Source organism: Rhinoderma darwinii, chromosome 12, assembly GCF_050947455.1.
Source record: "Rhinoderma darwinii isolate aRhiDar2 chromosome 12, aRhiDar2.hap1, whole genome shotgun sequence".
Lineage (NCBI taxonomy): Eukaryota > Metazoa > Chordata > Amphibia > Anura > Rhinodermatidae > Rhinoderma > Rhinoderma darwinii.
Window position 1 is genome coordinate 30,406,406 of NC_134698.1, and position 144,179 is coordinate 30,550,584.

Consider the following 144,179-nt stretch of genomic DNA (forward strand, 5'->3'; position numbering starts at 1 on the left):
GGACACCCGAGAATGCCCCCAGTCTGAGGATGTCACGCGACTGACTGAACGACACTTCATCAGTCGGATTCCCCCAACAGCAACCAGAAGCAACCCCCAGAAAAAGTGCCGCGTCTGCAGAAAAGACGGGCACCGCAAAGATTCCCGATATTTCTGTCCCTCATGTCCCTCGCAACCAGGCATGTGCATTGAGCCATGTTTTAAAAAATACCACACTGTTCTGAATTATTAGATTTTAGTTAATTCATTAAAAATATATATTTGCCCTACATTACGTTTTTATTTTTCCCCTGATTTTACTCCAAGGGTGAGGGAGGGAATGGGTGGGGGGTGGATGTCATGTTTGCATGTTTTCTAAAGTTCATCTGCTGAATAGCTCCATTTGCATAAACCTGCAATTTCTTATTTTAGAAAACCCCAAAAAATAAATTCCCATTATACCCCTAGATGAATATTTTGGGATTTCTGCTTCAAGAGCAGATATTTTGGAAGGGTTATAGAAACTCTGTTGAGTTTTGTAAAACCAGCTTTGAAAAAAAGCGATTTGTGAAATAAGCTTCTTCTATCGTCCGCCCTCCTACATCTCCATGTGATAAATAAGACACACATATTTGGTATCCCCATGCTCAGGAGAAGTGTCAGAATGTGAAAGGAGATGAATTTTGGCCGTTGTCTATGCCGTGTGTGAAAAATGCTAGCGTAAACTGACGCATTTGCTAAAAAATTGCTAATTTTATTTTGATCCATCTTATTCAAGAAACTTTCAGAAGAAAAGTGGACTGTCTAAAAATATGATAAACCCCTTGAAGGAAACCTTGTGGGGTCTACTTGTGTGAATGAAGTCATTTATGGGGTGTTTCTAATGTTTCAGCAGCATTACACCCCCCAGAAAACAGTATGCGGCTATAAAATCAAATGCAAAATTCCTGGACCGAAAAGGCCAAAAAGCCTCCTTTTATGCCAAGCCCTGGCACATGCCCGCACAGTGAATAAGGCACACATATTTGGTATCCCCATGCACGGGAGAAGTGGAAGAATGTGAAAGGAGATTAATTTTGTCCGTGGTCCATACCGTGTGTGAAAAATGCTGGTATAAACTGGCGCAATTGCTAAATTCTTGCATTTTTTTCCAATTTTGCCCACTTTAGAGAAAAAAATAAAAATGATATATACTGACAAATGCCACTAAAACAAAGCCCTATCTGTCCTTTAAAAAGAGTGTAAAATGCAAAGATGAACTTTATTCACCTGCAGAGTTATAGTCATCTAAAGAAGCGCATAGCAAAATTGTGAAATTTGCTCTGGTCATTTAGCTGTAAAACAGCCTAGTCCTTAACCGGTTAAAACCTGCATTCTTGACAAGAGGGAAAGGGTTTCTCCTGTTTAAGTCGATCATTCATTTCTAGGTTTAAGCTTGCTTTAAAAATACCTGGTTGAAATGGCCAGCTGCTTGTAGGTATTCTTCAATATGGTTGACTGGCTCTGTACTTCACCTTGGTTTTCTGTAGTTTCTCTCCAAGGCTTAAGCTTGCCTTTAAACAAAAAAAAAATAAAAAAATAATTTTTTAAAGGAACAGTGTCATCACAAATTATTTTTTTATATGTTAAAGATGTTAGTGCTTTATTAAAAACGTTTATATTCATTTGTGTGTTTGTGTTTTACTTTTTCTTATTTTTACACTTTTTCTTCCCTACGGGGGCTGCCATTTTTTGTTCCATTTCTGTGTGTGTCGATTAACGACACATACAGACATGGAATACGGCAGCCACAGTCCCATAGGGACTGCGAACGGCTCCCGTCCCATTGACTGCAGTGTACGGCGCCTGTGTGGGAACTGCGCATGCGCCGCTCCCACACAGTCCTATTCTAAATTGGCGCCGTCCGGCGCCATTTTCCTGTGGACCGGAATTTGCGGCCGGACAGTAATATTACTACTTCCAGTCGCGGCTTCCGGATTTGTGCACTTGCACCAGCGGCAGCAAACGGAGCGGACGGGCCGGAGGGAGCCGCGGCGGCAGGAGCAGGTAAGAGATTTCAATGTATGTTCGTGTTTACTACTGTATGTAAACCTACTACACTGTGGGTTAGCGCAAAAAATGGCGACACACAGTGTAGGAGGTTAGACCGTTCAATCCCCTCGTTTCTCCCGGCACTAGCCAGGATAAAGGAGGGGGGGATGCTGAGAGCTCACTAGAGCGAGGGCTTTTAACCCAATGTTGCAATTTTGGGAACAGCTCCATCTAGTGACCAAAAATGGGTAGTATTATAAATTAGAAATAATTTATAATATTTCCTGACTCGTGAAAAAAATAAAAAAAATTTGAACAATGTTTAATCACCCACACACTAAATGTTTAATTTTTAAAAAAAAAACATGTTTTTCTGGCAACACATTCCCTTTAAATACATATTTATTTATTTCAGTTACTTACATAGCGCCAACATATTCTGCAGAGCTGTACAGAGGTCCACACTTACTGCCCCCATTGGGGCTCACAATCTAAACTCCCCATCGGTATGTTTTTGGGGTGCGGGAGGAAACCGGAGTACCCGGAGGATACACACCCAAACACGAGAACATACAAACTCCATGCAGATTTTGTCTTTGGTTGGATTTTGAACCCAGGACCCCGGCGCTAACCACTGAGCCACCGTGCTGCCCATACATAAGCAAAACGAATATACAAATTACTTAAGTGTGTGTAAAATAGGGGTTACACAGCACGGTTTTAATCCTGGGTCGGTAGGTCTAGGTTATTTGCAACAACTGCTTTTGTTTTTTGCAGAATATTGCATAATTTACAATACTTCATATTGCAATAGTATAACCACATGAGAGGCTCCATTGTAATGTGTTATTTCACAGATAGGACAGTCTCCATACTGAGATCCGCCACATGTCAATTTTTGTTTGTAGTATGTTGAAAATGAGGGGACATTCACCAACTCATGTAAAGTCTAATATTCTGCACAAATTGTTGCAACCAAGCCAACTCTGTCTACCCGTTACCTCAAGTTATGCCTGCGCCTAAAACCATCTGATCTCACTTAGGTCACCCAGTCCATGGTAGGCATCCGGTCTAGTCTTTCAGACCAGACCCCTCTAGACACTCCATCTACATCCTTCCTCACGTGGCAGGGCCCGAAATGGGTTAGATCCACTCGTTCTGTCTCTCCTACTTCAAGCTACCAGATGGGGAAGGAGAAACGGACGGTCTGAAGTTACCTCCCCTCCTGGGGGGGGGGGCTTCTGCCAGTCCCCAATCCTTCTGACACCCGTGTCTATGCAGGCTGACCGCTCTGTATAGACACTGTGCTGCTTTATCAAGTGATCATCCCTCTCCCACCAGACAGATTGTGGGTTTTGATCAAATCTTTGTGGTGCTAAAAAAGGACTGGTCGATTCCCCCCATCCTGGACCTCAAAACATCTAAATTCCAAAAATAAGGGTCTGTCACTTCTGCACAAAGTCTATTCGATTGGTCATAGTCTCCATGGAACGAGGGTAGAATCTGTCTTCAGCGGACATAAAAGGAAAACTACCATCGCCTGTTGGATTAGTTTGGCTGTCTATAAGGCCTATGGGTCAAGGTAACGAAGCGCCTGTTACGGCTCATTTCTCAAGAGCAATCAGGACTTTCTGGGCTGTGCGCGATTAGGCATCCGCTCTTCAGGAGTGCAGGACAGCTGCCTAGTCGTCTCGGCACACGTCCACCAAGTTCTACAGGGTGCACACTTTTGAATCATCGGATGTTTCCATTGGTCGCAAGGTCTTGCAGGCATCTGTGGATTAGGCGTCTGCACTTTTTTTCCTTTTTGTTCCCGCCCAGGGACTGCTTTAGGACGGTGAACATCCCCCAATGATACGAACGGGAAAAGGGGATTTTTTGAGTATTCACTGTAAAATACTTTCCTCATTCAGTTCATTGGGGTACATAGCTTACACCTAATTGATCAGTTTACATGTTTTTTTTCCCTATGACTTGCATGGTTGTTTGATTCCGCTTCTCCTACTGCTTATGTACATACTAAATTGGCTCAGTCTCTGTAGATGGGATATATACTGAAGGAGGTGTTCAAGGGATATCAGCAGTTTTGAGCCCTGAAAACTGTTGACAGCGCTTTATGGAGGGTTGCGTAACTATATCAGTTACGTTAATCATGCAAGTTGCATAACGGAGAAATCACAAAAAAGTGTGACTTTCTGCTCTGAGTGACGGCTCTAGGCAGGAGACTGTAAAAAAGTCACTCGGAGCAGAAGAGGAAAGTCTGCAGCACTGGAATATCAAGAGGCCGCCTCTATTACACTCGTTTTTGGAGGACCGGTGGCATTAAACGTTAATTTCTGTGTCATGCAACTTACATGACTAACAAGTTGTATCATTACACTGCGCTCTCCCTGCCTATATAGCGCGGTCAGCAAATTTGAGAGCTCAAAACCGGCGACAGCTTTTCTTTAACACTTTTAATACTTCGTGTCATGCTTCCTAACAGCAACAGTATATACCTACGGTCTGTATCCCCCCCAATGTACTGGACTAGAAAATAAATTTATGGAGAGCACTCAAAAAAATCCCCTTATTAGCCCAAACGACACAAAAATAAATATTGTGCCTTACTTATCAAAAAACTGTCCAACATTAACCCCTTAATGACCAGCCTATTTTAGACCTTAATGACCAGGCCATTTTTGAAGTTTTTCCATCGTCGCATTCCAAGCGCTATAACGTTTTTATTTTTGCGTCGGCATAGCTGTAGAACGTCTTGTTTTTTGAGGGACAAGTTGTATTTTTTAATAGCACCATTTTGGGGGACATTATTTATTGATTAACTTTTATTAACTTTTATTTGGGGGGGAAATAGAAAAAAAATCTGAAATTTCGCCACTCTTTTTTGCGTCCTAAATCTACGCCGTTTATCGTGTGGTATAAATAACACAATAACTTTATTCAGCAGGTTGTTACAATTGCAACGATACCAAATTTGTATAGTTTTTGTATGTTTTACTACTTTTACACAGTAAAAACACTTTTTTTTCAAAATTATTTGTTTTTGGGTCTCCATGTTTGAAGAGCCGTAACGTTTTTATTTTTTCGCCGATGCGGTTGTATGAGGGCTTTTTTTTTGAGGGAAGACTTGTAGCTTTTATTGGTACCATTTTGGAGTAGATGCGACTTTTTGATCACTTTTTATGAAATTTTTTTAAAGTCAGGATTCACAGAAAACAGCAATTTTTCCATAGCTTTTTACGGCGTTCACCGTGCGGGTTAAATAATGTAATAGATTTATAGTCGGGGTCGTTACGGATGCGGCGATACCAAATATGTGTAACTTTTTTACTTTATTTTGGTTTTTTAATAGTAAAGCATTTTGTAAGGGAAAAAGCTGGGGTTTTAATTTTTTTTTAAATTAACTTTATTAAAAACTTTTTTTACTAGTCCCACTAGTGGACTATAATATGCGATTCTGCGATCGCATTTATAATACACTGCAATACTTTTGTATTGCAGTGTATTACTGCCTGTCCGTTTAACACGGACAGGCATCTGCTAGGTCATGCCTGCGGCATGATCTAGCAGGCATTCACTCCAGGCAGACCTGGGGGCCTTTATTAGACCCCCGGCTGCCATTGGAGACACAGACACTCGGCGATCGTATCGCCAGGTGCCGGTGGGAGAGAGGGAGCTCCCTCCCTCTCTCCAAAACCACTCAGATGCGGTGCTCGCTATTGTGCACGGCATCTGAGGGGTTAAACGGGTGAGATCGATACTTCTATCGATCTCACCCGGCAGAGCAGGGACGCCCCCAGCCCTCAGCTACCTCTGTCAGCTGAGAGCAGGGAGATTTGACGGCTCCCTGCTCCGTTTACTTATTCCGATGCCGCAACGCAAAGTCTATGGCATCGGAATAAGGCCCGTTAGTGACCGACGTAGAAACACGATGGGCCGGTCACTAACGGGTTAAAATGTCCTTGTTGCCTATATCAGATTTCACTTCTTTAGCTGCACAGTGATTGGTTGCTATGGGTAACAAAGCCAGTTTTACTGTTAGACAGTTATAATAAAGGAGGCCCATTTGGCAAAATAGCACCTACAGTGGACCAAGTGTACTGTACTCATTAGCCTAGTGCTGCCCCTTCCCCCTCACCAGTGACAAAGCACAATAGACTGATGACAGACCCACTTTAGAGAGTCATTTCACAAAATATGTAAAATCAGCCATATATCAAAAAGTTAACAGTTTGGAATAGCAGCCCAAGTTTAGTAATCATGTGTTTCATTGTGACATTTTTCCATTTTGCTAAAAGGGTTAACTTTTCCAATGTGACAACAGGAAGAACAGCCATATTGGTTGTCACTTGTAAATTTGCTTCTCAGAAACTGATTAACAACTCATTTTGTCAGCATAATTCTACGAATAAGAATGCGACCACTTAAAGAGCAGCCAATTCAAAAAGGTAACAACCCACACAGCTGCAATTTAAGTGCAGCTAAACGTTCGACAAACTTCTGACATGTCATAGTGACATGTCAGAAGTTTGGATTGGTGGGGGTCCGAGCAAGGAGACCCCCACCAATCACTAGAACGAAGCAGCTGAAGAACCTCGTGTGAGCGCTCAACTGCTACGTGTCTGTTCGGCTTTTTCCGGAAATAGATGCATCGGTGTATGGACTCAATACAGTCTATGAGCCCGTACTCCGAGTCTATTCGGCTTTTACCGGAAATAAACATATCGAAGCGGCTGAGAGCTCACACGAGCGCTTCAACGGCTTCTTTCTAGCGATTTCTCAGTGCTCGGACCCCCACCAATCCAAACTTTTGACATGTCAGACGTTTGTCGAACGTTTAGCTACACTTTAATGTTATTTTTGAAAATAAACGGCAGATGCAAAACAGGAAATTGCCAATACGTTAATAAAAAGTTTGTTGGTTAGGTTAACAATCCTCAAACCCAGAACCTACAAATAAATAACTCACCTTTGTGTGGCTGATATCCAAGTGGTCGTGCCAAGCTTGCCTGGAGGTTGAATTTGATCTTTTTGTTGGTATTTGGAGTTGCCATATTTTCAGCAGTAAATTTGAAAGGCGTAGTAACTACAGCTAAAAGGACACGAAGAACATGAAAAAAAACCTCAAATATCAAATTAATTCAATGAAAGGGACTGGAAATGTATATATTTCTTGTGTTCCTTAGTTTTTATACTTTTAAGAAAACCAGGGACTAGGCATTGTATAGAACACATAAAATAAGCAGGGACTAGGCATTGTATAGAACACATAAAATAAGCAGGGACTAGGCATTGTATAGAACACATAAAATAACCAGGGACTAGGCACTGGGGATGTGACTTGTACGGTCCGAAACTTATGAAAGAACATATTGTGATTGACATACATAATGTTTCCGATTTGAACAAATAACCAAAAAACGAAAGTCAAAGAAAACCGTGGCGGATACCTGCTGGAGTGCCTGTTTCTTCCATACGCTGTGCGGCTTTTATACTGCTCCGTGGTAAACTTTCACTTGGTTCACAGTTGTTTGTACTGGGCACAAAAGTAAAAGAAGATTTCCTGGCGGGTGTCTTTACTAAAGAGTACTTGTGTTCATTGTCTTTTGTTGCTCCGGAAAACCTGAATTTAGAAAAAGTCAATGTGACAACTTTAGTTTCAGACCCAACAAATAAACAAAAAGGGAACGAAAATATTTGACACAATCAAAACTTCTATGATTTGTTCAATTTACTTCTACAAATTAATTTATCAACTCCCCGGTGTATAGCGATACCAAATGTAAACTTAGACCAACAAATATCCTTCCTATAACATGTATTTATTCTAGCTTGTCCCCCACCTTTAGTTAATGTATAGAATCAGTAAACGGGCACGAGGTAACCGGTGATAAAAAAATTTATTGTAGATGTAAGAGCATAGAAGGACTTGGTATATATAAAAAAAAAACATAAAGGAGGAGTGCAGATTAATTATTTGTGTGGATTTGGGGTAAAATTTTGCAGGATATGGATGCATCATTACATGAGTGCATGACACCCAATTAAAATACGCCCATGCCAGAGGAGGTTCTTAATGGTACGGTTATGAGTTTTTTTTCTTTTGAGTGGTTATTCTAACCATTAGATCCCCGTGAACAGTGATCTGCATACAGATGAATTCTGGTAGGACACAATCATGTCCTCTCAGTATCCTCATCTCCCAATGTAACAATTGGAGGCCTGTGATGTCATCGCAATGTCCCAGGTTTCTATGGAAGCAGCTCGAATGCAGTAAGGAAACTATCTGCATTTTGTGGTCAGTGCCGAAAACTGGAATGTGTAAGACACAGGGATAAATTCAGAATTATAGGTACATATAAAAATGTTAGCCTTAGAAATGGAGGTTAAAAAACTTTGCCATTTACCTAACATTCATTTTAGATGAAGACAACATAGATGGGTTTGCACCAGATTTGTCAACCAGAATACTTCTTTTGCCTGCAGATCTCCGATTTGCTGGTGTTTTTACAGAAAAGTGGTAACCGGTCTGTGGTGCTGGACTTAGTAGAGAGAATTTATTCTGCAAGGATTTCTAAGAAAGAAGAAGAAAAAAAAAAAAAAAAAAAAGGAACAAACTGGTAGGTTTTTTTGCACAGGTAATGATAGTTAACCCCTTCCCTCTTTGGCCACTTTTGACCTTCCTGACAGCCTCATTTTTCAAATCTGACATGTTTCACTCTATGTAGTTATCCAAGCGATTCCGAGATTGTTTTCTCATGAAACATTGGACTTTATGTTACTGGCAAAATTTGCTCAATACATCCAGTACTTAATTGTGAAAAACACCAAAACGTAGCGATAAATTACAAAAATTTGCATTTTTCTAAATTTAAATGTATCTGCTTGTAAAACAGATAGTAATACCACACAAAATAGTTGCTAACTAACATCCCCCATATGTCTACTTTAGATTGGCATCATTTTTTGAACATGCTTTCTTTTTTTCTAGGACGTTACAAGGCTTAGAACTTTAACAGCAATTTCTCACGTTTTCAAGAAAATTTCAAAAGGCTATTTTTGCACGTGCTTGTTCTGTTGTGAAGTGGCTTTTAGGGCCTTATATATTAGAAACTCACAATAAGTCACCCCATTTTAAAAACTTTACCCTTCAAAGTATTCAAAACAGCATTTAGAAAGTTTAACCCTAAAGACGTTTCACATGAATTAAAGCAATGTAAAGGTGACATTTTCAAATTTCATTATTTATTTTTTGCAGTAAGTCATTTTTAATCCATTTTTTTTGTAACACAGAAGGTTTTACCAGAGTAACGGAACTCAATATTTATTTCCCAGGTTCTGCAGATTTAGGAAATATCCCACATGTGGCCGTAGTGGGGTAATGTACTGGAGCACAGGACTCAGAAGCAAAGGAGCACCTGGTGGATTTTGGGGCCTTCTTTTTATTAGAATATATTTTAGGCACCATGTCAGGTTTGAAGGGCTCTTGCAGTGCTAAAACAGTGGAAATCCCCCAAAAGTGACCCCATTTGGGAAACTACACACCACAAGGAAATTATCTAGGGGTATAGTGAGCATTTTGACCCCACAGGTTTATTGCAGAAATTATTGGAATTAGGCCGTAAATGTAGGTTTAGCTAATATTTTCTCATTTCCACAAAGACTAAAGGGGAAAAAGCACCCACATGTCGTCATAAACGGCTGTTTGGACACACGGCAGGGCTTAGCAGGGAAAGAGCACTATTTGGCTTTTGGAGATCACATTTAGCAGGAATGGTTTGCGGAGGGACTGTTGCATTTGCAAAGCCCCTGAGGGGGCAAAACAGTGGAAACCCCAGACAAGTGACCCCATTTTGGAAAGTACACAGATTGAGGAAATTATCTAGAGGTATTATGAGCATTTTGACCGCACAGTTTTTTTGCAGAAATTATTGGAATTAGGCCGTGAAAATGTAGGTTTAGCTAATTTTTTCTCATTTCCACAAGGACTAAAGGGGGAAAAAGCAAAATTTGTAAAGCAATTTCTCCCTAGTAAAACGGCTGTTTGGACACACGGCAGGGCTTAGAAGTGAAAGAGCACTATTTGGCTTTTGGAGATCACATTTAGCAGGAATGGATTGCAGAGGCCATGTCACATTTACAAAGCCCGAGGGGACAAAACAATGAAAAACGCCCAAAAAGTGACTCCATTTAGGAAACTACACCCCTTAAGAAATTCATCTAGGTGTGTAGTGAGCATTTTGACACAACCGGTGTTTCATAGAATTTATTAGAATTGGGCAGTGAAAATAATAACAATCCCTTTTCTTCAATAACATGTAGCTTTAGCTCAATATTTGTTGCGAAAATGAAAAAGTAAAAAAAGAAACCCAATATTTGTAAAGCAATTTCTCCCCACTACGGCAATATCCCATATGTGGTCATAAACTGCTGTTTGGGCACACGGCAGGGCTCAGAAGGGAAGGAACCGATTTGGCTTTTGGAGTGCAGATTTTGATGGATTGGTTTCTGGGCGCTATAATCGCATTTGCAAAGCCTCTGTGGGACCAAAACAGTGGATCCCTCCAGAAGTAACCCCATTTTGGAAACTACACCCCTTAAGGTATTCACCTAGGGGTGTAGCGAGCATGTTAACCCCGCAGGTGTTGTGCAGAAATTAGCGTGCACTCGATGTTGCAGAGTAAAAACTGGATTTTTTTTCTATAGATATGCCAATATGTGGTGCCCAGCTTGTGCCAGCATTACAAGACAGTTCTCTAATTATTATAGTGTTTACCGGTTTTAGAAATACCCTACATGTGGCCCTAATCTTTTGCCTGGACATTTGGCAGGGCTCAGGAGTGAAAAAGTACTATGTAAAATTGAGGCCTAATTTGGCAATTTACAAAGTATTGGTTCACAATTGCAGAGGTTCGGATGTGAAATAATAAAATAAACCCCTGAGAAGTGACCCCATTTTGGAAACTTCACCCCTCAAGGCATTTATTAAGCGGTGTAGTGAGCATTTTCACCCAACAGGTCTTTTACATAAAATGATTGCGCTGCGGATGGTGCAAAGTAAACATTTAAATTTTTCCCTGGATATGCTATTTCAGTGGCAAATATGTCGTGCCCAGCTTATGCCACTGGAAACACACATCCACAATTTTTAAAAAAAGTGTTCTCCCGTGTATGGCGATGCTATATATGTGGAAGTAAACTGCTGTTTGCGCACGCTGTAGGGCTCAGAGGGGAGGGAGCACCATTTGGTTTTTGGAGCGTGGATTTGCCTGGTAGTAGTTTTGTTTGAGTATTGCTTGTGCTTCCGTTTATAACGTGGGGGCATATGTAAGCTGGGCAGAGTATATCAAGGGCATAGTCAGGTGGTATAATATTTGGGTTTAAAAAAACAAACAAAAAAAAACAAAACAGTAAAATAATCCATAGATGTGTGTTAGGCCGGATTCACATGAGCGTGTGCGTTTTGCCCCCGCGCAAAAGGCACTTCACCGCTGCGTGCGTCAGCCCCGTATGATGCGCGGCTGCGTGCTTTTCGCGCAGCCGTCATTATGACTCCGTTTGGATGTTTGTAAACAGAAACGCACGTGGTGCTTTTCTGTTTTCATTTATCCTTTTCACAGCTGTTGCGCGAATCACGCTCATCCCATCCGTGTGGCATGCGTGATTTTCACGCACCCATTGACTTCAATGGGTGCGTGATGCGTGAAGTACGCTCCAAAGAACGGACATGTCGTGACTTTTTCACTGCGGATTCACGCAGCGTAAAAATCACGCACCTGTCTGCAAGGCCCCATAGACTAATATAGGTCCGTGCGACGCGCGTGAAAATCACGCGCGTTGCACGGATGTATATCCCGTTCGTCTGAATAAGCCCTTACGCTGTAACAATTTCTGCACAGGCCAGTGTCGCACTGATAAATGTCCTTCCTTATCCCCCTTTTGGTCCACACTCCCCAGCAAAAATCCCCAAACTGCAAAGGTGCGAAGTATTGTCCTGGTATAATAAGGGCTCCCTCGCTTCCAGCAGATATGTTTGGGCCCTGGTTGCCCCGGTTCCCTAATTTTAGGGCCTTGATAATTCGCCTCATGAAATAGAAGAAATGTTCCCCTCGAGCCGGCACAACTGCATATTTTTTTATTTCCTGACTTACGGAAGCCTTAACTAAATTTTATTTTTTCATAGACGTAGTGGTATGAGGGCTTTTTTTTGCGGGACGAGCTGTAGTTTATTGGTACAATTTTGGGGTTCATGCAACTTTTTATCCTATTTTTTGGGGGCCAAGGTGACCAAAAACTGCAATTCTGGCATAGTTTTTTTTAGTGGGTTTTTTTTATACAGCATTCACCATGCGTGTATAAACTACATGTTAACTTTATTTTGCGGGTCAGTATGATTCCGCCGATACCCAACTTATAGCACTTTATGTTTTACAACTTTTTTCCCAATTAAATTACTTTTGTAAAAAGAATGTATTTTTTCTGTCACAATGTTGTGAGAACCATAACCGTTTCATTTTTTCGCCAACGGAGCTGTATGAGGGCTTGTTTTTTGTGAGACGAGCTATAGTTTATATAGGTACAATTTTTGGATACATGCAACTTTTTGATCACTTTTTATTCCAATACTTGTAGGGCAAAGTGACCAAAAAACAGAAATGGCATAGTTTAAGTTTTTGTTTTTTTTACAATGTTTACTACGTGGAATAAATAACATAATATTTTTATAGCTCAGGCAGTTACGGCCACGGCGATACCAAATATATATGGTTTATTTTTTTTTCAATAATAAGGGACTTGATAAGGGAAAAGGGTGATTGTGTTTTCTTTTATTACTTGAAACTTTTATGTTTTCAAACTTTTTTTTTTTTGTTTACGCTTTTTCCCAAGTCCCACTAGGGGACTTGAAGGTCCACCTGTTTGATTGGTGTTCTAATACATAGCACTACCTATGTAGTTCAATGTATTAGAACGGTCAGTTGCTCACGGACAGCAAGCCGATCAGGCTCCGCCTCCGGTCGGGGGCCTAAATCGGCTTCCGTAATAGCAGACAGGAGGCCATTGTTAGGCTGCCTGTTGCCATAGCAGCAGTCGGCAGCCTTGCCATGGCTGCCGATATGCAACAAACTACTAAGATACAGCGATCGCTAGATCTAACGGGTTAATGGCAGGGATTGGAGCTAGCTCCAGTTCGTGACGTTACAGCAGGGTGTCCGCTGTAACATACAGCGGACACCCACTGCTGACGACGCCGGCTCAGCTCCTGAGCCAGAAGCCGAACCGGCGCCATCTTGCCGATGGTACAGGAAGCGTTTTAGGCCCCGCCTTCGAATGGGGCATAGGTGTCTTCCGTTGCTGGCAGACCGGGAGGCCAGTATTAGGCCTTCGGTTGCCACTGCAGCCACTGGCAACCCAGCAATCATGATGCTGGGGTGCCTGTGGCTAAAAACCCTTCACATGCTGCGATCTGTATTGAAGGCAGAATCTGAGAGGTTAAATCGGCCGGATCGGAGCCTAGCTCCGGTCCTGGGCGTTACATCAGGGTGCCAACTAATATACAGCTGGCACCCGGCGGTGATGGTGCGGGCTCAGCTCCTGAGCCCGCACTATCACCGCAACGTAATGGTACTGCCCTTTGCGGGAAGCCCTGGCTGACAGCGCCGTATATATACGGGAAGGGGTTAAGGATTCTTTAATCAACAGACTTCTCACCACATGCTTGCCCGGATGGAAGGCCTGAAGGATCACTAAGCATGTGTTAACCCATTTAAAAATGTAGACTTTTTGTTTTTGTTTAAACAGAAAATTACTGTGTCCTAGTCTGAAGTCCTCATCCTCCACGTATGTCACTCTATGGTAAAATTAAAAGATCCCCCTCCCCCATTCACATAATTCATCCATAGACGAGTGTGATATACATGTGCAGTCTTTATTGCAAAGTTGCACCCCACATTTTTAACGTGCACTATGGCCTATATGAGCGTTACAAAGAGAGTTGTGGGTGTAGTAAATATAAAATCACACGAACTATGTCAAAATCATGTACAAATCAGATTATTCCTCTGGCCTATATACAGAGAATCACAAACAGAAATTGGTATTTTGTACTGTCACGTAGGTAGAAAAACTAAAAGAACTTGGTAACCCTTTTTCAATCCATCGAAAGCATGGATCCATTGCCCTTGAGTAAAGATGGTATATGAACTAAGCCAGTGAAAAGGGTTTTGTGTACATAATGCTTACTGTAAGAATTAAAAGTTCCACAACTTTCTAATACACTTTAAGGGGAAGTTATTAAGACTGGCGTTTCATACACCTATGTTAATAGACTTCATAAATGTGCCGGCAAAAGCCTCTTAATAAGGCCCCATGCAGACGAACGTAAAAACGCCCGTAACTACGGCACGTTTTTACAGGCCCATGGACTTCTATTGGCCACGGGTACCTCCCTGTATGCTTACGGGAAGGTGCCCATGCCGTTGAAAAATATAGAACATGTCCTATTTTAGGCCGTAATTACAGCACGGGCAGGCGCATAGAAGTCTATGGGGCTCCCGTAATTACGGGAGCATTGCTAGGCGACGTCAGGGGATAGTCACTGTCCAGGGTGCTGAAAGAGTTAAACGATCGCCAGTAACTATTTCAGCACCCTGGACAGTGACTTCCGATCACAATATAGATCAACCTGTAAATAAAAAAAAGACGTTCATACTTACCCAGAACTCCCTGCTTCTTCCTCCAGTCCGGCCTCCTGCGATGACGTTTCAGCCCATGTGACCGCTGCAGCCAATCACAGGCTGCAGCGGTCACATGGACTGCTGCGTCATCCAGGGAGGTTGGGCTGGATGTCGAGAGGGACGCGTCACCAAGGCAACGGCCGAGTAAGTATGAATTTCTTTTACTTTTTCTGCGGAAAGGGCTGTCCCTTCTCTCTAGCCTGCACTGATAGAGAGAAGGGGCTGCCGATTACTGCAGTGGAATTTTGCAACGAAAACGTGCCCGTAAATACGGGTGGAATACGGGTGACACCGGTCCCGTATTTACGGGTGCAATACGTGTGGCCAAGGACCCGTATTTATGGGAGGACAAAAATACCTTTGTGTGCATGAGGCCTAAACGTGTTGCATCTTTTCAGCCTCGTCCGGACCTTATTTGTGACGCAGCACTACAATGTCCTTGTATGAGCGGCGCTGGAGTGATGAGGGAGCCAAAGAGGAGCGGTCAGTAAAATTATAATGGAAGGAGGTGCCCCATAGCGTAGAATCTACGCAAGCTAGGAGATTGTGCAGATTTGCAATATAATTTACGCCAGTTTTCTGGCATAATTGTAATAAATTTGACAGGCCATGGTGGCTACATCGCCTTTCTACAAAAGTGGTGAGGGTTGGAGTAAAAAGGCACAGCAAATTGTGACTTTTGGGCCCTTCTGCGACTTTTATACGCTAGAAAACTGATGCAGAAAGGTTGATAAATTACCCCCTATGTGTTGCAATTCCTCAACATTTTCTAGATCTTAGTTTGTGGTCAGTGAGTCAGAAGACACCCGTTTACATTCCGAGGCAAACAGCCCTTACATATCTAGTCCTGCTCCAGGACTTATTATATCCAGTCTAGGCAATGCTCTGAGCTAAACAGCCTGGAATCCAGACTGATACATTGTAGCAAACTACCAGATAATTTTGCAGCTGCTGCAGATGTATATAGCTCACAGAGCATTATTTCACTCACACTTAAAGAGGCTCTGTCACCAGATTTTGCAACCCCTATCTGCTATTGCAGCAGATAGACGCTGCAATGTAGATTACAGTAACATTTTTATTTTTAAAAAACGAGCATTTTTGGCCAAGTTATGGCCATTTTTGTATTTATGCAAATGAGGCTTGCAAAAGTACAACTGGGCGTGTTGAAAAGTAAAAGTACAACTGGGCGTGTATTATGTGCGTACATCGGGGCGTTTTTAATACTTTTACTAGCTGGGCGCTCTGAAGAGAAGTATAATCCACTTCTCTTCAGAACGCCCAGCTTCTGCCAGATCACGCTGTGACGTCACTCACAGGTCCTGCATCGTGTCAGACGAGCGAGGACACATCGGCACCAGAGGCTACAGATGATTCTGCAGCAGCAGCAGCATCAGCGTTTGCAGGTAAATCGATGTAGCTACTTACCTGCAAACGCTGATGCTGCTGCAGAATCATCTGTAGCCTCTGGTGCCGACACGATGCAGGACCTGGGGAAGTGACGTCACAGCGTGATCTGCCAGAAGCTGGGCGTTCTGAAGAGAAGTGGATGATACTTCTCGTCAGAACGCCCAGCTAGTAAAAATGCCCCGATGTACGCACATAATACACGCCCAGTTGTACTTTTGCAAGCCTCATTTGCATAAATACAAAAATGGCCATAACTTGGCCAAAAATGCTCGTTTTTTTAAAAAATAAAAACGTTACTGTAATCTACATTGCAGCGCCGATCTGCTGCAATAGCAGATAGGGGTTGCAAAATCTGGTGACAGAGCCTCTTTAACTTAATATCTTAAAAGTTGTAGAGCTTTTTTTTTTTTTTTTTCACAGCATAGAGAATTAGACGACATGGTGCTCATGGCTTTACCTTCGTATTGCTGCCTGGTGTCTTTTGTGAAATCTGGTTAGAGTTCAGCGTCTGCTTGGCAGAAGGAAAAAAAAAATATCTTAAAATTATACTTTATGAATATTTGCAAATGAGCAGTTATGTAGGTCAAGTAATGGCACAATTGAATGATACACTAGACCATAAATTAGAGCTTTCTAACAAAACCTCCATGGATTGCTATATACAGGATCATTCGTGTATAAATTGGTCGCAGGTATCAATAGGAGCCGCAAGGTGGTCTCCTCAGCTCTCAAATTACACTAACGATTTCCCGGAGGCCACTCTCCGCTTAAACAAAGTTATCATCAACCCAACACTGAAATTTTTAATACATTTCTGGAAAGGTCCACGTATACTATTATCTTAACAACATTTCGGTTCTCTATAATTTTCACTATGTGGGGGACTATGGAGTTCCTCTTGGCTTCTACTGTATGGATTTTGTACACATAATAAAAATGACTCGAGAGGAGGAGAGGGGCTGGCACGGTCAAGCCAAAAGTTTATAGTTGAATGGAGATTCCCAGTGGCACTAATCACATTAACAGATTTTGGCAATCAACACAGGGCGCTCATCGACCAGCAAAGTACATAAAACTTGAAATCCAAGAAATAGAAAAAAAAAAAAAAATGATTGAGACAATCACCGGCTGTGGCAATGAATTATTTTATTCAAGATCTTGGTTGAAAACAATGTGAAATAAGCCTACAGCCGTTTTGCGTAGACATGCTTTATCAAGGCCCTGGCGTCACTTCTTTCCTGCCCATTTTATATCCATGTGTCACTACGTATTTACATAACAAACCTTCGCCTCATGGAAAAGAAAAATGCACAACACACGATTTCAGGTAACGTAACATTTATTATGTAACATCAAAAGAACATGACAATGTTTCTCTTAAAATATTATTTATAGATTATAAACGCACATAGATTGTTTGGGTCATAAAGACCGAGCGGTCCTAGTGCCCGTCTTTAGGAGGATTTCAGCCTCTTGTTGTAATGGACACACAATCCCATCTCCCCGGACAGTATTGGCTTTATTTGCATGATCCCCGCAAATCGCGTGCACCGGGCATTATTATTTGCATATTTCTCTTGCATTTGCTGTATTAATCTAGGGCGGCCCTGACCTGTATTTAATGTCCGTATATGTTCACGGAATCTTTTATACAACGGTCGTATTGCTTTTCCTTTATACAATCTACCACAAGTGCAAACAACCACATATAACCTGTAGGACAAAACGCGCGGCCCCCTAAATTAAGGTTCCCAGTGCGTATTAATGAATTGCAGAAACTGCATTGCCCGCATTTGTGATTGCCTTTCGCCCACATTCCTACTAACCAGTTTTCTTTTTGTGAAAAAATTACCCTTAACCTCTTCCCGCGCTGCTCCGCAATAGTACGTCCTGCAAAGGGGTTAGTTCCCGCATCAGGACGTACTATTGCGGAGTAGTTCCCGGCGCACACTGTCCTAACGGACAGTGTACGGGAACCGGGAGGTCAGCTGTCCCCGACAGCTGACACTCCAGCCTTGCCGGTCAGCAGACCATCACCGCTGATTTCGGCAATTAACCCCATAAATGCGGCGACGGATTGCCGTTGTCGCATTTAAGTGGTTTGAAGCACATCGGCAGCCCCCACGAAGTGATCGTGGGGGCTACCGATGCTTGTTGTGGCAATCGGAGGTCAGACAAGGACCTCCGGGTTGCCATGTACGGAAGCCTCGGAGGAGCAGCCTCCGGCCGGTCCTCCTCGGCTTCCTGTCAGTGTGACTGTCACGTCACAATGACAGTTAGAACACATTGCTCTACGTGTGTAGTGTAATGTGTTCCAGCAGCTATCAAAGCTGCAAGTCTAAGTGTCCCCTAGTGGGACAAGTGAAAAAAGTAAAAAAAAAAAAAATGATAATAAAAATTTAAAAATAAGTTAGAAGCGATATAAACAAACACTGAATTTTTTTCCTGTAAGAAGTCTTTCATTATAGGAAAAAAATGAACACGTTAAAAAAAAGTACACCGCGTTCGTAACGACCCCAACTATAAAACTATAATGTTATTTTTCCCGCACGATGAACACCCCAAAAAAAATAAAATAAAAAAAATCTATAAAAAAACTACACCAGAATCGTTTTTTTTTGGTCACCACCCCTCCCAAAATAGAGAATAAAAAGTGATCAAAAAGTCGCATGTACCCGAAAATAATACCGATAAAAACTACAACCCGTCCCTCAAAAAACAAGCCCTTACACCGCTTTTTTTGACTGAAAAATAAAAAAAGGTACGGCTCTCAGAATATGGTGACACAAAAAATAAATTTTATAAAAGTGATTTTAGTGCGCAAACGCTGCAAAACATAAAAAAAATCCCCTATATACATATGGTATCGCCGTAATCGTACCGACCCGCAGAATAAAATATAATGGTCATTTATAGTGCACGGGGAACGCCGCAAAAAATAAAACTAAAAAATATTGTCAGAATTGCTTATTTTTGGTCACCCGGCTTGCAAAAAAAATAAATAAATAAATAAAAAAAAAAAAATCGCATGTACCCCAAAATGGTACCAATGGAAAGTACAGATTGTCCCGCAACAAATAAGTCCTCACGCTGCTCCGGTGGTGAAAAAAATAAAGAAGTTCTGGCTCTCAGAATATGGCGATGCAAAATGTGCAGTGTTTTCTAAATGCGGATAAGATCGGGCGCCATTTATCAGTGCGACGCCGGCCATACATCTATGATTATTTATTTACCGCATTTTTATACCCTCTTATTATGCCCTGATGTTCTCCGCACATATTACATATGCCCCCACATTATAAACTGAAATACCAGCAAAATCCCAGACAAAACTACTACCAAGCAAAATCTGCGCTCCAAAAGCCAAATGGCGCCCCTCCCTTCTGAGCCCTGCAGCGTGCCCAAACAGCCGTTTGTGCCCACATATATGGCATCGCCATACCCGGGAGAACCCGCTTAACGCTTTATGAGGTATTTGTCTTCAGTGGCACAAACTGGGCACGACATTATGCACTAAAATGGCATATCAGTGGAAAATTGCAATATTCACACCATCCGCTGTGCATTAACCCTTTTGAGCACTATGACTTAATAGCACGTCATAGTGCGGGGGTGATGTATGGAGCGGGCTCACGTGCTGAGCCCGCTCCATACGCTGCGGGTGTCGGCTGTGTATTACAGCTGACACCCGGGACTAACGGACAGGAACAGCGATCGCGCTGTTACATGAGTCTGTAAAAACAACAATACACTGCAATACATTAGTAGCAGCATATTGTACCCGCGATCCAATGATCGCTGGTACAAGTCCCCTAAGGGGACTAATAAAATGTGTAGAAGAATTAAAGTTATTAGTAGTGAGAAAGAAAAAAGTTTAATGTTAAAAAAAACACCAAAAAAACCTTTTCCCATTTTTCTTCAAAAGTAATGTAAAAAAATAAACAGAATTGATATCGCTACGTCCGTAAAAGGCCGAACTATTACAATATACCATTATTTAACTCGCACGGTGAACACCGTAAAAAACCTAAATAATTTAAACCGCCAAAATTGCTGTAGTTTTCGCTTTTACCGCACGGCGAAAGCTGTAAAAACGACGCAGCCAGGTCTTATATGCTGGGAGGGCATGATGTGCTGGCGTTTGGTTTGGCATGCAGAGCAGCCCGCCTTAGCTAACATTAGCGGCGTTACAAATAGGCTGTGATCCGGCAAGATATGCTATGCCTGTCGACCAGCACATTATCCCTCCACGTATTACACATAGTACTGACACCCCATGTACTATTCACAGCACTGACCCCCATTCATCACACATATACTTTTTATTACATTATCACACAGTTCTGACACTTCCATACATACACATTTCTTTCTTACCACACATTCACACCCTAGCACTACACTGACACTCATTTATTGCACACTTGTGAGCACTTTGTTCGCCACTACCCTCAAGACTAGTGGGAGTGGCTATCACTATTTAATGCACCCTCCTTCTGCAGCATTCCTTGACCTGTCTGCGTCCTGCTGGGAACGGGTTTTCACCCACCCACTTAGTAAGTATGGCCTTTTTTGTGGTTTTGTCTGAAAAGGAAGTTAAACTATTTTGGACTGTGAATTCATTGCAATCATAGAGACACTAATAGGTCACCTAGAGATATACGTATATATAAAGAAATCTCACAATATCAAGAGGATCTGGAATTCACTGCGAGGAGGAATCAGCTACATATACGGCACAGACTAAACTTGACAGAATTAATTCTATCCCGTACTGAAAGAATACTCCTTGGTGAAAGAAGAGCTTGAAAAAGCCAAAATGGATTGGGGAAAAAAAAAAAAAAAAGACTAAACAGAATTACAGTACCAAATGTTCACAGAAATAGTGAACAAAAAGATCGTCCCTATCCAGGTTGGAAATAAAGGAACGTAAAAAAGATAAATTAGGGATAAGAGTGACTTTGATAATGGCCACATCTTCAAGCGGAGAATCCAAAAATACAGACGTCCGAGAATCCAACAGAAAATCTCGGATTACTGGATCACCGACTCGGTATCGGACTCAAGCCACGGCGGAGAAGGGACCCAATATGGTCCCACTATGTATGGACAATCCTAACAGCCCCGTGGCTTAAGACAGCCATAGCCCTTTAGGAAGCGTACCCAAAGGGGACCCCAGAGACAAAAAAAAAAAAATGCAACGACGCAGGTGTCAAACGAAAGCAGGTCTCCTGGAGGAAGTAGGAGCTTGTGCTTCTAATGACACCAGTTTTGTTTGATTCCGGTGTCCCGAATTTAAACAGTGAGGTTATTGTGATCAGTCTTACAGATCTTAGATGGACATCGGATTGTATCTCCCTGCTTTCAAAAGGTCTTAACTACTGCATAAATTCAGAATTTGATTATACAAAGTTTTTATAGAGAGTTTTTTCAAATAGAGGGCTAACTAGAGAGACCCCTGTTGGGGAAAGAAGGCTCTGTCCCCACATTATAAGTGGCCTATCTTCTACATGATGTGATCGGCGCTGTAATGTAGATTACACCAGTGTTTTTTATTTAGAAAAACAATCATTTTTGACGGAGTTACAACCTATTTTAGATTTATGCTAATGCGTTTCTTCATGCCCAACTGGGCGTGTTTTACTTTTTGACCAAGTGGGCGTTGTGGAGAGGAGTGTAAGACGCTGACCAATCAGCGATATACACAGCATATAGTGATCTTGCAAATAAAGCCAATACTGTCTGGGGGAGATAGACACAGAATGCCATTACAAAAAGAGTCTGAAATCATCGTAAGGACAGGGGCACTAGGACCGCTCGGTCTTAATGACCCAAAAGTGTGTTTCTAACATAAATAATGATATTTTAACCCCTTAGTGACCAGCCCATTTTAGGCCTTAATGACCAAGCTATTTTATTCGTTTTTCTATAGTCGCATTCAAAGAGCTATAACGTTTTTATTTTTTCGTCTACATAGCTGTATGAGGACTTGTTTTTTGCGGGATTAGTTGTGCTTTTTAATAGCACCATTTTTGGGTACATATAATTTTTATATTAACTTTTATTAACCTTTTTGGGGGGGGGATTATAAAAAAAACCTGAAATTCCGCCATTGTTCTATGCGTTCTTAAATTGACGCCGTTCACTATGCGACGTAAATAACATGTTACCTTTATTCTATGGGTCGGTACGATTACGGCGATACCACATATGTAGAGGTTTTTTTATGTTTTACGACTTTTGCACAATAAAAACACTTTTGAACTAAAATTATTTGTTTTTGCATCGTCGCTTTCCAAGAGCCGTAATTTTTTTATTTTTCCATCAATATAGTGATTTTTTGGGCTTGTTTTCTGCGGGACAAGACGTAGTTTTGATTGGTACTGTTTTGGGGTACATGGGACTTATTGATTCATTTTTATTATGACTTTTTTGGGGGGCAATGGAAAAAAAATTGCAATTTCGCCATAGTTTTTTGCGTTTTTTTTTTTACGGTGTTCACTTTGCGGTTTAAATTACATATTAACTTTATTAATGGAGTCATTACGGTCGCGGCGATACCACATATGTGTACTTTTTTTTTTACACTTTTACTAAATCAAACCACTTTTTATGGAAAAAAATGATTTTTTTACTGTACTTTTTATTAATAATCTTTATTTCACTTTGATGACTTATTTTATTAGTCCCACTAGGGGACTTTACTGTGCGATGTTCCGATCGCTGCTATAATGCTCTGGTATACTTCGTATACCAGAGCATTATTGCCTGTCAGTGTAAATCTGACAGGCAATCTGTTAGGACGTGCCTCCGGCGCGTCCTAACAGGCATATGTCCAGGGCAGACCTGGGGGCTTTTATCAGTCCCCCGGCTGCCATGACACCCCATCGGAGACCCGCGATTGCATTCGCGGGCCGCCGATGGGTGACAGAGGGAGCGCACTCCCTCTGTAAACAAAGTTAAATGCCGCGGTCGCTATTGACGGCGGCATTTAACGGGTTAAACGGCCGCGATCGAAGTAAACTTCGGGCGCTGGAGCAGGAGCTCAGCCGTCATTGACGGCGGCATTTAACGGGTTAAACGGCCGCGATCGAAGTAAACTTCGATCGCGGGCGTTGGAGCAGGAGCTCAGCTGTCATCAGACAGCAGAGCCCCGGCTCCTGCACGGGAGACCCGTGCAGGACTTAGACTAGGCTGACGTGAAAAGGCGTCAGCCTAGCCTAAAGCCCATTAGTGAATCACGTAAAAAGGCGTATTAGTGGTCACTAAGGGGTTAAGAGAAACATTGTAATGTTATTTTGAGGTCACATAAGGCCCTGTTCACACAGTTTGACGAGTTTTTTGGCGTGGAAACCGCTCCGCAAACTTTAAAAAAACAAAAACGCCTGAAAATGCCTCCCGGTAAAAAGAAGCATTATGATCTATCTTGAGGCGGTTTCCGCCTCCAAAACCCCATTTCAATCAATGGGAGAAGGAAAAAAAACAGAAAAAAAGCTATGGGGGCATCCATGGGGACTGTTGGGCAAGGCTGCTCCGCATAGGCGCGGGAGTTTGGTGGTGTTGGGGAGGGATAGGGGGGCCCCAAGCAGAATTCTTGCAACAGAGCCCATGAGCCTTTAGCTATGCCCCTGTTTTATTGTTTTCAACATTGAAATTTAACGTGGGAAACACTGCAACAAATAAGCAGGGTTTCTACGCAAATACAATTGACATGCTGCAGAATAAAATCCTGCCCCGCAGGTCAATTCGAGCGTTTTTTTCCGCTGCGTATTTACGCAGCGTGTGGAGAAGACTTGTTTTATCTCATCCACTTTTCCGCTACTGTATTACGCCGCAGATTTTCCGTAGCATAAGACAGTTCACACATTGCGTAAATACGGCGTATACCTGCATTCTGATACCTAAGCCCCACGGTATAAATAACAAACTTTATTCAGCGGGCTGTTCCAAATTGGCAAATATACCAAATTAGTAAAACATACATAACCTATACAGCTTTTACACAGTAAAAACACTTTCAAAATTAATTTGTTTTTCTGTCTCCATATTTGAAGAGCCATAACTTTTTATTTATTGTGTTCAGCCGATGCAGTTGTACGAGATTTTTTTTTTTTTTTTGCGGGACGACTAGTTACAGGGTAGTTTTTATTGGTACCATTTTGGAGTAGATGCGACTTTTTGATCACTTTTTTAAAGGAAGGATTCACAGAAAACAGCAATTTTTTATTTCTTTTTTACAGCGTTGACATTGCGGCTTAAATAATGTAATAGCTTTATAGTTTAGGTCGTTACGGAGGCGTTAATACCAAAGATGTGTAACTATTTTACTTTATTTTGTTTAATAATAAAGCATTTTTGTAAGGGGAAAGGGTGGGTTTTTCATTTTGATCATTAAGTTTATTGAAAACTTTTTTTTACTAGTCCCACTAGGGGACTTTAATATGCAATCTTCCTATCGCTCCCTCCAAAAAAACTCAGATGTGGCGCTCGCTATTGAGCACCGCATTGGAGGGGTTGAACGGATGAGATCAATACAGATATCGATCTCACCCGTTCGAGCAGGGAGGCCCCCAGCTACCTCTGGTAGCTGAGAGCAGGGAGCTTTAACGGCTCCCTGCACTGTTTATTTATTCTGATGCAGCGCCGTGGAAAGGCTTATGCATCAGAATATCAGAATAAAGACCATTAGTGGCACCATTTTGGGCTACATATTATATATTAACTTTTTTTTTAGGGGGGGGGGGGAAATAGAAAAAAAAAAAGTTCACCGTCCGGCGCAAGTAACAGGTTACCTTTATTCTATGGGTTGGTACGATTTCAACAATACAATACAGTATATGTATAGGTTTATGTTTGACTACTTTTGCACAATAAAAGCACTTGAACTAAAAGTATTTGTTTTTTGCATCATTGCTTTCCAAGAGCCATAACTTTATTTTTTAGTCAATGTAGTGATATGAGGGCTTGTTTTTTGCGGGACGAGACGTAGTTTTCATTGGTACATGGAACGTATTAACTTTTATTAATTTTTTGGGGGCAATGGAAAAAAAACTAGCAATGCCATCAGCTTTTTGCGGGTTTTTTTTTTTTTTACGGCGTTCACCTTGCGGTTCAAATTACATGTTAACTTCATTGTTTGGGTCATTACGATCAAGGCGATTCAATATAGATGTACTTTAATTTCTTTTTTTACACTTTCTAAATAAAACAATTTTTTAGTGGGAAATTTGTTTTATTTTTTTTTTACTGTAATCTTTATTTGAAAAAATTTAACATCAGTTACATTACATTTGATTACATTATTTAACATCAGTTACTTATTTTCCCACTAGGGGACTTCACTATGCAATCTTTTGTTCCTAGATACAACAAAGCATTATTGCAGGTCAGTGTAAAACAGACAGGCAATCCATTAGGATGTGCCTCTGGCACGGCCAAATAGTCATATAGCCAGGGTAGGCCTGGGGACCTTTGTTAAGCCCCCAGCTGCCATGGCACCCAATCAGAGGCCCACGACTTCCATTTGCAGGCTGGCGATGGGTGACACAGGGAGCCCCCTCCCTCTGTAAATGTATTAAATGCTGCAGTCACCATTGACCGCAGACTTTAAAGGGTTAAAACGGCAGTGGTAGAAGCAGCTATCAGAAACCTCCTAAACGCCGTTCTAACTTACTCAGCTCTCGTTGCCTCCTGGCCACTTCCTGGTTATGTGGTCGGGAGTTACAGAGACAACCGAGCTCACTGAGCAACGCTGTTTCCGTAACTCCCATAGGAGTGAATGGGAGTTATGGAAACAGCGTAGCCACGGCAAGCTACGCTGTTTCCGTAGCTACCAACCACCTAACCATGAAGTGGTTGGGAGGCAGCGGAGCAGAGTAAGCTACAAAAGGATTTGCTCTCTGGAGGTTTTATCCCTGATACGCAGTTCTAACTGTGAGATCCAAATTTTAATAAGGATCTAGTCACGCAGGTACCTACAATACATGGTTTGAAGGCCCCTGTAGAGTCTTCACAAGTTCTCTTTAAATAATAGTCTTCATTCCCATCCATAGGGTTAGAAAGGAATCCTAGGTTTTCAAATGGTAAGGCATTTTTCCTATATTTTGGCTACTGGGGAATCTAGCCTAGGAATATTATCCCAATCTTTACAGACTTCTTCCATTTATGGACCTTAGGGATGCCAAGCTTTGTCAGGGATCTTCCACTCCTATTTAATAAGGCCGCTACATTTTTATGGATGGGAAAGGTTGTTTCTCTTGTCCCGAGTCCTCAAACATAATATCCTGGACTGACTGGGGCTCCTTCGGGTCATAGATATTCATGGTGGTTCTGACGGTCTTAAGGAGCTGATCTACGTCCTCAGCAGAGGACCGATTCTTTCCTCCCCAGTCTTCAGACGAATCGGCAAAAGAACCTAGCTCTCCCTATTACACATAGTTATCATATACAAGAGTCAGATACGTATGTCCTGCCAGAAGAGGTACTAGGTAATTCCCATTTCTTCCTTAGGGAAATGGCCAGGCTAATGGATTCCTCCAAGATAAATTTGTCTAAACACAATTGACTATATCTTTGTATAAAAGGCTGTACACTCCTTATTACAGCACTCGTCCAGATTTTTTTCTAGGACCATCTCTGGCCCAAAAACATTATATACATAAAAGGACAAGATTAGAATAAAAATCCCATGTCATCTTCAAAGTACCAAACTGGAAGATGTTGTAATGTCCAATCGATCAGCACGCCCTGCTGCTTCTCCTGGTTACTCCATTCTGGTCACTTGGTGGAGCCCATCTTCATTTAGGCCTAAATAAGTCTAGGATTGGGGGGGTGGAGCCCTCCGGCTATGGCATGCTGTAGCCACTCCGCCCGCTGGGGGCCGCCGGAACACGGCTTCCTAGGACGTAAGCACATCACCTCCGCCGGAAGTGGGCAACACATTACGGCGGAAGCCACAGAACGCCGTGCCATGTGTTCCGGCTCCCACTGAAGCGACAGCACAACACAAGGAGAATCCATCCATCTCCCTCCAGAGGAGATCTCACCCGCAGCACGATCCGGACCACCTCCGCAGAGTAACGCGCTGCCTAGGGGAGAAACCAGCCCAAGGTTTTAGGTTGCTCCTGAAGAGACTTACATCTTTAGAGTACCCCTAGGAGATCAGGTAAGGACCTGATGGGGGGTCTGCAATCCGGGAGAAGTGTTTTCATCAACCGGGCAATTCCAGCCGAAGGACATGAAACCTGACTGATGATATAAAAAAGGACGCACCTCTCCACATACCCAGTCTTCCTGTCTAGTGAATGGGATATCCTTCAGGGGTGCAGTGATTAGTGAAGAGGCAAAGTAGCACCTAGTCTCCAATGTAGCCTAGGGTGAACTAAATTCATAGCAGCCAATTGAAGAGTTTATAAAAATTTAAAAAAAAACATTAAATAAGTGAAAACCCAATCAAGAAAGAAATTTGACAGAATCAAATTCTAAGTTTGCAAACATGTCTGGACCTCTTCTAAAAAATTTAGTAATCGGTTTTTGTCAAAACGAACATTTTTGATTAGAAAAGACTACTTTTCTGTACGTTTTATTGAGAATATAAACGTGGCCACTTCAATACTTGTACATACGGTCACATCTTGGATGCAGCTGCTTAGTGCATCTAACCGCTTCTGCTTCCTCTCCAAATATTTGTCTATGGATTCCATCTTTCTGAAATGGGACTCATGCAGCCTCTTGAAATCTATGTTGAACACAGATCAATAATACATTTAATGATAGAAATATTTATTACAGTAAGGAAAACTTTAATGTTGGGTGTTTGACCTACTCGGTGTTGAGGGCTTTGATCCAGCCTTGGATACACCAGCACTCTTCGGAATCTTTCCGACAAGATTTTTACCAGAAGAGGGGTTACGTTTACCTAAAATAAAAAATAAAAAAGAGGTTCGAACACAAAATTTCTCCTTAATTTGTGCTTTCATAAAACGTGTGCTTGTGTGTAGTGATGAAATCGTGTCATGACTTTAGATCTTGGTATCATATTAAAGCTCAAATCTTAGCTTTTAAGTGATACCAGGCTCAAAGCTTCAATTGCAAAATTTGGGAGGAAGCAATTATTTGAAATCAGGGAGAAAGATGAAAAGTTGAACTTGAGGGTTCTTTCTACCTGTAAGGGAGTGGGTGAGGGATGCTGCATGAGATAGAAGGAAAGAATATCAACCTGTTACTGTCACGTTTCCCCTTTTACAGCCTCCCGTGACCCAAAAAGGGTGACAGGAACTTCCCTTCAAGTAATCCCCACCTCTTATCAATGAGAGAGAATATATATGTTCTAGGATTGTCACATTTAGGAAGGAGGGGGTGGGGGTGTCTGTCTTTTTCCAACTTTAGAGGGAAGATGATCAGTTACAGATCGAATCACCCCAGTGCATTATCAGACCATTTGTCAACTTTCTGACTCCGGTGCTTAATGCCACCTGGATCACCAATATTTTTGGTTTATTCAGCTCTGGATATAATGTGAAGATATTTGCATGCAGACACAGGCATAAGTGGCATGTTTGAACTCTGCACATCTTGTACTTTTATTATTAGGAGGGTATGTTGATCTAAGGCTCGGCTTTGGGCAGACACAAATATGAATTTTCATGCATTTTTTTTTTAACAAAATGTTTTACGCTTTGATGCAAAATTCCATGAATGCGCCCAGGAGTGTAAAGTATTTGGTTGCATTTTACAAATGTGTAAGGTGTCGGCTTTCAGGAAAAATAAAACGGTGTGGAGGTAAAATTATTTTATTATTTACGTACAGCAAAAGTATGAAAACTGCAACAGCGAAAGGGGCTATTTCATGAAAGACATTTATGGAATGCACAAGCTGCAGATCATGTTGCATCTGAATGGGGTTGCCTCTGCAGCATATGCATGAATTTCTGCAAGTTCCATTCAGATTAATAAATTTGCAGTGTGTGCAGGTGACCTTAGGGCGACCTTTCCCCACTTGCGACAGATGTGGCCACGTATACGTGTATCAGAAATCGTACCCTCACTTATCAAACATTTATGGCATATGATAGAGGCCATTTAAAAGGGGTTTTCTAGGAGAATGAATAAATAAACTTAAAGGGTAACTAAACGTTCAAACTTCTAAAATGTCCTAGTGACATGTCAGAACTTTTGAATGGTGGGGGTCCAAGCACCGAGACCTCCACCAAATCGCTAAAACAAAGCTGCTCAGTCGCTTAGTTTCTGTTCGGCTTTATCCGAAAATCAATGTAGCGGTGTATGGACTCAATAGGAAGTCTGGCGAGCCCCTACATCGGCTTTCCGGAAAAAGCCGAACAGAGACTAAGCGGCTGAGCGCTCACACGAAACTCAAAACTTCTGACAGGTTACCCTTGAAGTTAAAATGCCGTTGAAAAGGGACATCATTTTGACTACCTGGAGTTAAAGACTGTCGTGTAACAACTTTCATTCAAGGGATCAGATGTAAATTTGTGTTGATCTCTATGTGATCTGTGCGTCCCACGGTAAGTATACAGCTCCCCAACTTTCATATTTGTACCCGACTCCCCCATTAACATAGAAACAAGTATGATCTGTTATTTCTATGAAGCAGGGAAAATGAGCAGTTGTTTTCATACAGATTGAGAAATCTATAATAAAATTTGTCGAAGGCTCCTTACAAATTGTCAGAATGACGGACACTGCGAGGGAGCATGATGGACCCCACCCCCCATTATAAGTCAATGGGGGTGGGCCGGCTGCCGTGGTACCCATCGTATGATGCATCTGGCACTGCGTCATGAACTGAAATCATGACGCAGATATGAAGAGGACCCTACAGTTACATTATTGATGTAATGATAGACTAGACAGTAAATGTCATTTTGCAGCTACATACTTCGCCTCCTTGTCTTTATCTCAGCAGTGTTTGCTGTATTCTCCCGAGTCTCATCGTCGGTTCTTTGTGGCTTCTGCAGCGTGCTTCCAGAAGCAGGAATAGAAGTTTCCTCTACATCGTTTTCAGCACCATCCCCCTAGAGATTAGTAAATATTAGCCTTTGCAGTCACCTTTCTAAATATCAAAGCCCGAGAGGCCTTTTAGTATAAGCGGGTAGTATCAGGTTCTTCTACCTAGAATCATTGCAGGTCACATTATTTCTAGAAAACAAAACCTGCTCTAGCACTTTTTGAATATTTTTGTTTTTAGAATTTCAATACAAAAGAACAAACAGTACTAACAAATAAAGTACCGTATTAACATTGCCAAGTCAGCTTCAAATTAAAAACCGTTGACAGATTGAGTAAAAGACTTGGGCAAAAAAAATTGTACAGGGTAAGAAATTCATTTGAATAGAAGACCAGTAGCAAGGATCAGAAATAGAGGTCTTCTAAACCGGTCAGTTGAAGTACTAGAGCGGTTTCTTATACACAGTCTCTGCAGCTCTGCTACATACACACCAGGACAAGCTCCTGAGGCAGCGCCCCCAACAGTACGGCTGCTGGAAACCCTCACAATTTGAGCCGACCTGAAATCCTGTGACCAGCTCCAATCTGGCAGCCAGTTCACATTTACCATGCAGTGACTCTGTAGTATTACGGTGTGCACATTGTAGTCAATGGGGAACCATTTAAAGCGGTTCTGTCACCAGATTATAAGTGCCCTATCTCCTACATAATCTGATTGGTGCTGTAATGTAGATAACAGCAGTGGTTTTTATTTTGAAAAACGATCATTTTTGAGCAAGCTATGAGCTAGTTTAGATTTATGCTAATGAGTTTCTTAATAGACAACTGGGCGTGTTTTTACTTTTTACCAACTGGGTGTTGTACAGAGGAGTGTATGAGGCTGACCAATCAGCGTCATACACTTCTCATTGTTCCAGCCCAGCGTGATCGACAGCACAGTGTGATTGTGCAGTGAAAGAAGTAAACACGCCCAGTTGCTAAAAACACAATACACGCCCAGTTGTCCATTAGAAAGGCTAATTTGCATAAATATAAAATTGCTCACAACTTAGCCAAAAATGACAGTATAAAAAAAAAAAAAAAAAAAAAAAAACACGAACGTTACTGTTATCTACATTGCAGCACCGATCACATGCAATAGGAGATAGGTGTTTGATAATCTGGTGACAGAGCCTCTTTAATACACAACTGCGCCGAGTCCTCCAGAACCCTCAGGAGTATCCTTTGCAGCATCTCTCGGCTCTGGCTAAACTGATATAGACAAATGGGTTTGTCCATGGTTGACAACCATTAAGTGGACAGTCACTGTCCTGTTTTAATGGGCAGAGGTAACCATTGGTCAAGGAACATGGAGGACAACACCTGCATGGTAATGAGAAAGTAGCTCCATAGGAAGGGTATTCTGAACCCTTGTTGGAGAGGGCATTTCAGGGAATAGACAGCTGCTGAGTTTTGGTAAAGGAAATCTGTGAGCAGTTTTGAAGCCTCAAGACTGTGGACAGCAAGATGTAGGGGAGGGCGTTGTAATGCTACATTTTCTCTCGGTCATGCAAATTGCATGACCAAGAAACCGAGGTTTAATTCCACCACCGCAAGTGCCACTCTCTTGAGTGACTGCTCTAGTGGCCAATCAGGAGACAGAGCGGTCACTCAGAGCAAAGGGGCGAGGCTGACAAGAGTGCAGTGAGAACCAAGGAGCATTTTAACATCAAGTCCCACCTCAGTGGCACTTACAAGTTGCTTAATTTCCCTGCTGTTTGTTGCATGACTGAGACAAAGAGGTATAGTCACAATACTCTAACCCTCTACTATATTGCTCTGCCAGGAGTTTTGAGGCCTCAAGACTGCTGACAGCTTCCTTTAAACCCTATCCAGAGATCCGCAGTATATATATCGGGAGAACGACACAGGCTCACAGGCTTTAACCAGTCAATAGCGCCGGCGGCACTTAAATGGCTAGAAAAAGGGGGGTGCCCCCTGTAACAGTGCAAGGGCCCTGTTGGTTAGCATGGCAGCCTGATGAAGGCCCCTGGTCTGCCATCTTTGTATTCCTATGAAGCGGTGCCTTAAGCAGGGCTTCATAGGAGTGTGTGTCAGTATCATGATTTACTGCAATACATTAGTATTGCCGTATATCATGCAAGCGGTCCAACGATCGCTGGATGAAGTCTCCTAGGGGGACAAGTAAAAAAAATTAATGATCTACCCATTTTCCAGAATTTAGTCTCAAGGATATATGTTATCAATATTCAACACCCAGAACTTCCGTCGATTAGCAGAATATGGGGATGTGGCTACAGTGTCGTACATATGGTTGCCTGTGTAAACAATTAATAGGGAGCAGTGCTCGCTGGGACACTGCAGTCCCTTCATTCTACCAAGTTCGATTAAAACAAATGAAATATTGATGGCCTAGCTTAAGTTTAGCCAATCAATATTAAAGTCCTGGAAAACACCCTTTAACAACCCAACACTAGCTTAGTTGCGTAGACTAAATCAACGGTGATCCAAGAAAGGTTTACCTTTTACTGTATACCTTTGCATGGAATTGTGTAGCCTACTATGCTATTCCATACCACAAACAGAAAAAAAAACAGCGAATACTGGCCTGGCATTTGGTAAATGGATGCTATTTTGGCATACCTCGGGTGAATGGGGGGCCAATGGATACATTTGGCATATATACTGGGAGCTTTACCATGGAATACGATGAACATAGGGCCTGTTCACATCAGCTTTTGGCTCGAAGTAAGATTTGGGGCTTTGGTTCAATCTGACAAAATGGAGTTTCATTTTCTGTCTGGAGACGGACATTAATACTTTTTCTATTCAAACACACAAAACACATAGTACCTGAAAGAGTTTCATTTTGTTCTCCCTCTCTGGACTGGAATCAACTTGGATTTCCTTTTTACCCCGACCACGTCTGTGTGTAACATGGCATGAAGAAGTCTTCTCTTCTTCATCTAGTCTGCCTTGTGCATCATCAGGTAGGGTAGAGTTACCATCTGAATCCTATAAAATCAATCACAATATACCTTATATGCGGTCTACTTTGTGATCTATTACAGGCTACTAAAAGATAGAGACGGGCTAATGGTGCAAATAAAACAAACAAGCTAGTGTGCAACAGTCTGCAGGCAACCTCCATCTGCAAGTGTGGTGAAGCGCACCCTGAGGTTTCCATTCAGAAAAGTAAAAACAATGGTTACCAACACTTACCATTGAAAGTCAGTGATCGCATATACCAGGAAACTAGTAACAACAATATAATTCCATTAGAATACAATAACACTGCTCCAGAAAATAAAGCTGATTTTTGCTTGAGCAGTCTGTTCCCCCTTTGGTGTTTTTCCTGTTTTGTTGCATTACCCCAAAAATACATTTTATTTCAAGGTTGTGTTTGTACCATTTGATTTACACAACATGCCTACCACTTTGAAGGTGCAAAAGATGATAATTACTCTCACCATTAATTTAATTTCCCGTTAACCTCCACAGCATCACTGACCGGAGGGTTCCCCCACCCCAAGGGACAGGAAACAACAAGGCGTATTTCCATAAAAGGTTCCTTCCTCTTACCTGTTCAGTTACTACCCGGGAAACATATTGGTTCAAAACACAATTTATTAAGATAGACATTATGCATTTATCTACATGACAGAGAAACATTTTTTTATAGTGCCAATTAGGCAGGGGATCCAGTGCCGCTGTGGAGGTTAACGGGAACTCAAACTACCGGTAAGAGTAGTTATCCTTCCGCAAAACACCTCCACAGCGGCACAGACAGGAGGATTAACAGAGAAGACCGGGTGGGACAGCAGATAGACCTTTACACCGGAAGGTAATGTCACTGTTAGAACCAACCTCTAGTTTATAATGGCGAAAGAAAGGGTCTGGATTCGCCCAAGTCGCTGTACTAATTTGTTCAAGGGAGGCAGAGGCCTCCCCAGGCCCAGGATTCGGTCATTGCCCTGGTGGAATGGGCCTTCAGTCCCTCAGGAACAGGAAGATCTCTAATTTGATAAAGTTGAAATTGCAAATTTTATCTATCGTGCAATATTAATTTTACTAGCACCAACACCTTATTTTTTCCCTGGGAACTGAAGTAGATAATCAGGCTTTTGAAATTCCTGTTCCCTGTAGAGAAGATAACACACCTCTTTGAACATCCAACCTGTGGAATTCTTCTTCCATCTCATTAGCCAGGTTTTGACAAAAGGACGGAAGACATTTCCTGATGATCGTGGAAATTTGAAACCATTTTCGGTAAGAAGGATGGATGGTGCTTTAACCTCTTCCTGCCCTGCAACGCAACTGTACGTCCAGGCGAGGGGTTACTTCCCGCACCAGGACGTATAGTTACTGCGTGCTTCCCGGTGCACACTGTCCCAACCGACAGTGTCCGGGAACCAGGAGGTCAGCGGTCCCTGACAGAACGGTGGAGTAGTCCCATTTGTCCTTAGAGAATGTCAGAAAGGTTTTCAATTTTCTACGGTAGATCTTGGAAGTTATTTCTTTACGACTAAGTAGCAGAGTGGAAACTTTATCAGACAACCCCTTACTTTTCAAGAGAGAACATTCAGATTCCAGGCTGTTCTTAACCCCTTGATTCATCAACTATGATGAATTGGCCCGTGAGACAAATGACCCTGAAGTGGCATAGTCCAGTAAGCAGCAGAAACCAGGTCTTTTTGGGTCAAAAGGGGAGCGATCAGGATGACATGTGTTTTTTCCATGATGATCTTGGCTAGAATCCTGGGAATAAGGCCTCATGCACACGACCGTAAAAACACCCGTTATTGCGGGTCGTTATTACGACCCGCAATAACGGGCTCATAGGCTTCTGTTAGCCACGGGTACCTTCCCGTTTGCTCACGGGAAGGTACCCGTGCCGTTAAAAAAGATAGAACATGCCCTATTTCATGCCGTAATAACGGCACGGGCATCCCATAGAAGTCTATGGGGCTCCCGTAATCATGGGTGGCTGCGTGTGTTCACCCGTGATTACGGGAGCGTTGCGAGGTGAGGCGAGGTCAGGGGACTACCCGGTCTGCAGGCCACAGCCCAGTGGCGTAACTACCGCCGGGACTACAATGAAAACTATGGCAGAGCGGGGAGGTATCTCCCCGCTCTGCCATAAACAAGACATGTATCCCCTATCCTGTAAAAAATAAAAATAAAATACGTTCATACTTACCGACAACTTCCTGCTTCCTCCAGTCCGGTCTCCCGCCCGTTGCCTTGGTGACGCGTCCCTCTCGACATCCGGGCCGACGTCCTGGATGACGTTTCAGGCCATGTGACCGCTGCAGCCAATCACAGGTCAATCACAGGCTGCAGCGGTCACATGGACTGCCGCGTCATCCAGGGATGTCGGGCTGGATGTGAAGAGAGGGACGCGTCACCAAGACAACGGCCGGGTAAGTATGAATTTCTTTAACTTTTATTACAGAAAAGGCTGTCCCTTCTCTCTATCCTGCACTGATAGAGAGAAGGGGCTGCCGATTAGTGCAGTGCTATTTTGCTGCCAAAAACGTGCTCGTAAATACGGGTGGAATACGTGTGACACCGGACCCATATTTACGAGCACGGGTTCGTAAATACTGGTGCAAAACGGGTGGAATACGTGTGACACCGGACCCGTATTTACGCCAGTATTTACGGGTGTGAAAAAATACGGTCGTGTGCATGAGGCCTTAGAGCAAAGGGAAGAAAGGCATACAGAAGATCTTTTGGCCATGGTTTGCAAAGGGCATCTATTTGCAGTGGGTTGTCCTTTCTTGCCAGAGAAAATAAATTTGGCACCAGAAAATTTCTTATGGAGGCAAAGAGATCTAGGGCAGGTATCACCCACTTCTTGCATATCGACTGAAAGATTCCCCTGTTAAGTTTCCACTCCTCTCAGAGCCTCACTGCGGAGGAAATCTGCCATGTCGTTTTAATTTCCCTTGAGATAAACTGCTGTTAGGGACGGAACATTCTTACCCACCCCCAACAAAATATCTGGGCTGCTACCTGAAAGATTGTGGCTTCTTGTGCCCTCTTGTCTGTTGAGATAGGCTACTGTGGTGGCATTGGTGTCCATGGTACTCCTCTTAGGAGATTCTTTGTGATCATCTACAGCTCAGGGAGTTTGACTTGATGGAATCTTGATCTTTTTGTCTAGGAGGACTGGTTCTTTTTCACAAGAGGAAAGAAGAAAATTCTGGAGAACTCGAGTGGGCCTCGGCCCACAATACAGCTTGATTTGTGGATGTCAGTACTCCTAACAATTTCATTGCATCTCTGATGGTAACTGAAGAGAGACTTCGTGGAAACGTGAAATCTGGTTTATCAGAGATTGTGGGGTTTTTTTTTTGTTTTTTTTTAAACATTATTTATATTTCTTTGCTCTTTGCAACATCACAAATCAAAATGAACAATTGAGATAATTAAAATCTGAGAACATAAAAATAAAAACGCACAGGTATATGAACACTGTCAGGACATTACTGCAGGTGTAGAGGTAAGTATAAAAGCATTGTAGTAGAATCCTTTATGAAGTACAATATAGATAAAACTCCTATATGCAACAGTCACATGAGAGAAGCTATATACCCAACAGCATTGTCAGAAGGGAGGGTAAGGGATGGGCAGGGATACATAAAAGGAAGCAGGAACAGGGGGATGGGAGAGGATCCACATCTACCCCATTTGCCAGATGTCATACAAAAGAGAACAGGGTTAAAGCATCTTGTAAAGTAAGGTAAATTAGAGGAGTCCATTCCTATGGGGTAGATGGTTGCGGTGTCAGAATCTGGAAATCAACCCAAGGCTGCCAAATTTTAAGAAAAGTATCATGCCGTCTGTCAGCCCAACTAGATAATTCTTCAAAAATCGACAGATTTGAGCAACTTTAGTTAACCAAGTTTGCAAAGAGGGTGGTTGAGTCTGCAACCAATAAAGCGGTATCAGAGCTTTCGTCGCTGCGAGTGTGTGGTTAAGTTACGTTTTGAAGGCTTATGCACTCCAGAAGGTTTAGAGAAAGCAAATCATATTGTCATGAACAAAATACACAGTAAACAGTGAGGTCCCTGTTCTTCCCAAACCTCTGTCCCTACCTACTTGTACGACCCGACCAAAAACGACGGCGCACAACTGGGCGGTGTTCCCATTACTGGTAAAAGTGAAAATGACAAACAAATAAGACAGACAGTACGAAATAACAAAGGGTAACCTGGGAAGTACACGGAGGGAGAGGCAGGGCAATTGCGCCGCGAACAAGTCCGGACGCAAAAAGCGGAGTCAGGCAGGCAGGGTCAAACCGGGAGAGAGCGGAAAAAACAAAAAAGTCAGAAGGCAAACAAGTCAGGAGTCCAGCCGAGGACAGGTCACAAGAAGTCAAAAAGCAAGTCGCTTGTCTGAAACAAGGGAAAGCACCAGGAAAGGAAAAACTAATTACAGACAAAGGCCAACTATCCCAGGCTGAACTAAATGAGAGGGTGGGAGCTCAGGAACATCAGCCAGGCTTTGATTGGCCTGACGCTCCTGAGCTCCTATTGGCTGCAGATTGCCTCAGTCTGCCAGGCGACGCCCTAGCGAGCAACTATCGATGTCCTGGAGACCAAGGGAGCCGCAGGCAGAGAGTACGTGACACATATCAAATGATAAGACCAAATCAGTATCAGTGATCTGCCTGATCATTCCTTCAACCTGTTCCCAAAAGGGAGTAATAATCGGGCAGGACCACCATATGTGTGCGTGTATGTTCCAATGTCCGCTATGCATCTCCAACAATTCGCTGAATCTGCCATGTTATGTGCACGTAAGAACTCAGGTGTTCTGTACCATCTGGATAAGTGCTTATAGCGGTTTTAGAGATTTCTCTAAGTTTATTAGCCATCCTAAGTTGGTGAAGGCCTTTTGGATGAACTGAAGATGTGTTAAAAGAACCACCACTGATGGAGCAGAATTAAAAAATAGTCTAGGTATGGTACAATCTGGATGCCTCTTAAACGTAATAAGGTAGTCCCCTTGGCCATGATCTTTGAGAATACTCTGGGAGCTGCACACAGACCAAAGGGTAGCGCTTGGAACGGCAAGTGGCACCATGCTAATCCATGAGTACTGTGATTCTGAGAAACTTCTGAGAATTTTGGTGTATTGGAACATGGTAATAAGCATCACTCAGGTCCCGAGATGCATTGAAGGAGTCCTGACATAGAATGTTTACCGTCAACCGAATGGTTGATATACCCATTACAAATTTCAAATATATTTTTGGGCCATGATTGTGTTAACACTACGTAGTGTAATGTATTATAGCGGTCAGTGTGACACTGACAGGAAGCCTATTAGGACCAGCCCAAGGCTGGTCCTGATTGCCACACCCGGAGGCCATCGTCTGGCCTCTGGTTGCCATGCCAATCATCGGCACGACCAGCAACTGTGTCGTGGGGGTGCCGATCTGCTACAAACTCCTTAAATGCGGCTATCGCTATCGATGGGTCGCGGCGATTGACCGCTGGCTGGCAACAGTGGAGATTTAGCTGTCAGAGACTGCTGACCTCCCGGACACTATCCATTAGGACGGTGTGCACCGGGAACCGCTCAGTAATTGTGCTTTCTGGTGTGGGAAGTAACTTTTCGTGAGGACGTACAGTTGCGTAATCGTGCGGGTAGAAGTTAGTCTTTTTTTTTTATTCCACTAACAATTTAGACTTGATCAGATTCATTACATAAAATCAAAACTTAAATCCATTTAACCCCTTCCCGACATTTGTCATATAGAAATGGAAAGCCAGTGCTTCCCGCATTTTGCCGTAGCCAAACGACAAATGGTGGACACCGGCTCACAAGCGGAGTCGGTGCCACCATCCCTGGGTGTCGGCTGCATGTTATAGCCGACACCCTGGGGTAATGGCGAGGACCGAAGTTTGCTCTGATCCCCCCCATTAACCCTTACATGCAGCGGTCAAAAGCGATCGCTGCATTTAAGGCGTTTGCAGCTCATCGGCAGCCCAGCAATGAAATTGCTGGGGTGCCGGTAGCTGCAGAGGCAACCGTATGCCTAACACTGGCCTTCCGGGATGCCTAGTACGGAAGACTTTCAGGCCATGCTCAGAGGCGGTGCCTAAAAGGTTTCCGTAGCCGCCAGCAAGATAGTGCCGGCTCAGGAGCTGAGCCGGCGTTATTAGCGGTATGTTACAGCGGACATCCAGCCGAAGGCGAATCCTAATCGGCTTGTGGTCAGTGAATGACTGACAGATCTACATAGTTAGTGCAATGTGTTAGAAAAAGAATCTGACAGTTGGACCTTCAAGTCCCCTAGTTGGACTAAAGAAAAGTGTCAAAAAAAGTTGTAAAAAATAAAACACAATCGCCCTTTTTTCCATTATTGAAAAAATAAAAACCATACGTATTTGGTATCGCCGCATAGGTAACGGCCTGAAATATAAAATTATTACGTTATTTATTCCACGCTGTGAACGGTGAAAAAAAAACGTAACAACGCCAGAATTTTGTTTTTTTGGTCACTTTGCCCTATAAAAATTGGAATAAAAAGTGATCAAAAAGTCACATGCATCCAAATATGGTACCCATAAAAACTATAGCTCGTCTTGCAAAAAACAAGCCCTCATACAGCTCCGGCGACGAAAAAATTAAAAAAGTTATGGTTTTCACAACATGGCAACAGAAAAAAAAATACATTATTTTTACAAAAGTAATTTTATTGTGCAAAAAGCTATAAAACATAAAAAAAACAAGCTCTATAAATTTGGTATCGCCGGAATGGTACTGGCACTACAGAATAAAGTTAACATGTAACGCATGGTGAACGGCGTAAGAAAAACCTTTAAAAAAAAAAACTATGCCAGAATTGCTGGTTTTTGGTCACCTTGATTCCCAAAAAATAGGATAAAAAGTTATCAAAAAGTCGCATGTACCACAAAATGGTACCAATAGTAACTACAGCTCGTCCCGCAAAAAAAAAAAAAAAACAGCCCTCATGCCACTAAGTCTATGAAAAAATAAATTAGTTAAAGGGTTTGTCAGAGATGAAATGACTGTTAATGCTTGTAATTTATAAACGTAAATACATTTGTAATATACTTACAATTTCTAAAGTGGCCCCGATTCCAGATCCTGCCGTGGGGTACTTGACGGGTGATGTCACTCTCTGCACAGGCTCTGGCCGCTGTGTTGATCTTCAATACCTTGCCGGGTATACGACACGTCACTTGTGACGTGCCATGTATGGGCTGTTCTGCTGCCCTGCCCGTGACGCGCATGCGCTGTCACTGCTGTTCTCGCGGTGCCAGCTGTTCGAGATAACAGCAGGGACCACACATGCGCATTACAACAGAACAGCCCATACACGGCACTTCACAAGTGACGTGTCGTATACCCCGAAAAATAATTGATCAACACACCGGTCAGAGCCAGTGCAGAGAGGGACATCACCCGTCAAGTACCCCACGGCAGGATCTGGAAACCGGGCCACTTTGGAAAAAGTATATTGTATTCACATTTATAGATTACAAGCATTAACACAAAGTCATTTAATCTCATACAAACCCCTTTAAGGCTCCAATAAGTCAGGAAAGAAAAATATGCAGTTGTGCAGGCCCAAGGGGAACATTTCTTCGGTTTCAAAAAGCGATTTATCAAGGCCCTAAGATTAGGGAACCAGGAAGGGTAGGACCCAAACATCTGCTGGAAGCGAGGGTGCCCGTATTACTCCAGGACAACACTTTCCCAACAAAATTCTCCAAACTGCAAAGGTGCCGAGTGTGGACAAAAAGGGGGTTAATAAAACCATTTATTAGTGAGAGACACTGGCCTGTTCAGAAAGGATCGCTTGACAACGTAAAACACATCTTTTGATTATGTTATTGTTTTTTTTTTACCCCATTATTAATTATACCACCTGACTATGCCCCTGATGTACTCCGCCCGGCTTACATGTACCCCCCACATTATAAACTAAATTACCAGTAAAACGTTAAAAAAAACTACTACCAAGCAAAATCCAAGTTTCAAAATCCAAATGGCGCACCCTCCCTTCTGAGCCCTACAGCGTGCCCAAACAGCAGTTTACTTCCACATATGGCATCGCCATACCCGGGAAAACCCTTTTGACAAGGTTTGGGGTGTGTTTCCAGTGGCACAATATATTTGCCACTGAAAGGGAGTATCTAGGGAAAAATTACAATTAGTACTTTGCACCATCCTGAGCGCAATCATTTATGGAAAAGACCTGTGGGGTGAAAACGATTACTACACCCCTTAATAAATGCCTTGAGGGGTGTAGTTTCCAAAATGGGTTCACTACTCAGAGCCCTGCAATTATGAACCAATACTTTGTAAATCACCAAATTAGGCCTCAACTTCGCATGTTTCTGTTTCGCTCTGGAGCCTGGTCCAATGTCCAGGAAAAAGATTAGGGCCACATGTAGGGTGCTTCTAAAACCGGGAAACACAGCATAATAATTAGAGAGCTGTCTTGTTATGGTGGCACAAGCTGGGCACCACATATTGGCATATCTATGCAAAAAAAAAATCCAGTTTTCACTCCAACAGAGTGCACACTAATTTATGCAAAACACCTGTGTGGTTAAAATGCTCACTACACCACTAGGTGAATACCTTGAGGGGCGCAGTTTCCAAAATGGGGTCACTTCTGGGGGGTTTCCACTATTTTGGTCCCACATGGGCTTTGCGAATGTGACTTAGCGCACAGAAACCAATCCAGCAAAATCTACACTTCAAAAGGCAAATGGTGCTCCTTCCCTTCTCAGCCCTGCTGTGTGCCCAAACAGAGGTTTATGACCACATATGGGGTATTTCCGTACTCTATAGAGAAGTAGCTTTACAAATGTTGGGGTTCTTTTTATTCTTTATTTGGTAAGAAAATGAAAAATTTTGAGCTTAAAGAGGCTCTGTCACCAGATTTTGCAACCCCTATCTGCTATTGCAGCAGATAGGCGCTGCAATGTAGATTACAGTAACGTTTTTATTTTTAAAAAACGAGCATTTTTGGCCAAGTTATGACCATTTTTGTAGTTATGCAAATGAGGCTTGCAAAAGTCCAAGTGGGTGTGTTTAAAAGTAAAAGTCCAAGTGGGCGTGTATTATGTGCGTACATCGGGGCGTTTTTAATACTTTTACTAGCTGGGCGCTCTGAAGAGAAGTATCATCCACTTCTCTTCAGAACGCCCAGCTTCTGGCAGTGCAGATCTGTGACGTCACTCACAGGTCCTGCATCGTGTTGGCCACATCGGCACCAGAGGCTTCAGTTGATTCCGCAGCAGCATCGGCGTTTGCAGGTAAGTCGATGTAGCTACTTACCTGCAAACGCTGATGCTGCTGCAGAATCAACTGTAGCCTCTGGTGCCGACACGATGCAGGACCTGTGAGTGACGTCACAGATCTGCACTGCCAGAAGCTGGGCGTTCTGAAGAGAAGTGGATGATACTTCTCTTCAGAGCGCCCAGCTAGTAAAAGTATTAAAAACGCCCCGATGTACGCACATAATACACGCCCACTTGGACTTTTACTTTTAAACACACCCACTTGGACTTTTGCAAGCCTCATTTGCATAACTACAAAAATGGTCATAACTTGGCCAAAAATGCTCGTTTTTTAAAAATAAAAACGTTACTGTAATCTACATTGCAGCGCCTATCTGCTGCAATAGCAGATAGGGGTTGCAAAATCTGGTGACAGAGCCTCCTTAAGCTATTATTGAAGAAAAACTATTTTTTTTATTTTCACTGCCCAATCCTAATAAAATCTATGAAACACCTGTGGGGTCAAAATGCTCACTATTACCCCTAGATGAATTCCTTACGGGGTGTAGTTTCCCAAATGGGGTCACTTTTGGGGCATTTTCACCGCAAGAGCCCTTCAAACCTGACATGGTGCCTAAAATAGATTCTCATAAAAAGGAGGCCCCAAAATCCACTAGTTGCTAGTTTGCTTCGGAGGCCAGTGCTTCAGTGCATTAGCACACTAGGGCCATATGTGGCATCTTTCTAAAAACTGCAGAATCTGGCCAATATGGAGTTGCGTTTCTCTTGTAAAACCTTGTGTGTTAAAAAAACAATTGTAAATTTCACCTCTACTTTGCTTTAAAGGGAATGTGTCGCGAATTGAACCTTTATTTTTTTTAAAGTTACTTATTTCTATTATATTTTTTAAAGCGTAACTAAACGTTCTATCAACTTTATTTTCTAGCAGCATGTGTAATATAAATAGGTTTTGTAATACACTTTATTAATGAATTTGGGCTCCTTTTTGTGTTATATGTGTTTTAAATGGCCATTCTGACACTTTTCTACCACATTTTATTTCTTGTATTTCTCCTGTTGCTAGCAGAAATCCGTACACCGTTTGAATGTATCAGTGTACAAATTCTGCTGCCTATGAGTACAGGTGGGTGGTGGCCCCATCCGGACGTCAGATGTGCACGCCCCCATCATGACGGCAGGAAGCTCTCACTGCCTCTATACACTACACAGTTCTCTAGCAGCAGAGCGCATGGAAGAGGCTGTGTGCACTGGTCTCTGTGCCTGCATGATTCTCCCCCTTCTCTCCGGCAAAGACTGTCAGGACACTAATCTTAGATGGTAATTAGCATCAGATAAGACTAGGACTGCTGTGTCCGTCCGTTCATCCGTCCGTCCGTCCCACACCCCCACCCAATCACTCTGCCGTCCGGTCTTATCTTCCCTGCACTTGCCAGGGAAATTGAAAAGAAAAAATTTGATTGCTTTCTTCTGGAGTGTGCAGAGATATTTACATCTCTGTATATAATGTGTTGTGCATAGCTCAGTGCACGCTCACAGTATTGTAGTTATAATCAGAGTTCACTACCCATGAAAGCTACAGACAGATCGTAACATCACACACACAGCAAGACATGCCCCTAGTAACTGGCCAGAATCAGGAAGTGTGAGAAAATAGATGGACGGTTTCACAAAAAAAATAAAAAAAGCTGCAAAAAAGGTACTTTGAAGTGAATAAAATTGCTAGGAGTAATGTATTCACAGCGGGATATAATAGTAGCTTAAACAATTTTTTTTGCGAATGTTTAGCTATGCTTTAAAAGTTTTTTTTACTGTATTTTTTTTTCTTCCACATGGTGGAAAGTATTACAAATTAAATAATAATTTGATATTTTCCTATGTTGGCCACCAGAGGGAGCACTTCCCAGAATTACAGCAAGGTGAATAAGGCAAAGCAACCTGACACAGTTGCCGTAAATGTGGGAGGGAATCTAATCCCCCCTCCCTATTTTTGGCTACAAGCCAGGAAAAGGCGTCTTCAAATTGCTAAGCATGGTCAGTCTGCCATTTTGGGAGTGATTGTACAAATGGCAGCTGGCAGAAGCTATAGGACACACCAAAAGGCCATGGGTATGTTCACACGCTTACTAAAAAAACGTCTGAAATTACAGAGCCGTTAACCAGGGAAAACAGCACCCGATTTTCAGCCGTTTTTTAATCAAACGCTGCGGTTTTTTTATAGCCGTTTTTCTATAGAGTAAATTAAAAACTGCTCCAAAAAAACGTCCCAAAAAGTGACATGCACTTTCGCGGGCGTCTTTTTACGTGCAGTTTTTAAAAAAATGAGGTGTAAAACGCCCCGTCAGAACAGACCGCCGTATTTCCCATTGAAATCAATGGGCAGATGTTTGTATGCGTTCTGCTTACGATTTTTCAGCCCGAAAACACTACTTGTGCACACGGCTTATTTTCTGCCGTTTTTCAGGCCGTAAAAATCGGAAGCCGGAGCAGTTTTCCCTTGAAACCAGCTCCGTATTTTCAGACTTTTTAATTGTGTGCACATACCCTAAGAATGATGAAAGTGAAGTGAATGACTTTTCAGTTGACACGGCGCGTATTTGACACGTTTTTTTCTGCGCATTTTACGAGGTAAACGAGATTTCGTATCCGTTGCTGTAAATCTCACAGAAAAGAGTCAGAAGTGTCAGGATTCTGAGTACACATGACATCCAGGCTGGATGGTCATGTGTTGTCATTATCAGGACACTGTAGTAATGTTAGGGCTTGTGTATGAGGCTGCACATAGGTGATATATCTATATCGCTAGTGCAGTGTAAATGAATGGAGAGGAGTGCATGATGCCGATTGGTCAGCGTCATGCACTCCTCTGTACAACGCCCACTTGGTCGAAAGTAAAAGTACGCCCACTTGGGCATTAAGACAGCTCATTAGCATAAACCAAAATCGCTCCTAACGTTGTGAAAAAAGATCGTTTTTTTAAATAAAAAGCATTACTGTCACCTACATTATAGCGCCGATCTCCTTATGTAGGAGACAGGGCACTTATAATGTGGTGACAGAGTCTCTTTAAATAAAAACAAATTAAAATAAAATAAAAAATCATGACACTGTCCCTTTAATTACTGTGAAGTGTCTAAAGGGTTAAGAAACTTTCTAAATGTGGTTTTGAATACTTTGAGGGGTGCAGTTTTTAAAATGGGGTGACATTAAAAACCCACAATAAGGCCCTCAAAGCCACTTCACAACTGAACGGGCACCTGAAAATATAGCATTTTGGAATTTTCTTGAAAATGTGAGAAGCTAAAGTTCTAAGCCTTGTAACATCCTAGGAAAAGAAAAGATGTTCAAAAAACAATGTCAATCTAAAGATAGACATAGGGGGATGTTAATTAGCAACTATTTTGTGTGGTATATTTGCTTGTCTTACATTTAAATTGAGAAAAATGCAAATTTTTGCAATTTTTCGCTAAATTTTGGTCTTTTTCCACAATTAAATACGTAATGTAAATCGAGCAAATTTTGCCAGTAACATAAAGTCCAATGTGTCACGAGAAAACAATCTCAGAATCGCTTGGATAGGTAAAAGCATTCTGGAGTTATTACCACATAAAGTGAAACATGTCAGATTTGAAAAATGAGGCTCTGTCAGGAAGGTCAAAAGTGACCAAAGCGGGAAGGGGTTAAATTCCAGGTTGTAATGAAACAGATCAGTAAAGACACCAAGGAGGGTGAATACTTTCCGCATACAGGTTTTATCTTTACATTTCTAATCACAATTTATTCTGCTGTGATGCTAACAGGAGGGTATTGGAGAGGTTGAGTGTTTAGAAGGAAAATCACCACCGACACATCAACACTGCAGAGTGTACTCAAATGTATGCTTTCAAGTGTCTACTCCAATTGGATACCCCACTACTAACATAGCCTTTTCAATGGGCACAATAAGGGACATGAATCAAACAGGCCACCTATCTTCCAATCTGGGATAGAAAGGCTGTTCGATAACGCAGCTTCAAACAAGTCTCAAAGACGTCTGAACAGTCTACACTGCTGGCAGAAGCGGTCATGTGAACTCTCCTAGAGGACCAGTCTTAGGTCAAACCAAAACTGCATACCTGACCTAGATCCCCTAGTCCCTGATTCCAGTGCAATTTTTTTTGCTCCTGGGTTTCCAGTTTCTGAGATTATAGTCCCCCATTGTTTTGGAAGACAATATGCAAATTCATTGTATATAGGAAACCGGGTGTGAAGTAGTGATAGCACCGAGGTAGTGCGAGTTTCACTGCCTCGAACACTGTCCAATCAACAGTAGCCGCTTCAGACCGGCCCGGACCAGCCTGAAGCTGCGACGCACTAATTGGACAGAGAGTCAGAGGCTGTGAAGATGGCTCCAACTTGGGAGAACCATTGTAGTCTATACCCTGTTGGCTAACTACAGTGAAATTGCGAATCAGGCGCCTATGCAACGGCGGACCATCTTTCAGGAACGGCGGGGCCCAAAAACAAAACAAAAATCAGGGGGACAGCGAGGTTCAGGTTAGATTATGCAGTTTTGATTTGATGCTCTAGTGAGAGATCCTCTTTAACAATAAAAACAATCAAAAATAAAGGGTATGCTGTGCAAGGGACAGCGGGTTGTGGACCCACGGTTCTACTCAACCAGTTGGACTTGGGGCCACATCTAAGGGTGTTATCCGAGGAGCCGCACGGTATTCCCCCCCCCTTTAACCCCCATACAGATATCTTGACTTCCCTGCTAGCAGACCCCCCAGGTTGCTACCTCTTGAAGTGGCCTCGTTGTGAGTAGCAGCATACCCAGCAAACAGTGTAGTACACCAAGGGTACAGGCACTGGCAGATGATAACTTAGCAGACGGGTGTGGATCAGGAGTCACAGTTCGTAACAGGTAGAAAGCCACTGGCTTGTCTGAGGTAGCTGGATACAGACTAGTAGCGGGTAGCAAAGTGCAGACTGGTGTCAGGATGCAAGAAGGAGCCTTCGCAGGAAACTGTTGCACTAAAGTTGCTCAGGCACCAGCTGATCAGAGGAGTAGTTTTAGGCCTGGAGTAACAGGGATTGGAAAGGGTGCGCTGGCCCTTTAAGTGGTCAGGGAGCGCAAGTGCGCCCGAAGAAACTAGTGGCCACGAGAAGGAGAGGCGTGGCCAAAGAAAGGTTGGAGATTCCGGCAGCCACGAACAGCAGGAGGACCAAGTTACTGAAGAGGCAGGTAGTCAACCCGGCAGCAGAGTAAATAAACTTGAACCCCATCTTAACCCCTTAATGACCAGCCTATTTTGGACCTTAATGACCAAGGTATTTTTTAAGTTTTTCCATCGTCGCATTCCAAGAGCTATAACCTTTTTATTTTTGCGTCGACATAGCTGTATAAGGTCTTGTTTTTTGCGGGACAAGTTGTATTTTTTAATAGCACCATTTTTAGGTACATATTATTTATTGATTAACTTTTATTAACTTTTTTTTGGGGGGGGGGGGGAAATAGAAAAAAAATCTGAAATTTTGCCACTCTTTTTTGCGTCCTAAATCTACGCCGTTTACCGTGTGGTATAAATAACACAATAACTTTATTCAGCGGGTTGCTACGATTGCAACGATACCAAATTTGTATAGTTTTTGTATGTTTTACTACTTTTACACAGTAAAAACGCTTTTTTTTCTAAATTATTTGTTTTTGTGTCTCCGTATTTGAAGAGCCGTAACGTTTTTATTTTTTCGCCGATGCGGTTGTATGAGGGCTTTTTTTTTGCGGGACGACTTGTAGTTTTTATTGGTACCATTTTGGAGTAGATGCGACTTTTTGATCACTTTTTATCACATTTTTTTAAAGTCAGTATTCACAAAAAACAGCAATTTTTCCATAGTTTTTTATTAAATTTTTTACGGCGTTCTCCGTGCGGGTTAAATAATGTAATAGATTTATAGTCGGGGTCGTTACGGACGCGGCGATACAAAATATGTGTAACTTTTTAACTTTATTTTGTTTTTTTAATAGTAAAGCATTTTGTAAGGGGAAAAGCTGGGTTTTTCATTTTTTTCACATTTTTTTTTAAATTAACTTTATTAAACTTTTTTTTCACTTTTCTACTAGTCCCATTAGGGGACTATAATATGCGATTCTGCGATCGCTATTATAATACACTGCAATACTTTTGTATTGCAGTGTATTACTGCCTGTCCGTTTAACACGGACAGGCATCTGCTAGGTCATGCCTGCGGCATGATCTAGCAGGCATTCACTCCAGGCAGACCTGGGGGCCTTTATTAGACCCCCGGCTGCCATTGGAGACACTGATACTCGGCGATCTTATCTCCGGGTGTCAGTGGGATGAGAGGGAGCTCCCTCCCTCTCTCCAAAACCACTCAGATGCGGTGCTCGCTATTGTGCACCGCATCTGAGGGGTTAAACGGGTGAGATCGATACGAATATCGATCTCACCCGGCAGAGCAGGGACGCTCCCAGCAGCTGAGAGCAGGGAGATTTGACCGCTCCCTGCTCTGTTTACTTATTCCGATGCCGCGACGTAAAAAGTCTATGGCATCGGAATAAGGCCCGTTAGTGACCGACGTAGAAACACGATGGGCCGCTCACTAACGGGTTAAAATATGCAAACACAAGACAATAAAGAAGACTTACGCTACTACTTTGCTCTGTGAGGACGGCTGGATGAAAGTGTTTCTTCAAAGTTCTGAGTAGTCGGCCAGCCTATGATTCAAATTAGAAATGAACAAAAAAAAATAATAATATATTGTGGTGACAAATAGATAATTTTGTAGTTACGTGACAAATCATTTTACAATGTCCTAACTCTCAAACTGTGTCATTTACAACGTATGTCGTGATTATTTGTTATGACATCTAAATTGTGGGAATATTAGCAAAATTCATAGCAAATACGCAGTTCCTGCACTTCTAGATAAGATCTGTGTGTATATATCTAAGTAAAGAATCCCCCATCATGATTGTCAATCCTCCCACGAGTACAGCGAACTCCTCAATATGGAGACAAAATACAAGGACATCCATCTCCCCCCCTTCACATCTCGTTCTTTTTAACTTAAGGGTATGTTCACACGCAGAGTCAAAAACTTCTCAAAACACGGAGAGAAAACAGCTCCTGATTCAGACTTTTTTGTGCCACTCGCGATTATCGCTGCTTTTTTTGGAGCTTTTTCTCAATAGAGAGTATGGAAAACGGCTCCAAAAACGTCCCAAGAAGTGTCCTGCACTTCTTTTTCGTGGCAGTTTTTTACGCGTAAAAAAAAACACTGCTAAAAACGCTCCATCGGAACAGAAGAGGTGTTCTGCTTCCGATTTTTCGGCAGTCTTTCGGGCATATACGGTCTGAAAAACGGCCGAAAATAGTCCGTGTGAACATACCCCAAGTGTAATGTATACGCTGGGAAAAGCTTTGACGTACACACTAAACGTAGACGGTGAGGGATGCCCAACAGCGGCATTGGCTATAATGGCATCCATTCAAAAGGATAGTTACCCACTGTCAGGCATCTGTCACCCAACGACTATTATGGTATCAGTTTAACACTTTCCCACCGCAGCCATTTTTCGGATTTCAATTTTTATTTTTCCATCAAGATTGCCGTACGAGGCTTGTTTTTTTGCGGGACGAGTTGTAGATTTTCACAGCACCATTTATTGTACCATATAATGTAGTGGGAAACTGGAAAATTATTGTGTGTGTGTGGAATAGGAAAAAAAATTATTTCTCAATCTTTTGAGTGGTTTTGTTTTTACAGCGTTCACAGTGCGGTAAAAACAGCATGTTCGCTTTATTCTGCGGGTCAATGAGATTACAGTGATACCAAATATATATCGTTTATGTTTTACTACTTCTACAAGGAAAAAACTGAAAAGGACACCTCTCCACACACCCAGTCTTACCAAGAACTCAGGATGAGAATTAGTTTCGTTTGAGATTATATACATATATATATATTTTTGCGCCACCCACGTGGAATTACCTCACAGCTTAATGTATACAGTATTTACAAGGAATCCCTTCATATTCATGTTGGCACTTAACCTATGAGGACTATATATGCTACAAGAATTAGGGAGGGTAACAGAGAGGTGCTTTCACAGGTTCATGAAAAACCGATTGCCGGTAAGTAATCAATCTTTTACCCCTTCACCTATGACAGCACCCCTGGAGATGTACAGGGTGGGCCATTTATATGGATACACCTAAATAAAATGGGAATGGTTGGTGATATTAACTTCCTGTTTGTGGCACATTAGTATATGGGAGGGGGGGGGGGGGGAAACTTTTCAAGCTGGGTGTTGACCATGGCGGCCATTTTGAAGTCAGCCATTTTGTATCCAACTTTAGTTTTTTCAATGGGAAGAGGGTCATGTGACAAACTTATCGAGATTTTCACAAGAAAACCAATGGTGTGCTTGTTTTTTTAATCAGTTCAAGTTTATTCATTATACATTCTCATATATTGTGAAAACATATTTCCAAAGACCCAAGCATTTATTTCCAACAAAACATTCCCCTTTCCCCAACTCCCCCCTGCAACCCCCAGCCGGCCCTCACGTTACAAGCTTCCTTATCCTATCTCCTTCTCATTTCCACTCCCCATCTCCCTCCAACTCTCCACATGTACACACCTGTCAGTAGAACCATTCCTGAATGTGTGACCTTGCCCCCCCTGCTCCAGTGCCCCCCGCGCCCGTAGTATTCCCTGGAACCCCAGGACCGTTTAGATTGAGACCAGCGCGCGTAGCGCCATGAGTTCCAAGGAAGCACACCCAGAGTGATCAATCCACCTAGCCCATTGTTTTTCAAACTTAGTCTTGGACCCCCTCTTGGAATATATCCTATATTCCATCAGAACCTGAGAGTTAAGTGCACCTATAATTTCTTGCTTCGAGGGTGGCTCCGCATCCAGCCAGTGTTTTGCTATTCCCTTCCGAACTTGGTATAATATTTTTGCAATTGCCAAACCGGACATCCTATCCCCCTCCAAATCACCAACATACCCCAGCAGCATTACCACAGGATCCAATGGAATCTGCACCTCAAAACACTCGACCTAGTAACTCTGACATTTCTGTCCATAAGGTCCCCAATCTCCCGCAGGACCAGAACATGTGAAGGATGTCTGCCTTTTCTTCCGGACATCTAGGGCACCTGGCGTCTGCCCGTAATCCCATCTGTTTCAGAACCCAGGGGGTCCTATACACCCTATGTATCAGAAATAACTCGGACCTCCGTTGTGCTACATTGATGGACAAAGTACATGATGACGCCAAGACAGCCTCCCAGTGGTCTGTAGGAATAGGACCCACATCTTTCCCATGCAGCTTTGACTGGTGCCATAGGATCTCCCACATGTTCCGACAGCAGCCTGCGATAGACCAATGAAATTAATCCCCTTGACGTTACTGCTTTTGCAATATGTTCCAACCCTCCGGTAGCATGGATCGTCATGTCTACACTAGCAGCTTGTGTCTGCACAGCATGCCGAATCTGCAGGTACTGATAGAACATGCGGGAATCCAACTGAAATCCCTCCCTTAATTGCTGAAAGGATTTGAGTATGCCTCCCTCGTACAACTGACTCAATCGTATTATGCCTCGCTGCTCCCACCCCTGCATCCCTTCCAATTTGCCCAGTTCCCCCAGATATGCATTCCTCCAGAGTGGAGTATATTTAGTACACTCTCCTATCTCCAACAAGTGCTTACACTGCCACCACACCTTATGTATGAGAAGCAGGGTGGGTCGAGTACTCGCCAGCCTTTTATAGCGGTGTGCTTCCAGTCCTGCCAACGGATTCTCTCCCCCCCCCCCCAGATATGATAGGATGTGCGCGCAGAACCCCCAGGTTTCCTCCTGCTCCCACCCCCAAAAATGCTGACATTGGGCAGCTAAATAATACACCCAAGCATTGGGCAAAGCCAGGCCCCCCTCCTCCTTAGGCAATTGGAGTTTCTCCAGTTTAATCCGGGGCACCCCCCTTCTTCCATACTAGGTCTCTAAAAAGGTTATGCAACCTCCTAAACCAATATTTGGGGATCCATACCGGGGAATTATGTAGGACGTACAGCACTTGAGGCATAAGGATCATTTTAATCAAATTCGTCCTACCCAGAGCAGATAGCGGTAGCTTATTCCAAGCCTCTACTTTGGCCTTTATAGTTGTTAACAGTGGCATCACATTAAGGGATATATAATCCTGCGCTTTCGCCGTCACCCTAACCCCCAAATATTTAGACTCCGTGACCACCGGTATCTCCACCTCCTCCTCCCCAGTCTGGATGACCCCCGGATCCATGAACATAAGAGCCGATTTCGACCAATTAATGAGCAATCCCGAATATTTCCCAAAACGTTTAATCAGGGCCATAACTAACGGTAGTGTGCGCTCGGTATCCGCCATGAACAACAGCATAGCATCCGCGTATAATGCAATTCGTTCCTCCACTCCCCCATATCTCAACCCCTGTATGTGCTCATGTTGTCGTACTGCACACGCCAAATGTTCCACCGCCAACAACAACTGAGACAAGGGACATCCCTGACGTGTTCCCCGCGCCAGCGCAAACCGATCAGAGAGGGCCCCATTTACCCTTATTTTTGCAGTCGGGGCTACGTATAACAACCTTACCCATTTTATGAAATTAGGGCCGAATCCCATTTTTCCCAGAACTGACCACAAATATCCCCATTCCACGCAATCAAACGCTTTAGCCGCATCTAAGGAAAGAATGGCTCTCCCCCCCATGATTATCCAGAAGAACCTGCAAACTCAAGAACAGCCGTCTCAGGTTCACCGCCGTCGATTTGGATGGCATAAAGCCGGCCTGGTCTCCATGTACCACCCCGGCCACTACTCTAGAAAGTCGAAGCGCCAAGACCTTTGCTATAATTTTAATATCCGCCGTCAATAGAGACACTGGTCTATAGGAGCCCGGGAGATGAGGATCCTTACCCTCTTTAGGCAGAACCACTATAGTAGCTTCATACATTGATTCCGGGAGCCGCCCCCTATCAAAGCTGTCCAGAAGAGTAGCCATTTTTCTGAGGTGTGAGTTCCTCCCCATATTCTTTAAAGAGGCTCTGTCACCAGATTTTGCAACACCTATCTGCTATTGCAGCAGATAGGCGCTGCAATGTAGATTACAGGAACGTTTTTATTTTTAAAAAACGAGCATTTTTGGCCAAGTTATGACCATTTTTGTAGTTATGCAAATGAGGCTTGCAAAAGTCCAAGTGGGCGTGTATTATGTGCGTACATCGGGGCGTTTTTAATACTTTTACTAGCTGGGCGTTCTGATGAGAAGTATCATCCACTTCTCTTCAGAACGCCCAGCTTCTGGCAGTGCAGACACAGCCGTGTTCTCGAGAGATCACGCTGTGTCGTCACTCACAGGTCCTGCATCGTGTCAGACGAGCGAGGACACCGGCACCAGAGGCTTCAGTTGATTCTGCAGCAGCATCGGCATTTGCAGGTAAGTCGATGTAGCTACTTACCTGCAAACGCTGATGCTGCTGCAGAATCAACTGTAGCCTCTGGTGCCGGTGTCCTCACTCGTCTGACACAATGCAGGACCTGTGAGTGACGACACAGCGTGATCTCTCGAGAACACGGCTGTGTCTGCACTGCCAGAAGCTGGGCGTTCTTAAGAGCAGTGGATGATACTTCTCATCAGAACGCCCAGCTAGTAAAAGTATTAAAAATGCCCCGATGTACGCACATAATACACGCCCACTTGGACTTTTGCAAGCCTCATTTGCATAACTACAAAAATGGCCATAACTTGGCCAAAAATGCTCGTTTTTTAAAAATAAAAACGTTACTGTAATCTACATTGCAGCGCCTATCTGCTGCAATAGCAGATAGGGGTTGCAAAATCTGGTGACAGAGCCTCTTTAAAAACCTCCACCGGAAGACCATCCGGCCCCGGAGCCTTTTCACTGGCGAGCATCACTATGGCTGCCTGGAGCTCCTCCAATGTCATTCTCTCCTCCCCTCCCAACCTGGGAAGGTCAATTTCCCTTATATACTCTTCCAACTGTTGAGGTGTGTGTTCTGCTCTAGAGGCATATAAATCGGAGTAAAACTGCTGAAAGACTTTCAATATCTGTCCTGAATCGGTCTCTGGCTTTCCCCCCTCCCCCCTAATAGTATGTATATAATTATTCTCCCTCTGAGCCTGCGCCATCCTTGCCAGCAACCGTCCTGTGGTCTCCCCCTCCTCATAATATTGGCGGTTTAAAAACATCCGTTTGTTATCCGCCCTCTCCAACTGATGCTGCTTTAACAACCTCTGTGCCTCCACCCAATGCTTCAAAGTGTCTGGTGTGTTATCCGCAATATGAAACCTGTCTCCGTCACGCTTTCCAACAGCGCTTCCCCTAACTGTCTAGACCTGGTTTTTACTGCCGAAATGTGCTGGATTGAACACCCCTCTCAGCCACGCCTTCGTGTCTCACAGTATCTCTTGCGGTACAGTACCCAAGTTGAACTGAAAATATTCCTTTAGGAGGTCTAAAATCTGTTTATTATCTATCAACTTCAGCCAAAAGGCATTGAGCTTCCAGAACCCTTGCCCCCGCCCTGTCCTCCCCTCCGTCACTACCTTCATTAACAAAGGAGAAGGATCGGATAAGGCTCTTTGTAGGTATTCTATCTGGTCTACAAAGGGCACCGCTGCAGGCGAGCACAAGATTAAGTCAATCCTGGAGAGAGACTGATACGTGGAAGACGCACAAGAGTACTGAAACCTACTTGGATGCTTATCCCTCCATATGTCCCGCTAGCCCATTTCCGCAACAAGATGACCAAACGCAGTTATTCCTCCCCGTGTCGTGCCAAATTTATCCATATTAGTATTAGTTACCGCATTAAAATCCCCCATCAAGAGTAACGGCACCTCCGGGAATCTAGCCAGTTCTTCCACCACTTTCTTAATTCACCCACTTGGAAAGGGAGGGGGAACATACAGCACCACCAACACACAATCCCAATGATAGAGTGTACAGTGTACCCCAACATACCGCCCCTCCCCATCCTGGAAGGAGTCATGACATAAATAGCACCGCCCTATGTATGAGAAGACTCACCCCCCCTTGAATATGTAGTGTGGTAGGAATGAAAACTATGGCCTACCCAGGCCCTATGCATCATGGAAATCGAATCCCTAGTCATATGCGTCTCCTGTAGTCCCATCACCCGTGACTCCTGCTTCTTGATAAATTCAAATACCGCCTGCCGTCTTCTGGAGTCCCGCAAGCCCCGAACATTCCAGGACAGACAATTAAGTGATCCCGTCATCCCTCAACATATCCCAATGCATCCTACCCTGTATTCGTAGTTTTAAATATCCGACCGGCCGGGTCATCCACCCCACCCCTCCCCCCCATCCCTTCCCCAACCCTGTAACATCCCCAGTAAACCTAGCCCCTTCCAAGGGTCGGGGCGACAGATAGTATCTGTCATAACCCATAACGACAAGCATCGGCAGGTCAACACCGCCCACTCAGCAATACCATAACTTGCAATTCACCCTTCCCGCTCAACTGACCATTACTCCCGCTGCCTTTTTGCAAATAAACAGCCATCCCTTCAACATATCAGTACACCTCAATATCCATAGACAAATTCCTCCACTCCCCGTCTTCAGTGTGCACCGCAGCCAGGCCCTCAAAGGCCCCCAGGAGTTCAATCAGGAAACCAAGCATAGCCAGGAACCCTCAGTGCCAGTTCTTGCAATGGTCTACGACACCTGGTTCAATCCCGCATCCCCGGCCTCATCTTCTCAGCCGGTCCACTCCAGATCAGCGCCGTCTCTCTGCCTCCGCCGGTCTCAGTTGACTTTCATGGCTGTCCAACCATCTAACCGCTTCTCTCGGTGTCTCGAAAAAGGAAGTCGTGCCCAGGGCCGCCACCACTCAGGCGGGCAGGATACATCATAGAATATTGCACTTGTAACGCCCTTAGGCGTCTCTTTATATCCATAAACTGCGATCTTTTCCGTTGTACTTCCATAGAGAAATCCGGGAAGAAGGACACCTTCACCCCATTGAAGGAGATGTCTTGACGTTCTCTAGCTTTCCTCAGGATCTTATCTCTATCTTTGTAGTGTAGAATCTTTATTAGAACGGGTCTCGGCGGCACTCTGTGCACTCTCTCCACTGCAAATAGAGGGGTCAATTCATCTCTGCCAAATGTGTCTATCAGCCATTTTTCAAAGAAATCATCCGGATTCGTTCCCTCCACTCTTTCCGGAACCCCCACGAGGCGAACGTTGTTCCGTCTCAGCCGATTCTCCATGTCATCTGTCTTTGGCAGCAATGCAGCCACTGCCTGAGAGTGTGCTTGTACATCCTGCCTTATGTTAGGAATCGCATCCTCCATTTCTGATACTCTCCCCTCTATAGCAGTGGTGCGTTCCGCTACTTTTTGCAAATCATTCCTGAGCAACAAAATGTCCTCCTTCAATCCACCCATCTGGCATGATAAGGCAGTAAGGACCATAGAATTCTGCTTCACTGCTGCAAAAATGTCCTTTAATGAGGGTTCCCCATTCCTTGCTCCACTTTTCCCTCCAGCACCTGGCTGATCCTGCATGGCACTGCACATCTCCTCCTCCTCACTTCTCATGTCCCCTGCCAAAGGAGAGTACCTGGATCCATAAGCGGAGCCTCCAGCAGCCTGATCTCCAGCCGACGCTATCTGCTGTGCTGTCGCACCCCCTGCTCTCGGCGTGCAAGCGAACCTCTCCAGGTTTTCTCCTGCTGCTTCCTGCCTGAGGCCTCTAGTGCGGCCCTCCCACTCGCCGGCGCCATCTTGAGAGCAGGACCCGGGACTCGCTGGCGGCGACTTCTGCTTCTTCGAGCGCGTCATTATGGACGGGCACTCGTGCACCTCCACCTCTAAACTTAGGTAAGTCACAGGGGAAACCGTTTTCCCCGAATTCTGCAGGATATATAGGCCTGACAGGATGGATACAGCAGGAGCTCCGGTCACACACGTCCTCTCACATTCACCGCTAGGCCACGCCGGTGTGCTTGGTTTTAACGTTACTTTATTCTTTCATGAGTTATTTACAAGTTTCTGACCACTTATAAAATGTGTTCAAAGTGCTGCCCATTGTGTTGGATTGTCAATGCAACCCTCTTGTCCCACTCTTCACACACTGATAGCAACACCGCAGAAGAAATGCAAGCACAGGCTTCCAGTATCCGTAGTTTCAGTTGCTGCACATCTCGTATCTTCACAGCATAGACAATTGCCTTCAGATGACCCCCAAAGATAAAAGTCTAAGGGGGTCAGATCGGGAGGCATTTCTTCTGCGACTAGGCATCGCCTTACGTCCAGGCAGTTAAACTGCTGTTCCTTCTGATTTTTTGGGGAATTACAAAAAAGGAGTGGAGAATAATCTCTTGGTCTATATGAAACGGAGAGACCACTTTAGGAAGAAATCCCGGTAAGGTTTTTAAGATGACCCTGTCATCGAATAGTAGAGTATATGGAGGAAAGGCAGAAAGGCCCTGAATCTCACTTACTCTACGGGCCAATGTAATGGCTAACAAGAACGTCATTTTGAGTGTCAGCATCTTTATGGTTATAGAGTCTAGTGGTTCAAACGGTGGGTTTCTCATAGCCTGGAGAACAATATTTAAGTCACATGGAGGAACGGAGGATCTAATCTAGGGTTTAAGCCAAGAGGAGGCGGTCAGGAATCTCCTAACCCAGGTTTTTTTTGGCCAATATGAAATCAAAGAAGGAACTTAGTACGGATATCTGAACCTTTAAGGTTATATTTTTTAATTCTGACCTGAAATTGCTGGTATAGGGTTTTTCATAGTCTGAAAAACTGCTGCCAGTTCCCTGAAGTTGAGGGACCTCTGAACAGTCTGGTGATCCCACTGACCCTGAAGAAAGGAGTCATAGTGAGCTCCCCAACCCAAAGGACTCACATCCCTAGTTATATTGAGAGTAGGGGTTGTTATCCATGGAATGCCCCACCTGAGCTTTTCCCTGTTCAACCACCATCTGAGCCTGGCTGCTTATGACATGTGGAGGGATTGATCTAGGGAGACTGCCCTTATCCCACTGATATAGAATGTCCCATTGTAGAGCCCTGGATCTGAAGTGAGCCCATAATACTGCAGGAAATCATGAGGCCCAGAACGGACATAGCTTTCCTGAAAGAGGTCGTATAGTTTAAATATAGCTCTGAGACTGTCTATAACGGGATTGATCTTCCATTCTGGAAGAAAGGGACATCTTCCTGGAGGAATCTAGCAGAATCCCTAGAAAGACGCATCTGGTTGATGGGATTAAATTGGATTTTTTTTAGATTTGTGTTCCATCCTAAATTCGTTAGGATAGAGCAAATTATTTCTATCTGTTGGATCAGGGTCTGAGAAGTTTCTGCCACTATTAGAAAATCGTCCAGGTAGGGAATCAGGAGGATGTCCCTCGTCCTGATGTCATTTCTGCCATTAATTTTGAGAACACCCTTGGGGCTTGTGAAATGCCAAAGGGGAGGACTCTATACTGTAGGTGAAACAAAGATTTATTGAGGGTCACTGCTACCCTTAGATATTTCTGGGAAGGACTGCATATCGGCACATGATAATATTCATCCTCCGGGTCTAGTGATGCCATCACACAATCTTTGGAGAGGAGATTTATGGTTGAAGGAATTCTCTTCATGCAAAATTTTTTGTATGTCAGATAAGAGTTCAGATACTTCAAATTTATTATGACCCTGTATTTCCCTTCTGGTTTCTTCACCAGGAAAAGATGGGAATAAAAGCCCTGGCCTGTTTCTGCACTTGGGGCTTGAATTGGAACCCCCTTTTTTTTATTTTTAAATAAGTGACAATTTCTGACTCGAATACTTTCTGTTTCTCTGAATTTTTTAGGGTCTTTGTGGGAAAGAATCTCTGTTTGGGGGGAAGAGAACTGTATTCTAGGACGTACCCTGTTTTTATAATTCCAAGAATCCACTGATTTTTTATTTCCAATTTTTGAAATACAGTGATAGACTACCCCCACCATGGGTCCTCTGGCGTCATTGTTGGTGGTCTCTGTTTTTGGGGTCGTTTTGAGGCCTGAAAAGGAAGCCCTTGTTTTTCTTTGGAAATTATGAGGCCCTAGTCCCCTGTCCCCTAGGGTTAGGTCTTTTATTAAACCTCTTGGGACAAAAGGAATCAATTGGTTTTCCTTGTGTAGGGAACCCCCTTCTTCCTATCAGACACCTTTTCTAATAGGTCATCTAGCGGGGTCAAACAAATAATAAATCGCCAGAGCAGGGAATAGCCCATAGCTTCCCTTTTGACCCAGTGTACCCCTTTCAGGTTTTTAGCCAGATAGCCCTTCTAGCGGAGTTTGAGAGAGCAGCTGATCTGGCAAAGAGCCGTACAGAATCTACCGAGACATCGGCCAAAAGATCTGCTGCCTTAGATAGCATTGGAAGGAAGGAGAGGATCTGATCCCTGGAGGGTTTATCTCTAATGTGGAGCTCTAATTGCACTAGCTATATCTTTAGAGACCCAGCCACAGAAGTGGCTGCAATGCCTGGCTTAAAAGCCCCCGTAGAAGCTTCCCAGGTTCTCTTGAGGTAGTAATCAGCGTTCCTATCCATGGGATCGGATAAAGAGCCTTGATTCTTAAAGAGGCTCTGTCACCAGATTTTGCAACCCCTATCTGCTATTGCAGCAGATCAGCGCTGCAATGTAGATTACAGTAACGTTTTTATTTTTAAAAAACGAGCATTTTTGGCCAAGTTATGACCATTTTTGTAGTTATGCAAATGAGGCTTGCAAAAGTCCAAGTGGGTGTGTTGAAAAGTAAAAGTCCAAGTGGGCGTGTATTATGTGCGTACATCGGGGCGTTTTTAATACTTTTACTAGCTGGGCGCTCTGAAGAGAAGTATCATCCACTTCTCTTCAGAACGCCCAGCTTCTGACAGTGCAGATCTGTGACGTCACTCACAGGTCCTGCGTCGTGTCGGCCACATCGGCACCAGAGGCTACAGTTGATTCTGCAGCAGCATCAGCGTTTGCAGGTAAGTAGTCCTGCTGGAAAATGAAATCAGCATCTCCATAAAGCTTGTCAGCAGAGGGAAGCCTGAAGTGCTCTAAAATTTCCTGATAGGCGCTGCACTGACTCCGGACTTGACATAACACAGTGGACCAACACTGCTGCTCAGTGGTCCAAAGTCCTGTTCACAGATGAAAGTAAATTTTTCATTTCGTTGGGAAATCTCGGTCCCAGAATCTGGAGGAAGAGTGGAGAGGCGTCAATCCAAGTGTCTTGCGGTCCAGTGTGAAGTTTCCAGTCAGTGATGGTTTGGGGTGACATGTCATCTGCTGGTGTTGGTCCACTGTGTTATATCAAGTCCAGAGTCAGCGCAGCGTCTAAAAGGAAATTTTAGAGCACTTCAGGCTTCCCTCTGCTGACAAGCTTTATGGAGATGCGGATTTCATTTTCCAGCAGGACTTGGCACCTGCCCACACTGCCTAAAGTACCAATACCTGGTGTAATAACCACAGTATCACTGCGCTTGATTGGCCAGCAAACTCCCCTGACCTAAACCCCATAGAGAATCTATAGGGTATTGTCAAGAGGAAGATGAGACCCCAGACCCAACAATGCAGACGAGATGAAGGTCGGTATCAAAGCAACCTGGACTTCCATAACACCTCAGCAGTGCCACAGGCTGATCGCCTCCATGCCACGCCGCATTGATAACACCTCAGCTGTGCCACAGGCTGATCGCCTCCATGCCACGCCGCATTGATGCTGTAATTCATGCAAAAGGAGCCCCGACCAAATATTGCGTGCATATACTGTACATACTTTTCTGTAGGACGAGATTTCAGTATTAAAAATCATTTTTGAAATTGGGCTTATATAATATTCACATTTTCTGACACTAAATTTTGGGTCTTCATTAACCCCTTAATGACCAGCCTATTTTAAACCTTAATGACCAAGCAATTTTTTACGTTTTTCCATCGTCGCATTCCAAGAGCTATAACGTTTTTATTTTTGCGTCGACATAGCTGTATAAGGTCTTGTTTTTTGCGGGACAAGTTATATTTTTTAATAGCACCATTTTGAGGTACATATTATTTATTGATTAACTTTATTAACTTTTTTTGGGGGGAAATAGAAAAAAAACCTGAAATTTCGCCACTCTTTTTTGCGTCCTAAATCTACGCCCTTTACCGTGTGGTATAAATAACACAATAAGTTTATTCAGCGGGTTGTTACGATTGCAACGATACCAAATTTGTATAGATTTTGTATGTTTTACTACAAAAAACGCTTTTTTCTCAAAATTATTTGTTTTTGTGTCTCAATATTTGAAGAGCCAGAACGTTTTTATTTTTTCGCCGATGCGGTTGTATGAGGGCTTTTTTTTTGCGGGAAGACTTGTAGTTTTTATTGGTACCATTTTGGAGTAGATGCGACTTTTTGATCACTTTTTAATCACATTTTCTTTAAGTCAGGATTCACAGAAAACAGCAATTTTTCGTCGTTTTTTATTCAATTTTTTACGGCGTTCACTGTGCGGGTTAAATAACGTAATAGATTTATAGTCGGGGTCGTTACGGACGCGGCGATACCAAATATGTGTAACTTTTTTACTTTATTTTGGTTTTTTATTAGTAAAGCATTTTGTAAGGGGAAAAGATGGGTTTTTCAATTAACTTTATTAAACTTTTTTTTTAACTTTTTTTCTAGTCCCATTAGGGGACTATAATATGCTATTATCCGATCGCTTTTATAATACACTGCAATACTTCTGTATTGCAGTGTATTACTGCCTGTCCGTTTAACACGGACAGGCATCTGCTAGGTCATGCCTCCGGCATGATCTAGCAGGTAGTCGCTCCAGGCAGATCTGGGGCCCCCGGCTGCCATTGGAGACACAGACACTCGGCGATCGTATCGCAGGGTGTCGGTGGGAGAGAGAGGGAGCTCCCTCCCTCTCTCCAAAACCACTCAGATGTGGCGCTCGCTATTGAGCACCGCATCGGAGGGGTTAAACGGGCGAGATCGATACGAATATCGATCTCACCCGGCAGAGAAGGGACGCCCCCAGCCCTCAACTGCCTCTGGCAGCCGAGAGCAGGGAGATTTGACAGCTCCCTGCTCTGTTTACTTATTCTGATGCCGCAATGTAAAAAGTCTATGAGCCGGTCACTAACGGGTTAACTGTTACAATAATCATCAACATTAAAAGGAAAAATGCTGGAAATAGATCCCTCTGTGTGTAATGAATCTATAGAAAAGAGTTTCACTTTTTGAATTGATTACTGAAATAAAATTAACCTTTTGATATTCTAATACATTGAGAGACTAGTATATATATATATATTCCTTACTGTCCTCATTGGGGCTCACAATCTAAATTCCCTCTGTATATTTTGTATGGGGTGTGGGAGGAACCAGATTACCCAGCAAAATCCACGTAAACAGAGAACATACAAACTCCATGCACACGTAATCCTCGTGCGGACCACTGAGCTACTAGATCAATTTGGTTTCGCCATAAATCGTATCGACCCACAGAATAGTTAGACATTTTAACTGCACGGTGAATAACGTAAAAACAATGGAGGTAATTGTTTTTTGTTTTCCCCATTTTCTATTACATTATTTGGTACCGTGAAAAACCACAACTCGTCCCGAAAAATCAATCATAGGGCTAGATCAACGGAAAAATGAAATAAACTAACGGCCTTTGGAAGGTGGGGAAGAAAAGAATGAAAATCCGGAAAATGGCTGCGGCAGGAAGGGGTTAATAGAGAGTATACACAACCACTCCTGAGTATAGGAACTGGAAACCTCTTCTCATCTTTAGACCATCACTCTGCAGTTCCCAAGAAACACCGCGGTGTTCACAAGATACAGGGTTTTTTTTGCCGCGAAAAAAAACCGGGACGTGTAAACACCGCCTTATTCAGGCTGCGCTCACACTGACTTTTTTTGGGCGCCTGTGACATTGTAATAATGACAGGCTTATTAACAGACAGCTGGTGTATAAACTGCTATGTAACAATGGAGTTACCGACGTGTATATATGAAGCGATCCCTATATTCAGTTATGTACGTCACGTACGACAGCTGACTGTCCTATGAAGCACAACCACACAGCGCGACGTCTCACCTTCAGATTAGACTTCAGTCCGGCCGCCTTTGCCAGCTTTCGCAGCTCGGTATATTTTAAGGTGTCCATCTCTTCAACAGACGGCGTCTTCATGGTTGATGTCTCGCGACAAGCGGCTAAGCGTGACGGTAAACAACGACAGCTTTTGAAATTGCGCGCGTTTAGCCGTAAATAACGACTTGGAATCAAAATTAGATATCCAGTCACAAGATTGGCTGGCATAATCACGTGATCCGGGGGCCTTGATTTCATTGGCTGGTCTGTGTACACTGCATATTTTTCTCACGTCGTCACAGCCTGGGGAGGGATGGTGGTCACGAGGTGTAACACGAGCCTGCGGAGGGAGGGGACTGTCATTATTTATGTACTGCCTCTCCCGGAAGAACGGCTGACGACTCGTATAATATAGGGTCCATTTCTATTTGCTGCAGTAGCCGGGAAGTAGATGATTAAAAGTGGAAAGAAAAATGAACAATTTGCTATAACATAATTGGCAACAACATTTAGAAAAAAAAATTCAGAGACACTTAACCCCTTCCCTCTTTAGCCACTTTTGACCTTCCTGACAGAGCCTCATTTTTCAAATCTGACATGTTTCACTTTATGTGGTAATAACGTTGAAATGCTTTCACCTATCCGGGCGATTCTGAGATTGTTTTCTCGTGACACATTGGACTTTAAGATAGTGGTAAAATTTGGTCGATACATTCAGTATTTAATTGTGAAAAACACGAAAATATAGTGAAAAATTGCAAAAATTAGCATTTTTCTCAATTTAAATGTATCTGCTTGTAAGACAGGCAGTTATACCACACAAAATTGTTGCTAATTAACATCCCCCACATGTCTACTTTAGATTGGCATCGTTTTTTGAACATCCTTTTATTTTTCTATGACGTTACAAGGCTTAGAACTTTAGCAGCAATTTCTCACATTTTCAAGAAAATTTCAAAAGGCTATTTTTACAGGGGCCAGTTCAGTTGTGAAGTGGTTTTGAGGGCCTTATATATTAGAAACCCCCAAAAAGTCACCCCATTTTAAAAACTTCACCCCTCAAAGGATTCAAAACAGCATTTAGAAAATGTCTTAACCCTTTACACATTTCACAGGAATTAAAGCAAAGTAGAGGTGAAATTTACAAATTTCATATTTTTTTGCAGAAATAAATTTTTAATACAATTTTTTTTATAACACAGAAGGTTTTACCAGAGAAATGCAACTCAATATTTGTTGCCCAGTTTCTGCAGTTTTAGGAAATATCCCACATGTGGCCGTAGCGTGCTACTGGACTGAAGCACCGGCCTCACAAGCAAAGGAGCACCTAGGGGATTTTGGGGCCTTATTTTTGTTAGAATATATTTTAGGCACCATGTCAGGTTTGAAGGGCTCTTGCGGTGCCAAAACAGTGAAAATCCCCCAAAAGTGACCCCATCTGGGAAACTAGACACCTCAAGGAAATTATCTAGGGGTGTAGTGACCATTTTGACCGCACAGGTTTTTTACAGAAATTATTGGAAGTAGGCCGTGAAAATGAAAATCAACATTTCTTCAAAGAAAATGTAGGTTTAGCGATTTTTTTTTTCATTTCCACAAGGACTAAAGGAGAAAAAGCACCGCAAAATTTGTAAAGCAATTTCTCCCGAGTAAAACACTACCCCACATGTGGTAATAAATGGATATTTGGACACACGGCAGGGCTTAGAAGGGAAAGAGCGCCGTTTGGCTTTTGGAGCTCAAATTTAGCAGGAATGGTTTGAGAGGCGATGTCACATTTACAAAGCCCCTGAGGGGACAAAACAGTGGAAACCCCCCACAAGTGACCCCATTTCGGAAACTACACCCATTGAGGAAATTATCTAGGGGTATAGTGAGCGTTTTGACACCACAAGTTTTTTGCATAAATTATTGGAAGTAGGCTGTGAAAATGATAATCTAAATTTTTTCAAAGAAAATGTAGGTTTAGCTAATTTATTCTCATTTCCACAAGGACTGAAGGAGAAAAAGCACCGTAAAATTTGTAAAGCAATTTCTCCCGAGTAAAACAATACCCCACATGTGGTAATAAACGGTTGTTTGGACACACGGCAGGGCTTAGAAGGGAAAGAGCGCCATTTGGCTTTTGGAGTTCACATTTAGCAGGAATGGTTTGCGGAGGCCATGTCACATTTACGAAGCCCCTGAGGGGACAAAACAGTGGAAACCCCCCACAAGTGACCCCATTTTGGAGACTACACCCATTGAGGAAATTATCTAGGGGTATAGTGAGCGATTTGACCCCACAGTTTTTTTGCAGAAAATATTGGAAGTAGGCCCTGAAAATAATAATCTACATTTTTTCAAAAAAAATCTAGGTTTAGCTAATTTTTTCTCATTTCCAGAAGGACTGAAGGAGAAAAAGCACCACAAAATTTGTAAAGCAATTTCTCCCGAGTAAAACAATACCACACATGTGGTAATAAACGGCTGTTTGGACACACGGCAGGGCTTAGAAGGGAAACAGCACTATTTGGCTTTTTGAGATCACATTTAGCAGGAATGGTTTGCGGAGGCCATGTCACATTTGCAAAGCCCCTGAGGGGACAAAACAATGAAAACGCCCAAAAAGGGACTCCATTTAGGAAACTACACCTCTTGAGGAATTAATCTAGGGGTGTAGTAAGCATTTTGACCCCACAGACGTTTCATAGAATTTATTAGAATTAGGCAGTGAAAATAAAAACAGTCCTTTTTCTTCAATAAGACGTAGCTTTAGCGCAAATTTTTTCATTTTCTCAACAAATAAAGGAAAAAAAGAACCCAAAATTTGTAAAGCAATTTCTCCCGAGTACGGCAATACCCCATATGTGGTCATAAACTGCTGTTTGGGCAAACGGCAGGGCTCAGAAGGAAAGGACCGCAATTTGGAGTGCAGATGTTGCTGGATTGGTTTCTGGGCGCCTGTGGGCCCAAAACAGTGGAAACCCCCCAGAAGTGACCCCATTTTGGAAACGACACCCCTCAATGCATTTACCAAGGGGTGTAGTAAGCATTTTAACCCTGCAGGTGTTTTGTAGAAATTAGTGTTCACTCGATGTTGCAGAGTGAAAATGGGATTTTCTTCCATAGATATGCCAATATGTGGTGCCCGGCTTGTGCCACCATAACAAGACAGCCCTCTAATTATTATGCGGTGTTTCCCGGTTTTAGAAACACCCTACATGTGGCCCTAATCTTTTGCCTGGACATATGACAGGGCTCAGGAGTGAAGAGTACCATGCGGAGTGGAGGCCTAATTTGGCGATTTACAAAGTATTGGTTCACAACTGCAGAGGCTCAGATGTGAAATAATAAAAAGAAACCCCTGAGAAGTGACCCCATTATGGAAACTGCACCCCTCAAGGCATTTATTAAGAGGTGTAGTGAGGATTTTCACCCAACAGGTATTTTCCATTGCGTTGCAGATGGTGCAAATTAAAAATTTATATTTTTCCCTAGATATGCCATTCAGTGGCAAATATGTCATGCCAAGCTTATGACACTGGAGACACACACCCCAAAAATTGTTAAAAGGGTTCTCCCGGGTATGACGATGCCATATATGTTGAAGGAAACTGCTGTTTGGGCACGCTGTAGGGTTCAGAGCCGAGGGAGCACCATTTGGCTTTTGGAGAGCGGATTTTGCTTGGTACTAAATTTGTTTGAGTATTGCTGGTGTTTTATAATGTGGGGGTACATGTAAGCGGGGCGGAGTATATAAGGGGCATAGTCAGGTGGTATGAAAAAAAATTAATAATCCATAGATGTGTGTTACGCTGTGAAGCAATCCTTTCCGCACAGGCCAGTGTCGCACTGATAAATGGTGTCATTTCTTATCCCCCTTTTGGTCCACACTCTGCACCTTTGTAGTTTGAGGAATTTTGCTGGGAAGTGTTGTCCTGGTATAATACGGGCACCGTCGCTTCCAGCGGATATGTTTAGGCCCTCCCTTTCCTGGTTCCCTAATTTTAGGTCCTTGATAAATCGCCTCTTCAAACAGAAGAAATGTTCCCCTCGGGCACAACTGCATATTTTTTTATTTCCTGACTTATTGGAGCCATAACTAATTTTATTTTTCATAGACGTAGCGGTATGAGGGCTGGTTTGTTGCGGGATGAGCTGTAGTTATTATTGGTACCATTTTGGGGTACATGTGACTTTTTGATCACCTTTTATCCTATTTTTTGGGATGCCAGGTAAACAAAAAAATGCAATTCTGGCACAGCTTTTTTCGTTTTTTTTATACAGCGTTCACCATGCGTTATAAACTACATGTTAACTTTATTCTGTGGGTCAGTACGATTCTGGCGATACCTAATTTATAGCATTTTTTTATGTTTTACAACTTTTTTCACAATAAAATTACTTTTGTAAAAAGAATGTATTTTTTTTCTGTTGCAAAGTTGTGAGAACCATAACGTTTTAATTTTTTTGTCGATGGAGGTGTATGAGGGCTTGTTTTTTGCGGGACGAGCTATAGTTTTTATAGGTACCATTTTTGGATACGTGCGACTTTTTGATCACTTTTTATTCTAATATTTGTAGGGCAAAGTGACTAAAAAACAGAAACTCTGGTAACGTTTTTTACGGTTTTTTTTACGCTGTTCACCGCGTGCAATAAATAATACAATATTTTGATACCTCAGGTCGTTACGGTCGTGGCGATACCAAATACATATGGTTTATTATTATTTTTCAATAATAAAGGACTTGATAAGAGTAAAAGGGGGATTGTGTTTTATTTGATTACTTGAAACATTTATTGTTTTCAAACTTTTATTTTTTGCACTTTTTTTACACTTTTTTACACTTTTTTATACTTTTTTTACACTTTTCTTCAAGTCCCACTAGGGGACTTGAAGGTCCAACGGTCAGATTTTTTTTTTTCTAATACATTGCACTACCTATGTAGTGCAATGTATTAGATCTGTCAGTCATTCACTGACAGCAAGCCGATTAGGCTTCGCCTCCTGGCGGGGCCTAATAGGCTTCCGTAATGGCAGAGCAGGAGACCATTGTGTCTCCTGTTGCCATAACAGCAGTCGCCAGTCCCGATTGCCTGTCAGGGCTGGCGATCTGCTAGTAACCGCTACGATGCAGCAATCGCTTTCGATTGCTGCATCGAAGGGGTTAATGGCAGGGATCGGAGCTAGCTCCGGTTCCTGCCGTTACAGGTGGATGTCAGCTGTACAGTACAGCTGACTTCCACCGCTGATGACGCCGGATCAGCTCCTGACCCGGCGCCATCTTGCCGGCAGCTACGGAAGCCGATCAGGCTCCGCCGCCGGGCGGATCTTGACCGGCTTCGGTGCTAGGCAGACCGGGAGGCCAGTATTAGGCCTCCGGTTGCCATTGCAGCCACCGGAACCCCGGCAATTTCATTGCTGGGGCTCCGATGAGCTGCAAACACCTTAAGTGCAGCGATCGCGTTTGAGCGCTGCACTTAAGGGGTTAATGGCGGGGATCGAAGCTAATTTCGGTCCCCGCCGTTACAGTCGGATGTCAGCTGTAAGATACAGCTGAGATCCGGTGATGATGGCACCGACTCAGTTTCTGAGCCGGTGCCAAACATTTGACGTACATGTACGGCATTTTGCGGGAAGTCAATGCTTTCCATGACGTACATGTACGTCAAATGTCGGGAAGGGGTTAAAGCGGTACTCCCATCTATTTATGGCATATCGACAGGATATGCCATAAATATCTGATAGATGCAGGTCCCATCTCTAGAACACAAAATGGGAGCTCATACAGCACTGTAAAAGTCATCCTTTTATTCCCACATGTGATGTTTCAGCAAAGTGTGAGGCCTCATGCACACGAACGGACTTTTTCCCTCCCGTAAATACTGGCGTAAATAGGGGTCCTTGGTCAAACGTATTCGACCCGTATTGCACCAGTATTTACGGACCCGTGCCCGCTGCAGCCTGTGATTGGCTGTAGCAGTCACATGGGTCGTAACGTCATCCCAGGAGGCCGGACTGGAGGAAGAAGCAGGGAGTTCTGGGTAAGTATGAACGTCTTTTTTTTTTTTTTACAGGTTGATCTATACTGTGATCGGAAGTCACTGTCCAGGGTGCTGAAACAGTTACTGCCGATCGTTTAACTCTTTCAGCACCCTGGACAGTGACTATTTACTGACGTCGCCTAGCAACGCTCCCGTAATTACGGATGCACACACGTAGTCACCCGTAATTACGGGATCCCCATAGACTTCTATGGGCTGCCCGTACCGTAATTACGGCCTGAAATAGGACATGTTCTATATTTTTCAACGGCACGGGCACCTTCCCGTAAGCATACGGGGAGGTACCCGTGGCCAATAGAAGTCTATGGGGCCGTGATTACGGGCGTTTTTACGTTCGTGTTCATGGGGCCTGAGCCTTTGGAAATACAAGGATGACTTTAGCTGTGTTCACATCAGCGTTGCCCGTTGAGGGGTTTCATCGGAGGTTTCCGTTGGGTTAACCCCTCAATGGAAAGACAAACTGAAACCTTAGCTTCCGTTTCCCTCACCATTGATCTCAATTGTGACAGAAATGTTGCTAAAGGTTTAAATTCATCAAAACAACAGAACCCTGTCACAATCGTGACAAACAGAAAACTTTAGCAACGTTTCCATCACCATTGAGAACAATGGCGAGGGAAACGGAAGCTAAGGTTTCAGTTTGTCTTTCCGTTGAGGGGTTAACCCGACAGAACCCCTCAATGGAAGGGCAACGCTCATGTGAACAGGCCCTTTTACTTTTGGAGTGCTGTCTGATCTCCCATTTTTTGTTGATCAAGAGGGCACTGGACCGTGTCGCTAAGGCGTGGACCCAGCTACTTGTATTTATATGTCTTTTGATCTAGTGCTGCTGATATCTCTATAACAGGGGTCCCTTCCTGGACCTTGAGAGTTACAGAAACCATACCTCCCTAACTGTCCCGGATTCAGTGGGGCAGTCCCGTGCGGCCGGCGGTATGTTCCGCTGTCAACTGTATCTGCATCTTCAAAGCGCAGATACAGTTGAACCCAATGCTGAAGCAGGGACCCATCAGCTTCCTGCTTCAGCATTAGTTCAGAGTGGAGGAGCAAAGGGAGCTCCTCCGCTCATCGAGGACTCCCCGGGCACAGGGCTACTTTAATCGATGTCCCCGGGGAAGCCCTTGACTTCATTGTCCATATATGGCTCTATGGCAGGGGATTCAGCTCCAGGAGTAGCCCCTGACGGTACTATCCATATATGGACAGTGACATCAGGGCTTCCCTCTAGGAGCGGAATCCCTGGCCTATGCTCTGGCTGGGGATTCAGCTCCTAGAGGGAGTCTCAATGGCGCTATCTACATGGAAGGGGGGGTAGCGCTATCTTCAAGGGAGGTGTGGCACTATCTACAAGGGTACTATCAGGGCCGGCCTTAGAATAGATGGTGCCCCGTGCAAAATTATCTTTCAGTGCGCCTTGTAGATAGTGCCCCCTGTAGTTTGTGCAATACAGCCCCCTGTAGATTGTGCCATAATCCCCGACCTCCCCCTTGTAGACAGTGCCATACAGCCCCACACCTCCCCCTTGTTGACAGTGCCATACAGCCCCCACCTCCTTGTAGACAGTGCCACACAGCCCCCACCTCCCTCTTGCTCTGCTATAGTGTTCAATAGTATCTGACGGCGGTACTTCTGAAACACAAGCAGGGGAAGGGAGCCAGCGAAGCGCCCCCTTCCACCTGCTGGAGTGATGCGCCCTGTGCAATGGCACAGTTCGCACACCCCTAAAGCTGGCCCTGGGTACTATTTACATTGGCACTATGGCACTATCTACAAGGGCACTGGCACTAGGGGCAGCTATATAATGTATCAGGGTATGTATACTGTGTAAGGTCAGCTAGGGGGCATTATACTGTATGGGGGCAGCTTTGGGAGTATTAAGCTGTATGGGACCACTATGGGGGCATTATACTGTATGAAGGCATCTGTGTGGGCATTATACTGCATGGGGGAATTTGTTTGGGCATTATACTGCATGGGGCATCTATGTGGGCATTATTCTGTATGAGGGCATCTGGTGGGCATTATACTGCATAGGAGAATCTGTGTGGGCGTTACACTGTATGCGTGCATCTATGAGGGCATTATACTGTATGGGTGCATGTATGGGCACGGCCGTATTTGGAGTTGGTGCTGCCCTAGGCACTTTTAGTGCTGACGCCCCCTTTGGCATTTTCCGCCGCAAACATTGCAACATGTTCTAATTGTTGCAGGTTTTACCTCCCCAATGAATTCAATTGGGAAAACCTGCAACAGAAAACCAGCGATTCGGCAGCATACATGCTATGGATTGACATGCATGGCAATTGCGGTCCGCAAAAATAGAGGTTTTTCACGGTCGTGTGCATGGGGCCTAAGACACACCCACTATTTGTGAACTGGCCACGGCTGCTCACGTGAGTAGTTCTGGCCAATCCATTGACAAAGGGCGTGTCTTACAGCCTAAGAAGCGCACACACACACACCCCACTGCCCGGTGAGTGACCTGACCGCTGGCCGGTCAGGTCCCAAGATAAATTTTTAATTTATAAAAAAAAAAGGGATCCGCCCTAGGCACTGCACCACACGTGGCAAATATGGCCCTGTCTATGGGGACTTTATACTGTATGGTGGCAGCTAAAGGGGTATTATACTGTATGTTGGCAGCTAGAGGGCATTATACTGTGTGGGGACAGCTATTTGGCATTATACTCTGTGGGAGGCACTATGGGAGCATGATACTGTATGGGCTGAATCGGGTGTGTATGGGTTGGGATTGGGTGGGATTAGAGCATTAGAGGCATCGCTTAAACAAAAAAAGTTTGCTGCATCAGTTGTCGCATCAGTTTTCCAGTTTATGGTACTTGAAAGTTGGAAGGTATGCAAAAAAAGCGTAGCACAGCGAACATGCATCTATCAAACATTGATGGCATATACTGTGGATATACCTTAGATGTCTAAGGGTCTATTCACATGTTTCAGTGCAGTGAAAACTGCATGCATTTTTACAGAGATTTGATGCTCTTTTTGATGCGGTTGCATTTTTAACTTGCATAGATTTAAAAAAAAATGCGCATTTGGATGTGGTTTTTTTGTGCAGTTCTAACTGCAACATGTGAATGGACCCTAAAATGTGAATATGATTTAGATTAGTAATATGTATTATGAGTTGCTTGCTGCAGCCCCAGGCCCAATTTGGCCCACCCCCACCCCAAAATCCACCCCCTTTCCATGGGTTCCCTGTGCTTTCCCTAGGCAGAGGCGTAGAAAGGTTCTCCAGCACCCGGGTCAAATATTCAGTTTGGTGCCCCCCCCCCCCCAACCTCTTTCCCGACATCTCCTTCCCCCTCGCCATGTTTGTTTTCTCTACCAATCAATGAGGTGTTATTTTTTTTTCCACATTTTTTTTTATGTAACTCGAGCATAAAGCCATTTGTACATTTTATAAGCATTATAGTTCTATATACAACACCAGAACCAAGCTCATTACATATATACAGCACCAAAACCAAGCTTATTACATATAAACAACACCAGAAGAAAGCTAAGTACATAAATACAGTATCAGGACCAAGCTCATTGTAGCGTCCATGGCCGCGGGCCGTCGGGTTCACTCACCTCCCGACGCCCGCGGCCATGGATCCGTGAGCGCTGGTCCCCGTCTCCCTCCTAGGAGACGCCAGAGCTCACTTCCGCTCCGTTTGGCTGTGTCCTGGCTGTGTCATCCGCCACGTTTGGCGCTGTCTGCTGCAACCATCTCCATCTGTGCCAGAGCTGCGGCCACCGTCCGGACTCTCCAGGTACCCTTGTGCGGGACATTATATCTCTGGGGTTTTCCTGTGGTTTGTCCAGCTACCGCCCCGCTACGGCGGTACGGCCTAGTGGGTCCACTAACCCGCTTCGTGACAGTACGCTCAGGCCATGGACCCCGCTGGTCAACCTTAGACTTTGACGACACAAGCCATGCTGGCCGAGATGGAGGATCTCCAGTCACGACAAGACCAGCTCCTCCTGTCGGTGAACGCCATAGCCCATCGGTTGCTCGCTCCAACCGCACCCGTTCCTGCGGTTCCTCCTGCTACACTTCCTGTCTGTACCGGTACCAACCCCCTGTGTTTCTTGCCGCTACCTCCACGCTATGACGGAGATCCGAGGTCCAGCAGGGGATTTTTGAATCAGTGCCTGATCCATTTCAGACTACATGCCGGGTAATTCTGTTCGGATGACGTGAGGATCGCCTTCATCATCTCTCTCCTTTATAAAGGATCTGCCAGACACAGCTTCTGTGTCGACGCCCAATAATAGACAGTCTGCACCTGCTCCTAAGTCTGATCGAGTGACCCCTCCTTCTACCAATCAGGCTGGGAGGCTGAGGAGTGGGAGAGTTTATCACAGCCTGGCCAGACGGAGCTAGCTTCCGCCCTCTGTCTATTTATACCTTCTCTTCCTGCTCCTCCTTTGCCTGTGATTCTCCTGTTTCCAGGCTTCGCTGCTTGAACTATTTGTCCCTTGTCCCTGCTCACCTGTCTGTCTCCCTTCCCCGTCATTACATAATCACAGGCCCATATACCTTTTCTACCCTGGTCCCTGACACAGCTATGGACCCCCTTGAGACCCTGTCTCAGCAAATGCAGGGCCTCTCCCTACAGGTCCAAGCCCTTGCTCAGAGGGCAACCAGCATGATGCTACCCTGGTAGTGCCCCCCCACCTCACCTCTTGAACCCCACCTCAAGTTGCCTGACCGGTTCTCAGGGGACCGGAAGACCTTTTTCTCCTTTCGGGAGAGTTGTAGGCTCTATTTCCGTTTAAAGCCCCACTCCTCAGGTTCTGAGAGCCAGCGAGTGGGTATAATTATGTCCCGGCTCCAGGACGGGCCCCAAGAATGGGCCTTCTCCTTGGCTCCTGACGCCCCTGAACTTTCCTCTGTTGATCTTTTTTTTCTGCTCTCGGGCTCATATATGACGAGACGGACAAGACTGCCTTTGCTGAGAGTCAGCTGGTGACCTTACGTCAGTGTAAGAGACCCGTTGAGGAGTACTGCTCTGATTTTAGGAAGTGGTGTGTAGCTTCTCGGTGGAATGACCCTGCCTTGAGGTGCCAGTTTAGATTGGGTCTGTCGAACGCCCTGAAAGACCTGTTAGTTAGCTATCCCTTTTCTGACTCCCTAGATCAGGTTATGGCTTTAGCGGTACGTCTTGACCGACGTCTCAGGGAACGACGACTTGAACGTTTTGGTGCCTTCTCCTCTGACCCCCCCATGATGGCTCCCGAGGTTCCGTTGCTTCGTTCTTCCACGGAAAACTCGGATGAACCTATGCAACTCGGGGCCTCCGTGTCTCCCCAACAACGTAGAGAGTTCCGCAGGAAGAATGGTCTCTGCTTCTACTGTGGGGATGACAAGCATCAAGTGAACAACTGTCCTAGGCGTAAGAATAAGCAGCCGGAAAACTTCCGCGCCTAAGTGATCATCGGGGAGGTCACTTGGGCGCACAGGTATTTCCCGTAAATATGAAACCTAATAACATCTTGCTTCCCTTTCAGGTCTCTTTTGGTGGTAGGTCTGCTACCGGCAGTGCCTTCGTGGATTCAGTTTCTTCTGCTAATATTATGTCTGTGGAATTTGCTATGTCTCTAGCTATGCCATTGATTGACTTGCCTAAACCTGTCCCGGTAGTGGGTATCGACTCCACTCCTCTTGCTAATGGTTATTTTACGCAGTATACCCCTGTTTTTGAACTCCTTGTTGGTTCCATGCATTTGGAGCAGTGCTCTGTACTGGTGATGCAGGGATTATCGTCCGATTTGGTTTTAGGCCTTCCCTGGTTGCAGATGCATAATCCCACGTTTAATTGGAATACTGGGGATCTTACCAAATGGGGTAATGAATGCATGACGTCATGTTTTTCTGTTAATTTAATTTCTCTCCCTGAGGAGGTGAACACTCTACCTGAGTTTATTCAGGACTTTGCTGATGTTTTTTCTAAAAAGGCCTCCGAAGTGTTACCTCCTCATAGAGAATACGATTGCGCAATCGATTTGGTACCAGGAGCTAAGCTCCCTAAGGGTAGGATATTTAATCTCTCTTGTCCGGAACGTGAGGCCATGAGAGAGTATATCCAGGAATGCCTGGCCAAGTGTTACATTCGCCCCTCTACTTATCCTGTAGGTGCTGGCTTCTTCTTTGTAGGGAAGAAGGATGGTGGTCTTAGGCCGTGCATTGACTACCGAAACTTGAATAAGGTCACTGTTCGGAACCAGCATCCCATTCCTTTGATTCCTGATCTCTTCAATCAGGTTCAGGCGGCCCAATGGTTCTCTAAGTTTGATTTACGGGGAACTTATAACCTTATCCGCATCAAAGAGGGGGGATGAGTGGAAGACTGCGTTTAACACGCCCGAAGGTCATTTCGAATACCTCGTCATGCCCTTTGGGTTGTGTAATGCTCCCGCGGTCTTCCAGAATTTTATAAATGAGATTTTAAGAGACTACCTGGGGGTATTTCTTGTAGTGTACCTTGATGACATACTTGTGTTTTCCAAGGACTGGTCCTCCCACATTGAGCATGTCAGGAAGGTGCTCCAGGCCCTTCGGGAAAACAAACTGCTAAAACCGAAAAATGTGTGTTTGGGGTGCAGGAGATACCATTTTTGGGTCAAATCCTCACTCGTCATGAATTCCGCATGGACCTTGCCAAGGTTCAGGCTGTGGCTGAATGGGTCCAACCTGCCTCCCTGAAGGCGTTACAGTGCTTCCTGGGGTTTGCTAATTATTACAGGAGATTTATTGCTAACTTCTCGGTCATCGCTAAGCCTCTTACGGATCTTACTCGCAAAGGTGCTGATCTCCTCCACTGGTCTCCAGATGCGGTCCAGGCGTTTGAGGTCAATAAGAAGTGCTTTATCTCGGCCCCAGTGCTGATTCAGCCTAACCAAATGGAGCCATTCATTGTGGAGGTTGACGCCTCCGAGGTGGGAGTGGGGGCTGTCTTGTCCCAGGGTACCAGGTCCCTCACCCATCTCCGTCCCTGTGCCTACTTCTCCAGGAAGTTCTCGCCCACTGAGAGTAACTATGATATTGGCAACCGCAAACTCTTAGCCATTAAATGGGCATTTGAAGAGTGGCGCCACTTCCTGGAGGGTGCTAGGCACCCGGTAAAGGGTCCTTACCGACCACAAGAATCTGGTTTTCCTAGAATCTGCCCGGAGGCTTAACTCGAGACAAGCTCGATGGGCGTTATTTTTTACTAGATTCAACTTTTTGGTCACCTATAGGGCTGGGTCTAAAAATATTAAGGCTGATGCACTGTCGCGTAGCTTCATGGCCAGCCCTCCTTCGGAGGAAAATCCTGCTTGTGTTTTGCCCCCAGGTATAATCATTTCCTCTGTTGATTCTGACCTAGTCTCCGAAATTGCGGCTGATCAAGGTTCAGCTCCCGGGAACCTTCCTGAGAACAAGCTGTTTGTTCCCCTGCAATTCCGGCTAAGGATACTCAGGGAAAATCATGACTCTGCACTATCTGGTCATCCAGGCATCCTGGGTACCAAGCATCTCATTGCCAGAAACTATTGGTGGCCTGGGTTGCTTAGAGACATTAAGGCCTACGTCGCCGCTTGTGAAATTTGTGCTAGGTCCAAGACTCCCAGGTCCCGACCAGCGGGCTTACTATGTTCTTTGTCCATTCCCCAGAGACCTTGGACCCATATCTCCATGGATTTTATCACCGATTTCCCTCCATCTCAAGGCAAGTCGGTGGTGTGGGTTGTAGTAGACCGCTTCAGTAAGATGTGACATTTTGTGCCCCTCAAGAAACTACCCAATGCTAGACGTTAGCTACCTTGTTTGTCAAACACATCCTGCGTCTCCATGGGGTCCCTGTCAATATTGTTTCTGACAGAGGGGTACAATTTGTTTCATTGTTTTGGAGAGCCTTCTGTAAAAAGTTGAAGATTGATCTCTCCTTCTCCTCAGCCTTCGATCCTGAAACTAATGGCCAAACGGAGAGGATTAATCGGTCTCTAAAACTATATTTAAGGTGTTTTATCTCTGACTGTCAATATGATTGGGTCTCCTTCATTTCCCTCGCCGAATTTTCCCTTAATAACCGGGTCAGTAACTCGTCAGGGGTCTCCCCCTTTTTCTGTAATTTTGGGTTTAATCCACGGTTCGCCTCCGTTTCACCTGGTGGTTCCAACAATCCTGAGGTAGATGTCGTTCATCGGGAACTGTGCACAGTCTGGGCCCAGGTTCAGAAGAACCTAGAGGCGTCCCAGAGCATACAAAAGACTCAGGCAGATAGAAGACGTTCTGCTAACCCCTTGTTTGTGGTCGAGGATCTGGTGTGGCTGTCTTCAAAAAATTTGCGCCTTAAAGTCCCGTCCAAAAAGTTTGCTCCCTGGTATATAGGGCCGTACAAGGTCATTGAAGTCCTTAACCCTGTCTCCTTCCGACTGGAGTTACACCCGTCTTTTCGAATACACGACGTGTTTCATGCCTCCCTCCTGAAACGCTGCTCCCTGTCCTTGGCTCCCTAGAGGAAACCTCTGGTCCCTGTTCTCACCCCTGAAGGGGTAGATTTCGAGGTCGCCAAGATTGTGGACAGCAGGATGGTCCAAGGCTCTCTCCAGTACCTGGTCCATTGGAGAGGATACGGGCCTGAGGAGAGGACTTGGGTACCCGCCCGGGATGTTCACGCTGCAGTATTGCTCAGGAGGTTCCATCTTCGGTTCCCCAATAAGCCAGGTCCACATAGAAAGGGTCCAGTGGCCCCTCATAAAAGGGGGGGTACTGTAAAGGATCTGCCAGACACAGCTTCTGTGTCGACGCCCGTGGTTAGTCAGTCTGCACCTGCTCCTAAGTCTGATCGAGTGACCCCTGCTTCTACCAATCAGGCTGGGAGGCTGAGGAGTGGGAGAGCCTATCACAGCCTGGCCAGACGGAGCTAGCTCCCGCCCTCTGTCTATTTATACCTTCTCTTCCTGCTCCTCCTTTACCTGTGATTCTCCTGTTACCTGGCTCTGCTGCTTGAACTATTTGTCCCTGCTTCATATTGACCCTGGCGTACTGACTACTCTCCTGCTCTGCGTTTGGTACCTCGTACACTCCTGGTTTGACTCGGCTCGTTCACCACTCTTGTTGCTCACGGTGTTGCCGTGGGCAACTGCCCCATTTCCCTTAGCTTCTGTGTACCCTTGTCTGTTGGTCTTTCGTGCACTTATTGAGTGTAGGGACCGTCGCCCAGTTGTATGCCATCGCCTAGGACGGGCCGTTGCAAGTAGGCAGGGACTGAGTGGCGGGTAGATTAGGGCTCACCTGTCTGTCTCCCTTCCCCGTCATTACATCCTTACTGGCAAAGCCCTGGCATGGGCTTATCCTCTGTGGGAACATCAGGGACCAGAGACCCGGGACATGCAGTGCTTCCTACAGACCTTCCGCTCGATCTATGAGGAACCTGGGAGAGTTTCTTCGGCTGCGGCATCCTTTCTAACCCTACATCAGGGAGAACTCTCCGTGTGCGAGTATGCCATCCAGTTCCGTATCCTGGCTGCTGAATTGACCTGGAACAACGAGGCTTTGGTGGCTACATTCTGGCAGGGACTATCTTCAGGGATCAAGGACGAGCTGGCTGCTCGCGATCTGCCATCTACCCTGCACGATCTTATCTTACTCGCCTCCCGAGTTTACATGAGGATCCGGGAACGTTCCCAAGAGGTACTCCGGGAGAGAGAACTTCCTAGGCTGGATTCTGCTGTCCTGCAATCCCCCTCAGTCGTCCCACCAGAGGATCCGATGCAGGGTAATTATGTCAAATTGTCTACCCAGGAGTGACAACGCAGACGCACTTCTGGAATTTGTTTGTATTGCGGCCGTGGAGGCCATATTGTGCGTCTGTGTCCCCAGAGGCCGGAGAGACCCCGTTGCCTAGGATTGGTTGGAGAGACAACCCTAGGTGGAACGGAATCTAACAGAGCTTTCGGTTCCAAATTGACTATTCTTGTGACCCTGGCATCCGGCGAGAGGACGCATTAAGTTTCTGCCTATCTTGACTCTGGCTCTGCTGCTAACTTCATCCAGAAAGAGCTTGTGGATCATCTTCAGTTGCCCACTGTTCCCCTAGAGACGTCTTTGGCTGTTGCCTCTGTTAATGGACTACCTCTACCGTTTGTTTTGCCCAAGGCCATCAATCCTGTTCTGCTGGGCCTGCCTTGGCTTCGACTACATGCCCCAGTCCTGGACTGGAATTCTGGAGAGGTTCTCCAATGGGGCTCCAAGTGCCATGGTCGTTGTCTGTTGCAGATCCATCCTGTCAAGCCTTCTCTGCCTCAGTCGTTGGCGGGACTGCCTCCCCATTTTGCTCAGTATGCAGATGTTTTCAGCAAAAGGGAGGCTGAGACGCTGTCTCCACATCGGACCTATGACTGCCCCATTGAACTTGTTCCTAATGCCTCTCTCCGCCGTGGACGGGTATATCCTCTCTCCTTGCCAGAGTCTCTATCCATGTCGGCCTATATCAAGGAGAATTTTATACGAAAGTCTTCCTCCCCGGCCGGGGCTGGATTCTTCTTCGTTAAAAAGAAGGATGGATCCCTTCGTCCCTGCATTGACTACTGGGGCCTCAACCTGGTCACAGTCAAGTACAAATATCCGTTGCCACTCATTTCTGAGCTGTTTGATCGCATACGAGGGGCCAAAATTTTTTCTAAGCTAGACCTGCGGCGGGCTTACAATCTAGTCTGGATTCGCCGGGGTGATGAATGGAACACGGCATTTAACACCCGGGATGGGCACTATGAATACCAAGTGATGCCCTTCGGACTGTGTAACGCTCCCGCAGTGTTTCAGGAGTTCTTAACGATATCTTCCGAGATCTACTCTATGTCTGTGTTGTTGTTTATCTCGATGATATTTTGATTTTTTCCCCAGATCCGACGACTCATCGGAGGCATGTCCGTCAGGTTCTACTACGATTGAGGGAGAATCATCTATACGCCAAGCTGGAGAAGTGTGTTTGAAAACAGTTCTCTGCCCTTCCTGGGCTACATCATCTCGGATCAAGGCCTCAAGATGGATCCTGAGAAAGTGAAGGCTGTCCTGGAGTGGCCACATCCTCAAGGCTTAAGGGCCATACAGCGGTTCCTGGGATTCGCCAATATCTACCGGCAGTTTATTCCTAACCTCTTCTCTGACGGCTCCCATCTCGACCCTTACCCAGAAGAGTGTGAACGCCAAAGTGTGAACTCCAGAGGCAGAGTCCGCATTTATTCGCCTCAAGAGAGCCTTCACTTCAGCCTCGATCCTCCATCACCCTGACGTGTCTCGGCAGTTCTCACTGGAAGTGGACGCTTCCTCTGTTGGTGCAGGTGCACTTCTGTTCCAGAGGAGCTCCAAAGGAAAGGCAGTAGTATGTGGCTACTACTCTAGACTGTTTTCTTCTCCTAAACGCAATTACTCCATTGGAGATCGGGAGCTGCTGGCCATCAAATTGGCTCTGGAGGAGTGGAGACATTTTCTGGAGGGCGCTGCTCACCCCATCCTGATCTTCACCGACCACAAGAACCTTACTTAACTTCAGTCTGCACAACGACTGAATCCCCGTCAAGCCAGGTGGTCGCTGTTCTTCACCCGTTTTCAGTTTGTGCTCCACTACCGTCCCGCGGACAAGAATGTGAGGGCCGATACCCTGTCCAGATCGTTTGAGACGGAAGACACGGTGGAGTCCCTTCAGACCATCATAGACCCGTCCTGCATTGTCACTGCTAATACTCTGCAGGTTAGAGACATCTCTCCTGGGAGGACTTTTGTTCGGTTGGCAGACAGGAGAAGAATTCTCAGCTGGGACATAGTTCTAAACTTGCTGGGCACGCTGGTGTCCGTAAAACCCGAGACCTGATTGCTCGTCACTTTTGGTGGCCCACGCTACCTAAAGATGTTCTGGACTTTGTCTATTCTGGCATGGTGTGTGCCTCTAACAAAGTGACTCACTCCAAGCCTGCTTCAACCTCTGCCTGTACCCAATGCCCCCTGGCAGCACATTGCGATGGAACACGGTCTGGGTGGTGGTGGACCGGTTCTCTAAGATGGCTCATTTTATCCCGCTGACCGGCCTACCTTCTGCTCCCCGACTGGCGAGTCTCTTCATTCAGCACATCTTTCGCTTGCATGGCTTGCCTCTACACATCGTGTCAGATCGGGGTGTTCAGTTTACCTCTAAGTTCTGGAGAGCCCTCCGTAAACTCCTGGATGTGAGTTTGGACTTTTCCTCAGCCTATCACCCCCAGTCCAATGGGCAAGTTGAGAGGATCAACCAGATCATGGAAAATTATCTCCGCCACTTCATCTCTTCACAGCACGATAACTGAGTACAGCTTCTTCCATGGGCCGAGTTTTCATACAACAACCACACAAGTGAGTCCACCACTTCCACTCCGTTTCACATCGTGTACAGTCAACATCCCAGAGTCCCTCTTCCTGTGTCGACTTCATCTCAGGTACCCGCTGCTGACTCTGCATGTGGGGGCTTCCTGCAAATCTGGCAACAGACCTGATCCTCTATTTTGCTGGCGGTAGATCGCATGAAGCGAGAGGCAGATACTAGGAGAAGAGAGCCGCCTCAGTATCTTCCAGGGACTAAAGTCTGGCTGTCCTCTCGGAACATTCGCTTGAGGGTGCCTTCATACAAGTTTGCTCCCAGGTTCCTTGGTCCTTTTTTGATCCTGCAACAAATCAACCCTGTCTCCTATAAGCTGCGGCTGCCTCCTACCCTCAAAATCCCTAACTCCTTCCATGTGTCCCTCCTGAAACCAGTGGTCCTGAACCGCTACAGAAAGACTTCTAGTTCCACAGTTGCCCCCAGCGGTCCTTCTGATGTATTCGAGGTAAAAGAGATCCTGGACTGCAAAAGGGTAGGAGGAAGGACTTTCTATTTGGTGGACTGGGGAGGGTTTGGTCCTCTGGAGAGGTCCTGGGAGCCAGAGGAGAACCTCAGCGCTCCTGCTCTTATTAAAAAATTCCTCTTTCGCTCTGGCCCCAAGAAGAGGGGGCATAAGAGGGGGGATACTGTAGCGTCCATGGCCGCGGGCCGTCGGGTTCACTCACCTCCCAACGCCCGCGGCCATGGATCCGTGAGCGCTGGTCCCCGTCTCCCTCCTAGGAGACGCCAGCGCTCACTTCCGCTCCGTTCGGCTGTGTCCCGTAGGGTGCGCGCGCACGCTCGCGCCCGACCTTAAAGGGCCAGCGCGCACAAATAGGAAACCGTCATCATCATCAACTGCCACGATTTCCTGGTCTATAAGAAGGCCCCTGGCCTTCTAATCCTTGTCTGAGCATTGTTAGTTTTCCCAGTCTGTCTTGCAAATTGTCCCTTAGTGTTTCCCGTTCCTGTTGTTACCCATGCCTTGTTCCTCGTTTCTGTTTCTGTGTCATCTGCCGCGTCCTGTGTCATCTGCCACGTCCTGTGTCATCTGCCACGTCCGGAGGAATCCGCCATGTCTGGCGCACCTTGCGGCTCCTGTGTCATCCGCCACGTTTGGCGCTGTCTGCTGCAACCATCTCCATCTGTGCCAGAGCTGCGGCCACCGTCCGGACTATCCAGGTACCCTTGTGCGGGACATTATATCTCTGGGGTTTCCTGTGGTTTGGCCAGCTGCCTCCCCGCTAGGGCGGTACGGCCTAGTGGGTCCACTAACCCGCTTCGTGACACTCATTACATACATACAACACCAGAACAAAGTTCATTACATATATACAGCCCCAGAACCAAGCTCAGTACATATATACAGCATCAGAATCAAGATCAGTACATATATACCGCATCAGAACCAAGATCAGTACATATACACTACCGTTCAAAAGTTTAGGGTCACTTCGAAATTTCCTTATTTTTGAAAGAAAAGCACAGTTTTTTTCAATGAAGATAACATTAAATTAATCAGAAATACACTCTATACATTGTTAATGTGCTAAATGACTATTCTAGCTGCAAACGTCTGGTTTTTAATGCAATATCTACATAGGTGTATAGAGGCCCATTTCCAGCAACCATCACTCCAGTGTTCTAATGGTACATTGTGTTTGCTAACTGTGTTAGAAGGCTAATGGATGATTAGAAAACACTTGAAAAGCCTTGTGCAATTATGTTAGCACCGCTGTAAACAGTTTTGCTGTTTAGAGGAGCTATAAAACTGACCTTCCTTTGAGCTAGTTGAGAATCTGGAACATTACATTTATGGGTTCGATTAAACTCTCAAAATGGCAAGAAAAAGAGAGCTTTCATGTGAAACTCGACAGTCTATTCTTGTTCTTAGAAATGAAGGCTATTCCATGCGAGAAATTGCCAAGAAACTGAAGATTTCCTACAACGGTGTGTACTACTCCCTTCAGAGCACAGCACACACAGACTCTAACCAGAGTAGAAAGAGAAGTGGGAGGCCCCGCTGCACAACTGAGCAACAAGACAAGTACATTAGAGTCTCTAGTTTGAGAAATAGACGCCTCCCAGGTCCTCAACTGGCAGCTTCATTAAATAGTACCCACAAAACGGCAGTGTCAATGTCTACAGTGAAGAGGCGACTCCGGGATGCTGGCCTTCAGGGCAGAGTGGCAAAGAAAAAGCCATATCTGACACTGGCTAATAAAAGGAAAAGATTAATATGGGCAAAATCACACAGACATTGGACAGAGGAAGATTGGAAAAAAGTGTTATGGACAGACGAATCGAAGTTTGAGGTGTTTGGATCACACAGAAGAACATTTGTGAGACGCAGAACAACTGAAAAGATGCTGGAAGAGTGCCTGACGCCATCTGTCAAGCATGGTGGAGGTAATGTGATGGTCTGGGGTTGCTTCGGTGCTGGTAAAGTGGGAGATTTGTACAAGGTAAAAGGGATTTTGAATAAGGAAGGCTATCACTCCATTTTGCAACGCCATACCCTGTGGACAGCGCTTGATTGGAGCCAATTTCATCCTACAACAGGACAATGACCCAAAGCACACCTCCAAATTATGCAAGAACTATTTAGGGAAGAAGTAGGCAGCTGGTATTCTATCTGTAATGGAGTGGCCAGCGCAGTCACCAGATCTCAACCCCATAGAGCTGTTGTGGGAGCAGCTTGACCGTATGGTACGCAAGAAGTGCCCATCAAGCCAATCCAACTTGTGGGGGGGGCTTCTGGAAGCATGGGGTGAAATTTCTCCCGATTACCTCAGCAAATTAACAGCTAGAATGCCAAAGGTCTGCAATGCTGTAATTGCTGCAAATGGAGCATTCTTTGACGAAAGCAAAGTTTGAAGGAGAAAATTATTATTTCAAATAAAAATAATTATTTCTAACCTTGTCAATGTCTTGACTATATTTTCTAGTCATTTTGCAACTCATTTGATAAATATAAGTGTGAGTTTTCATGGAAAACACAAAATTGTCTGGGTGACCGCAAACTTTTGAACGGTAGTGTATATAGAATCAGAACCAAGCTCAACACATATATACAGTGCCGGAACAAAGCTCAGTACATAAATACAGCACCAGAACAAAGCTTAGTACATAACTACAGCACCAAGCTCAGTACATAAGTACAACACCACCCTGCCGTATAGGTTTGCACTAAATTGTATACAGCTCCAAACATGGCCCTAACAATGGTAAGAATGTGCTGGGAGATGCTGTTTCACAAAAAAAAAAATTATACCACCCATCATCTCTCTGCAGATCATACAGTGACTGCAGTTCTGATTAGAGGCAGAATAAACATTATAGTGACTCACAGGTGACGTCAGATTCTAGTTGTTCTTTTTCTCTTTTCTTCCCCATCCGCTCCAGACCTCTATGACGACTTCTCCAGGCCACAGCCCATTTCTGCAGATATCTTCAGCTTCTCACTTTTCAAACATTTCTACACCTATAAACAAAGAAAAAGTTCTTGTGGTGCCAGACACTGTGCCCCTAAATATAATAGCACCATACACTGCACCTCTAATTATAATAGCACCATGCACTGTGTCACACACACACACACACACACAAACACACACACTCACACATGGTGCCCCCTGTAGATAGTGCCCCACATACAGCCCCCTGTAGATAGTGTCCCACATATAGCCCCCTCTGAAAATAGTGCCCCACATGTAGCCCCCCTGTAGATAGTGCTCCAAAATATAGCCCACCCCTGTATATAGTATCCAACATATAGCCCACCCCTGTAGATAGTGCCCTACACATTAGGCTCTTTCTGAGCTTGGTGAATTAAGTGGCTTGTGATATAAGTGGAGCTATAAAACCAGAGTTAAAAGCCCCAGTAAGTACTCTTCTTTTCTTTTACTTTGAAAATTGTTCACTGTTTTGTTGTAACTCGGATAATGAATAGCAAGATTGGAGGTTTTCTTCAGTGCACAGTTTGCCATATGTATGCACGACTGGAGTCGGAGTTCCAGGGAGAATACCTCTGTGGCAGATGTGAGCATGTTGGTCACCTGAAAGCTTGCATTAGAGATCTGGAGGGGCAGAATGCAACACTGAGGAAGATAGACAATCTTGAGCTGAGCTTGCTGCTCACGGACCGTGTCGGTCTCAGAAATGGCAGTCCTAGTGGATACTGATCTTCCTAACAGCCGGGAGAACAGCCCAGCTAGTAGTCGACGGGATGGTAATGCAGGTAAGGGAAGACATTTGATAGCTGCAGGGGATTCTATAATCAGGAAGACGAATAGAATAATTTGTCGCCAAGACCGCCTCAACCGAATGGTTTGCTTTTCTCACTGGTGCCAAATTGCTGGGAGGGGCTGGTGATGATCCAGCTGTCATGGTCCATGTGGGTACCAATGACAAAATAAATGGTAGGTGGAGGAGTCTTAAGAATAATTTTAAAGAACTAGGCTACAAGCTGAAGGGAAAGACCTCCAAGGTTGTATTCTCAGGAATACTGCCTGTGCCATTCGCATCACAGGAAAGACAGCGGGAGCTCAGGGAGTTAAATGCATGCCTTAAGTCTTGGTGTAGAGGAGAAGGCTTTGGGTTCCTAGAGCATTGGGCTGACTTTTCATTGGGGTACAAACTGTATTCTGCAGATGATTTGCACCTAAATGGAAGGGGGTCCTCTGTGCTGGGGGAGAGAATTCTAGCTGGGGTGGTGGAGTACTTAAACTAGGGCTGAAGAGGGAGGCCAATGTAGAAAATAAAGGGGTAGTTAGGTTAGAGAGGGGTCAGACTATATTGGTGGGGGGGGGGGAGAAACAGACTGTGGGGAGAGGACTAGGCAACAAGATAAGGAGATCCTTTCGTTACAAAACAGCAGTGAAAATAAAAGTTAAAGCGTATGTTCACAAATGCCAGAAGTCTAGCAAGCAAAATGGGGGAGCTGGGGGCCCTGGTACTGGAAGAAAATATAGATATAGTTGGTGTTGCTGAAACATGGCTAGATTCTTCACATGACTGGGCTGTAAATCTACAGGGTTTTACCCTGTTTCGGAAAGACAGGGCGAATAGGAAAGGCGGTGGTGTATGTCTGTATGTGAGAAGCGATATGAAGGCGAGTGTGAATGAGACATTAGAGGGTGAAGATTGTGAGGAGGTTGAAACCTTGTGGGTGGAATTACAAAGGGAGGTAAACACTGAAAAAAATACTTTTGGTGTAATCTATAGACCCCCCAATATAACCGAGGAGATGGAAGTTCAGCTATATAAACAGATGGAGCGGGCTGCACAGGCGGGTACTGTAGTGATAATGGGAGATTTTAATTACCGGGATATTAATTGGTGTCATGGTTCGGCTTCAACTGCAAAGGGGAGACATTTTCTCAACCTGTTGCAGGAAAATGTTATGGGCCAGTTTGTGGAAGACCCGACTAGAGGTGATGCTCTGTTGGATCTCGTCCTATCTAATAATGCAGAGCTTGTTGGGAATGTCAATGTTCGTGAAAACCTCGGTAACAGTGATCATAATATAGTTACATTTTACCTATACTGTAAAAAACAAACACAAGCTGGGAGGGCAAAAACACTTAATTTTAAGAAGGCCAATTTCCCCAGGATGAGGGCTCCAATTCAGGATATAGACCGGGAAGAACTAATGTTAAATAATGGTCAGAGGCGTAGCTAGGTTCTCCTGCACCCGGGGCAAAGATTCAGATTGGCGCCCACCCAACTTATTTCCCGACATCTCCTTCCCCCTCGCCATGTTTTCTTTCCCTACCAATCAATGAGATGTAATTTTTTGTTCACAATTTTTTTAATGTAACTTGAGTATAAAAGCATTTCTACATTTTACAAGCGATATAGTTCTATAATGTAATTAACATAAAAATAAATTAAAAGAAAATAAATTAAAGAGGCCACACACAGCCCCCTGTAGATAGCGCCACACAGCCCCTCTCTTGTAGATAGTGCCACACACAGCCCCCCTTGTAAATAGTGCCACACACAGCCCCCCTTGTAAATAGTGCCACACACAGCCCCCCTTGTAAATAGTGCCACACACAGCTCCCTTGTAGATAGTGCCACACACAGCCCGCTGCCCCTTTGTAAATAGCGCCACACTCCCCACCCCTTTTAAATAGCGCCACACTCCCACCCCTTTTATATAGCGCCACACTGTGAACAGACCGGTGAGCGGTAGCCTACCGCTACCACTCTCCGCTCTGCCTGGTGTGACTTACCGGAGGAGCCGAGGTGGTCATTCTGCGCAGGCAGCGGCGGAGTTTCTTCTGACTTGGGTTGGTTACAGCCAGGGCCAGCATTAGCTTGGATGGCGCCCTGTGCGGGACTCTCTATTGCCGCCCCCTACACAAACCAAAAATTAACCACATACAGTGGAGGAAATAAGTATTTGATCCCTTGCTGATTTTGTAAGTTTGCCCACTGTCAAACTCATGAACAGTCTAGAATTTTTAGGCTAGATTAATTTTACCAGTGAGAGATAGATTATATTAAAAAAAATAAAGAAAATCACATAGTCAAAATTATATATATTTATTTGCATTGTGCACAGAGAAATAAGTATTTGATCCCCTACCAACCATTAAGAGTTCAGCTTCCTCCAGACCAGTTACACGCTCCAAATCAACTTGGTGCCTGCATTAAAGACAGCTGTCTTAAATGGTCACCTGTATAAAAGACTCCTGTCCACAGACTCAATCAATCAGTCTGACTCTTACCTCTACAACATGGGCAAGACCAAAGAGCTTTCTAAGGATGTCAGGGACAAGATCATAGACCTGCACAAGGCTGGAATGGGCTACAAAACCATACGTAAGACGCTGGGTGAGAAGGAGACAACTGTTGGTGCAATAGTAAGAAAATGGAAGACATACAAAATGACTGTCAATCGACATCGATCTGGGGCTCCATGCAAAATCTCACCTCGTGGGGTATCCTTGATCCTGAGGAAGGTGAGAGCTCAGCCAAAAACTACACGGGGGGAACTTGTTAATGATCTCAAGGCAGCTGGGACCACAGTCACCAAGAAAACCATTGGTAACACATTACGCCGTAATGGATTAAAATCCTGCAGTGCCCACAAGGTCCCCCTGCTCAAGAAGGCACATGTACAGGCCCGTCTGAAGTTTGCAAATGAACATCTGGATGATTCTGAGAGTGATTGGGAGAAGGTGCTGCGGTCAGATGAGACTAAAATTGAGCTCTTTGGCATTAACTCAACTCGCCGTTGGAGGAAGAGAAATGCTGCCTATGACCCAAAGAACACCGTCCCCACTGTCAAGCATGGGGTGTTTCTCTGCTAAGGGCACAGGACTACTTCACCGCATCAATGGGAGAATGGCTGGAGGCATGTACCGTCAAATCCTGAGTGACAACCTCCTTCCCTCCACCAGGACATTAAAAATGGCTCGTGGCTGGGTCTTTCAGCACGACAATGACCCGAAACATACAGCCAAGGCAACAAAGGAGTTGCTCAAAAAGAAGCACATTAAGGTCATGGAGTGGCCTAGCCAGTCTCCAGACCTTAATCCCATCGAAAACTTATGGAGGGAGCTGGAGATCCGAGTTGCCAAGCGACAGCCTCGAAATCTTAATGATTTACAGATGATCTGCAAAGAGGAGTGGGCCAAAATTCCATCTAACATGTGTGAAAACCTCATCATCAACTACAAAAAACGTCTGACTGCTGTGCTTGCCAAAAAGGGTTTTGCCACCAAGTATTAAGTCTTGTTTGCCAAAGGGATCAAATACTTATCTCTGTGCACAATGCAAATAAATATATATAATTTTGACAATGTGATTTTCTGTTTTTTTTTTCATATAATCTATCTCTCACTGGTAAAATTAACCTAGCCTAAAAATTCTAGACTGTTCATGTCTTTGACAGTGGGCAAACGTACAAAATCAGCAAGGGATCAAATACTTATTTCCTTCACTGTATATAGACACGCTGGAACATATATATATACTGTACATACATAAAGACAGATATTTAGACATACAGGCAATTATGCATACACACATTCTGGAATACATACATACAGGTAAATATATAGACTTGCAGACACATATACGCACACACACCGGCAGATAAATACACAGACCGGAACATATGCAAATACATAAAAGGCACAAATATACAAGCACAAAGACACATTCACAAACAGACCCATATATACGCACACAGGCACATATGTACACAGCACAGATAATGTAATAGATGTTACCTGCAGTCCTATGTAACACCACAGATAACACAGTGATAACTCTCTAAATACAGATAGTAGTGTTACCTGCAGTCCTATGTAACACCACAAATAACACAGTGATAACTCTCTGAGTACAGATAATGTAGTAGTGTTACCTGCAGTCCTATGTAACACCACAGATAACACAGTGATAACTCTCTGAGTACAGATAATGTAGTAGCTGTTGCCTGCAGTCCTGTAGGTTTAGAAAGTATAGTTTGTAATCGGATTGAGAATTGGCTCAAGGACCGTATCCAGAGTTGTGGTCAATGATTCCTACTCTGAATGGTCCCCGGTAATAAGCGGTGTACCACAGGTTTCAGTGCTGGGACCACTATTATTCAACTTATTTATTAATGATATAGAGGATGGGATTAATAGCACTATTTCTATTTTTGCAGATGACACCAAACTATGTAATATAGTTCAGACTATGGAAGATGTTCATGAATTGCAAGCTGATTTGAACACACTAAGTGTTTGGGCGTCCACTTGGCAAATGAAGTTTAATGTAGATAAATGTAAAGTTATGCACCTGTGTACGAACAACCTGCATGCATCATATGTCCTAGGGGGAGCTACATTGGGGGAGTCACTTGTTGAGAAGGATCTGGGTGTACTTGTAAATCATAAACTAAATAACAGCATGCAATGTCAATCAGCTGCTTCAAAGGCCAGCAAGATATTGTTGTGTATTAACAGAGGCATGGACTCGCGGGACAGGGATGTAATATTACCACTTTACAAAGCATTAGTGAGGCCTCATCTAGAATATGCAGTTCAGTTCTCGGCTCCAGTTCATAGAAATGATGCCCTGGAGTTGGAAAAAATACAAAGAAGAGCAACAAAGCTAATAAGGGGCATGGAGAATCTAAGTTATGAGGAAAGATTAAAAGAACTAAACCTATTTAGCCTTGAAAAAAGATGACTAAGGGGGGGGGGGGGCATGATTAACTTATATAAATATATTTATGGCACATACAAAAAATATGGTGAAATCCTGTTCCATGTAAAACCCCCTCAAAAAAACAAGGGGGCACTCCCTCTGTCTGGAAAAAGAAAGGTTCACCCTGCAGAGGCGATAAGCCTTCTTTACTGTGAGAACTGTGAATTTATGGAATAGTCACCGCAGGAGCTGGTCACAGTAGGGACAGTAGATGGCTTTAAAAAAAGGCTTAGATAAATTCCTAGATCAAAAAAAATATTAGCTCCTATGTGTAGAAAGTTTTTACTTCCCCTTTCCCATCCCTTGGTTGAACTTGATGGACGTGTCTTTTTTCAACCGTACAAACTATGTAACTATGTAACCTCCAAGTACCGTTGGGTTTTCGGAACCAGGACTATAGGACTGGACCACCCACTGGAGGACTCCTCAATGACACCCAGCTCAAGCATTGTCCTTACTTCTGCTGCGACAGTCGTCAAGCTTCTGGGATTCGATAAGGACGTACATTAACTCTGACATGGGGATCTGTAAGAATCTCATGTTGTATTACATTAGTTTTTCCTGGTACCTCAGTAAATAAATCCCTATTTCCTTGGAGAAACTCCTTTACCTCTTGTTTTTGGGGTTGGGACAAGGTAGCCGCCACTTTCACTTTGTTTATCTCATTGTCACCACCTTTTTTGGGCACTATCCCTGTGGACAATGACTCCCTCTCCTTCCAGGGCTTAATCAGGTTGGCATGATACATTTGATAGTTTTCTTTTAGATGGGTGAAACACTTTATAACTCACTGGGTCGCTTTTCTCTATAATTTCAAAGGGTCTTTCAAACTTGCTCTCTACCGTTGGGATGAGCACTAACACACGGTCACCTGGGCTGAACTCACAGATTTCAGCAGGTTGATTGTATACCCGGCACTGAGCTTCCTGTGCTTGGAGGAAGTGCTCTCTGACTACGGGCATTCTGTCCTGCATCTAGGACACATGTTCCACCACAGTTTTATAAGGACTGACCTCTTTTTCCCAGTCTTCCATAACCACATCAAGCAGTCCACATGGATGCTGACCGTAGACCAATTCAAACGGTGAGAACCCAGTGGAGGCCTGTGGTAATTCACGGATAGCAAAAAGTAGATAAGGCAACAGCATGTCCCAATCTCGTCCATCTTTCCCCACCACCTTTTTTAACATGCATTTGTTAAACCTCTCGACCAGGACGTCTATTTGAGGGTGGTAGACAGAAGTGCGCAACTGTCTAATCTTAAGCAATTTACACAATTCTTCCATTATTTTTGACATAAATGGGGTACCTTGGTCAGTCAGAAGTTCCTTTTGTAAGCCTGTTCTAGTAAACACCTGAAATAACTTTCTTGCAATTACTTTTGAAGAGGAGTTCCTCAATGGTATTGCCTCTGGGTATCGAGTTGCATAATTGAGGATATACTGGTGCCCTTTGGCCGATTTGACCAGGGAACCCACGAGATCCATCGCTATGCGTTCAAAGGGGGTCTCAATGATTGGGAGTGGGACTAAGGGGCTGCGAAAATGAGGCATTGGTCACTCAGCTGGCAGGTAGGACAGGAACCACAGAAGTCTTTCACTTCTCCTTATACTCTGGGCCAGAAGAACCGCTGCAAGATGCGCTCCTGTGTTTTCTCCACCCCTAAATGTCCTCCTAAAACATGTGTGTGGGCCAGTTTCAGGACTTGGCGCCTGTAATTTTGTGGCACCACTAACTGCAGCAGCACCCCAATAGGACTGAACTTGGGCGGCGATGCAGGAGAGACCGTCCGGTGTGGAGTGCCGGAGGGATTGACCTCCAAGGTGAAGTGAGAGAAAAAGCAGTGAAGCGCTAAGTTCCGCTCCGATGCTAAGCTATGCCCAGCTAGGCTACGCTGCGTTGTTGCGAGACCTCACTGATCCAGATCTGCTTACAGCTTGTCTGGGTAGAGCGAAAAACTAGCAACATCCACGATGTTTGGAATTGTAGTGGACTATGTAGCTAAATGGCCCTATGACCCTATTGTTGCACATTGGATTATTAAAAGTACTGAGCACCCAACGTGCGTTTCGCTAGGAACCCCCAGAAGAAGCCCGAATGCTGGCGAAAAGCGCGTCGGGTGCTCAGGGATCACTCACACATACCCAATTGCCCTAATTGGCATTTTATCATTATTTGTTCATTTTTATTTTTAATAAAACGAATAAAAGTTATATATTATGTTATAAGACTAAACACTTTTCTTCTCCTCTCTCCCTCCATTTAATCAATCTTTTTTATTACGTTGATCATTATGTAGTTTAAATTACGTCATTATGACTGCGGCGATACCATATATGTATTTTGGGGCTTTTTTTTTTTTTTTTAACACTTTCACAAAATAAAACCACTTTTATGGAAAGAATGTTTTTTTTCCTTTGTTTTTGTTTTTTAAAGTGAACGCTTTTTTTAAAAATATTTTTTTTTTTCCCTACTACAGGACTTCAAAATAAGATCCTTTGAACGCTTATATAATGCATTGGAATATCCAGTGTACCAAATCATTATTGCCTGTCAGTACTAAAGTCACGGCCTTAGGCCCCATTCACATCGCGTTTGTGCTATCTGCCGGGCGTTTACGTTTTTAAACACTAAAAAAGTATTGAAACGTGTAGCTCGGCGCATAAAGAGACTATAATGGGTCAAATCTAGACCAAAATAACATCCGTTTGGTCTACGTTTGTCATGGTTTACGTTGGGATACTGTTTTTTGAAAGTACTGAAAAGCGTAGTCTGCTGCGGTATCCTGTACTTCAAAAAAAGGTATACGCGACGTAACTTTTTTTAAGCATTGACCTCAACGGACGACGTATTCAAACATAATGCTATATATTTCTATCCGTTTACCTACGTAAATCTATCAAGTGTTTTTTTTATTTTTGTTTTTTCTACCAGTGTTCACTTAAAAAAAAAAATATAGTATTTTTAGGTAAAAAACAGAAACATATACCGACGTATGAGTACAAGCTAAACGTACACGCTATAATAAACAGTAAACAGTAAAATAGTACACGTTTGTATACATTTTCAGTGGTCCATGTTTTTATAAAAAAAACGTATACGCTCACCGGATATTACAAACGCAATGTGAATTGGGCCTTATTCACACAAGCGTGTCAAATTTGTATCTGTAAAACAATGAGCCGTTTTTCATGCATATGAATGTCCGTGTTTTTCACTTCTGTAAGCACTTTCTTGTTGTCACGTTTTTTTTCTGTATTACTTTAACAATGGATTCGTGAAAAACAGACAGAATACGGATGTCGTCTGTGGGCTGCGTATTTTTTTTTTTTTACGCAATAACGGACCAAATTAGGGCATGCAGTGAGTTTCTAGCAACGGACACAAGCTTAATGGAAAAAAAAAAAGTATGTGTAAATAGCCTCATTATATTTTATGTAATTTCCTGTCTCCATACACAGCGGATGATGGGAAAGTTGTCATTTATTTATTACCCAAAAACTATATGAGATGTGTATATTGGGCCCTATTATCAAAACTGCCTATCAGTAAAACTGTCCTTGTTGCCTATAGAAACCAATCAGAGCTCAGCTTTTAATTTTCCTCAGCAGATTAAGAAATGAAAGCTGAGCTCTGATTGGTTGCTATAGGCAACAAGGACAGTTTTACTGTTAGGCAGTTTTGATAATAGTGCCCAATATACACGTCATATAGTTTTGGGTAATAAATAAATGACAACTTTCCCATCATCCGCTATGTATATAAATCTAGAATGTAATCAGCTTATGTCTCTACCTGAGACACCCCGAGTGGAGACCGGAAATTATATCAAACTTCTCATTATAAGAAGCGTCGCTGGGAAAGTTTCTTTCGTTCTTCATCAGTAATTTCATCAGTAATCGATAAAATCTGAGCCGCTCATCTGTAAACTCGTAGGAATTGTGTTCAGCCTTTCCATAATTATATAAGTTTATTCCCAGAAAATGTCTGCCACCCAGCTTTCCTACACTCCTGAATGGCCCATTTCCCTAGCAATACAACAATATGGAGTTATGGGAGGAAACGCTATATTACTCTGGGTCTGGGAAACTTGTATTACAATCCCTATAAACTATAATGACAGACGGGGCGCTACTGGATTCTCAAAAAAAAAAAAGGGGAACTGGTTTACTGGGAAGTGGGTGCAAAATTTTTCACCATCAACCCGTGACCAGTTTCTTTTTTCCCCCCAAATAATTGACCTCATCATACGTACATATAGCACACCTCTAAATATAAATAATACTACCATAATATAACCAATTATTACCACCATATACCAGACAGGTAAATATTGTATAGGACTGCTCAGCCGCATTCAGAATAAACAACAATCATCCAAAGACTCAAAGGTGACGTCTTCTCTGATTGTAGTCATTCATCGTCCTCGTCTTTTCCACCTGGTCCATACCAGCATGAAGGCTTCTACCTGCTGTGATGCATCTCTGTTGACCAGGCATCTTTGGCTCTTTGCTTTTACCCCACATACCTCCAATGCCAGTCACAGATTGTGCCTACGAAAGCCATAGTGTCCCTTATTCCAGCCCCAATGCTCCCATAATTGCCATAATGCCCCCTATGCCAGACACAATACTTCCATACCAGCCACAAAACCTTCAATGCCCTTATGCCAGCCGAAGTGCCTGCATATCAGGCACTAAGTCTCCCATGCCTGCTTTAATTCCCCTATGCCAGCTACAATTCCCTACCTTTTCCATTTGCCCAGCCTCTGCTTACTGGGGTCTGTGTCCGGGAGCTCCGTAGAAATAAATGGAGCGCCGGTCGCGCTTCTGCGCATGAGTGGCCGGCGCTCCTTTAATTTTTATTGAGCTGCCGGACGCAGACCCCGGCAGTCCGAGGTTTCTAATGGAGAACTTCGGGGACTTTTGGTTCGGTTGGTGCGATCACACATGTATCCCCTACAGGGGGGGCTGTATGGTGTTATATACAGGGGGGCTGTATGGCGTTATCTAGGGGGCTGTATGGTGCTATATACAGGGGGCTGTATGGTGCTATATATAGGGGGGCTGTATGGCGCTTTATACAGGGGAGCTGTATGGTGCTATATACAGGGGGCTGTATGGTGCTATATACAGGTGGCTGTATGGTACTATATACAGGGAGGGGGCTGTATGGAGCTATCTACAGGGGGGCTGCATGAGGCTATCTACAGGGGGGCTGAATGGCGCTATATGCAGGGAGGTGGCTGTATGATGCTATCTACAGGGGGCTGTATGAGGCTATCTACAGGGGGGCTGTATGGCGCTTTATACAGGGACGGGGCTGTATGGCGCTATCTACAGGGGGCTGTATGGTGCTATATACAGGGGGCTGTGTATGGCGCTATCTAAAGGGGGGGCTGTATGGTACTATCTACAGGGGGCACTGTGTGGCGGAATCTACAGGGAGGCACTATCTACTAGGGGGGGTTGTGTGGCACCCAGGGGAAGGGGGGGGGGCAGTCAAAAGTTTTCTATGGGGCCCAGTCTTTCTAGTTACACCCCTGGTCATAGAGTAAAGATAATTTAGTGGGTTTATAAGTGTCATTTAAAAAAACAAATGACAAACTCCGCTCTTCTGTATGTGATAAAATGAACTCTGCTATATCTGTGAACATCAGCTCTTCTACATCTAAATGTTATATCTAACTGCAAATTTAGATACTTACATTTGGCATCCAGTATTTGGTGATCTGGTGACCAAAGCTTTCTAAAAATTATTTTTTGTGGAATTTCTCCGAATTCTGTAAAAGAAGAAAATATCATTTGTATCAGTAAATTCTTTATATTTTTTTGCTGCTAAATAAATAAAATAACATCTGAATCTATTTACCCCCCTGACTACACCATGTCTGGAGTCATTACTACACATGACTGGTACTACTGCTCTCATCATCTTCCCCTTCATAGGAATTATGGACATCATACAGATCTGAAGCCTCCAGTAGAAGTTACAATGTCAGGTTTATTACATGATTACATCTCAGTACAGGCCGGATCCGGCAGAATGCCCTAGGGGGAGGCCACCATGATCAGGGATGTAGGCAGGGAAGGAGTTAAGGGAGTTAGGAGAGGTGGTTAGGCGGTAGTGGGGGTGAGGAGGTTAGTGGGGCGAGGCTAGGATACTTAAGGGTGGCAGAGAGGAAGGACGCCGCCATTACACCCAGCAACACAGGAGAGCTTGTCCTGTACTGCTTTAAAGCATGGATGCACTACTCACTCAGCTCCGGGCGGCAGTGGCAGAACGAGGCATGGCTTGGCTGGCGGAGGGGCTGGGGCTTTCCGGCCCGCTGTCGGCGGCTTCGAGCTCGGCGGTGAGCGGACGACACGAGGAGCGAGTGGAGCCCTCTGGTCCAGGGGCAGGAGCAGAGGCAGTGTCGGTGCTTGGATCCGGGGCGCAGGCGGTGAGGTCATCTCCTCCCGGCGGCGGTCCCTTCACACGAGGCCTCCGGAGAGGTTGAGCCCAGAAGTCATGCCGCGAGCCAGGCGCAGGGTAAGGGGCCCCACGAGGGATCCTCCAGACCGGGCCCCTCGCTCGGCTGCCGGGTGCAGGACGGCCCGGTCTGATAGGAATCCTGGAAGCCGGCCTGGCTCAGTGGAGGTGGGGGGGCAGGCGCCCTTGCAGCTGGGACCGCCCTCTGCCTCCAGACGACGGGATCCAGAACTTGCGGTGGGCCGTGCTGGCGATGATCCAGTTGGGCGGGCCGCCTGTCCCCAAGATGAAGTCACGGGTTCCAGGCGTGTACCACGGTCGGTGGTGACACGGCGGGCAGGTGGGCGGCTACCTGCGGGCCTCGGGGTGGACGAGGCCCCCGACAGATGGGCGGAGAGGCCCAGTTCATCTGCGCTAGTCCGGAGCGCTTCCTTGGAGGGTCGTGGATGTCAGTCGTGTGGCGCTTGTCCTGGGCCGGCTGGTCAGGATTAAGTTGACGACTGGGAGTTCGGTGACCAAGAGGGACGTCTGGATGGATCCTTCACCCCGGCTGGTGGGGACACAGCACCTGCGCAGCCCGGTGAGTTGATGTCTCCTACTTTTTCGTTGCCTGCTATATTTCGGTCCCCGGGGGTGGGGGTTCACTTGTGCCTATGGGGTTGCCGGGGTGTAGCGGGGGGGAGTCCAGGGAGTGCGGTTGGTGAGGGGGGGGTGATTCGGGAATTGTTGGGTTGTGTGCGTGAGCTTTTGGCGCGATTTCAGCATGGGTGGGGCCATCGGTGGGGCCTGCAGTGGTGGATAGCACGCCATGTGGAGCTGGGGGGTGTCTAAGGAATCGGGTGTGGCAGTGTCGGTGCAGTCGGAAAAGGATGGGGCGGTGGATGAGGTGCGGTTGGATGATAAGGCGAAGGGCGAGGTCTATGTATGTTTTGAGGGCCCATTGGTGTCGCATCTGAAGTCTGAAGTAAGGGAAAAAATATGCAGGGATGAATATGTTGAAATTTTTTCGTTATTGCCGTTGGAGAAGTTTAATTTAGATAAAGGGAAATTGTTGGAAAGCAAGAAGGAGAAGGAAGAAAAACGTCGGTATCGGTTGATTCCTCAAACTTTTGTCAATTGGTTGCAGGCGTTTGCGATTTTGGTGAGCGTAATTGGACAGAAGACGCCTGTACATTGTTTTCCGGCCTCTTCTGTTACATGGATGCTATTGGGGAGGCTCATCGAGTTTATGGCGGGCAGACGTGGCTGCGCTATGATGTGCAGTTCCGACAGCGGAAGGCAGTGCGACCTGACATTAGATGGGATAACAAAGATATTGCGGGTCATGGCTCCAGTGCGCTTTGGCCAGTGCTTTCCTGGGGGTGGGGTCGGGTCAGCCGGCCCCTCCTTGCCTTCTGGGGGGGGGATCAGGTGGGGCAGGAGGAAAATCCGGGATTTGCTGTCAGTTTAATGAAGGCCAGTGTAAGTTCGGACCGGGTTGCAAGTTTAAACATAGTTGCTCCTCCTGCGGGGGGATCTCTCACGGGGCAGTTAAATGTTTTCGTAAAGGCAAAGGACGGGAGGCTGGGGGCGCTAGTCAAGGGCCTGACGCCGGTGAGGTGGGAAGAAATGGAGCCCTTTCTAAATAGATTCCCTGATAGGTCCAGGGCAGTTTTGTTATTGAATGGTTTTCGGGTTGGTTTTCGTATCCCTGCCCCTGCACATAAGGTGTCTTTTACCTTGCGGAATTTGCATTCAGCGTTGCAGTATCTGGGGGTAGTTGGAGATAAGTTGCGGAAGGAGGTGGAATTGGGGCGTATGGCGGGTCCGTTTGAGTGTTGCCCATTACCGGATTTAGTGGTGTGGCCGCTGGGGGTGGTGCCCAAGAAGGAGCCGAATAAGTTTCGGCTCATACATCATTCATCTTACCCGCGGGGGGCGATCGGTTGAAGACGGGATTTCTCCGGAATTTTGCTCGGTGGTTTACACATCGTTTGATGCAGGGTTGCATGGGTGCGCCGTCATGGGGTGGGGGCTTTAATGGCGAAAACGGATATTGAGTCGGCTTTTCGCCTCCTCCCTGTGCATCCTGATAGCATACGGCCGTTAGGGTGTTATTGGGACGGGGCTTATTTTGTGGATCGCTGCCTCCCTATGGGGTGTTCGTATTCCTGTGCCTATTTTGAGGATTTTAGTTCTTTCCTGGAGTGGGTGGTGTGCCATGTGGCGGAGGTCTCGTCGGTGATACATTACTTGGACGATTTCCTGTGTGTTGGTCTAGCCGGTTCTTCGGTTTGTTCTACTTTGTTGAGCACCATGGAGTGGGTGGCAAAGAGGTTCGGGGTGCTTTTGGCCCAGGACAAAACAGAGGGGCCTAGCTCCTGTCTGGTCTTTTTGGGAATCTCCATTGATTCTGTGAGGATGGAGTGTCGGCTCCCGGAGGATAAATTGGAGGCTTTGCGGGTGGAGGTGGATCGGGCTAGGCACTTGCGGAAGATCTCTTTGCGCGCATTGCAGTCCTTGTTGGGAAAGCTCAATTTTGCTTGTAGGATCATGCCCATGGGTCGGATTTTTAGCAGGCGGCTGTCGGGAGCGACGTCTGGGGTGTCGGCCCCGCATAATTTTATTCGTCTGAATAAAGAGCTTAGGGCGGATTTGGCAGTTTGGTTTGAGTTTTTACATTGTTATAATGGGAAGTCCTTGATCATGTCCCCGGTGATTGACAGCGTGGAGTGGGAGTTGTTTACAGAAACTGCGAGGGGCGTGGGGTTTGGGGCTTACTGCAAGGGACAGTAGTGCGCGGCTCGGTGGTCGGAGAAGTGGGCGGAGTTGGGTTTGGTGCAGAACCTTGCCTCCCTTGAGCTGTTTCCCATAGTAGTGGCGGTGGAAATTTGGAGTGAGAGGTTTCGGGACAGCAAGGTTTGTTTCCATTGTGACAACTTGGGGGTGGTGGGGGCTATTAATAATGTGTCAGCTTAGTCTCCCCCGGTCGTTCGGCTGTTGCGACACTTGGTTTTACGTTGCCTGTCATTGAACGCTTGAGTTGTGGCGGTTCATGTGCCGGGGGTCCAGAATGACATCCAGATTCTCTCTCTCTATTACAGTAGGACCGTTTCCGGATGGTGGCTCCGGAAGCGGAGGCGAAAGGGATCTCTTGCCCGGAGTGGCTGTGGGGGCTGGGTTACGAGCCGCAGGAGGATTGATTCAAGCCTCGCTTGCTCCGGGTACTTGGGCTGCTTATGATTCAGCGTGTCGGGAGTGGGAAAGTTGGCTGCCAGTTCTGGATGGGGTAAGGACGGATGACGATCGGGTGGTGGCGTTGTTGGTTTTTCTAGGACAGGTCTCTATTGCGGGCTGGTCGGTGTCCAAGGTTAGTCGTTTTGTGGTAGCCCTGGCTTTTGGTTTTAAGCTCCGGGGGTACAGGGATGTTACAAATTGTTTTTCGGTCGGCCAGGCCCTGAGGGGGGGAGGCACCATACCAAAGATCCTACCCCTGTCACTAAAAAAGAAATACAAGCTGACATAGTTAAAATCTTCAATTTGTCTAAATATACCCTAAATGCTGACGAAATCAGTTTGTTATCCAAAGGACTTTCATTTTGTCCCACCTCGTCTCCTGACGGGTTTGAACTATTCATGGATCTTAATAAATTCATGCGAAAGATGACTATATTACGCCATTTTGCTATTTCTCCATCTCCTGTTCTGCTTGATCAAATTCCAACAGATATTCCCATGCCAGTTAGGACTAAGTTACAACCAAAATCCTCATTTTACCCGCTACATCACCCGACCAATCATTTCAGGCATAGGGTCTTTAACCAGCAACCTGTCACATTTTGTAGATATCCATCTCCAGCCTTTTGTTTTAAAATTACCATCTTTTCTCAAGCATTCTACACAGCTCATCAGGGATCTTTTTGAGTTACATTCTACATGTGATCTGTCAGATATCGGTTTTCTCACCGCTGATGTGTCCTCCCTGTACACAAATATCCCACATGTACAAGGTTTACAAGCCATTTCTAGTTTTCTTTTAACTGATTCACGTTTTTCTAATGTACAGCTCAATTTTATTATGGATTGTGTTGAGTTCATTTTAACACATAATGTTTTTAGTTTTGATGGCAATTTTTATAGACAGATCAAAGGTTGTGCGATGGGGTCGCGCTTCGCTCCCTCCTACGCAAATTTATATATGGGATCGTTCGAGGAATCCCTCATATTGAGCGAACATATCTTTAGAGATAAAATTGTCCTTTACAGACGTTATATTGATGATCTGTTTTTTATTTGGAAGGGAGACTCATCTACTGCTAGTGCTTTTATAGACTATTTAAATAACAATGTTTTTGGCCTTACTTTTACACATACTTTTTCGGACAATATTATTGATTTTTTGGACCTAACAATTGAAAAAAAGGGTGGCCGTTTCTCGACTAGGATTCATTTCGAAACGGTAGATGTGAACAGTTATGTCGATTTTAAAAGTGCGCACTATTCGCCATGGCTGAAAAATGTTCCTTTCGGCCAATACCGTAGGATCAGGAAAAACTGTTCTGATGAAGCCAGTTTCAATAAAGAATGTGGGATTCTCATTAAGAGATTCTTGGAAAAAGGTTTCCCAAGGAGTCTAATTAGGGGTGCAGAGCTGAAAGCTAGGGCTATGACCCAAAAAGAATGTATACAAATAAAAACACCAACTACCAATAAGAGTTCTAATCATGGTGAACACAGCACTAATTTTATAACCTCATTTAATAAAGGAAGCAATTTGATCACGTCCATCCTAAGGAAACATTGGCATATTTTAGTTAATGACCCATTTTTGAAACCCTTAATTCCTGACAAACCCGCAATCACATTCAGACGGGCCAAAACATTAAAGAATCTAATAGCCCCTAGTAAAATGTGTAGTATAAAAAAGAAAAACCAAGGTTTATTAACAGATTTGAAAGGTTCCTTCCGTTGTGGTCGTAATAGGTGCCTATGCTGCAATAACATCACTAACAAATGCACGGAGTATCTTTCTACAGTAACAGGTGAAAGATTTCCGATTAAAAATCACCTCAATTGTGGGAGTACTTTTGTAGTCTATGTGCTACAGTGCACATGTAACCTACAGTATGTGGGTCGCACTACACAAACACTGAGGAACCGCATTAATAAGCATAGGTTCAATGTCAGCAAAGGTTTCCTGAAACAGAGTGTGTCACGGCATTGCACATTTAAGCATAATTGAAATTTTGTGAACATTATGGTTACTCCCATTGAGCAAATACCATTTGATATACCTGATAGATTTATTAGGCTCAAGCAGAGGGAGAATTTTTGGATATACAAATTGGGAACTCTACATCCCAATGGTCTGAATGACCTTACGGAATCTTCTTTAGAATGAGTATCATTCTCACTGTCAGTGCCAAGATAGGGTTAATATCATTGTAACTGTATATTCTATATGCTTTTATTGTAATAATAATGCTTGCAGCTACTCTCATTGTTTCCGAAAATTGTTTAATTTCACCTCTTAAATATTTACCAAATCTTTTTATGCTGTTTTAAATATTTTTATAAACCTTTTAATTTAGGTTTTGATAGATAATTTATTCCTATTCCAAATACCTTTTAGTATCGATTGGTACTCCCTGTTTGTTGTACTTCTGCTCCTCACTGCCCAGCTGTTGCTGTCACTGTTCTCCGTACTGCATTTGCGGTCCACCATGCGTTCCAACGCTTGGTTTTTGTTCCTCTTCAGCCACCGTATTTTTCCTGTTGTCCTAACAACCAGGGACGCTTGTTTAGCGTCGCTGTGTTGCAATTGTTTTTTCCTTAATATAACTACATATTTTCGTGTCCTCTCCTCCAGAGACATGTTAGTCTCCCTTCCGGTTTATCCATCTCAACAATGATTACTTATAATAAGATAATTTTTATCCGCGCAGTATGCCGATTCGTAACGGCACTATAGCCTCACTATTCACATTCTGGTTATCATTTTTTAATTTATCATTTTTGTCAGTTCCAACGTTTTAAGCGGTCTCTAATACCACACATGTATATATGTTTGCATTCGCTATAAATATGTTATATATTGCCTTTGTACCTTTAACCTGTCTCTTTGGCGTTTTTTTCTGCCTTTCTGTGTGTATAAATGTGCGTGAACCACACAGTCTGTATTGGCCTGATGAAGACACTAGTCCGGTGTTGAAACACGTAGCCTCTGACAATAAAGTCTTTACCTTGATGCCTGTCTAAGCCTCCATATTGCTCATCGTTCAACATAAGCAGCGCCGGTGGTCCTATCTTTTCTCTCCATCAAGTCTCTGAGGGGTTATAGGAAGGGGAGGATTTTGCCGGACCGTCGGCGCCCAGTGTCTTTCATGTTGTTGGAACAGTTGTGGGGGGTGTTGGGTGACATTTGTTTTTCTAGTTTCAAGGTGACTCTATATAGAGTGGCGTTCTCGTGGGCGTTTTTTGGGGCCCTGAGGATTGGGGAGCTGGTGGTGCCCAGCACAAGGAGGCTTGTGGGGTTGAGGATGGAAGATGTGTTGTTGACGGACAGGAGTGTGGAATTTTGGATCCGGTGTTCTAAGACGGATCAGGGGGGTCGGGGTAAGAGAGTGGTATTAGGGGGGGCCAGGATGTGCCGGGTCGCATGCTTTGCGGGGTACAGAGAGGTTTCGCCGGTACTGAGGGGACAGTTGTTGTGTCACGAGGACGGGTCCTTTCTGTCCTGGTACCAGTTTACGTGGGTTTTTCGTAGGTGTCTGCGGCAGTTGGGATTGGAGGAGTCTTTGTTTTGCCCCCATTCATTTCGTATTGGGGCGGCGACGGAGGCGGTGTCATGGGGGTTGGGGGAGGAGGTGGTGAAGCAGATAGGTCCATGGGATTCCCGCCGCTTCCAGCTGTATGTGCGCCCTCAGTTTTTATGATAATAAAGTCGTAATCCCTCCTCCATTCTCTCTCTCTCCCTCTCGTTTTTCTCTCCTCCTCACTGTTCGCTCACATCCGTGCATAGTTTTGTTTTAATCAGTTGGTTTTTATTTTCCAGGTCCCTCGGGCCGATAAGTGTGGATCGTCAGGCATTCGTACGTTCATTGGGGGGCGGAGCGGGCTGATGTTCGTCCAGATGGGCGGCAGTTGGGTTTTTGGCGGGAGGAGGTAGTTGTGCGGTGGCTGGGGCTGGGGAGTAGAGGGATGGTGTGCAGTCGGGTGTTGCCTGACGCGCATAGGTTTGCGCAGATGGACAGAGCCCCGGATGTCTTGGTTTTGCACGTCGGGGGTAATGATTTGAGTAGTCGTCCTTTCCAGGAATTGATTAGGGATATTAAATATAATTTACTCATGGTGTGGTCCAGTTTCCCGGGAATTAAGGTGGTATGGTTGGAGATTGTCCCGCGTAAGGTTTGGCGGCATGCCAGGTCAGTGGCGCGTTTAAATAAAGCCCGGGTGAAGGTTAATCGGCCAGTTTCGGGTATGGGTACAGTGCCCCTGAGCCAGTAGGGTGACGGCTGGGAGTAAAATACGATGCAGGTGAGCTGTTTGGTGACAGACTTTTGTAGCTCCAAGGACTCCCCTTCCATTGTTATTATTATTTGTAAATTGTTGTTTATTATGTTTGTTTGTAAATAAAATGGCTGCTGTGGCCAAATTTATCCAACCCAAGTGTCCGAGTTTTATTATAGGGATGGGCGTTTGGTAAAGGGTATGGCCAATAATGGGGAAGGGGAGTGGGTGAAGTAACATGCCCCCGGTACGAGTGTACGCACTCTACAGTCCCCTTATCAAGTACAGGCCGGACCCGGCAGAATGCCCTAGGGGGAGGCCACCATGATCAGGGAAGGAGTTAAGGGAGTTAGGAGGGGTGGTTAGGAGGTAGTGGGGGGCGGAGGTTAGTGCGGCGAGGCTAGGATACTTAAAGGGAATGTGTTGCCAGAAAAACATGTTTTTTTTTTAAAAATTAAACATTTAGTGTGTGGGTGATTAAACATTGTTCAAATTTTTTTTATTTTTTTGCACGAGTCCATGTAATATTATAAATTATTTCTAATTTATAATACTACCCATTTTTGGTCACTAGATGGAGCTGTTCCCAAAATTGCAGCATTGCAACATTGGGTTAAAAGCCCTCGCTCTAGTGAGCTCTCAGCATCCCCCCCTCCTTTATCCTGGCTAGTGCCGGGATAAACGAGGGGTTTGAACGATGTAACCTCCTACACTGTGTGTCGCCATTTTTTTAGCTAACCCACAGTGTAGTAGGTTTACATACAGTAGTAAACACACACAAACACGAACATACATTGAAATCTCTTACCTGCTCCTGCCGCCGCGGCTCCCTCCGGCCCGTCCGCTCCGTTTGCTGCCGCTGGTGCAAGTGCACAAATCCGGAAGACGCGACCGGAAGTAGTAATATTACTGTCCGGCCGCGACTTCCGGTCCACAGGAAAATGGCGCCGGACGGCGCCAATTTCGAATAGGACTGTGTGGGAGCGGCGCATGCGCAGTTCCCACACAGACGCCGTACACTGCAGTCAATGGGACGGGAGCCGTTCGCAGTCCCTATGGGACTGTGGCTGCCGTATTCCATGTCTGTATGTGTCGTTAATCGACACACACAGAAATGGAACAAAAAATGGCAGCCCCCATAGGGAAGAAAAAGTGTAAAAATAAGAAAAAGTAAAACACAAACACACAAATGAATATAAACGTTTTTAATAAAGCACTAACATCTTTAACATATAAAAAAATAATTTGTGATGACACTGTTCCTTTAAGGGTTGCAGAGAGGAAGGACGCCGCCATTACACCTAGCAGCACAGGAAAGCTTGTCCCGCCATACCTCCCTAAATGTTTTTGTTCGTCTGTGTATTGGCAATTTTGGTTTTTCACTTTGTTGCTCGTTGTTTGTTTTTTTCCCGCAGGTGTCGGAGGATGCTGTTGAACGGATTTGCGATGTTGCAGCAGATGTATGGCGGATTGGGGGTCCTTGGAGTTGGTGGTAAATTACTGTGGGCGGGGGATTCATCGGGGGTATGGTCCCTCCCCAATTTATTATGGTTGGTAGTCTGGTCAATTTGGGCTCCTGCTGGGTGGTGTCCCGGGGAGTGGTTGCGGTTTAGGTCAGCCAACTGCAGGTATAACGGTGCCCCTGAGCCAGTAGGGTGACGGCTGGGAGTAAAATACGATGCAGGTGGGCTGTTTGGTGACAGACTTTTGTAGCTCCAAGGACTCCCCTTCCATTGCTATTATTGTTTGTAAATTGTTGTTCATTATGTTTGTTTGTAAATAAAATGGCTGCTGTGGCCAAATTTATCCAACCCAAGTGTCCGAGTTTTATTATAGGGACGAGGGTTTGGTAAAGGGTATGGCCAATAATGGGGAAGGGGAGTGGGTGAAGTAACATGACCCCGGTAGGAGTGTACGCACTTTACAGTCCCCTGATCATGGAGCCGCTCACCGAATAAAAAGAAAGAGGAACTGGGAATATAAAAGGAAATGGCCGGAATGACAGGATAAAATGAATAAAACCTACCAGTCGCTATCTGTACCAAGCTTATGTCCTAAATAAAACACATGACAACGAATATAGAAAAATGTGGAAGTGGCCACAGCTTTATTATTTAAATTATAACACAGATAATTAAATATATAAATAGATGAATAACAAATCGCCCTGAAGGTACAGTAAAAACCGCATTGAAAAACACACCAAATCGCAGTAAAAACGAATACGGTTTTTGGATACGGTTTGGAATACACACAAAGAGACACTTATTTCTCAGTGCTGCACCTCCCGCTCCTCACAGTCCTTACCATTGACTGGATTAGGTGGAACGTCTTCTCATACTTTTTTATTCCTTTTTCAAATATTTTCTTCTCCTCCACTGTCCAGCCTTCTGTGATTGGTGTAAATTTTGGCAGATCATCCAATGCTTCCTCTATATTATAATTGTTTGACATCAATAGTCCGAGTGCCTGGAAGGGAAGGGTGATATAATGTTAGCGGGAGATGGTGACATGTGAGAATGATACTAGGACTAGCAAGCCTGCTAACTTTCAATTACTGTAAAGAGGGACAACTTTTTTCAATTTAAACCAAGCCTCTAATCCCACCCAATCCACGCCCTTACACACCCGGTTCAGCCCACACAGTATCATACTCTCATAGTGCCAAATAGCTGCCCCATACAGTATAATGCCTCCAAAGTTGCCACCATACAGTATAATGCACCGATAGATGTACCCATACAGTATAAAGCCAACACAGATGCCCCCATGCAGTAGAATGCCCACACAGATTCCCCAAAACAGTATAATGCCCACGCAGATGCCTCTCATACAGTATAATACCTAACTTCCCCCATACAGCTTAATGTCCCATAGCTGCCCCCATTCAGCAAAATGCCTCCATTGCTGCCCACATATAGTATAATGTCCCCATAGTTTCCCCAATACAGTATAATGCCCCTACAGATGCCCCCATACAGTATAATGCCCACACAGATGCCCCTCACATGCCCACACAGATTCTTCCATACAGTATAATGCCCCCATAGCTGCCCCATACAGCATAACGCCCCCATAGCTTCCCCCATAGCTGACCCCTTACAGTCGAATGCCCCCATAGCTGCTCCCATACAGTCGAATGCCCCCTAGTGCCAGTGCTCACATAGATGGTGTCACAGCTCCCATGTAAATAATGCCACACACAGTGCCCATGTAGATAGCGCCACAGTGTCCCCAGTAGATAGCGCCCCTATATAGTGTCACAGCCTAGATGGCTCTACCCCCTGTAGATAGCGCCATTGGGGTTCCCTGTAGGAGCGGAATGCCGGACCAGAGCATCGGCCACACTCTGGGGATTCTGCTCCAGGTAAAGCCCCTGACGTCACTGTCCATATATGGATAGTAATGCCAGGAACAGATTCCCGGGCCTTAGCGTCGGCAAGTTCTGGACAGGGATTCTGTTCCTGCAGGAGCCACCGAACTCACTGTCCATATATGGACAGTGACATCAGGAGCTGCCTCTAGGAGCGGAATCCCCAGCCAGAGGGTCAGCAACTCTCTGGCAGGGGATTCCGCTCCTGGAATAGCCCCTGACGCCACTGTCCATATATGAACAGTGACATCAGGGGTTGCCTCTGGGAGCGGAATCCCCGGCCAGAGCATCGGCAACTCTCTGGCAGGGGATTCCACTCCTGGAGAAGCTACTGATGTCACTGTCCATATATGGACAGTGATGCCAAGAGCTTCCCCGGCTCAGCCCTTAAAGTAGCACTGTGCCAGGGGAGTACTCGTCGAGTGGAGGAACTCCCCCTGTTCCTCCGCTCTGTACTAATGCTGGATCAGGAAACTGACGGTTCCCTACTTCAGCATTGGATTCTACTGTATCTGCGTCCTGAGGGCGCAGATATAGTTGACTCCAGGACATTCCCCTGGCCGCAGCAGGGGAAATCATTATTTGTAAATCACTTTCTTAACCAGGTTCATTCACTGACAACAGATAGAATTTTTATTATATTCAGCTGAAAGATCATCAACTCGGGCCAGAACTTGACATCTATCGGTTCGAAGAGTTTCTTTCACTGGATTCTATTCCTTTCTGTATTTCTTAGATTTCCGTACAGAAGAGTTTTTAATTTATTTAGGAGATTGCAGAAGATTTTCACAACCATGTACATCAGTTATCTTTGCTTCCGTTAAGATTTTTTTATTGCATTATTGGATGCGCTGCGCACAACGTTGTGTTGTCAGGACTCATCAGGACCCGAGAAGGGCAAGTATAGGAATACTGTCTTCTGCGCCCCGTATCTAAAGTAAAATATTTATGGACCCTTGTAAAATGCTCATAAATGTTCAAAACAGAATCACGGGGACAACCTGTCACTGATTGGCTAAAAGCATGGCCAATGATAGAGGCCAAAACCACTAAATGGTGGGAATTGAGGTCTTGAATTTCAATAGAAGATAATTGGCTTATTACCCAATGAGAACATAGTGGCCCCCCTATTATTTCGGTGCACTAGACCTTGACCTACGTCACCCTTCCAACAATGGGGACCCAATCGGGACACTGGTTTGCGCCCCTGTGATCCCTATGCCCATGGATCATCATCTATGAAGGGGATTCTTCATAATTTCAGTGTGACACATACATCGTCCTGATGGCGAGCAGCGCCAGGGCCTTATATGCGATACAGCACTTCAACGTCATCAGTGCTGCATCACATAAAACATCCTGATAGCGCCCAGCGTCATTACATTGTATGAGCCGCGTCATGCTGAGGGAGTCGTAGCGGAGAAGAGAAACGAAAAGATGAGCATAATTTTTTCATTTCTTTTATTATTTTTTTAATTCAACAGTGTAATAGTGTGGTGGGGGAGGGTAGTCTGATTGGGGGGGACAAGGTACGAGGCCTAGCATGGGCCTCTATCTTACCATGCTTCATAGAGTTAAATTTACGCCACTAAGGAACCTGGAATATATTTTACTAAATTTTATGCCAGTTTTCTGATGTAAATTATAATAAATGTGTCAGGCCGCTGTAACCATGCCCCTTTTTCAAAGCCACGCCACTTTTCTACGAAAGCGATGAAAGCGGTGTAAATAGGCCAAACAGACAAAGACTTTAAAGAGGCTCTGTCACCAGATTCTCAAATCCCTATCTCCTATTGCATGTGATCGGCGCTGCAATGTAGATAACAGTAATGTGTTTTTTTAAACAAAATGTTCATTTTTGGCCAAGTTATGAGCTATTTAATATATATGCAAATGAGGTTTGAAATGGACAACTGGGCGTTTTTTTTTCGTTATGTCCAACTGGGCGTGTATTGTGTTTTTAACTGGGCGTGTTTACGTGTATGACACTGACCAATCAGTGACCAGTCAGCATCATACACTCATCTCCATTGATTTACACAGCAGCGATGTGCAGCCACATAAACAGAGATTAACGTTAATCAAGTGTCCTGATAATGAATACACATGATCATCCAGCCTGGACGTCATGTGTATTCAGAATCCTGACACTTCTGAATCTTTTCTTTGAGACTCCGGCAAGGGAAGTGAACTCTCGCGAGATTACGGAGGTAAACGAGATTTCGTTTCCCTTGCTAGAAATCTCAAAGAAAAGAGTCAGAAGTGTCAGGATTCTGAATACACATGACGTCCAGGCTGGATGGTCATGTGTATTCATTGTCAGGACACTTGATTAACGTTAATCTCTGTTTATGTGGCTGCACATCGCTGCTGTGTAAATGAATGGAGAGGAGTGTATGATGCTGACTGGTCACTGATTGGTCAGCGTCATACACGTAAACACGGCCAGTTAAAAACACAATACACGCCCAGTTGGACATAACGGAAAAAAAACGCCCAGTTGTCCATTTCAAACCTAATTTTCATATATATATAAAATAGCTCATAACTTGGCCAAAAATGAACGTTTTAATCTGGTGACAGAGCCTCTTTAAGCCCTTTTGCGACTTTGCTACTCCAGAAAACTGGTGTAGAAAGGTTAAAATATGACCCCCTATATCTCCAAAGATCCCTGGTCCTTTTACCATATTGCCCCGACCTCCACTTCCTTACATACTTATGATGGAGCCAATTATTCTGTGGTTGGTAAACAGCGGGACTCATGTTTATCGGGAAGAATGTTGGCGCTACTTAATGTTCATGTCTTACTTTACCATCATTGTGTCCAAGGTGTCTCCAGAGTCTAGCAGCGCCCCTGTGCCCATCATATAGTGCCACATGCAGCTTCCTGGTACTGAACCCATCTCTGCCAACAGAGGAAGATGGAGGTTACAAGGGAGATCAGCGGCAGGAGCGCTCCTTGTCCAGGGTGAAGGGAATGGGCAGAATGTGTTCCTATGTAATAGTCTCTAGGTGTTGTCTGAATGACTGACATCAAACTCCCCTTGTTTATATTCAGATGTAGCAGCTGCGGTTGGGGCTCTGTACAATGTTATATAACACGTCTCAGCTGCTGCAGAACCTCTTTGACTCTTCTAGTTTAGCACACGATTCTATGGTCTGTAATTTTCTTGTAAATATTCTGTACACTGAGTTACTGACGCCATACAACATAACAACCAAATATTGTCATTTATAAGAGATGTTTTATTTAATGATGGATTTATATCCTGTGGTTGGTTTTATAGCGCCAGCATATAGTTTAGCGCTGTACAGGGATCACCATCCTTAACCTATCAGTATATTTTTTTAAGTGTGGGAGGAAACCGGAGTACCCGGAGAAAACCCACGCAAACACGGGGAGAACATACAAACTCCATGCAGATGTTGTCCTGGGTCAGATTGTATACGAGACCCCGATTGTGCACGACACCAGCGCTAACCACTGAGCCACCGTGCTGCCCCAAAATATATTACATGACCATAATGTGGTGGAAGATAGAGATGTCACTTTCCACCGGTCTTCCGGATGACTTCTTCTATGTGCTGCCATCTTTGCTGGTCTTTATTCTGGCTGATGATGGAGCATGATGGCTACTGATGGATCTTCTCAGTTCTTGGTCAGGAGGACCATCTTGTTGTGACAGGAGCCACACAAAAACCTCTCGGTGTCAAGAGACTCTGTCCATCGTCCAACTCTAGGGGGAGAAAAAGCTTATATTAAAGACAAGTCCTAAAAACCCAAACAGATCCAGAATAAATTAGGTAACCCCCTTATATTCTTTCTGTAGAGACTAGTCTCCAGACAACAGTAAAGCAAGCAGTGGTGGTAACTAACTCATTATACATACTCAAATATTACAGAAAGAAGGCAGAAATACAAGAACATGACCCCTCCAGCCTCAGGTCTGTTCTTTCCATGGTTTTTCTGCTTGACACAATGCCAGGCTTTTATAACAGATGGCATCTTACCTGAATTGGCACCCTGAGCATCCATAGACCACCGGGTAGTGGATCTCATAATTGTGGTATTGTTTAATCCATGGCAGCTCAGGGTGAGTCAGGTTGGCCTCGTCACAGTAAGACTTCCACAGCCAGCCATGGGAATCCTCTGCTTGTCCATCGATGATCCAGCAGGCAGCGTGACACATCTCATGGATCAATGTGTTTTTAACTCGTTCTGAAGACAAAGGAAGAATTTATTACAATCAGTATTAACGACACTTGGAAGCTTTCACAGCAGCAGATCTAGAAATCGTCCATGATGTGACACCTACCTGCAGAATCGCAGACTTTGTCCGATAGTTGATTAATGGCACTGCGATCCTCGTCGCTCTTATGGAAGCCGGTGCGACCGAATGTTTTTGTCAGCCTTTTATTCCAGCTGATGTCCATGTGTTCAGGAAGCTACAGAAGAAGGGAGGAGAGAAATCTAGAAATATGACAGAGACACCTTTACATCTATGATATACGGATGTTTTCTGACCGTATACCTTATTGTCAAAGACGCTCTGGTTGTAGAACTTGTACAGACGTCTTGTCAGCTCCTGTTTGTGCTGATGGAAACTGGTCACATATTTGGATCTGGGAGAAGTCAGGTCTCTCAGGAAACAGTTATTGATGGGACGCTCCTGTCTCCTGATAATGAAACATAATAGAAGTTCACATATTAATCATGGAAATAATCTAGGAACATACACAATATGGAAACACACAACAGCTTAGCTGAGAGTAACTTTACTGCCACCTAGTGACCAGATAACATGAACTAGATAACATGGTTTATATAGAAATACTCTACCTTGTCTCCTTCTGCACGAAGCTGAATGGAGAATTAGGCTCTGGAAAATACAACAAATAGCGTCACAAACTTATCAGTAATTCAGTTTTCCTAATCAAGAAAAAAAAATGATAATTATTACAAAAGCTTTATTGTATACCTGACTCTATATGTAAAAGATGGGGACCAAAGAAGCCATCATCATCCTCAAGGCTACTTGGAGACCTTGGAATAGGCGGGTGAGACTGGAATAACGAAACATAAGACCCAAACAATTAAAATGAAGGAGAGGAAACAATGTAAAAGTGTAACTAAATACTGTAGAGAAGTGACCGCCGACCTGATGTAGATTCTCATCACTGCCGCTGTCCTCTGTGTCGGACTCAAAAATCTCACTGCACTTTTTCTTGACCAGTAACTATGAAGGAAAAAAGAAAAAAAGTTACTATTTTACCTTTATAATCTCAAAAATGTTAAACCCAAATAGAAATATGAAGTAAAACATCTTCTCATTCTCCTGGATAAAGGGACGGTTTTTAAATAATTTCCCCTGCTGCCCCCAAGTTACCCCAGTCTGACACTAGTATAAGGATGGAGCTGGCACTGGTGTCGATATGTTTATACCCCGGTCACAGCTTGTAAACTAGGATATTGCTGTGATTCTCTGGAGAATCGGCTGTATATACTAGGAGTGTGGATTTAATACGGCTTTATATTACATGCACCATATTAATGTGCCATAGACAACATTGTGTAAAGCCGCCACTCACCTGATCATTACTGCCGCTGTCCTCTGTATCAGATTCTATAATAAAGCGACGTTTGCGCTTCTTATTTAACATTTTTTCACAACTGAAAAGCAAAAATCTCTCTCCACAAATTCTATCACCCTCAGCGGATGTGTCCGGAACTGGAACTTTTATCATCTCTTCATATTGTGACATCATCATGACTTGTGTGGAATCACTGATACTGTGACATCATGACTTGAGTGACATGTTGGACTGTAATGTTGGTATGTATGTATGTATGTGTGTGTGTATATATATATATATATATATATATATATACAGTGAAGGAAATAAGTATTTGATCCCTTGCTGATTTTGTAAGTTTGCCCACTGTCAAAGACATGAACAGTCTAGAATTTTTAGGCTAGGTTAATTTTACCAGTGAGAGATGGATTATATTTAAAAAAAAATCACATTGTCAAAATTATATATATTTATTTGCATTGTGCACAGAGAAATAAGTATTTGATCCCTTTGGCAAACAAGACTTAATACTTGGTGGCAAAACCTTTGTTGGCAAGCACAGCAGTCAGACATTTTTAGTAGTTGATGATGAGGTTTGCACACATGTTAGATGGAATTTTGGCCCACTCCTCTCTGCAGATCATCTGTAAATCATTAAGATTTCGAGGCTGTCGCTTGGCAACTCGGATCTTCAGCTCCCTCCATAAGTTTTCGATGGGATTAAGGTCTGGAGACTGGCTAGGCCACTCCATGACCTTAATGTGCTTCTTTTTGAGCCACTCCTTTGTTGCCTTAGCTGTATGTTTCGGGTAATTGTCGTGCTGGAAGACCCAGCCACGAGCCATTTTTAATGTCCTGGTGGAGGGAAGGAAGTTGTCACTCAGGATTTGATGGTACATGGCTCCATCCATTCTGCCATTGATGCGGTTAAGTAGACCTGTGCCCTTAGCAGAGAAACACCCCCAAAACATAATGTTTCCACCTCCATGCTTGACAGTGTGGACGGTGTTATTTGGGTCATGGAGCCCAGATCGATGTCGATTGACAGTCATTTTGTATGTCTTCCATTTTCTTACTATTGCACCAACAGTTGTCTCCTTCTCACCCAGCGTCTTACTTATGGTTTTGTAGCCCATTCCAGCCTTGTGCAGGTCTATGATGTTGTCCCTGACATCCTTAGAAAGCTCTTTGGTCTTGCCCATGTTGTACAGGTTAGAGTCAGACTGATTAATGGAGTCTGTGGACAGGAGTCTTTTATACAGGTGACCATGTAAGACAGCTGTCTTTAATGCAGGCACCAAGTTGATTTGGAGCGTGTAACTGGTCTGGAGGAGGCTGAACTCTTAATGGTTGGTAGGGGATCAAATACTTATTTCTCTGTGCACAATGCAAATAAATATATATAATTTTGACAATGTGATTTTCTTTTTTTTTTAATATATAATCTATCTCTCACTGGTAAAATTAACCTAGCCTAAAAATTCTAGACTGTTCATGACTTTGACAGTGGGCAAACTTACAAAATCAGCAAGGGATCAAATACTTATTTCCTCCACTGTATATGCCTTTTGTGTGTGTATATATATATTTATACATATTGTCTGTATAGTCATACATATAAAAAGAGTAATACATAAACATTAAAAATACTCACATACAATGGTGTTTATAATCGTAATTGGTATATATAAAAATAATTAGTACCATACCATTCATATTAGATTGATTACAAAAGAACCTGTCACTCACCAGACCAGGAAAACAAATAGATATACTTTAGCTCAATAGCTGTACATGCCGGCGTTCACACCGTCACACTGCGCATGCCCGCCACAAGTCTCATTCATTGGGCAAAAATAGATCCCCTGACTGCCGGATGGAACGCAATGAGATCACTCCATTAATATTCAATGCGGACAGTCTCCGGGATGAAAAAAGGTGCGCAGGCGCACTACATATATCTTTCCCAAGTCCACCATATTAACTGATGGCCTTACCGTCCTGTCACTCTAAACGCTCCCACAAGTAGGAATCCATAGTAGAAGTGTCATCACCATATCTCCCCATATTGCGGCGCGCATCAGCTCCATTAGTAAAGCGCACATAGCGTGACCATAGGAGTGTTTATACTCGTACCATAACTCGATTTAAGCAAACAATGTGAAAGTGCTCCATACCGCTAGGTCAACATATGTCCAGTCTATTCCCATATGGAGGGCACAACAGTACTAGGGGTGGTTACCCTCTGTCCCCAGGGCAGACATACCAAACCGTTACGTTCGGCACTAGAGTCCTGCTGGTCCATCACACTGACAATCTGTAGCTATATAAGGGCTTATTCAGATGAACGGGATATACGTCTGTGCAACGCGCGTGATTTACACGCGCGTCGCACGGACCTATATTAGTCTATGGGGCCGTGCAGACATGTGCATTGGTCCGCTGCGTAAAAGTCACGACATGTCCGTTCTTTGGCCGTTTTTCTCGCATCACGCACCCATTGAAGTCAATAGGTGCGTGAAAACCACGCATGTCACACGGAAGCACTTCCGTGCGAACAGCGTGATTCGCGCAACAGCTGTCAAAAGGATGAATGAAAACAGAAAAGCACCACGTGCTTTTCTGTTTACAAACATCCAAGAGGAGTGTCATAATGATGGCGGCAGCGCGCAAACCACGCAGCCGCGCATCATATGATGCTGCCACACGGAGCTGTCAGGTGCCTTTTTCCCTTTGCAAAAGGCCGCGTTTTTTTGCGTGCGCAAAAGGCACACGCTCATGTGAATCCAGCCTAATTCACATAGTGGCATATGGTGAAGACCCAATTGGTATCCAAGGTCCAAATAGAAAATACATCCACCTCATCAGTACTATAAAGAAGACATTTGTTGGAGAAACATGGAAAAACGAAACATTCTGAATTCATACATATAGACAAAAAGGCCCCCAGTAATATTGCTCCTAGGAAATAGATAATAGGTTGCGATCCATGTGTCTATCTCTCCTGGACCTATAAAATACACAAAAGTAGGTACAAAAAATAAGGAGGAAAAATATACATCCATTTGTTATCACCTTGTACCAGGCGGTGAGCGCTCAGCTTACAATCAGACAAAATTCCAATTCTAAAAAAGTAAGAAAAAACATGTGTAGGTGTCAAAGAGTAATAAAAACACTGTCTATCACAGTTTACACCCAATATCAAAAATTAACAAAAAGAAAAGAAAACCTGACCATTTACCACCAAGAAAAGGCACATGAATAGGCAAGGGAACCCTAAGGCCCCAAGCACATGGCGTGCCCGACGGCCGTCCGCATTTTTGGCCCGTGCTCCTATACAAAGTACGAGAACACGGCCAGTAAAAAGCAAAAGATACGACATGTCCTATATTTTGCAGTACACTTCTACGGCCCAGACCCCTTCCCGTAAATAAACTGGAAGGTGTCCGTGGATAATAGAAGAGAATGGGTCCGTAATTGCGGTCCGCAATAACCGCCGGTTTTTAAAGTCGTGTGCATGGGGCCTAAGGGGTACATCTAACTAGGCGCATTCAACGATATTATAATAGAAGATCCCCCTTTTTTTTTTTTATTACTACTGAAACACATTCAAAGGGTGATCCATATTCAAATCTCTAGGATAAAGAGACCCCAATTTATGGGTCCATCAAACCTAACAATGTTTTAAAATACGTTCCTTATCACCCCCCGTGTAAGTGGAGGTATTCCGTCAATGGTGGTAAATTTCAATTGCTGTACTATGTGACCAGCTTTCACGAAATGTCATGGAACTGGCAGCTCACATTTCTAGGTACAAATACTAGACTTATGATTGTTCAACCGAAGACGACACTCCGTCCTGGTTTCATCTACATAAATCAATTTACATGGACACTGCAACACATATATGACATCACTTTTACAGGTAAAAAATGTATTGATATTAAAAACCTCACCTGTTCCAGGAATCCAGATGAATAAGAGAGTCTCTCCCTCTATCATCATGGGACAGTTCTCACACAACATACAAGGGATGATGTCCGTCTTAACTAATTGGTCTCTCAAGTGACATGGCCTAAAATATTTATATATATGTGTGTGTGTGTGTGTGTGTAGCGGCTTTCGAGTCCCCAATCCGCAAAGAAGTCGCAGCCCTCCAGCAGATCTTCTATCTTAATATTGGTTTATTCGTATACAATGCTTTATGGATGAATAAATCACTATTTTTATTGAAGCTCTGCTGGAGGGCTGCGACTTCTTTGCGGTTTATATAAATATATATATACAGGGGGTGCATAAGTAGGTATACAGTTTAAATAATAGGTAAATATAATAATAATAATAGTTATACAGTTTAAGGCCCCATCCACATGTAATTACAGTCCGCAATTACGGATCAATTCACTTCTATTGACCACGGACACCTTTCCATATGTTTGCGGGAAGGTGTCCGGGCCGTAGAGAGCCTGCGCAAAAGATAGGACATGTCCTATCTTTTGCTTTTTATGGAGGATGCTCACATAATCTGTATGGGAACATGGGCCGAAAAAGTGGGTGGATAAATCCCCAAAAGTAAAAGTCCATCAGGGTAAAGTCTGATGATCGTGGTGGCCATTCAACCGGGCCTCGTCTACCTATCCACCTATTGGGTCATTTTTCGTCAAAAAAATTACGCACCGCTAAAGCAAAGTGAGGAGGGCTCCATCTTGCTGAATATAGAAGTCTTCATTTTCATGCTCCATCTACAGTTGTGGAATTACATTTTCTTGGAGCATGATAAGGTCCAGGTCTGGTGTAACGGTTGCATTGTAGAACATGGGTCCAATCAGGGCTGATTGTAGCTTTTCTGCTGCCTGAGGCGAAAATGGAAATGGCGCCACCCCCATCCACACAAAAAAAAATTGTATGTAAGAAACAACTTGTAAAACTAAACAAAACAAACAAAATACGTTATTGAACATCATTGTTATAAGCTGCAAGGTCTCATAATACTACAGGCAATTGTGTAGTAAATATCCCTATATTGTCCCAGGTATAAGTACTAGTAAAATGACCAGGGCAACGTGTATCCAAAATGCAAACACAAAAATGAAACAACAATGTCAGTGTTCAAACTTGTGTCAGGGCCCCTTTAATGGCTCTTTACAGTTAGTATAGTAACGCATGTTGTACTTTACAGCCAGTATAGTAATGCACGCGGCACTTTACAGTCAGTATAGTAACGCATGCTGCACTTTACAGTCAGTATAGTAACGCACGCTGCACTTTACAGTCAGTATAGTAACGCACGCTGCACTTTACAGTCAGTATAGTAACGCACGCTGCACTTTACAGTCAGTATAGTAACGCATGCTGCACTTTACAGCCAGTATAGTAACGCATGCTGCACTTTACAGTCAGTATAGTAACACATGCTGCACTTTACAGCCAGTATAGTAACTCATGCTGCACTTTACAGCCAGTATAGTAACGCATGCTGCACTTTACAGCCAGTATAGTAACGTATGCTGCACTTTACAGTCAGTATAGTAACGCATGCTGCACTTTACAGCCAGTATAGTAACGTATGCTGCACTTTACAGTCAGTATAGTAACGCATGCTGCACTTTACAGCCAATATAGTAACGCACGCTGCACTTTACAGTCAGTATAGTAACGCATGCTGCACTTTACAGTCAGTATAGTAACGCATGCTGCATTGTACAGTCAGTATAGTAACGCATGCTGCACTTTACAGCCAGTATAGTAACGCATGCTGCACTTTACAGCCAGTATAGTAACGCATGCTGCACTTTACAGTCAGTATAGTAACGCATGCTGCACTTTACAGCCAGTATAGTAACGCATGCTGCACTTTACAGTCAGTATAGTAACGCATGCTGCACTTTAGTCAGTATAGTAACGCATGCTGCACTTTACAGCCAGTATAGTAACTCACGCTGCACTTTACAGTCAGTATAGTAACGCATGCTGCACTTTACAGCCAGTATAGTAACGCACGCTGCACTTTACAGCCAGTATAGTAACGCACGCTGCACTTTACAGCCAGTATAGTAACGCACGCTGCACTTTACAGCCAGTATAGTAACGCATGCTGCACTTTACAGTCAGTATAGTAACGCATGCTGCACTTTACAGTCAGTATAGTAACGCATGCTGCACTTTACAGCCAGTATAGTAACGCATGCTGCACTGTACAGTCAGTATAGTAACGCATGCTGCACTGTACAGCCAGTATAGTAACGCATGCTGCACTTTACAGTCAGTATAGTAACGCATGCTGCACTTTACAGCCAGTATAGTAACGCATGCTGCACTTTACAGCCAGTATAGTAACGCATGCTGCACTTTACAGTCAGTATAGTAACGCATGCTGCACTTTACAGCCAGTATAGTAACGCATGCTGCACTTTACAGCTAGTATAGTAACGCATGCTGCACTTTACAGCCAGTATAGTAACTCATGCTGCACTTTACAGCTTGTATGGTAACGCATGCTGCACTTTTTCTGTCCACGTCTGTTGGATCTGTACAACCAATCCGTAATATTTGTAAACTGAAACTACACAGACCGGACTAGGAATGAATGTAATCATCGAGCCAGTAATATAATCTGAAAACGATTCACTGCATGTTCAGGCCTTAAAGGGGTTGTCCCAAGATTAAAGAGGCTCTGTCACCACATTATAAGTGCCCTATCTCCTATACAAGAAGATCGGCGCTGTAATGTTATTGACAGCAGTGCTTTTTATTTTGAAAAACGATCTATTTTAACCCCTTCCCAACATTTATCGTAAGTATACGTCATGGAAAGCCAGTGCTTCCCGCAAAATGTCGTATACTTACGACAAATGTTTGGCACCGGCTCAGAAGCTGAGTCGGTGCCATAATCGCCGGATCTCAGCTGTATCTGACAGCTGACATACGGCTGTAATGGCGGGGACCGAAATTAGCTTCGATCCACGCCATTAACCCCTTCAATGCAGCGTTCAAACGTGATCACTACATTGAAGCTGTTCGCAGCTCATCGGTACCCCAGCAATGAAATTGCCGGGGTTCCGGTGGCTGCAATGGCAACCGGAGTCCTAATACTGGCCTCCCGGTCTGCCTAGCATGGAAGCCGGTCAAGATCGGCCCGGCGGCGGAGCCTGATCGGCTTCCGTAGCCGCCGGCTCAGGAGCTGATCCGGCGTCATCAGCGGTGGAAGTCAGCTGTATGTTACAGCTGACATCCACCTGTAATGGCAGGAACTGGAGGTAGCTCCGATCCCTGCCATTAACCCCTTCGATGCAGCAATCGAAAGCGATTGCTGCATCGTAGCGGTTACTAGAAGATCGCCAGCCCTGACAGGCAATCAGGACTGGCGACTGCTGCTATGGCAACAGGAGACACAATGGCCTCCTGCTCTGCCATTACGGAAGCCAATTTAGGCCCCGCCGGGAGGCGAAGCCTAATCGGCTTGCTGTCAGTGAATGACTGACAGATCTAATACATTGCACTACGTAGGTAGTGCAATGTATTAGAAAAAAAAAATCTGACAGTTGGACCTTCAAGACCTTGGTCTTGAGAAAAAGTGTAAAAAAAAAGTATAAAAAAGTATAAAAAAAAGTGAAAAAAATAAAAGTTTGAAAACAATAAAAGTTTCAAGTAATAAAATAAAACACAATCCCCCTTTTACTCTTATCAAGTCCTTTATTATTGAAAAATAATAATAATCCATACATATTTGGTATCACCGCGACCGTAACGACCTGAGGTATCAAAATATTATATTATTTATTGCACGCGTAACTTACCAGAGTTTCTATTTTTTGGTCACTTTGCCCTACAAATATTGGAATAAAAAGTGATCAAAAAGTCGCATGTATCCAAAAATGGTACCTATAAAAACTATAGCTCGTCCCGCAAAAAATAAGTCCTCATACAGCTCCGTCGACAAAAAAATGTAAAAGTTATGGTTCTCACAACTTGGCGACAGAAAAAATACATTCTTTTTACAAAAGTAATTTTATTGTGCAAAAAGTTGTAAAACATAAAAAAGTGCTATAAAATAGGTATCGCCGGAATCGTACTGACCCGCAGAATAAAGTCAACATTTATAACGTCATTTATAACGCATGGTGAACGCTGTATAAAAAAAAAAAAACTAAAAAAGCTGGGCCAGAATTGCGTTTCTTTGTTTACCTGGCATCCCAAAAAATAGGATAAAAGGTGATCATAAAGTCGCATGTACCCCAAAATGGTACCAATAACTACAGCTCGTCCCGCAACAAACCAGCCCTCATACCACTACGTCTATGAAAAAATAAAATTAGTTAAGGCTCCAATAAGTCAGGAAATAAAAAAATATGCAGTTATGCAGGTCCGAGGGAAACATTTCTTCTGTTTCAAGAGGCGATTTATCAAGGACCTGAAATTAGGGAACCAGGAAGGGGAGGGCCCAAACATATCTGCTGGAAGCGAGGGTACCCATATTATACCAGGACAACACTTTCTCAGCAAAACTTCCACAAACTGCAAAGGTGTGGAGTGTGGACCAAAAGGGGGATAAGAAAGGACACCATATATCAGCGCGACACCGGCCTGTGCAGAAAGGATTGCTTCACAGCGTAACACACATCTATGGATTATTTTATTATTTTTTTACCCCATTATTATACCACCTGACTATGCCCCTTATATACTCCACCCGGCTTACATGTACCCCCACATTATAAATGAAAACACCAGCAATACTCAAACAAATCTACTACCAAGCAAAATCCGCTCTCCAAAAGCCAGGTGCTCCCTCCGCTCTGAACCCTACAGCGCGCCCAAACAGCAGTTTCCTTCCACATAAATGGCATTGCCATACCCGGGAGAACCCTTTTAACAATTTGTGGGGTGTGTGTCTCCAGCGTAATAAGCTAGGCATGACATATTTGCCACTGAATGGTATATCTAGGGAAAAATATAAAATTTTTAATTTGCACCATCTGCAGTGCAATCATTTATGGAAAAGACCTGTGGGGTGAAAATGCTCACTACACCCCTTAATAAATGCCTTGAGGGGTGCAGTTTCCATAGTGGGGGTCACTTCTCAGGGGTTTCTTTTTATTATTTCACATCTGAGCCTCTGCAGTTGTGAACCAATACTTTGTAAATCGCCAAATTAGGCCTCAATTTGACATGGTACGCTTTCACTCCTGAGCCTGGTCGAATGTCCAGGCAAAAGATTAGGGCCACATGTAGGGTGTTTCTAAAATCAGGAAACCCCGCATAATAATTAGACAGCTGTCTTGTTATGGTGGCACAAGCTGGGCACCACATATTGGCATATCTATGGAAAAATCCCATTTTCACTCTGCAACATCGAGTGCACACTAATTTCTACAAAACACCGGCAGGGTTAAAATGCTTACTGCACCCCTAGGTAAATGCATTGAGGGGTGTAGTTTCCAAAATTGGGTCCCTTCTGGGGGGTTTCCACTGTTTTGGGCCCACAGGCACCCAGAAACCAATCCAGCAACATCTGCACTCCAAATGGCGGTCCTTCCCTTCTGAGCCCTGCTGTTTGCCCAAACAGCAGTTTATAACCACATATGGGGTATTGCCGTACTCGGGAGAAATTGCTTTACAAATGTTGGGTTCTTTTTTTCCTTTATTTGTTGAGAAAATGAAAAAATTTGCGCTAAAGCTACGTCTTATTGAAGAAAAAGGATTGTTTTTATTTTCACTGCCCAATTCTAATAAATTCTATGAAACATCTGTGGGATCAAAATGCTTACTACACCCCTAGATGAATTCATCAAGAGGTGTAGTTTCCTAAATGGAGTAACTTTTTGGCCGTTTTCATTGTTTTGTCCCCTCAGGGGCTTTGTAAATGTGACCTGGCCTACGCAAACCATTCCTGCTAAATGTGATCTCCAAAAGCCAAATAGTGCTCTTTCCCTTCTAAGCCCTGCCGTGTGTTCAAACAGCCGGTTATTACCACATGTGGGGTATTGTTTTACTCGGGAGAAATTGCTTTACAAATTTTGTGGTGCTTTTTCTCCTTCAGTCCTTGTGGAAATGAGAAAAAATTAGCTAAACCTACATTTTCTTTGAAAAAATGTAGATTTTTATTTTCAGGGCCTACTTCCAATAATTTCTGCAAAAAAATTGTGGGGTCAAATCGCTCACTATACCCCTAGATAATTTCCTCAATGGGTGTAGTCTCCAAAATGGGGTCACTTGTGGGGGGTTTCCACTGTTTTGTCCCCTCAGGGGCTTTGTAAATGTGACATGGCCTCTGCAAACCATTCCTGCTAAATGTGAACTCCAAAAGCCAAATGGCTCTCCATCCCTTCTAAGCCCTGCCGTGTGTCCAAACATCCGTTTATTACCACATGTGGGGTATTGTTCTACTTGGGAGAAATTGCTTTACAAATTTGATTGTGCTTTTTCTCCTTCAGTCCTTGTGGAAATGAGAAAAAATTATCTAAACCTACATTTTTTTTGAAAAAGTTTAGTTTGTCATTTTCAGTGCCTAATTCCAATAATTTATGCAAAAAAACTGTGGGGTCAAAACACTCACTATACCCCTAGATAATTTCCTCAATGGGTGTAGTTTCCAAAATGGGGTCACTTGTGGGGGGTTTCCACTGTTTTGTCCCGTCAGGGGTTTTGTAAATGTGACATGGCCTCCGCAAACCATTCCTGCTAAATTTGAGCTCCAAAAGCCAAATAGCACTCTTTCCCTTCTAAGTCCTGCCGTGTGTCCAAACAGCCGTTTATTACCACATGTGGGGTATTGTTTTACTCGGGAGAAATTGGTTTACAAATTTTGTGGTGCTTTTTATGCTTTAGTCCTTGTGGAAATGAGAAAAAAAATCGCTAAACCTACATTTTCTTTGAAAAAATGGAGATTTTAATTTTCACGGCCTACTTCCAATAATTTCTTCAAAAAAACTGTGGGGTCAAATAGCTTACTACACCCCTAGATTAATTCCTCAAGAGGTGTAGTTTTCTAAATGGAGTCACTTTTTGGGCGTTTTCATTGTTTTGTCCCCTCAGGGGCTTTGTAAATGTGACCTGGCCTACGCAAACCATTCCTGCTAAATGTGATCTCCAAAAGCCAAATAGTGCTCTTTCCCTTCTAAGCCCTGCCGTGTGTTCAAACAGCCGGTTATTACCACATGTGGGGTATTGTTTTACTCGGGAGAAATTGCTTTACAAATTTTGTGGTGCTTTTTCTCCTTCAGTCCTTGTGGAAATGAGAAAAAAATAGCTAAACCTACATTTTCTTTGAAAAAATGTAGATTTTTATTTTCAGGGCCTACTTCCAATAATTTCTGCAAAAAACTTGTGGGGTCAAATCGCTCACTATACCCCTAGATAATTTCCTCAATGGGTGTAGTCTCCAAAATGGGGTCACTTGTGGGGGGTTTCCACTGTTTTGTCCCCTCAGGGGCTTTGTAAATGTGACATGGCCTCTGCAAACCATTCCTGCTAAATGTGAACTCCAAAAGCCAAATGGCTCTCCATCCCTTCTAAGCCCTGCCGTGTGTCCAAACATCCGTTTATTACCACATGTGGGGTATTGTTCTACTTGGGAGAAATTGCTTTACAAATTTGATTGTGCTTTTTCTCCTTCAGTCCTTGTGGAAATGAGAAAAAATTAGCTAAACCTACATTTTTTTTGAAAAAGTTTAGTTTGTCATTTTCAGTGCCTAATTCCAATAATTTATGCAAAAAACCTGTGGGGTCAAAACACTCATTATACCCCTAGATAATTTCCTCAATGGGTGTAGTTTCCAAAATGGGGTCACTTGTGGGGGGTTTCCACTGTTTTGTCCCCTCAGGGGTTTTGTAAATGTGACATGGCCTCCGCAAACCATTACGGCTAAATTTGAGCTCCAAAAGCTAAATATCGCTCTTTCCCTTCTAAGTCCTGCCGTGTGTCCAAACAGCCGTTTATTACCACATGTGGGGTATTGTTTTACTCGGGAGAAATTGGTTTACAAATTTTGTGGTGCTTTTTATCCTTTAGTCCTTGTGGAAATGAGAAAAAAAATCGCTAAACCTACATTTTCTTTGAAAAAATGGAGATTTTAATTTTCACAGCCTACTTCCAATAATTTCTGCAAGAAAACTGTGGGGTCAAATAGCTTACTACTGTAAAGGATCTGCCAGGCACTACGTCTGGGTATACTCCCAGGATTAATCAGTCGACACCTGAGGCCAGACCTCTGAGACTGACACCTGCTCCCACCAATCAGGGTGGCAGGCTCAGGAGTGGGAGAGCCTATCGCGGCCTGGTCAGTCAGAGTTAGCTCCGCCCCCTGTCCATTTATACCTGCCGTTTTCTCTTCCTCCTTGCTTGTTATTCTTCTTGGATTCCTGGCCCCACTGCTGCCTTGCTCCAGCCTGCTTCTGCCGTGCTTCTGCCTTGCTTCAGTTCCGTTTATCCTGCGTTGCTCTGCCCCTGGCTTGCTTCTGCTCCGTGCTCCCGTTTGTATACTCCACTACTTCTTGATCCTGACTGGCTCATTCACCGCTCCGTTTCCTCGCGGCGTTCCGTGGGCTACTGTATTCCCTTGCGTGTTCCCTGTTTGTACTCCTTGCACTTAGACAGCGTAGGGACCGCCGCCAAGTTGTACCCCGTCGCCTAGGGCGGGTCGTTGCAAGTAGGCAGGGACAGGGCGGTGGGTAGATTAGGGCTCACTTGTTCCCTTCACCTCCTTCCTGCCATTACAACTACACCCCTAGATGAATTCCTCAAGAGGTGTAGTTTTCTAAATGGAGTCACTTTTTGGGCGTTTTCATTGTTTTGTCCCCTCAGGGGCTTTGTAAATGTGACCTGACCTCCACAAACCATTCCTGCTAAGTTTGAGCTCCAAAAGCCAAATAGCGCTCTTTCCCTTCTCAGCCACGCCGTGTCTCCAAACAGCCGTTTATTACCACATGTGGGGTATTGTTTTACTCGGGAGAAATTGCTTTACAAATTTTACGGTGCTTTTTCTCCTTCAGTCTTTGTGGAAATGAGAAAAAATTAGCTAAACCTACATTTTCTTTGAAAAAATTTAGTTTGTCATTTTCAGTGCCTAATTCCAATAATTTATGCAAAAAAACTGTGCTGTCAAAACGCTCACTATACCCCTAGATAATTTCCTCAATGGGTGTAGTTTCCAAAATGGGGTCACTTGTGGGGGGTTTCCACTGTTTTGTCCCGTCAGGGGTTTTGTAAATGTGACATGGCCTCTGCAAACCATTCCTGCTAAATTTGAGCTCCAAAAGCCAAATAGCACTCTTTCCCTTCTAAGTCCTGCCGTGTGTCCAAACAGCCGTTTATTACCACATGTGGGGTATTGTTTTACTCGGGAGAAATTGGTTTACAAATTTTGTGGTGCTTTTTATGCTTTAGTCCTTGTGGAAATGAGAAAAAAAATCGCTAAACCTACATTTTCTTTGAAAAAATGGAGATTTTAATTTTCACGGCCTACTTCCAATAATTTCTTCAAAAAAACTGTGGGGTCAAATAGCTTACTACACCCCTAGATTAATTCCTCAAGAGGTGTAGTTTTCTAAATGGAGTCACTTTTTGGGCGTTTTCATTGTTTTGTCCCCTCAGGGGCTTTGTAAATGTGACCTGGCCTCCGCAAACCATTCCTGCTAAATGTGATCTCCAAAAGCCAAATAGTGCTCTTTCCTTCTAAGCCCTGCCGTGTGTTCAAACAGCCGGTTATTACCACATGTGGGGTATTATTTTACTCGGGAAAAATTGCTCTACAAATTTTGTGGTGCTCTTTCTCCTTCAGTCCTTGTGGAAATGAGAAAAAATTAGCTAAACCTACATTTTCTTTGAAAAAATGTAGATTGTCATTTTCAGTGTCTACTTCCAATAATTTATGCAAAAAAGCTGTGGGGTCAAAACGCTCACTATACCCCTAGATAATTTCCTCAATGGGTGTAGTTTCCTAACCTGTCATTTCAAACGAGATTACGCTTGCCTTGCTGGAATCTCACAGAAAAGATTCAGAAGTGTCAGGATTCTGAATAAACATCACGTCCAGGCTGGTAGTGATGTATATTCATTATCAGGACACTGCAGTAATGTTAGTGTTTGTGTATGTGGCTGCACATAACGATATAACTATATCGCTAGTGCAGTGTAAATGAATGGAGAGAAGTGCATGACGCTGATTGGTCAGCATCATACACTCCTCTGTACAACGCCCACTTGGTTTAAAGTAAAACACGCGCACTTGGTCATTAAGAAACTCATTAGCATAAAGCTAAAAATCGCTCCTAAACTGGTTTAAAATAGATAGTTTTTCTAAATAAAAAGCATTACTGTCATCTACATTACAGCGCCGATCTTCTTATATAGGAGATAGGGCACTTATAATGTGGTGACAGAGCCTCTTTAAATGTTATCCCCTCTCTACAGGATAGGAGATAACATGCTGATCAGTGGGGGTCCCTCGTACCCCTGAGTTAATGACGCTGCGGGTCAAGCACACACCCTGCCGCTCCAGTTACTCAGGGGTACAAGGGACCACCGTTCTAGTTATCAGTGGGGGTCCCAATTGTCCTATCCTGTAGACAGGGGTAACATTTAATCTTGGAACAACCCCTTTAACTGCAAGGGGCAAAAATTTAGAAACAAAGGCATATGGAACAGTAGCAAAGCAAAAAATAAACTGCTCACAACCTATAAATAAATATGTACAGTCTGCTCTTCTCCTCCTCCTCTCATCCAATAACATGTGGAGACTGAGGAGAGGTGCAGAGTTGCCATACGCACTCGTTAGATGCGCTCTCTGTATCGTGGCCCGCAGTGACGTGCGCTTCTCTCTTTTGTGAACTTGTGATATTCTGCACACAGGGGCGGATATACACCGCGTTCCAAATTATTGTGCAAATGTTATTTTTCGCTGATTTTCCTAAATAGTCGATGCAAATTACAGTCAGTATAATCTTCAAGCTATCAACCGTTGGAGTATAATGCAAATTTTATTGAACAAATCTCCTAATGATAACAGATTTTTTTTTAGAAGTAAAAAACTCAAAATGCACTGTTTCAAATCATTATGCACAACAGAAATCAAAACATTTTAAAGGTTGTAAAGAGAACTAAAATAGTAATTTGTTGAATTTGCAGCATCAGGAGGTCATATTTATGGAAATCAAAAGCTCTTTTAATAAAAAAAAACTTAGCAGGCCAAGTTACATGTTAACATGGGACCCCTTCTTTGATATCACCTTCACAATTCTTGCATCCATTGAATTTGTGAGTATTTGGACAGTTTCTGCTTGAATATCTTTGCAGGATGTCAGAATAGCCTCCCAGAGCTTCTGTTTTGATGTGAACTGCCTCCCACCCTCATAAATATTTTGCTTGAGGATGCTTCAAAGGTTCTCAACAGGGTTGAGGTCAGGGGAACATGGGGGCCACACCATGAGTTTCTCTCCTTTTATGCCCATAGCAGCCAATGACACAGTGGTATTCTTTGCAGCATGAGATGGTGCATTGTCATGCATGAAGATAATTTTGCTACGGAAGGCACGGTTCTTCTTTTTGTACCACGGAAGAAAGTGGTCAGTCATAAACTCTACGTACTTTGCATTGGTCATTTTCACACCGTCAGGGACCCTAAAGGGGCCTACCAGCTTTCTCCCCATCATTCCAGCCCAAAACATGACTCCGCCACCTCCTTGCTGACGTCGCAGCCTTATTGGGACATGGTGGCCATTCACCAACCTTCCACTACTCCATCCATCTGGACCATCCAGGGTTGCACGGCACTCATCAGTAAACAACACGGTTTGAAAATTAGTCTTCATGTATTTCTGAGCCCACTGCAACAGTTTCTGCTTGTGAGCATTGTTTAGGGGTGGCCGAATAATAGCTTTATGCACACTTGCAAACCTCTGGAGGATCCTACACCTTCAGGTTCGCGGGACTCCGGAGGCACCAGCGGCTTCAAATACCAGTTTGCTGCTTTGCAATGGCATTTTAGCAGCTGCTCTCCTAATCCTATTAATTTGTCTGGCAGAAACCTTCCTCATTATGCCTTTATCTGAACAAACCCGTCTGTGCACTGAATCAGCCACAAATCTTTTCACAGTACGATGATCACGCTTAAGTTTTCTTGAAATACACAATGTTTTCATACCTTGTCCAAAGTGTTGCACTATTTCACGCTTTTCGGCAGCAGAGAGATCCTTTTTCTTTCCCATATTGCTTGAAACCTGTGGCCTGCTTAATAATGTGGAACGTCCTTCTTAAGTAGTTTTCCTTTGATTGGGCACACTTGGAAAACTAATTATCACAGGTGTCTGAGATTGATTACAATGATCCAAAGAGCCCTAAGACACAATACCATCCATGAGTTTAATTGAAAAACTAATAATTAAATGTTTGTGGCACTTAAATCCAATGTGCATAATAATTTGGAACGCAGTGTAGGATTGAAATCTAGGGCAGGGGTGGAAAAAACACAAACTATGAACAGACCATATTTTCCCCCTACTCCCCCTAACACCACCCCTACTGAATTCTGCTACCTGTCAATGGAAAAATCATCTGTCAGAAGGAAAAAGGTTTCCCAATGAGTACAAGAAATCCTCAGCTGGGAATTAGACTTTCTTGTACTCCACAATGGGGAAACATTTTTTCCCTCTGGCGGATGACTTTTCAGTTGACAGGAAGCAGAGTTACATGAAGGGAAATTATTTTTCCTTGACCTCTAGTCTCTATTGTGGCGCAGGGGAGAAAAAAAGTATAGATTTTATATTTTTAATACTGCTAACTTTTATTTTTTTGCCATGTTCGGCTGGATCATTTAGACTAAGTCATAGATTAGTTGGACTCCTTCGATTATGTAAGTTTTTTTGTTTTGTTTTTTTTAAATAAAATGGTGAAAGAGGGCTGTGTGGGGGGAGTTTTTATTTCAATTAAAAAAAAATTCTTATGTCTTTGTTTTTTGAAATTATATTACCGCCTTTGTAATGGCCGCTGTCTGCTTGGCGGTGTCCATAGTAAGGCAGGGCTTAGCGTTAGCCAGTAAAAAGGCTATCAGTAACCCCCCACTATTACCCCATTATCCACCGCCACCAGGGGTGGCGGGAAGAGCCGGGTACCACCCAGTTCCCGACCATCTGTAGTGATGGTCGGGTACTGGAATGACTGCAAGCTGGTATTATCAGGCTGGGAGGGACAAAAACCCAAAAGGACCACGGTTTTTTGTTTTCCCACCCTGGTAATGCTAGCCTGCTGCTGCTGTGTTGTATCTGGCTGGTTATGAAAAATGGGGGGACCCCACGTCATTTAAAAAAAAAATAAAAAAAAAATTGTTGAAAAGAAACTACGTGGGTTCCCCCTAATATTTCATAACCAGCCAGATACAACATAACAGCAGCAGCCTAGCATTACCAGGATGGAAAGGGCCAAGGTTTCTGTCCCCTCCCAGCCTGATAATACAAGCCTGCGGCCGTCCCAGTGCCCGTCCATCACTACAGATGGTCGGGTACTGGATTGCACCCGGCTCTTCCCGGCACACCTGGTGGCGGTGGATCCCAATGTAATAATGGATGGTTAGTGTCGGCCTTTTTACTGGCTAACGCTAAGCCTCGCCTTAGTAGTGGACGTCAACAATCAGACAACTGTCATTACTAAGGTCGTAATAAAGTATTAAAAAAACAAACAAAATATTTTTTTTTAATTAAAATAAAATGCCCCCACACAAACCTCTTTGACCATTTTATTTAAAAAAAAAAAAAAATGAAGTGGCAATCATCTACGTAGTCCAACGAATCCTTGACATAGTCCAAACGGTCCAGCGGAACCTGCAAAACAAAAATTTGCAATAAGAAAAATAAAAAAACGTATACTCACCCACAGAAGTCTTCTGTGTTCTCCCCTGTGCCGCAATAGAAACTAGAGGTCAATAAACTGTAATTTCTATTGTGGCGCACAGGACCTAGAGATGCGCCAAAAATATGAATAGATAATTCTGGCCCATCTGGGAGGTCCTGTGCGCCAGAAAAAGCTAACGCAGGGACTCCTCTAATAAGAATGATAACACCTTTGTTTTAAAGTGTAACTAAATTTTTATAAACTTTTGATATGTCACTATATGTCACTATATATCACTATATGTCGCTAAAACGAAGAAGCAGAAGTGCTTGGGTGAGCGCTGTGAGTCTTTGAGCCCATACACCGATCCGAGGAAAGCCAATCAGAAACAAAGCGGCACAGCGCTCACCCAAGCACTTCTGACGCTTCATTTTAGCGATCAGTGGGGATCCCAGTGCTCGGACCCCCACCGATCAAAACTTCAGACATGTCAGTGTGATGTGTCAAAAGTAAAAAAAAAAAAGTTTAGTTATACTTTAAAGGAAAGGCGTTACAATTTGAAGCAGTCAGACCCCCCCCCCCTGCCCTCTTGCACTATAATAACTACTGAGGATGCTATGGGGGAAATTATACTACAAGGGGGGTCTGAGTGTCCGACTCTGATGGCTCTGTGGGGGGGGGGGTTATCCACCCCCCCCCCCATAGACCTCTCGGCAGTCAGTCAGATGCTCTGGCCCCCTCCCTTACAGTATAATAATAACTACTGAGGGCTCTATGGTTGGGGGGGGCTGAGCATCTGACTGACTGCAATACCCCCATTGAGCCCTCAGTAGGTAATATATTGCAAGGGCAGATCACGCATGGCCGGCCTTAGGTTGGATGGCGCCCTGTGCGGGGGACTCTATTGCTGCCCGCTACAAATACAGGCATATATACACATATATATATATATATATATATATATACACACACACACGCCATGTGTACATATACAGACACATATATACACACACAGCCACAAGGCTTGTATACATATACAGACACACATATATATATATATATATATATATATATATAGACACACACACACAGCCACAAGGCATGTATACATATACAGACACACATATACACACACAGCCACAAGGCATGTATACATTTACTGATACATATATATACACACACACACACACACACACACACACACACACACACACACGGCATGTATACATATACAGACACATATATACACACACAGCCACAAGGCATGCATACATATACAGACAGACACAAAGCATGTATACGTATACAGACATATATACACACAAAGAATGTATACATATACAGACACACATATACACACACAGACAGACACAAAGCATGTATACATATACAGAAACATATTGCAGAAAAACTTTGCCCTGCTCGAGCTATTTCCCATCGTGGTAGCTGTGACCATTTGGGGGGATAGGCTTCTGGACAAGAAGATTCATTTTTACTGCGACAATCCTGGTGTGGTATTGGCTATCAATAATATCTCGGCGTCTTCTCCCACGATTGTTCAGTTGTTGCGGCATTTAGTGCTAGTTTGTCTGTCATTAAATGCTTGGGTGGTAGCGGTGCATGTGCCTGGGGTTGAAAATTGTGTTGCTGACGCTCTTTCTCGCTCGCAGTGGGATCGTTTCCATCAGCTGGCGCCTGGAGCAGATCGGATCGGCACGGCTTGCCCGGATCATCTTTGGGAGCTGGTTTCACTGCAGCAGAAGCATTGATTGGCTAGGACTACGTGGGTTGCATATGTGGCTGGCTGGTCTCAGTGGGAGATTTGGGTGAGATCGTTGGGTGACATCCGGTCTGACCGGGACAGGTTGGTGGCTTTTTTGTATTGGCTTGGGGACGTGTATGAGTCTGGTTTTTCTGTGTCTAAGGTGAACAAGTTTGTGTCCGCTTTAGCGTTTGGTTTGAAATTGTGTGGATGCAAGGATGTGACTAAGGAATTTTTGGCGTGTCAAGCATTGAAGGGTTTACGTAGAGGTAGATTGTCGATCGATTGTAGGCAGCCTGTTTCATTCCAGCTTCTCTGCTTCTTAGGTACGGCGGTGAATGATGTATGTATTTCGGTTTTTGAAGTGCGTTTGTTTCGCCTGGCTTTTTCGTTAGCGTCCTTCGGGGCGTTTAGACTGGGTGAACTGGTCTCTCCTAGTGTGTCGCATGCGGGCGGCCTTCGTCAAGAAGACTTGGAGTTGTTTGACGATAGAGTGGAGATTTTTCTGCGTCAGTCGAAAACGGATAAAACTTGTCAAGGTAAGAGAATAGTGTTGTTTGCTATTGCGGGGTTGGCGATGTGTCCAGTTCATTGCTTTACCGAGTTGGGGGTGCATGTCGAGTTAGCGGGTTTGTATGGATATTGGGGCACTCCTTTGTGCATTGGGGCGCCCTGAGTGCTGATGTTCGCCCTGATGGCCGTCAACTTAGGATCCCGCGGGACGACGCTGTCCTGCATTGGCTGGGGTTTGGAGGCATGGTCTGGAACAGGGTTTTACCTGAATTTCAGATTTATGCACAGCTGAACCGGATTCCTGAGATCCTGGTGCTGCATGTTGGGGGGAAACTACTTGGGTGTACGCCCATTTCGTGATTTAGTGAAACATGAAGCATGACTTGTTGTGCTTATGGGCTTTGCACCCGGGCTTGGTTACGGTGTGGTCAGAGATGGTGCCGAAAAAAACATGGCGTTATGCCCACTCCGTTGACAGACTTAATACGACCCGGATTAAGGTGAATTGGGCGATTTCCGCATTTGTGGCAAGGAACGGAGGAGTTATGGTTAGGCACAGGGATCTGAAGTCCAGGGAAGGTGGTTTTTGGAGACAGAATGGTGTGCATTTAAATGAGGTTGGGATGGATTTATGGAGTTTGGCCCTGGCAGAGGGGGTTGAAAGAGGAGTGTTGGTGTGGAGGAGCTCACAGGCTTGAGGTGGTCAAGGCCTATTTCGCAGTGGCGGGGGGAGTACTTGAGGTTGGTCAGTAAAAACTGGTGGGGGGTGTCGCATCAGGGGTATGCCCCCAAAAATATGTGGAAGGCTTCTTTGGGTGTTACCTCTTTGAAGTGCTTTATGGGTAAAGCCATCTGCAGAGGTGAGCGGTGCCTCCGAGCCGTGTTACAGCTGGAGGTAAAAACAAGTGGTGGTGGCAGATGGCTATTCTAATTTGCAGTAACCTCAAGGGCTTCCCCTGGTTATGTTATTGGTTTTATATATTGACCCTGTTAGGGCTCTGTTTCTGTGTATTTGGAAGAATTCCAATTTTTGGGGAATTTTAGGTTGATATAATGCTTGGTTAGGAAAATTTAATTTTCTGTAAATAAATAATAAACGGCTGCTGTGGCCATTAAAAGCCAACCTCGGTTTCAACTGTTGTTCTTTATTAAGAGGTTTAAGGTAAAATCTATAATCACACGACTCTACTTATCCAAGTCATGGGTTCACCCCATTGTCTCCCAACGGCTTAGGAAGGAGCATTTCAACATCCTGTACTCAGACCTACGGCAGTACCTGGACAAGTTCCTCAGCTACTGCCGTATTTCCGTTCAAACTTTTGATCGTCTGCTGGCGGACCTTCGTCCCGGACACATGGTCCAGGACACCACCATAAGACGTTGCATTTCTCCTGAGGAACGCCTGATCGTCACTCTGAGGTAACAAAAGCTAAGTCCCCTTTTATGCCATGTCACCACCCTGCAAACAATATTAGTATACTTGTCCCCTGTTCATATTGCTGCCATGGCAGCATGCTGCAGATATTTTGCCCGTATGTGCATATTTTATTTATTTTTCCACAGATTTCTTGCAACCGGCAACTCATTTGCATCGCTACATTTACATTTTCTGCTGGGGTGCTCAACTATTTCTCAGACTGTCAAGCTTACCTGTGAAGTCATCTGGCAGCAACTTCAAGCAGCGGTGATGCCTGAGCCCAAGCCTGAGGACTGGATTCGGATTGCCGATGGCTTCTTCCAACCAGCACAGTTTCCCAACTGTGTTGGTGCGCTGGATGGTAAGCACATCCGCGTTAAAAAGCCTGCTCACTCAGGGTCACAATATTTTAATTACAAATAGTTTTTCTCTGTGGTGCTGTTGGCCTTGACTGACCGTGACTATCGGTTTGTATATGTCGATATTAGGGCCTATGGAAACTCTGCGGATACTGGCATCTTCAGGGCTTCCAGAATGGGTGAACAGCTAGCGTCTAACCAGCTCGACCTTCCAGAACCCAGACAGCTTCCAGGATCTACAGGACCTCCAGCACCCTTTGTCATTGTGGGTGATGAAGGTTTTGGACTGTCCCCTCACCTGATGTGTCCATTCCCTAGGCGTGGCTTAGATGAACGGAGGTGGATTTTTAACTACCGCCTTACCCCTGCGAGACGTTATGTGGAGTGCGCCTTTGGAATTCTTTTTTTTTTTTTTTTATCAACATGCCCAAATAATGTCAAATAATCACATTTCTTATAATAAAAGTGAAAAACTGAAAGGCAAGTTAAAGTGTATGTTCACAAATGCCAGAAGTCTAGCAAGCAAAATGGGGGATCTGGAGGCCTTGATACTGGAAGAAAATATAGATATAGTTGGTGTTGCTGAAACATGGCTAGGCTCTTCGCACGACTGGGCTGTAAATCTAGAGGGTTTTACACTTTTCGGAAAGACAGGACAAATAGGAAAGGTGGTGGTGTATGTCTGTATGTGAGTGTTAGGGATCTGCCAGGTACTACGTCTAGGTATACTCCTGGGATTAATCAATCCACACCTGAGGCCAGACCTCTTAGACTGACACCGGCTCCCACCAACCAGGGTGGCAGGCTTAGGAGTGGGAGAGCCTATCGCGGCCTGGTCAGTCGGAGTTAGCTCCGCCCCCTGTCCATTATTACCTGCCGTGTTCTCTTCCTCAGTGCTTGTAATTCTTCTGGATTCCTGGCCCCACTGCTGCTTGCTCCAGCCTGCTTCTGCCGTGCTTCTGCCTTGCTGCAGTTCCGCTTAACCTGCTTCGCTTTGCCCCTGGCTTGCTTCCTTCTCCGTGCTCACGTTGGTATACTCCACTTCATCCTGGTCCTGACTACTCATTCACCGCTCCGTTTCCTCGCGGCGTTCCGTGGGCTACTGCCCCTTCCCTTGCGTGTTCCCTGTTTGTTCTCCCGTGCACTTAGACAGCGTAGGGACCGCCTCCCAGTTGTACCTCGTCGCCCAGGGCGGGTCGTTGCAAGTAGGCAGGGACAGGGCGGTGGGTAGATTAGGGCTCACTTTCCCTTCACCTCCTTCCTGCCATTACAGTGAGAAATGATATGAAGGCGAGTGTGAATGAGACATTAGAGGGTGAAGGTTGTGAGGAGGTTGAAACCTTGTGGGTGCAACTAGAAAGGGAGGTAAACACTGAAAAAATTACTTTTGGTGTAATCTATAGACCCCCCAATATAACTGAGGAGATGGAAGGTCAGCTATATAAACAGATGGAGCGGGCTGCACAGGCGGGTACTGTAGTAATAATGGGAGATTTTAATTACCAGAATATTAATTGGTGTCATGGTTCGGCTCCAACTGCAAAGGGGAGACATTTCCTCAACCTGTTGCAGGAAAATTTTATGGGCCAGTTTGTGGAAGAACTGACTAGAGGTGAAGCTCTGTTGGATCTGGTCATTTCTAATAATGCAGATCTTGTTGGGAATGTCAATGTTCGTGAAAACCTTGGTAACAGTGATCACAATATAGTTACATTTTACCTATACTGTAAAAAACAAACACAGGCTGGGAGGGCAAAAATATTTAATTTTAAGAAGGCCAATTTCCCCAGGATGAGGGCTCCAATTCAGGATATAGACTGGGAAGAACTAATGTCAAATAATGGGACAAATGATAAATGGGAGATTTTCAAATCTACTTTGGGTAATTATTGTGCAAAATGTATTACTATAGGTAACAAGTATAAACGACTAAAATTAAATCCCACATGGCTTATTCCTTCTGTAAAAAGGGCAATACATGACAAAAAAAGGCATTTAAAAATACAAATCTGAGGGTAGAGCTGTAGCCTTTTTAAATTATAAAGAGTGTAATAAAATCTGTAAAAATTTAATAAAATTAGCAAAAATACAAAATGAAACGCAGGTGGCCAAGGATAGTAAAACAAATCCCCAAAAAATCTTCAAGTATATAATTGCAAAAAAGCCGAGGTCTGAACATGTAGGACCCCTAGATAGTGTTAATGGGGAGTTGGTCACAGGGGATCAAGAGAGGGCAGAGTTACTAAATGGGTTCTTTAGCTTTGTATATACAACAGAAGACAGAGCAGCTGATGTAGCTGGTGCCAGTGCTGTTAATATATCAGTTGATATACTGAATTGGATGAATGTAGATATGGTCCAAGCTAAATAAAATAAATGTGTACAAGGCCCCGGGACCAGATGGGTTACACCCTAGAATTCTTAAAGAGCTTATGTAATGCCGGGGTAGGGAGACAGACAGGTGAGCCCTAATCTACCCGCCACTCAGTCCCTTCCTACTTGCAACGGCCCGTCCTAGGCGACGGCGTACAACTGGGCGACGGTCCCTACGCTCACTATGTGCACAACAGACAAGGGTACACAGAAGCTATGGGAACGGGGAAGTTGCCCACGCCAATACTGTGAGCAACAAGAGTAGTGAACGAGCAGAGTCAAACCAGGAGTGTACGAGGTACCAAACGCAGAGCAGGAGAGTAGTGAACGAGCCGAGTCAAACCAGGAGTGTACGAGGTACCAAACGCAGAGCAGGAGAGTAGTCAGTAAGCCAGGGTCTATATGGAGCAGAGGACAAAAGTACAAGCAGCAGCAGCAGAGCCAGGAAACAGACAGAATCACAGGCAAAGGAGGAGCAGGAAGTGAAGGTATAAATAGACAGAGGGCGGGAGCTAGCTCCGTCTGGCCAGGCTGTGATAGGCTCTCCCACTCCTCAGCCTCCCAGCCTGATTGGTAGAAGAAGGGGTCACTCGATCAGACTTAGGAGCAGGTGCAGACTGACTAACCACGGGTGTCGACACAGAAGCTGTGTCTGGCAGATCCTTTACAGCTTAGTTCAGTTATTTCTGTCCCCCTTTTCATAATATTCAGAGATTCTCTAGTGACTGGTATAGTGCCAAGGGACTGGCACAGGGCAAATGTGGTGCCTATTTTCAAAAAGGTCTCTAGGTCTTCCCTGGGTAATTATAGACCAGTAAGCTTAACATCCATCGTGGGACTTCCGGTTCCGGCGCTGGCGATGCAGGAGGAGAGTGACTGAGCTCCCGCTCCCAACTGACCTGCATTCCTGCTACAGTCGCTTCAGCGGCGAACATCTGCTAGCAGACATCGGCCCCGCACACAGGGACGTCTCCGTCATAGTCTGCATGGACCGTTACCTCCTCCACAGCGCACAGAAGCCAGCCATGGATGATTCAGCCGCGGCCGTTGAGAAGGGAGGTAAGATGGCGGCGCTTCCCGCCACTTCTCCCCCGCTTTACTCACAGGAAGACGAGATGCAGCAGCCCCAGTCCCCGTCTCCATATAGTGCAGAGCTCATAGCTTCTCCTGCACCTGTTGATTATATAGCACTGGCTCATGAAGTGGCTAAGCGGATAGCTCCTGACCTGCAAAAAGCACTGGAAAAAACGGTGCAATCTTCTCTTAACCGCATGCATGCGGACCTGGCACAACTAACTTCCAGGACTGGTGAATTAGAACAGCGTATAACGCTGTTGGAGGATGAAAATGAGCGCTTGCAATCCCAGCTCAAAGTGGTGTTGTCTACTACTACGCAATTGGGGGACAAGGTGGAGGACCTAGAAAACCGCTCCAGGAGGAGCAACCTGTGACTTGTGGGTCTGAAAGAGATGGTAGTTCCTTCTGATTTACAGCGCTTGTGTGAGAGGGCATTACCAGCAGCACTAGGTCTCCAACGTCCATGCCGGGTGGAAAGGGCGCACAGAGTGGGACCAGACCCGAGAAATCTTCCGTCAGCTGACAGCAGTAGTTCACCTCGCCCCAGACAAGTCATATTTAAGCTGCTGGATTATAATGACAAGGTGGCACTCATGAAGGCATATCGCAGTAGATCTCGACCCTTGGAAATTATGGGCATGAGGGTACTACTTTTCGAGGACTATTCTATGGAGGTCGCGAAAACAACGCCTCTCTTTTAGTTAGATCTGCACTGCCTTATTCCAAGCTAAAGTACGCTTTAACCTACAATACCCAGCCATCCTACGGGTGTTTCAAGCGAACGGACGGACCAAGGCATTTACTGCAGCGAAGGAAGCCGAGGAAGCACTTGCGGAGTTATGTAGGGGCCGCCCCCACAGGATGCGCGACATAGGCCAGAGCGCACGCCACGTCGCAAGTCAAGAGATGTCGGACGGAGTCGTTCGGATTTGGAGCGGACCTGGTCGGAAGCTCTCCTTTCCACACCTGGTAGGGATCGTGGAGGAAGATCAAGGAACAGAGGGGACTCTCCGAAGCCGCAGAGACGGCCGCGGGAACAGACTCGGTCTCCGTCTCCTGATTGAAGATTCTTCAGGGCCCTTCTATATTACGGGGTAGTTCTATGGATGCTGTAGACCAATTGCCCAGTTAAATCTTTTGCAGGTACTTCTGGGTCGTTATCCATGTGTGCCCTGTAGCGGTGCACTTTTTCTATCTTCATATGATCTGATTCTATACTGTCTGCTTTATGATATAATGTCGTATATCTACTGCAAGGGGTCCTTGATATGGTCTGTTGTATCTCTATTTATATACGTAGTATATATTTTGTTCTGCAGGTCTGGGAGGGAGGGGGAGGGAGGGAGGGATATGTTTTGCACAAAAGAAAAAAACGAAATCTCTTACGCCAATGGGTACTAGGGGGATGAATTCCCTTACCACAGGCGTTCTTTTTCTTTCTTTTTGTCAAAGTCTGTTGATTTTGAGTTTGTTTTTGTTCTCTATGACGGGTTTTGGTTATGTACTTAGTGTTTATGCATGGCTTTTATGTAAAGATGGATCCGACTTCCCGAACCGCTCACGACTTTTTGACGCCTTAGCTCATCTTATGCATAGTCCAATTACATGAAAATAGTTTCATGGAACGTCAAGGGGCTTAGATCCCCACAGAAAAGGACCAAACTTTTGAGGCACATGAAAAGATTACATCCAAATGTAGCCCTGTTACAGGAAACTCACCTTACTGAACCAGAGTTTAAATACTTACAAAAGTTCTGGGTGGGCCAAGTTTTTGGCTCGGCTGCTAGAGACGGTAAGGCGGGAGTCATAATACTGATGCACAAAAATTTTGCTTTTACGTTAGTGTCCCAGGAACGCGATGATGAGGGCCGTTGGATCCATCTAGTGGTGGAACATGCAGGGGAAACTTTCAGTATCTATAATGTTTATGGTCCTAATACGGCCAATGCCCGTTTTTTCTGTCAGTTGGAAACTCAGCTTCAACAAGATCGTACCAAATTGTTAGTGCTAGGGGGAGACCTTAATACTGTAAGGTTGCCTAGGGAGGATAGGAGCGCAATATCTATTTCGCATAGGCATAGGGATTTGATCTTGCCAGAATTTTTGGGAGGCACTGCCCTTACAGACGCTTGGAGGTGTTTACATCCTGATGCTCGGGAATTCACACATTATTCCAATGTCCATCAATCGTGGTCTCGTATTGATTATTTATTCGTGAGCGATAACCTTTTCCCGCCGGTTACGTGACGCGACAATTGAGGACCTAGTAATTTCTGATCATTCCACGGTTACACTTACACTGGCCGACACAGTTGCTAAGGGGACAGACTTCATATGGAGATTCCCCTCCTTTCTGGCGAAGGATGAGGGTTTCTTACAGAAGCTAAGGGGATGGTGGACAGAATTTGATGGGGATAATGCAGCGCATCGTTCGGACCCATCGTTGTATTGGCGTACCGCCAAAGCGGTGATTCGTGGGAAAATTATGCAATTTATGTCTATCCTTAAGTGTAAGACTACTGAAGGGTATCAGAAGGCGAGCGAGAGATTGCGGTGTGCATACACGGCATTCCTACAATCTCCGACAACGACTCTGGGGGATGAATGGAGGGAAGCCAAGCTGCAATTTGACCAATGGCTAGATAAAAGAGAAAATATTTACCGGTCCCAATTTGACGCTGATCTTATGCGGTTCGGCAATAAAGCGGGCAAATTACTGGCACGCCTAGCTAGGGGGAGATATACACCATCACACATTTTAACCCTTAAAGATAACGGAGTTCCTACATCGGATCCCAAAAAAATTAACACTATTCTAAGCACATATTACCAAGCCCTTTACTCAGACACGCCCATTGACTTACAAAAAGGTAGGGAATTCTTGGAGAAGGTGAACTTGCCTGGACTCACTCAGGGGCGAGTGATTTCTTGAACGCAGAGGTCACATTGGAGGAAATTACGAGTACCATTCGGACCCTATCTAACGGAAAGGCCCCGTGGCCGGATGGGTTTATTGGAGAATTTTTTAAGTCATTGAGAGAGGAAGTTAGTCCCATCTTGGTGGAATACTATAACGTTTTACTAAAGACAGGCATTTTTCCAGCCGAAGCCAAAATAGCGCATATAAAGGTGTTGCCCAAGAAAGGGAAGGATCCTCTTGACCCGGGGTCCTATCGCCCTATATCATTGATAGACCAAGACCAGAAGTTACTCTCCAAAATTTTAGCAAATCGCTTGGCTCTATATTTACCTACATTGGTGGGAAGATCCCAAGTGGGCTTTGTTAGGGTTAGAGCAGCAGTGGCAAATCTGTGAAAGGTGTTGACGGTGCTAGAAACAGTCAGGCATGATCCCCAGCCAGGTACCCGACCGGCACTCTTGGCGTTGGACGCAGAGAAAGCTTTCGACAACATACAGTGGGAATGGCTGTGGATGGTGCTGGATAAGATGCATATCCAGGGAGCCTTTAGGATCTTTCGGAAAGGTGTTTACGCTAATTTCCAAGCTCGAATCCATTCCTCAGGATTTCTTTCGGCCCCCTTTCAACTATATAAAGGGACCCGTCAGGGATGTCCCTTGTCGCCACTATTACTTAATTTAGCACTGGAACCTATGGCTAGATTTCTGGAGAAGTCCGCAGTGTTTAAAGGTATTCAGGTCTTCGGCAGTTAACCCCTTAATGACCAGCCTATTTTGGACCTTAATGACCAAGCTATTTTTTACGTTTTTCAATCGTCGCATTCCAAGAGCTATAACCTTCTTATTTTTGAATCGACATAGCTGTATAAGGTCTTGTTTTTTGCGGGACAAGTTGTATTTTTTAATAGCACCATTTTTAGGTACATATTATTTATTGATTAACTTTTATTAACTTTTTTTTGGGGGGGGAATAGAAAAAAATCTGAAATTTCGCCACTCTTTTTTGCGTCCTAAATCTACGCCGTTTACCGTGTGGTATAAATAACACAATAACTTTATTCAGCGGGTTGTTATGATTGCAACGATACCAAATTTGTATAGTTTTTGTATGTTTTACTACTTTTACACAGTAAAATGCTTTTTTTTCAAAATTATTTGTTCTTGCGTCTCCATATTTGAAGAGCCGTAACGTTTTTATTTTTTCGCCGATGCGGTTGTATGAGGGCTTTTCTTTTGCGGGACGACTTGTAGTTTTTATTGGTACCATTTTGGAGTAGATGCGACTTTTTGATCACTTTTTATAAAATTTTTTTAAAGTCAGTATTCACAGAAAACAGCAATTTTTCCATAGTTTTTTATTATTTTTTTTACGGCGTTCACCGTGCGGGTTAAATAATGTTATAGATTTATAGTCGGGGTCGTTACGGACGCGGCGATACCAAATATGTGTAACTTTTTAACTTTATTTTGTTTTTTTAATAGCAAAGCAGTTTGTAAGGGGAAAAGCTGGGTTTTTCATTTTTTTTCACATTTTTTTTTAAATTAACTTTATTAAACTTTTTTTTCACTTTTTTACTAGTCCCACTAGGGGACTATAATATGCGATTCTCCGATCGCTATTGTAATACACTGCAATACTTTTGTATTGCAGTGTATTACTGCCTGTCCGTTTAACACGGACAGGCATCTGCTAGGTCATGCCTGCGGCATGATCTAGCAGGCAGTCGCTCCAGGCAGACCTGGGGGCCTTTATTAGACCCCCGGCTGCCATTGGAGACACAGACACTCGGCGAT

The 144,179-nt window shown here is 44.3% G+C and overlaps 2 protein-coding genes across 2 annotated transcripts; both read right to left on the reverse strand.

Moving 5' to 3' along the window:
- Positions 1-1,435: 1,435 nt before the first annotated feature.
- Positions 1,436-63,788, reverse strand: NUSAP1 (nucleolar and spindle associated protein 1). Its single transcript, XM_075844760.1, has 11 exons — positions 63,600-63,788; positions 49,068-49,136; positions 32,976-33,137; positions 30,055-30,190; positions 27,979-28,071; positions 27,779-27,891; positions 16,612-16,662; positions 8,418-8,584; positions 7,461-7,633; positions 6,976-7,102; positions 1,436-1,527 (listed from the first exon to the last, which is right to left on the reverse strand). Exons 1-11 carry the CDS (start codon positions 63,690-63,692, stop codon positions 1,464-1,466), a joined length of 1,248 nt encoding a protein of 415 aa, XP_075700875.1. The 5' UTR covers positions 63,693-63,788; the 3' UTR covers positions 1,436-1,463.
- A 48,007-nt stretch (positions 63,789-111,795) lies between these two features.
- LOC142664590 (germ cell nuclear acidic protein-like) lies at positions 111,796-114,268 on the reverse strand. Its single transcript, XM_075843753.1, has 8 exons — positions 114,160-114,268; positions 113,730-113,807; positions 113,550-113,634; positions 113,411-113,450; positions 113,103-113,247; positions 112,887-113,016; positions 112,582-112,789; positions 111,796-112,307 (listed from the first exon to the last, which is right to left on the reverse strand). The coding sequence occupies exons 1-8, from the start codon at positions 114,229-114,231 to the stop codon at positions 112,220-112,222; spliced, it is 846 nt and encodes a 281-aa protein (XP_075699868.1). The 5' UTR covers positions 114,232-114,268; the 3' UTR covers positions 111,796-112,219.
- Positions 114,269-144,179: the final 29,911 nt, after the last annotated feature.

Bases quoted from the DNA above. Each gene is read 5' to 3' on its own strand.
- NUSAP1 (XM_075844760.1), bottom strand. From the start codon at position 63,692: ATGAAGACGCCGTCTGTTGAAGAGATGGACACCTTAAAATATACCGAG. The intron at 33,138-49,067 runs GTAAGTCTTCTT...TTGATTTTATAG, and splicing joins TCACAGAGCAAAGTAGTAGC to GATTCAGATGGTAACTCTAC. The intron at 27,892-27,978 runs GTAGGTCAAACA...TGTTCAACATAG, and splicing joins ATCAAAGCCCTCAACACCGA to ATTTCAAGAGGCTGCATGAG.
- LOC142664590 (XM_075843753.1), bottom strand. From the start codon at position 114,231: ATGTTAAATAAGAAGCGCAAACGTCGCTTTATTATAGAATCTGATACA. The intron at 113,248-113,410 runs GTAGAGTATTTC...TTTCATTATCAG, and splicing joins TTCGTGCAGAAGGAGACAAG to GAGACAGGAGCGTCCCATCA. The intron at 113,017-113,102 runs GTATACGGTCAG...CTTCTTCTGTAG, and splicing joins AGAGCGTCTTTGACAATAAG to CTTCCTGAACACATGGACAT.